The sequence below is a fragment of the Danio rerio genome, chromosome 14, assembly GCF_049306965.1.
Source record: "Danio rerio strain Tuebingen ecotype United States chromosome 14, GRCz12tu, whole genome shotgun sequence".
NCBI classification, from domain to species: Eukaryota; Metazoa; Chordata; class Actinopteri; order Cypriniformes; family Danionidae; genus Danio; species Danio rerio.
Window position 1 is genome coordinate 19,574,818 of NC_133189.1, and position 144,179 is coordinate 19,718,996.

The following is a 144,179-nucleotide window of genomic DNA, read 5'->3' on the forward strand; positions in this document are numbered from 1 at the left end:
AAATGTCTGTTGAAGGGGCAGTATCAACAGATATTAAGCAGAAAGTCTATTAATACTTAAATGGACCATCAAAATAAAGTTTTACCAATGTTTCTTATGTCTGTGAATTATGGCCCTGGTATGGTATGTTTTGGTTATTTGGTTTGGTGTAAAAATCCATATTTTTTTTGTTCAAATTTGACTGTGACTGATCCATAACAGACTAATTGGAAAACTAATTGATTTGAGCATAACAGTCTGTTGGAAACAAAATTCAGACAATCATGAAAAGGACAATAAAGACTCTAAATACTCATTTAGAGTCAAGTCTTTCAAGTCTGTCAAGTCTTTCATGCTAGTTCACACACTATGATACATACTGTAGGCAGCATTACATGTTGCAGTGATTTAGTCAGTTTTTAGCTCAGTTTTTGGTTAGTTCATATAAATACACAATGTAATAGTCTCTATTATTAACTCTGCCTACGGTGTATACGTTTTAGAAAGACAGAATTTTAGAAAAAAATTATGTTTACACGACTACTACCATTACTTTTCCAACTAGCCTACTTACAAAATGCGAAGTGTACTTTGTTATACAGAAAAATATTGTAATCTACATAGAACATGTAAATCATGAGATCAAAACGTGAATAGATGTTAGATGTATTATTAATATATTATGATAACAGTTTGTTTGATAACAGTTTGTGTATTTGCTGTGATAATTTTTATACCGTTTATAATATATTTTGTACAATAATAACCCTATTTGTTTGACTTGTATTCATTATAATCATGTTGTAATTGTTTAAATGTAGGCAATATGGCAGCTTTTCCCCATAACCTTATCTAAAGCCTACACACTGATTTTATAAAAGAGGTTGTTTACTAATACTCTAGAGAAAAGAATAGTCATCGATGTAAAACAACCATTATATACCAGTTGTTTAGTCATCCTCCTCAATTCACTCACTCAAGCACACAGTCCGGTTTCCTCCTCCCACCTACGTGCAGCCCGTCCGCCCGCGCGCGCGTTACGCATGAGAGATTCCGCTGCGTCCCTCGTCCGTGGGCCGCTGGTGTTGGGCTATAAGAGACGTGCGGCGAGCGGCGCTCCTCAGTCGCAGTCGACTCGAGCACCAGAGCTGACCGATAGAGCAGATAGCAGACCCCGATCAGGCTAACTCGCTCTCGGTTTGGATTTTGGGATGACAACTCGTGCGGCTGCGCGGAGCGCTCGTGCCTCCAACACTCTTACCTTCAAGAGTAAGTACCAACTTTTTATTCTTATTAGTTCATTTTTAAAGGTTCTGCTCAGCTTTGGCACATAGACTGCACTTTTATTTTCTTAGTGAAATTTTAAGCTGGAATATTTTCATTCAAGTAGATATGTACAGAAGCTAGATAATATAAACATTTAATTATGATTACACTGAGCTTTTACGTATTTATGTACAACTGCTATGAATAGTTTTGTATGTTTTTGTACATATTTTTTACAAATTATTCAACATACCAACATACGTAAAAAGTAAATAAATAAATAGATATGTGAAAATAATACACAACCAACTGTCTAGTTTTCCAGTTGGACAATCCCAGCTGACCTGACCAAAGTACAGTTACTTCTGATTATTTAGATTTTTTTCTTATTATTAATACATTCATTATAATAAAGTATTTTTTTTATAAAAGTATATAAACAAACTTTTTTTTCAGATTTAAAAACATGTTTGGTAAGACCAGTATATATTTATTTACATTAGTAAACTTATTGAGCAAATGGTAAAAAGCAATTATGGAAAAAGGGTACGCAGTTAAATTTTCCACATTAGTGAGGAGCAGTGGATTAGAACACCTTGTTCTAGAAAGTTCATGGAGTGACCAGGTCATGGGTCAGGTAATAGGAAAATCTTGTGCAGGCAACATGAATACACGCCACATAATTAATTCACGCCATGCGTGTCTTTAAGCGCCACGTTATTGTCTAGAGTCACCGAACCCCATGAGGTGCCCTCTTAAATATAGATGAGCTGCAGTAATTGAATCGGGTTTGGTTTCACAAACCTGAAGTTAATCCAGCCTTTTTGTTTCACGCACTCTTAGGCACTGTTCTGTTCTACCCTGGTTGGACAAAGCCAGGGGATTCTCTGAGTTTTTCATATAATAGCTTTCTTCCAGCATGACATCAATGCATATTAATTTTGGTTTCCTAACAAAGCAGCATCTCAAATTGCTTCTGCTACATAAATCCAGCACAATGGATCTGAATCACTTTAGAACTTTTGTTCATTTTGAAACAGCTTCTTCTCACATGCAAACATGGACATCATGTTAAGTCTCCCTCTTTCTTTCTCCCCAGGTGGTTTGACTCTATGGTTGGTGATATGGCTGTTGGCATGTCGCTGTGCACCAGGTCAAGCATGCCCCAGGTTGTGTGTATGCTACCATATGCCCATGACTGTGAGCTGTCAGTCTCAGAACTTCACTTCTGTTCCTGCCGGTGTGCCCTATGACTCCCAGCGTGTCTTCTTGCAGAACAACCGTATCACTGAGCTCAGAGCGGACTCTTTTGGCTTTGAAACACAGGTGTGGGCTTATTCACTGTATGTGTGAACATTATACTGAATTGCAAAGATACGCAGTAAGCAGAGATTTAAATTTGTCCTAATTGTTGATTCTGCAGGTCCTTTGGCTGTACTCCAATAACATCACATGGATCGAAGCAGGTGCATTCAGTAATCTCCGTGTACTAGAGGAACTAGATTTGAGTGACAATCCATCACTGCGCAGGTTGGATGGGGGTGCATTCAGGGGGCTGGAGCGCTTGCAGAGCCTCCACATGCACCGTTGCCACCTGACCGAGCTGCCTGCTGACCTCTTCCACAAGCTCTACAGCTTGCAGTTCCTCTACCTGCAGGAAAACCAGCTGACAAACCTTCCCGATGGCCTCTTCTCTGATCTGGTCAACCTCACCCACCTTTTCCTGCATGGCAATCGCATTCGGACTGTGTCTGAAAATGCTTTTCGTGGTCTGGTGAATCTTGATCGACTGCTTCTGCATGACAACCGCATTCGGCAAGTCCATCGGCGCTCCTTCCGTGACCTGGGCAGGCTGACCATCCTCTATCTCTTCAACAACTCTCTGCAGGAGCTTCCTGGTCAGGCGTTAAGGGATACATCATCCGTGCAGTTTCTCAGGCTCAATGGAAACCCCTGGACCTGCGGTTGTGAAGCAAGGTCACTCTGGGAGTGGTTCCGCAAAGCTCGGATTTCCAGCTCAGACCTAACCTGCTCTTCACCAGCCCCCCGTAAAGGCCAGGACCTGAGATTCCTGCGGGAGCTAGACTTTGCTCTCTGCCCCTTGCCTGACCCAGGTTCCATGGCAGGCACTACAACCACCACTTTCAGCACCAAAACACGTTGGTGGTTCTCAAAGAACAAGCCAGCCTCATCATCCAAGAGCCACTTTCATAAGAGCAGTGAGACCTTGAAGGCCTTCCCATTCAACTCTGGCAAGAATCCCTCATCTTCATCGACTTCCTTCTCATCCAAGTACGATCTCACAGCAGAGGAGGCTGCCTTACCCAAGCTGGAGCCTGAAGAGTACTGGGCAAACTATGGCAATGAGGATGCAGCCTCAGTTCGCTGTTTCGAACTTGAATGTCCACCAGGTTACGACTCTCCCATTCTCCCATCTTCCTCTTCGTCTTCACTTCTGTCTTTCCTCTCACTCACAGCACTGACTCTTTCTTTTCATCTGCTCTTCGGCTGAGTCTTTTTCTCCTCCTCTTCCTCTTCTGTTATCCTACACTACCTTTCTCCTGCGATCGGGCTTATGCTGATTAATGCATATAAGCAGCAATGCAGAAAAAAAGGGTGACAAGAAACTGGCACAGAACAACAACATTTATACAACGCATACTGTAAGGTGCAATATATGCAGAACAACTGAGCCAGGGATGAAGCATGTGTGCACCCCCAGAAGGCTTTGCAACACCAGCTCAAGTCATGTCCTTCTCTATAATGAGAGAATATAGGACAAGTAGAGGGGTAAAGAGGGACTGATGTGGTAAATGAAACTAGAGGTAAAGACGGCAAGGAAAGTCTCGACACAAAGAGAAAACTCTAAAACCAGCAACTGAGACTGTACCAGTTATGAATGACCGTCACATTGTCATGTACATAGGAACTATTCAGACGAATTAGTCCAAGAGAGTAAATATGTTCTAGTCATTAGATTAGAGAGTAGTTCTCTTTGTATTTTTGATGATCTTTGAGCACTACATCAGATTCGTCATCACATACAGTGGCTCCAAAATATATTTTTAGACACTTAAGCTCCTACAAAATGTCTGAATTTTAAAAAGAAGGTTTATATGGTAACAAGGTTTATTTATAAGGTTAAGGTTTATTTATAACAAAGTTTATATGATAAAACAATAGAGAGACTGCATTTAGACATTCTGGTTGTTTTAGAGTAATGTGCATAATTATTGGCAGGAACTTATGGCAGATGCCCCTAGCTTTGATTTTGGCTTTGTGTCTAAAGACTTTTGGTGCCACTGATAAAGACGGTAACTAATGTTTTCATTTGTTAAGTCTGTGTTAAGAGCTTTGGTTCGTGTTAGTTAATCTGAGTTGTGCAGGGTATCAGGTGAAGGAAGTCAATGTTTAATTCAACCTGAAGAATTAAGGAAGCATTTGAGGCGAGAGATCTGTGTTTTCTCTGTTTAAGATAACGCCTAGTCTTTCTCTCAGAGCAAGTGTTCAGCTGTTAACAAAATGTCAAACACAGTCATGCCTTCTGTCTGAAAACATGTAAATAAAACCACCGTGAATAAAAAATAAACTATCTTTGACATATTATTGAATGATCTCTTATTGCAATATGCTGGGTTGTGAGTGTGTGTGTGTGTGTGTGTGTGTGTGTGTGTGTGTGTGTGTGTGTGTGTGTGTGTGTGTGTGTGTGTGTGTGTGTGGTCTTGTTTTTATATTAAAGTGGGGACTTAAACCTAAATGGACACAGATTATATACGGGACTTGTGTCCTAAATTGAGGTCCCCATGGGTATTAGGATTAGGGGTAGAGTTGGCAAACCAGACATAAGTATCTGCTTGTTGTAACGTATGGAATACTGTTTTTGGTCAAAGCCGCTACTCATTTGCATTGAGAAAATATTAGTTTATGACCACTTTTTAGTCATATTGCAAATTAAAGTGAAGTTTAAATAAAATCATAGTGTACACAACAGTCTCTAGACTTGCTGCATCATAGACACCAATATTTTAACAATTTATAAAAAATTAAAAAAAAGAATCACTTTCTGGCTGCTATTAGAATATTAGGCGTATATATATATATATATATATATATATATATATATATATATATATATATATATATATATATATATATATATATATTAAGGGTGGAGCCGAACCCGAATACGGTATTCGGAAAGGCACGAATAGCGTGTTTTTACAAATACTTGATTCGAACAAATACTTGAAAAATTATTTGTATTCGGGAGCAAGAAAAACACTATATCAAAAAGCAGCGTTTCCTCATGAAACCACAGTGCATGCCCGCGTGAGTGAGTGAGTGAGAGAGAGAGAGAGAGAGAGAGAGAGAGAGAGAGAGAAAGACACACGCTCAGTGCAAAACGCGCCAAAGCCCGAAACTGAAAGCGAGACGTGACTTTTAAGGGACTGTTTCATATGGATTTATTAATCATTCTTACTGTTCAGTGATCGCAAACTGCCGTAGTTTATTAAAGACGCAAACCCCTCACTGCACGTCAGCTGCGCGCCTTCAACAGACCTCCTCATTCCTGCAGCACGAGAGCTTTATGATTGTTTATGCGCGCCAAAAGTGGCGGATCTGTCCGGTAAAATATCTGACTGCGTGTCACCGTATCCCTAAGGACTGTTAGGCGAAATATTTGACTGCATGTCACTGCATAACAAACGACTGAAACGATATAACTAGAGAAATCTCCACTGTGCGTATGGCAAGCCGTTTTAGCATTTAGCACCTTGTTCAGACTATCCATAAATATATTTAGATATATCTCTAATTATATTTTGACTTGTCATAATTATAATTCAGATTGGAAATATCTGCAAATATATTATGACTGACTAGTCATATTCCTCCATTGACTTCCATTGAAAAATATTTGCAGATATCTCTAAATAAACAAACAAACAAACCTTGTGTCTTTTTTGTGGCAGGCAGATGATAATAGCAGGGCTGTATCTTTTAGTATTATATAGAATACTTTTGTTCTGCCAGATCTCCCGGGCAGGGTTTTATTTAGATTTATTTAGTTAATTTTAGTTTTTGGAATTCTGTCCATTGGAAAGAAGTTCTTTCAGAAGAAGAACAGTTTTTTGAAGTATTATTTGTTTTTATTCTGTCTATTCAGTGTCCTTCAACAAGAACAGTGGTGGTGGGGTTCATAATATTCACAATGGTATTTTATTAGTTGTTGGTTTAACCATGGATGAGATAATGGCTTCTATGTTATTTTCTTTTCAATGACATTTCTTATCACATGTTCAAAAACAACAGCCAATATTGCATATCTATAATTTATATAATGGGTATAATTAAACAATACTTTCAATATAACGTAAATTAGAAGTGTAATAGAAAAAATATATATTTTTGCGCCATTTTGAATTTTACTCAAATACAAATACAAATACAAATACAAATACTTTTCCCCTCTCAACAAATACAAATACAAATACAAATACCGGCTGCTCCGCACATCCCTAATATATATATATATATATATATATATATATATATATATATATATATATATATATATATATATATATATATATATTAAGGGTGGAGCCGAACCCGAATACGGTATTCGGAAAGGCACGAATAGCGTGTTTTTACAAATACTTGATTCGAACAAATACTTGAAAAATTATTTGTATTCGGGAGCAAGAAAAACACTATATCAAAAAGCAGCGTTTCCTCATGAAACCACAGTGCATGCCCGCGTGAGTGAGTGAGTGAGAGAGAGAGAGAGAGAGAGAGAGAGAGAGAGAGAAAGACACACGCTCAGTGCAAAACGCGCCAAAGCCCGAAACTGAAAGCGAGACGTGACTTTTAAGGGACTGTTTCATATGGATTTATTAATCATTCTTACTGTTCAGTGATCGCAAACTGCCGTAGTTTATTAAAGACGCAAACCCCTCACTGCACGTCAGCTGCGCGCCTTCAACAGACCTCCTCATTCCTGCAGCACGAGAGCTTTATGATTGTTTATGCGCGCCAAAAGTGGCGGATCTGTCCGGTAAAATATCTGACTGCGTGTCACCGTATCCCTAAGGACTGTTAGGCGAAATATTTGACTGCATGTCACTGCATAACAAACGACTGAAACGATATAACTAGAGAAATCTCCACTGTGCGTATGGCAAGCCGTTTTAGCATTTAGCACCTTGTTCAGACTATCCATAAATATATTTAGATATATCTCTAATTATATTTTGACTTGTCATAATTATAATTCAGATTGGAAATATCTGCAAATATATTATGACTGACTAGTCATATTCCTCCATTGACTTCCATTGAAAAATATTTGCAGATATCTCTAAATAAACAAACAAACAAACCTTGTGTCTTTTTTGTGGCAGGCAGATGATAATAGCAGGGCTGTATCTTTTAGTATTATATAGAATACTTTTGTTCTGCCAGATCTCCCGGGCAGGGTTTTATTTAGATTTATTTAGTTAATTTTAGTTTTTGGAATTCTGTCCATTGGAAAGAAGTTCTTTCAGAAGAAGAACAGTTTTTTGAAGTATTATTTGTTTTTATTCTGTCTATTCAGTGTCCTTCAACAAGAACAGTGGTGGTGGGGTTCATAATATTCACAATGGTATTTTATTAGTTGTTGGTTTAACCATGGATGAGATAATGGCTTCTATGTTATTTTCTTTTCAATGACATTTCTTATCACATGTTCAAAAACAACAGCCAATATTGCATATCTATAATTTATATAATGGGTATAATTAAACAATACTTTCAATATAACGTAAATTAGAAGTGTAATAGAAAAAATATATATTTTTGCGCCATTTTGAATTTTACTCAAATACAAATACAAATACAAATACAAATACTTTTCCCCTCTCAACAAATACAAATACAAATACAAATACCGGCTGCTCCGCACATCCCTAATATATATATATATATATATATATATATATATATATATATATATATATATATATATATATAGCGATCATACATCGCTTTGTAAACTATTATTATTACCATTTGTTGAGCCATACAGTTTGGTAGGACGCTTAGACCTGGAAGCCACTTTGCGTGATGTCACATTTAAAAAAGGATATGTACAAGTGCCTATAGAAAATCAGCATATCCTGTGAAAATCGAAAATCTAACAAACCTTTACTCACATTACACCCTGCTTTCAAAAGACCTTCAGGATAAAGTTGACACAGGGTAAGAAAATGTGTGTGAGTTTGTGTGAGAGAGAGAGATAGCAATAACTGAGCAGATGATGATGGAGAAAGGACAAGAGATTACATTTTCAAATCTTACCCCAGTGCTAAAATAACAGTTATTACCCTGTTAATATTATAGAATTATACAAATACAGTTTGTAAATTCAGCCGATCTCTGCATCACGACAGGAGCCCTTTTAGCTAAGTTTAGCATAGATCATTGAATCAGATTAGACCATTAGCATTTTGCGTAAAATGTTTTGGATAAGTTTTCTGTTTAAGGATCATCTCTTCATCTCATGATACCAACGTAAAATTAAAAGTTGCTTTCTTTTAGGCTGATATCTACAGTAGGAACTATATTTTCATTCAACACAGGCTCATTCTAAAAATGTAGCCCTATATACATTTCTGGAGATCATGAATTATGTAGCCAGAAGTATGTATGGCTGCATTTTGTTTTTTAAAAGAATGCTACGGGGTGATACACCATTCCTTTTCGGGCTTAACAGCTGACCACTTACCTCCGTATAGACAGCTGTTAACAGTTTGTCCAGTTATCTCGCCATGTACGTCGGCAGACTTGAGACACAGAAAGGAGTTGACCACAGTGACAGGGTTCGAGTCTGGTGAAAAATGATTTCAGAAAGCAGGTAAGACAAAAGAAGACGCCAAAAAATAAAATAAACAAATAAATAACAGGGTGACAATTTAGTAAAATCTGAAAATGTGGTAAAAATCAGGCGAGGGCTTTTCTTTTTCTGAATTTCTTTTTAACACTGTTAGTTGGGTTTAAGGAAGTGGGTGAGCATTGGTCAATCAGTGCTTTAGAAAACACTATTGGTTGGGTTTAGGGAAAGAGGAGGGTGTGTCAGTTGATCAGTCATTCAGTCAGTAAAGCATAAAGTCAGTCAACCACGGCCTCTGGTGGATTTACAGGAGAACAGCAGGCGCAAATGACACTTGTGAGAGAAATTTGAGATCTCAAAAGGCGCACAGCGGCGTCTGGTGGATTCACAAAAACTGCAAAAAAAAAAAAAAAAAAAAAAACATACCTCCTGGGATGTATTTGGTGCTCTCCAGAAATGTATATAGTCGTACGTTTTCAGAATAAGCCTGGGTTGCTTTTATTTCGGCATAATAACCAAAAAAGAGAACAATGCCAAATTTGATTGTTCCATCCATAGACACGGAATTGGAAACACCTCACATTAGTTTTTTGTTATTTGATGCAAAGATATTTAAAATAAAAAATATTAACAACTTTCAATGATTTAAGATGCTGATAATTGTAAAAACAATTAATAACCTTCTTGTGAAATTAGTCTATTGTACTTTCCTAAACATATCCGTAAATTAGCAATTTTCCACATTTTGCGATTCAAAACACAAGACAATATTTTTAAACATTTTTTTAAACATAATAGTTCATTCATTCATTCATTCATTTTTATTTGCTGTTCAGGGGCCGGGTCAAGGGGCAGCAGTCTCATGAGAGAACTCTGAGATCTTGTCCTTTCGTTCATGACCCAAAGCTAATGACCAAAGGTGAGAGTAGGAACGTACAGTAGATTACAGTACAGTAGATGCTCGAGTGACGTCACTGGCGTCACTGTCTCCGTTCGGTCACACACTGTGTGCTTGAAGTTTGGACTTGCTATTTACTCGCAATTTAAATCTTAATCATTAAATTCTTCCTCATTCGCTAAGTATTTGTCTCTCCTACTTAGGGTGACCAAACCCTTAATACATTTATACAAACAAAGCTGCTTTAAAAACGGTCTGTCCCTCGAGCATCCGCCTGTTGTTTGTAGCTTTAGCCTGCTAGCGCCGCTGGTCAGCTAAAGCTACCGACCTCTTTAACCATACACTTTTGACTTACTGGCTTTGCTCTTTACCCCGTAAAATGTCGCTTCCGTCTCTGTCCTTGTGTGCAGGAGAAGCATCGATGGAGGCGTTGGAGCTGGAGCTGGAAGAAGTGGAGTCCCAGATCCGCGCGCTGGTGGTAAGACGTTCGCGGCTACGGGAACGGCTTCTAGCCGTACCTAATGCTAAGGCCGTCTCATCACCTAAGGTACGTGAAAATTACAACCACATCATTCCCTCTACCTCAACCCCGCGTCCTTCTCTGTCCAGGCCCAGCGCACCCGGGGCGCGGCTCAGCCAGGCGTCGTTCACGCCGACACCCGGCTACCACGGCGCCTGGGTGCAGCCGCGCAAGGTGCTTCCCAGATCCCGGGGCAGATTGTCTCCGCCTGTGTTCGAGATCTCCACGGAGAACCGCTTCTCCCCTCTCCGCGAGTCGGGTCCCGATGTGGCCATCATCGGTGACTCGATTGTTCGTCACGTCCGTGCCGCCTCCTCAAAAGGTAATAAAGTACGTACTTTCTGCTTTCCTGGTGCCCGTGTGAAAAATATTTCTACACAGATTCCAACCATCCTGGGCGCTGCCGAGAGCCCTGGTGCCGTTGTCCTCCACGTGGGGACAAACGACACCGGGCTCCGGCAGTCGGAGATCCTGAAGAAGGACTTCAGGAGCCTGATCGAGACGGTTCGACGCACCTCGCCCGCCACGCAGATCATCGTTTCTGGGCCGCTTCCTACCTACCGCCGAGGAAATGAAAGGTTCAGTAGACTTTTAGCTTTGAATGAGTGGCTAATAACATGGTGTAAAGAACAGAAATTGCTCTTTGCTAATAACTGGAATCTTTTCTGGGAGCGTCCTAGGCTCTTCCGTCCTGACGGCCTGCACCCCAGTCGAGCCGGAGCTGAACTCCTGTCGGACAACATCTCCAGACTACTTCGCACCATCTGACTAGCAGGTAAAAATTCACAAAATTCACACTATAGCCATCTAGACTCTTGTTCACCCCACTTAAACATCAGTAACGCATATCTGGCGAATCCTATAGAGACTGTGTCTGTTCCTCGTATTATTAGATTAAGAAATAAACGTACTGTGTGCTCCAGGAAAAATCTAGTAAGAATCAAACCAGAAAAACCAGTAGAAAGTGAAAATACAAATTTCGTAAAACTTGGTCTCCTAAACATCAGGTCACTTGCACCTAAAGCACTTATCATTAATGAAATAATAACAGAAAACAATCTTAATGCACTCTGTCTCACTGAAACCTGGCTGAAACAAAATGACTATATTAGCTTAAATGAAGCAACTCCTCCAGGATTCTTATATAAACATGAGGCTCGTCAAACTGGTCGTGGTGGTGGAGTTGCATCAATCTTTAGTGATTTCCTTAATATTAAACAGAGAAACGGACTTATGTTTAGCTCCTTTGAAGTATTATCGCTTAATGTTCAGCTTCCAGATACTATACAAAAACCTATGTTATCTCTCGCTTTAATCACCATATATAGACCCCCAGGACCCTATGTCAAATTTCTAAAAGAATTTTCTGATTTTATTTCTGACTTACTAGTCAAAACTGATAAAATGCTAATTGTAGGTGACTTTAACATCCACATAGATGACGCTAATGATACATTAGGGCTCGCGTTTATGGATTTAATACACTCACTTGGGATAAAGCAAAACGTTGTGGGTCCAACCCATCGCTTAAAGCATACATTAGATCTAATTCTGTCTTATGGAATCGAGGTTATTGACGTAGACATTATACCACAAAGTGATGATATTACAGATCACTACCTCTTACTATATAAGCTATGTTTACCTGAAATCAGCAAACCCGCTCCAATACTCCGCCCTAGTAGAACTATTGTTCCGTCAACTAAAGATGAATTTATAAATAACTTACCTGATCTCTCTCTATTTCGTAATGCACCCGCAAACTCAAATGATCTTGATGTAGTAACCAGCAGTATGGATGCCATCTTTACTAGCACACTAAATACTGTGGCACCCATAAAATTAAAAAAGGCTAGAGAGATTAAAACTATACCATGGTATAATAGTCATACTCGTGCGCTCAAAACAGCAACCCGCGCCCTGGAACGTAAATGGAAAAAAACTAATTTAGAGGTCTTTAGAATTGCGTACAAAGACAGTATGTCCAGCTATAGGAGGGCTCTAAAATCTGCCAGGACCGAGCACCTGCGCAAACTGATAGAAAATAATCATAACAATCCTAGATTTTTATTTAACACCATCTCTAAATTAGCAAATAATCGGTCATCCTTGGAACAAACTACTCCACCGCAAATTAGTAGTGATGACTTCATGAATTTTTTCAGTAATAAAATAGAAGGCTTTAGACAGAAAATAGGAGATGCCAAACTTTCTGCACCGGCTTATACTCCAAATCCTGTAAATATTTCATTAAATCATAATAATAACCTACACTGCTTCAAAATCATAGAACATGAAGAGTTAGTGAAAATTATAAATAGCTCTAAACCAGCTACGTGTATGCTGGACTCAATTCCAACAAAATTACTGAAAGAGCTGCTACCTGCTATAGGAGAACCTCTTCTTAACATTATCAACTCTTCTTTATCTATAGGCCATGTTCCAAACTCTTACAAGCTAGCTGTTATTAAGCCTATTATTAAGAAACCGCAACTAGACACCAACAACTTAGCTAACTATAGGCCTATTTCAAATCTTCCATTTATGTCTAAAATACTAGAAAAAGTTGTTTCCACTCAATTATGCTCTTTTCTGCAGACGAACAATATTTTTGAAGTGTTTCAGTCAGGTTTCAGGGCTCACCACAGTACAGAAACCGCCTTAGTGAAAATAACCAACGATTTACTCTTAGCTGCTGACCGAGGGTGCGTCTCGCTATTACTTTTACTCGATCTTAGTGCGGCATTTGATACCATTGACCACAATATCCTCATAAATCGCTTAAAGTCTACAGGTGTCCAGGGACAGGCTCTACAATGGTTTAAGTCATACTTAACTGACCGCTACCAGTTTGTAAATCTTAATGGACAGCCTTCACAAATCTGCCCAGTAAAGTATGGGGTGCCTCAAGGATCAGTTTTAGGCCCTTTACTGTTTACAATTTACATGCTACCTATGGGAGACATTATTAGAAGACATGGGATCAGCTTTCACTGCTATGCAGATGATACTCAATTATATATTTCCACTAAACCTGACGAGACGTCTGAACTTTCTAAACTAACTGAGTGTATCAAAGACATCAAAGACTGGATGACCAACAATTTTCTTCTCTTAAACTCAGACAAAACAGAATTATTACTTATTGGGCCTAAATCTTGCACACAGCAGATCTCGCAACTCAATTTACAATTAGAGGGATACAAAGTTAGCTTTAGCTCTACTATAAAAGATCTGGGTGTCATATTAGACAGCAATCTAACTTTTAAAAACCATATATCCCATGTCACAAAAACTGCCTTCTTTCATCTGAGAAATATCGCTAAATTACGAAATATGCTATCCATCTCAGATGCAGAAAAGCTAGTCCATGCTTTTATGACTTCGAGACTGGATTACTGTAATGCTCTATTTGCTGGCTGCCCAGCATCCTCTATTAACAAACTTCAATTAGTGCAAAATGCAGCAGCCAGAGTTCTGACCAGGTCTAGAAAATATGATCATATAACCCCAATTTTATCCTCCTTACACTGGCTGCCTGTTAAATTTCGTATTGAATTTAAAATATTACTTCTCACCTATAAAGCTCTAAATAATCTAGCTCCTGTTTATCTAACCAACCTTCTGTCTCGCTACGAACCAACTCGCTCCTTAAGATCTCAAAATTCAGGGCTTCTGGTAGTACCTAGAATAGCAAAATCAAGTAAAGGAGGTCGAGCCTTCTCTTTCATGGCTCCTACACTCTGGAATAGCCTTCCTGGTAATGTCCGAGGCTCAGACACACTCTCCCAGTTCAAAACTAGATTAAAGACCTATCTGTTTAGTAAAGCATACACTCAGTGCATCACCTAGCAGGTTCCACACTGGCTTCTACATCTTGCTTATCTACACTATGAACAGCAGCTACGCTAATTATTCTCTTTATTCTCTATTTTCACCTGGGGATACTCATCCCGAGGTCCTCAGATTAGGCGGAGTCACTGATTGGATCCAAGACCAGCGACGTGATGATCCCAAGGATTCCATATCCGGGACCAGGCCATATCCTGAGCTGCTGCTGCGCTGATGGTCGTGGGGAGTGGAGAACATGAGTCTGATTCCAGCGACGCTCCAGGGACAGACGAGTCTTCATTGAGGCCATCTTCCAGCATAAACCTCGGCGAATGAAGTTCTGCACAAGACTTTTGGCCAGCGGAGAAATTAAAATGGTCGTGCCCAACTGAGTCTGGTTCTCTCAAGGTTTTTTTTCTTCACTCCCATCAGGTGAAGTTTTTTTTCCCTCTCCGCTGTCGCCACTGCCTCGCATGGTTCAGGATTGGTAGAGCTACGCATCGATGAATTTGCTCTTCAGTGTTTGAACTCTCAGTAATGATTAAATCACACTGAACAGAGCTAAACTGAACTGAACTGAACTTAAACACTAAAACCTGAACCACACTGTTCCAATTACTATGACCATTTATGTGAAGCTGCTTTGACACAATCTACATTGTAAAAGCGCTATACAAATAAAGCTGAATTGAATTGAATTGAATTGACTGGTAAATCGAAAGCTTTGCCTTTCAACATAATTTCTAATAACACATTTTTCTAGTTACTTTGTAAGATATTCAGCTAGAAGTGCAATTTAAAGGCTTAACTAGGTAAATTAAGCTAATTAGACAAGTTAGGTTAAGTGATTCATACATTTAAAAAGAATGTAGTCACGTTATATCCCTCACACAATGAGGGAATGCAAGAAAATTAAGACAGCAAAGCTGACATTGCTATGATAGAAATATTCCCTTTATTCAGAACAAAGGAAAGAAATGTAAAAGAGGATTATCTGAATAGACAGTGATTATACTTTTTTTAATAAACCAAAAATTACAATAGTACCAAACGCATTGCATTAAACTAATGATGTAGATAACATTATCCTACAATTATTTTTTTATAATGTAAATCAAATGCCAATTTTAAAGTAAATGCAGGTTATACAGTATGCTATAATTTCAGAGCTCCCCTATTAAAAGGAAGAAAAAGTAACTAAAAAGTTGTGTAACACATTACTTACCATAAAAGGTAACTGAGTAACACAACTAGTTACTTTTTTGGGAAGTAACTCAATATTGTAATGCATTACTTTCTGAAGTAACTTTCCTCAACACTGCTTTTAAGTTACAGTTAAAGTTAGTAAAGTGATATTTTTACAATTATTTGAAGTGATATATTGTCTCTATCTGTGTTGTAAATTACAGCACAAGAAAACCAAAAAGTAATGTAATGTAATGTACTGTAACATTACATTACATTACATTAGATTACCTTGACCTTCTTAGCTATCAGGAACTTTGATGTGGAGGCTGAAGTATGAGGAGCACTATCCTGCTGAAAAATGTGCCTTCTCCTGTGGTTTGTAATGTAACGGGCAGCACAAATGTATTGATACCTCAGGCTGTTGATGTTGCCATCCACTCTGCAGATCTCTTATACACCACCATACTGAATGTAGCCCCAAATCATGATTTTTTTTTATTTTGACTTGACTTATTTCTGTGAGAATCTTGAGTCCATATGGGTTCCAATGTGTCTTCTGCAGTATCTGTGATGATTGTGATGCAGTTTAACAGATGATTCATCTGTAAACTCCACCTTCTGTCACTTTTTCAAATAATTAACTAGAAGTCAAGTTATTATTTATTGCTCTTAAAACTGTGATCGACGACAATCCTTTTGTCAGGCAGGGTGTAGATAGAGAAAGAGGGAGAAATAAGTCTCAAAGGTAAGTAACAAATAAGTTTCAAACTACTAAAATGTTAAACTGCAGGATTGAATTTTTAATGTAAAAAGTCAACAGAGCAGAGATCAGCATCCCATATTGCTATTCACAACCATAAATCAACAGGAAACACCTGTGAATCACAAAATATAGAGACTGTTATTTGACAGAATTTATTTATTTTTTATTTAATTTTTTTTACAGTGTGTGACATGTAGACAGAAAAGGAACTCTCATCACAAACAAACACTTTGAAGATAAAAAGACCTCTTTTTTTCTAATTAAACATTTAATCTAACTACTGTGTTTGATTAACAACTGAAAAACAAAACAAATCTTTCCTTTGGCCATATCTGTGCATGCAAAACTTTCAATAACCGGAAGTTTCTCCAGCAAAGACGCACTCGCTTCATTATCCCACACAGTGATGTGTGTTCTAGGCTTTCTGCTGGACATTGTTCTGCTGTCTTGTGTGTCAATCACTTGCATTCAGGCATTCATGAGCCATCTATTCATTCATCTCTCGTTTCCTAAATCTCATCATCTCCTCATACGCTCGCTCCAGATGGTTCTGTTTGCATGGACGCGTGTTGGCGTGGCTGTGACGTGCATCATCAGTCGTGTGTCATGCCTGAGAGAGTACAAGTGTGTGTGTGCCTGTGTGTCTCAGACAGCGTGAGTGTAAATGTTCCATCTGCAAGATCATTAGCACTATTAATTTAGGGGCGAACAGAATGGGGAGAGGCTAAAAAAAGATTCGAGCCACAAATAACAGCCTGTTGCTGGGGACAAATAAGGCCATGTTAAAGTAGCAAAGTACACTACAATATCTACACTGTAGCTAATGAGTGCATCAGATGGAATGTAATAGTGTGTTCCAGGAGAGCTCAGTTCCAGCAACACCTGTAACAGTAACACCTGTTTGTAATCATTACGAGCTTCTGGAGTTCTCAATTAGCTTGTTCAGCTGTTTAATTAGGGTAATTTTGAGTTTTACAGGAAGTTAGATCTTCTGGAACTCCTTACCCCTATTAGATGGGCTGAATCCGAAACCGCCTGCTACTCATTAGGTACTGCGTTTGAATTTAAACATACTACTCATACTAAAGTACATTCTATACAGTATAAATGTGAGAAGTATGAATGGAATTCAGACATACTACATCCGCCATTTTGTCATGATCATCGCTTCACTTCCATTTATGAATTCTCTTGCAGGGCATCATGAGATAGTAGTGATGTGACGTTGTGCGAGAGGCTTCGAAGCATGTATCGAAAAAATGATACACCTCACAGTGAAGCAGTGTATCGGAGCTTGATTCGTTTTGCCATCATCACGTGATCAGTGGCGTCCGAAGCTTCATTTTCGCCTATACCCGTGACTGCTTCGAATTTTGATTCAAAGGTTTAAACACCCTAGTGCGTTAGTAAAGTGTAGAGCGAGAGATTGGGGGTCGATTACATACATTTCTACTGTTTCAAAGCACTGCACCGGTCCCACACACCAGTAATTAACTAAAATACAAAAGTAATTTATAGCAAAAAGGTTTTGAACCATACTAAAGTGTATTAGCATATTTTTTTACAACGATCTGTGAAGAAAACCCCTTCATATCGTAGTATAGTGTTTAATGGAAACCAGCTGGCAAGTGCAGCCTGAAAGCATCCCTCATCTAGCCTCCTCCTTAGAGTATTCACCTACCATGTGGGAATCGGCGGTTCGGGCTTGAAATGGGACTAGTTGGATTATGATAATTGTAAAAGCTCATGAATACCTTGGATTTTTGACAGTCATCTGTGGTGTAACATAACTTAGGTGTAAAAACTACAGTACTTGAGTAATTTGTTTATATTACTGTTGTTGTATTACGACATGAATGAGTTGGTCAGTAGTGAACAATTGACATTATTGCAACACAGTGCTTTCCTACACTTTAACCAGCTGAGGTCCTCATTGAGCTCTGATTTAGAAAGCTTTGAGTAACGAACCTTTTTCCGATACAATTGAGTCGAGCGCTTCACTGGTTCAGAAAGCTTCATTTCTCCATCACTATGCGCACTTATGAATCTCTGGAAGTAGTAAGTCATCCGGGTACTTCTCGCTTACAGATTTTCGAATTCTATGAGGTCGGACATACTTTTGAAATATTAAATCTTTTGAAAAAGTATTTCCTAAGTGCTACTTAATAAAAACATTTTTTTTTTCTTGTCATGATGACAGTACATAAATTTTTTCTAGTTCTTTTGTAAGGTAGCCTACAAGTATTCAGCTTATAGTGCAATTTAATGGCTTAACTAGGTTAATTAATTATTTGGGTGCGTTAGCTAAGCATCTTAAGCCAACAGTCACACATTTAAGCTGCGGTGACACTGCACTTTTCTCCCCATAGACTTTCATTCATACGCAAGATCGTGCGACAAGTTTCGCAGTTCACTGCCTTGCAAATTTCAAGCTTAGTGAACTCTGACCTTCGAAATTGCAAACTGTCAAGTCATCTTGTTTAATCCTGCCCCTTTTACGCAGCGCCGTACTACAGAATTTCGTAAGCTCGAACTCTAGTGTGACCATAGCTTGAGGGGGGAAATTTATCTCCAATTTTAAATTTGACAATCAGATTAGAGCGGTAGTTAAATCTAGCCTTTTTCAATTAGGACAATTAGTAAAAATTAACCAATAAATGCCGAAACAACAACTTAAGTACTCGGTTAGATTACTGTAATGCACTGTATGTGGGGAGCAGCAGGTCTGTTATAGCTTGGTAAAGTTGGTTTTAGGTTTGATTTTTACCAAACATTCACATTTTAGGGATCATCTACGAATTTCATCGACAGAACCAAAATGCACCGTAAAACAAAACTGAAAAAAGTATTTCTAGAAGACTCCAGTAAATGGTTAAAGGCCAGACTGGTTTACTACATACAACAAGTCTACTACAGTGCATCCGGAAAGTATTCATAGCGCTTCACTTTTTCCACATTTTTTTAAGTTATAGCCCTATTCCAAAATAGATTCAATTCATTTATTTTCTCAAAATTCCACACACAATACCCCATAAAGACAATGTGGAAAAACTTTTTTTTTTTAATTGTTGCAAATTTATTAAAAATTAAAAACCTGAAAAATCACATGTACAGTACATAAGTATTCACTTTGCCATGAAGCTCTAAATTAAGTTCAGGTACATTCTGTTTCCATCATTCTTAAGATGTTTCAGCAGCTTAATTAAAGTTAACCTGTGGGAAATTCAGTTGATTTGACATAATTTGAAAAAGGAATACACCTGTCTATATAAGGTCCCAGGGTTGACAGTGCATGTCAAAGCACAAACCAAGCAGGAAGACAATTGAATTGTCTCAAGACCTCCGAGACAGGATAGTCTCGAGGCACAAGGCTGGGGAAGTTTACAGAAAAATTTCTGCTGCTCTGACAGGTCCAATGAGCACAGTGGCCTCCATCATACATGAGTGGAAGATGTCTGAAACCACCGGGACTAAGAGCTTCCTAAAGCTGGCCGGCCATTTAAGCTGAATTAGCGGGGTAGAAGAGCCTTAGGGAGGTGATCAATAATCCGATGGTCACTCTGTCTGAGCTCCAGCGTTCTTCTGTGGAGAGAGGAGAACCTTACTGAAGGACGACCATCTGTGCAGCAATCGAAGCCACTCAAAAGGCATCTGAAGGACTCTCAGACCAAAAGAAACTATATTCTCTAGTCTGATGTGACTAAAATTTAACCCTTTGGAGTGAATGCCAGGTGTTAAGTTTGGAAAAAAACAATCACCGCTTATCAAACATCTCTAGGAAGTTCCCATCCAACCTGATAGAGCTTGAGAGGTACTGCAAAGAAGAATGGGGAAAAATTTCCAAAGACAGGTGTGCCAAGCTTGTGGTATCATATTCAAAAAGACTTGAGGCTGTAATTGCTGCCAAAGGTGCATCAACAGAGTATTGAGCAAAGGCTGAGAATACTTATGTACATGTGATTTTTCAGGTTTTTTATTTTTAATAAAATATTGTGTGTAGAATGTTGAGGAAATTTAATCCATTTTGGAATAAAGCTGTAGCATAAAAAATGTGGAAAAAGTGAAGCGCTATGAATACTTTCTGGGTGCACTGTATACCTCAAACAATACAGTACATACAAAACAGAAATAGACAATCTCAAGACATCTCTTGTGATAAGCATACAGCACACATGCAGTTAAAGCACTTAAATGTTATTTTCTCACATTTTACCCTACATGTAAGTATACATCACACAAATATATAGGAAAATATATTTACAGTATTTAACCTAGATGTAAGCCTCAATTTCTAATTTGTGCTTACATTTCTAGGGACTAAAATGACTTACTGCAGAGGAGATTTTTCCCAATATTTCTATTAATACATGTACAGTTCACACACAAAAAAAATATTTACGCTACTTCAACCAATTGTAATTTTCTCACTCGAAAGATTTCCATAGGTCAGACTGCCTTACTACAGGTCAGAGTTTACCCATATTTCCATTCATATTTGTACAGTAAATAATTATTGAAGAACACTTACAATAATTCACCCATCCGTATTATTATTATTATTATTATTATTATTATTATTATTATTATTATTATTATTATTTTCATTTTAAAGAAGCCAGACTGGCTTTTTACAAGTGAGATTTATTCATATTTTTATTCATATAAATATACAGTATGCAAATAATATAGAAAAACATTTACAGTAATTCACCCAACTGTAATTATGTTATCTTATTATAAAGGGTAAAGCACATTCCCAAAGACCAGACAGACCTTCTACAATTGAGATCTATTTATAAATATATTCATATATTCACTTACTACATGTTACACTTTACCCATATTTTTTATTCATATTTGTGGAGTACACAAATATTTTTGAAAAATATGTACAGTAAATCACCCTACTGTAATTTTATTATTCTAAAGGGTGTAGTACATTCACATAGGCCAGATTGACTTACTACAGGTGATAATTTACCCAAATTTTTATTTAAACTTTTACAGTGCACAGAAAATTAAGAAAAAAATGTTTACAGTAAATGATGCTACTGTAATTTTATGATTTTAAAGGGTGTAGTACATTTACAGAGGCCTAACTCACTTACTACAGGTGAGAGTTTACCCATATTTTTATTCATATTTGTACAGTACACAAATATTTTTGAAAAATATTTACAGTAAATCATGCTACTGTAATTTTATGATTGTAAATAGTGTAGTACATTCACTGAGACCAGACTGACTTACTATAGTTGACACTTTACCCATATTTCCATTTTTTTTTTTTTTGCAGAACACAAATGTTGAAGACAAATATTTAAAGTAAATTCCCCTACTGTAATTTTTTTGATTCTAAAGGGTGTAGTACATCCACAGAGGGCAGACTGACTTACTACAGCTGAGATTTTACCTACATTTTTGTTCATATTTGTACAGTACATAAATATGTTTGAAAAATATTTACAGTAAATCACCCTACTGCATTTTTTATTCTAAAGGGTGTAGTACATTCAGAGAGGCAAGACTGACTTACTACATGTGATAATTTAACCATATTTTCATTTATACTTTTACAGTACACAAATATTAAGAAAAATATTTACAGTAAATCATGCTACTTTATTTTTATGATTTTAAAGGGTGTAGTACATTTACAGAGGCCTCAATCCCTTACTATAGGTTGGAGTTTACTCATATTTCATTTATACTTTTACAGTTCACAAATATTTAAAAAATATTAACAATATACTGTATCAGCCTAATGTAATTTTATGATTTTAAAGGATGTAGTACATTCACAGAGGGCAGAAGGTCTTACTACAGGTGAAACTTTACCCATATTTTTATTCATATGTTTACAATTCAGTTTTTGAAAAATATTTGCGTACTGTACCAAACCTAAAACCAACTTCACTGAGCTGTCAGAGCTATTGCCCGTTTGCAAATATTGCAAAATTTTTACATACAGTTTAAGACTCTTTTATTTGTTTTTAAATGTTTAATTGATCTTGCCCCACCTTATATCTCTGAGCTGATTCACCCCTATCAGCCCATTTGGGTCCTAGACTTCTCATTTAAATCAGCTCTTAAAACTCTTTTTTTTTTTTTTTTTTTTTTTTTGGGCATTTAACACCTGACAGAAATAGCTGGTTATTTCAATCTATATGCCGTTTTAGGTCGTTTAACTATAATTTGATCTTGTATTTTGTGTATTTTATAGACTACTAAGCTGCGGTCACACTGGGCTTTTCCTCCCATAGACTCCCATTCATACCCACGTGAATGTGTCAGACCAGAAACGCAGGGTCATGCGTTAAGTTTCGCAGGTTGCTGCGGTGCAAAGTTTAAGCTAGGTGAACTCTGACCTGCATAATCGCATCACTTGACTGCGTGAGAACAATCGAGGATCAAAACATGACATCTCTGGATGGAAATTTAAAACATGGAGAGATCGCTCACTTTTTTAAATGCCTACTAAGCTTGTTTAATCCCGCCCCTTTTCACAACGCCTTCTGACAGAATTTCGCACACACAAATTCTAGTGTGACCGCAGTTTTACGCTTATTTTGTTGTTTATTTTCTGTACAGCACTTTGGCTCACTTCTGTGTTTGTAAAAGGCTCTGTAAATACAATTTGACTTGAATAAAGTTTACCAGGCAAGATAGGTTAATTAGTCAATTATTAGTGACAGTGGTTTGTTCTGTAGCCAATCAAAAATAAATAACAATTTCCTAAAAGGATAAAACATAATATTAATCTTAAAATTGGTTCTAAAAATGTAAAAACTGTTTTTATTCCAGCCAAGCTAAAAGTAATAAGACTTTCTCCTGAAGAAAAAAAAAAGGTGAACATGTAAAAAAAATTAAAAATTCATAGGAGGGCCAATAATTTCATTTAGCTTTATTTTTCTTAGAGTCAAAATGAAATTTACTGCAACATTCTTTTGTACATTACGCCTACCAAAAGGGTACCCTTTGGCAGTGGAATGATGGAGTGATAATGGTGACACATACCGAATCATATCGTACTGTACTGAACATTACCCCTCAATGGAAACAAGGCATTAAAGAACCATTATACTTCAAACAAAGACACCAAAATGAAGTTCGAATAAGTCTGAGTGGCAATACATTCTGCGACCCAAATTCATACTACACCCTAAAATTATCTACTTTTTTAACAAAGTAAATGTATATACTGTACTTCTCAGTGTGTAACAAAAGAGAGCTTTGAGACATGCTACTTGCTCATAAACAGATCGTCATGCTACTTTTTTACGTCCCCAGTCAATAATCTCCACACATCATCCACATTTCTTTCATATTTAATTACCTACCTTATTGTAAAAGCAGCAGCAGGATAATCTCCCATTCTCTAGTCTTTCATGCAGAGAAATCTTTTCGGGTCTTTCGGTAATTATGCATTCAGAAGTTAAAATCCAAACATATCTTGATATAGTTCACATTGTTGTTGTAGATAAAACATAACATGGAAAACGTGATTTCATTATGTTCCAGTTGGCTAGATATTAATTAACAGTCATTCAAACAAATTTACTGAAGCCTCTGTACCTGACGGTTGGTCTCGCGTGTCTGCCATGTTTGTAGTTTGTTTACACTTTTTACCTGAGCCTGTTATTTTGTGCAATTGTATTGTGGGAAATATTGGCGGTTAGAGTATGGACGCTTCTACATTTTAAGTTTTTACCAGAAATAGTAAACCATACGGGAACCTTTTGCATACTATTTTAAACGTATGGTTTGGGACATGCTAATTCTATTTTCATATACAGTTTAGGATTGATAGTGTGCGAATTGAGCCACAGCAATAGTGTTTTTGAAAACTTTAAGGCAAGGGTTTTAGACTCAGCTCCTGGAGGGCTGCAGTCCTGCACAATTTAGTTCTAACTCTGCTTCAACACACTTACCTGAAGGCAGGGGCGTAGCGGACATTTTTAAAGTGAGTGGGGCAGCTGAATGAGATGGAAAAATTTACGTTCATATAATTAATATTTACCTGTTTCTAAATAGTCTGGCTCTAAAAGTGAGGGGGACATATGTATCCCCCCTCCCCTCTGTTTGCTACGCCCTTGTGTGTTATGTACTTTCAGGAAACTTTTAGCACTTCCCAGATTCTACTTTAGATTTAGGTTGTCAAATAATTATTTTATTGTGCTTGTGACCCCATATTGCCCTAATAATATTTAGGTCTGGACTCTGTGGAGGTCATTTCATGACTGTCTGTGTTTTATCAGCAGTTTTCCTCTCCAAATGATTTCACTGCATTAACATTGTGTGCTTGTGTAACTTCTCAGGATGTGTGTGCTTGTGTTTATCTAATTTAGGTGCTGTCCAGAGGGGGTGTGGCCTGACACCTTACACTTGTTTGAACACAGAGATAATTGTGTCTGGTGAGGTGGTGCATAGTGGAAGGCTCCGGTGATCTTCTTTGGCAAGGAGCTCGACAGACAGGCTGTGTTATGCTGAGCGTCTCACCTGGCCCTGACACGTCACTTTTATTTACATTCAATTTATGTAATTTTGCTTGTGTTAAAACAGTTTGTTAAGTACTGGTTAGTCTGAATGAGTGTTGGGGTAAGTTACTTCCAAAAATTAATTACTATTTGATTTCTAATTACATCATTCAAATTTTGTTTAAATAACTAAATAATATGCCTGGAAGGAAGTTATTTACGGATTTTAATTAATATTTAATTTAAGATAACACTTTTAGTTCTTTAAATTTGAGTCAAACATGGCCTTTTGGCCTTTTTAACAAATGTAATACTTAAGCAGTTTAATAACAAAATACTTCTTTACATTTAAGTTGTCAAATATTTCTTTTATTGTGCTTTAAACTCTATACTGGTCAAATAATATTCAGGAATGGACTCTGTGGAGGCCATTTCAGGATTGTCTGTGTTTTAATAGCAGTTTTTCTCTCTAAATGATTTCACTGCATTAACATTTTGCTTATGTAACTTTTCAGGCTGTGTGTGTGTGCTTGTGTGTGTCAATTTTAGGTGCTGTTCAGAGAGGGGTGTCTTGACACCTTACACTTGTAATGTAATGTAATGTAATGTGTATTTATATAACGCATTTATTGTATATGGCCATACACCCTACCTGTCAACCCTCCCATTTTTCCGGGATTCTATCTGTATTTTTCAGTTTTATCCCGCTATCATCCCGTAAAGGTATTTTCCCGTATTTCTCCCATATTTTCAGTCTTTCTCTGAAGGGTGGCAAATAAACATTAAAGGGCCATGAAACCCCCTCGTTTCAGCAGGGTGTTTTCACATCTCTACTTTGGAAAAAGTCAGAAAAGTGGGCGTGTCCAGCTCTGTTTAGGGGGGAGTGTCGGAGGAACTAAAGTGGGAGGGTGTGGGAGTGTCTATTTGGGCACGCGCGAGTTTCAGTCAAAATACACACAGTAGAAAGTGATGGTGTTTAACCTACATGGACATCTGTAGTCGAATTATTTGCCAAATTATTAAACATTGAACTTTAACTGCAGTTTGGCTCTTTCATTCAGGGAATTCATTCATGCCCCTCGCGACAAACGCGATATTTGATTCGAGGATCTGCTCTAAGCGTGTATTTTTCATGCAATGTTTGATACCGCACGGCGAATCAGAGAAAAAAAAAACTCCGCATTTTCCGGAAACTTAGATGCACACGGCAGGTAGCGTCAGAAAGCCGCGTGTGTTATTCCGGTCACAAAATGCGGTGCTAACATGTTTGCACTCAGTGCAATAGTTAACTTAATTCGATACGAACAAACTGAATAAACAAAGAGCACTGGTCGCTCACTTACCAAATCTGTAGAGACAGGACAATCCCCAGCAACTAGAGCCGCGTCTTTATGAAGAGAATACTACAAGCTAATCCAGATTTCAGCGTTTGCAGATGAGAACAGCTCTCAGGTAAACAATAATCCTCCTTAGACACGTAAGTTATTGTTGTCGAGCGTCGCGTACACTGTTAATCCACACGTGACTCCAGATGAGCTCTCACAGAGAGAAAATGAAAACGAAACTTAACGGCAGCAAACTATAAAAGCAACACTTCACGCTTGTTTTGCCAACACAACGTGGCGTCTATGTGGTGTAAACACGGTGACACTAATGAATATTAATGAAGTTGCACAATAGAGCGCGCTGATTGGTTTGAACCAAGCCTTACTCATGCATTAATGCATCACACTGTAAGACGTAATAAGACTCACTCTGGCTCAGACGCCCAGTCTGCACGCTGGAATACAACGCTATTATGTCATGACCGTGACGCAGCTTCAAAAATTCGTTTCAAACAGGAAGTACGAATTTGCTTGAAATAACGCAAAAACAACCAATTTACACTTTTTAGTGAAATATAGATGTCCTAATAGTGTTTTTAGCAGTGTGGGACACATATACGACTGTCAACAGCTCAAAACATGTGTTTTGGTGTTTCGTGACCCTTTAAAGAGCGGAGCCATCTCTATACGCAATACATACCGCCAAACCACTAGGGGCCCCCTATTGCTCTTAAATGTGAGTCTGTTCTGTGCTTTCGCTTTGTTTAGGCCATTGGTTTAGGTATGAAAACACTTCCTATTCATATGCAATCCTCAAAACAGTCATATAGCGGTGCATGACTTTCAGACGTGCTCCATAGTGATAAATAGTCACTGTTTCCCATAGGGATTCAGTACACGCGACTTGAAGCGGTGTGAAACTTTGGGTTTTGGGTGTGTATTTAAAGGTTCATGACATCCCCTACTTTCGGTTCAAGTCTACCTTAGAATTTTTCCAAAAGATGCATCATAATGGAGCTCTGCGAGCAAAGGGCAGGAGTGGGAAGCAGGGAAGTAGGAGGGGAGCGAACAACTGTTGTCAGTTAGCTCACAAAATGAGACACAAACCGTGAGGAGACCCTTGATTTTATAGTTTACAAAGTTAAAATGCAAATAAACAAACAGTATTTTAATGCCCTGCTACATTTGTTATTCATAATTTAATATACAGATAACCACAATTTATATCATTATAAAGATAATTATGTACATATAAACACTATAAATGTGGACTTTTCCCTCAATCCCCGGGTCTGAATTATAGGTCTGAATGCAGACTCAGTGCAGCAGGTCTTATGCCCTGTCTTTTTTAAACATTAGCCCTGGGAATCATCCCAGGCATCCCAGCATCACTGGGAAAAACCTGCAATAAACCATGTGGATCATGGAAACAAACACATACGACCCTTCATGAACAGCTAAATACTGTATGCCATGGGCCCTTGTCTCAGCTTGGCACTAGCAGATCTGTGTCTTGCCTTCGGAAAGCACGTGCAGTCATGAATAATTAAGAAGCAGGCTCTTCTCATAGGATAAGAAAACTCTGCTATGAATAATAATGAGAAACCACCGCGTCATCTTTGTACTTGCAGTTTTGCGCTACGTTCCCGATTTTGATCCTGCCCCAAAAATCATTTTAAACCCGAAAGCTGAAATTATTTGAAAAAAAGCTCAAAATTATTTCCTACAATTAAAGCTAACAGGTGCTAACATTGTCTTAACTGATGCTCAACACAAACAAATCTGTTAAAATCTCGAAAAAAGTACTCGAGAGTTTTGTGAACCTTCAGACAGACATATACACATAATAATAATAATATCTAAAGATGTCGATCTAGGTGGGGTTTTTTAAACACTACAAATGTTGTCCTAAATGAGCATAAAAAGTTAGAAAAGCAATCGAATGCTTTCATTATAATGTTAGATGTGTGCATTTTTAAAGTGACACCACTGTTATTTAATGTAATCTAAAGAAAAAAAATCTAAATAAATAGGATTCATTTGTTGCTCTTTAATCAGAATGTGTAAGTTATACAGTGCATATACGGCTAATGATTTGATAGCTTAATTCTATTTCAATATAATAGCTATTATTTTTAATAAGCTGAACTGTTTGCTAATGTATTTCCTGCTAATGTATGCTATTTATTTTTTCTTTTGTAAATAATAATAATAAAAAAACATATTACTGATCATTTAACTGCATGTTTATAATGAAACAGCTAATGAAGAACATATTTAGTAATTTGGGGATTTTTTTAAGGGAGGCCGGGGGAGTCCCTTATTATGGTGGGCATATCCCTTATTTTCACATCACAATGTTGACAGGTATACCATTGACACAAAGCGCTTCACCATCATAAGGGGGGTTTTACCACACCACCACCAGTGTGCAGCATTCACTTGGATGATGTGATGGCAGCCAAAGGACAACCACGCCAGTGCGCTCACCACACACCAGCTATAGGTAGAGTGGGGAGACAGAGATCCCCAATTCGGTGGATGGGGATGATTGGGAGGCGAAGGGCCGATTGATGGACTTTGGCCAGGACACTTGTTTGAACACGCAGAATAAAAAACTGCTAAAACAAGTTTTATTTATATTTTACAGCACATAAAAATTGGTGATGACTAATTTCAGATTCAGTACATTTTTTCTTAAAGAGCCCCAATAATACATTCAAAAGGATCATATTTCGGTTTTAAGGGTCTTCAACAACAGGCTGATATGCATGCAAGGTCAAAAAGCACTTTCACTGTCTTATAAAAAGCACTTATTTTTACCTAACCATCCCTGCGACTCCCATACCCTCTCAAAGCCCTCCTTAGCGCGATGCTAATCTGCACTGATTGGACCGATGACAGCCTGTTGCGATTGGTCAACGGTCAGAGTGAAATGCCCAGCACGGCAACAATATTGAAGTAGTCAGAGTACATAGTGTATGTGTAAGCATACCCCCCAACACTCCTTTTTTTCCGGGACTCTCCCGTATTTCAGACTTTCAGACCCATCTACCGCCACTCTCCGGTTTTGCTATTTATGATATCAACCTCTCAGTGTATATTATGAGCTCGTCAGACCAAGTGTACACTGCTTAATGTATCAAATGAAACAGACTATTGTGTGCATCAAGCAGAGTTTATACTAGTGAGTTTCTGAGATGAAGTGTGCACTAGTGAGTAAATCAAATGAAACAGACTACTGTGTGGATTGAACAGAGTGCATACTAGAGAGCTCATCCGATCAAGTGTAAACTACTATGTGCTTCAGATATATCAGACCATGTGCATAAGACAGTGTATACCAGTGAGATCATCAGATGGAGTCTACTGTACACTACTTAGTACATCAGATAAAGTAAGATAGACTACTGTGTGCATCAAGCAGTGTATACTAGTGAACATGGCAGATGAAGTGTGCACTAATAAGTGCATCAGATGAAACACTATTGTGTGCATCAAACAATGTGTAATTAGTGAGTGCATCAGATCAAGTGTACATTACTAACTGCATTACATGAAACAAAATATTGTGTGCAATAAGTCGAGTGTATTCTAGTAAACTTATCAGATGGAGTATACACTGCATCAGATTAAACACTACTGTGGGCATCAAACAGACTGTATACTACTGAGCTCATCAGATGGATTGTACAACTAAAACATAGACTACAGTGTGCATCAAACAGTGTGTGTGAGTGAGCCATCAGAACAAGTGCACATCACTAAGTGCATTACATGAAATAGAATGTTGTGTGTACGCTGTACACGTTAGTGTACACTAGTTAGTGCATCAGATGAAACACTATTGTGTGCATCAAACAGTGTATGATACTGGGTTCATCAGATGGAGTGTACACTACTGAGTGAACAATTTAAAACATACTACTATGTGTTTCAAGCAGTGTGTATACTCGTGGGCTCATTAGATGGAGTATACACTAGGTAGTGCATCAGATGAAACACTGTTGTGTGCATCAAACAGTGAATGAAACTGAGTTCATCAGATGGAGTGTACACTACAGAGTGAATCATTTAAAACATACTACTATTTGTTTCAAGCAGTACGTATACTAGTGGGCTCATCAGATGGAGTGTACACTAGTTAGTGCATCACATGAAACAGTATTGTGCATCAAACAGAGTGTATACTACTGAGTTCATCAAAAGGAATGTGCACTACTGTGTGCATCAGGCAGAGTGTATTTTAGTGTACTCAACAGATCAAGTCTACAGTACTAAGTGCATCGCATGAAATAGAATATTATGTGCATCAAGCTGAATGTACACTTTTGAGCTCAGCAGATGAAGTGTACACTAGTTAGTGCATTAGATGAAACAGTATGGTGTGCATCAAACAGACTGTATACTACTGAGCTCATCAGATGGAGTGGGCCCAACTGACTGCATCATGTAAAACAGACTACTGTGTGCATTAAACAGTGTATACTAGTGAGTTTATCAGATGGAGTGTACACTAGTTAGTGCATGAAGCAGTGTATACTAGTGAGCGCATCAGATAAACCCTACGCTTATCAGATGAAACAGTATTGTGTGCACAAAACAGTGTATATATGTATACTAGTGGTCTCAGATGGATTGTACACTACTAGAGTGCACTAGATGAAACAGACCATTGTGTGCATCAAACAGAGTGTATACTAACAATCTCAAAAGATAGAGTGTGCACTATTTGGGGAGTGTGTGCACTACTTGAATACATCAGATGAATCAGATGACTGTGTGCATCAAGCAGTGTACAATAGTGCACTTATTAGAGTGTACATCAGATGAAACAATATTGTGTGCAACCAGCAAAGTCTCTCCTAGTGAGCTCAGTACACTGAGAAACAGATGAAACACAAACTATTATGTGCGTCAAACAGAGTGTATAGTAGTGTAGAGTTTATCCGGTGGAGTGTACAGTAGTAAATGAATGAGACGGAGTGTATATGAATATATGCATCAGATGGACATCAGTGTTCTGCAGAATGAATGGAAGGATCATATATAGTGTGTGAAGTGAGGAGGGGGCTGGCGTGAATGACTGGAGCTGATTAAGAGTGTGCGTCAGCAGCGTGGGGGTCTGCACCCGTTCCTTCTCATCGTCCCCACTAAACTTCTGTTCCAAACTAAAAATACGACCTACCAGAAGGCTCCCAGAAAGACCACAGAATGTGTGTAGGGATAGTTTTAATGAAGGTATCTAAAGAAACAACAGATTAACAGTAACAAACTGTATCAATCGAACATATGTGAATTTAATAGCTATTTTTGTTGTGTTCGTGTCAGGTGTCCATCATGCATCATCACTCATTCATTTATCCCTCTAGATGAGTGCTAATCTGTGCTGGGTTTAATCATGAAGCTCACACTGATTAAGTCAAATCTCTTATTCTCTGGCCAGTTCTATTTTGGAAAAACAAGTTTGTTCAGGCTTTGACTGAGATCATCTCTCTGGCTCATGAATCTGCACACACACACACACACACACACACACTTGTTGTTATGTATTTTATGATAACTGTCCATACGTGTAATGTATTTATGCTGTAAAAATGCCTATTACTATAGGGCTGCACTATATTGGAAAAGTCTGGTAGTGCTGAATTGTTTGATATGAACGGTAAACTGTAAATTGTGAAGTACTGTAAACAGTGTTCTCCTAATCCCGATTTAATTGTAATGTTGTATATATTTTTTCACTCGTCAGGGAAATTAATCTTTAATTTCTTTGATTATTAATATGCAGGGTATTGAACTCGCATTTAAACGAGGACCAAATTTTGTATATTTTGCAATATATATTTTAATATGAATATAATTTCACCCGATGAGTAATATACTATTTCTGCGGAGAATTTTGGTAAAAATCTGCGGATTTCTGCGCAATTATTTTGGGAGTATCCAGCAGGGTATCATAACTAAAATCTTAATATATATTAAATAAAAAGAAACAAATTACTGAATAAAAACTGAATAAATTCAGATTTACACATTTACTCAAGTAAATAAACAGAATTAATAATAGGCTAAAAATCTGCAGAAATCTGCGGAATTCTGCGGAAAATCTGTGTAAATATCTGCGGAATTCTGCGCGCGCAGATTCCGTGTGGGCCTAGTAATATCTCTATTTGGAAAGAATTTATAATGTTAGATCAAACAATCGTAAACAATCAATTCATTTCCCTGACACATTTTTTTGTTGTGGTCTGAGCTCTTTGCAGAGCATTTCTGTATTAGCATGTGTTCTGGGTATTTTCATGCATAACATCCTATAAATATTATCAAGAAAATGATACAACAAAAATAAAGGGTTTTATTAAGTCCCGAGTCTAACTGTATTCAAGTACAGTAACTGAATGATACAAATAAAATCAATTTAATAAAATTAATCCTTATTAAATTCACTAGTGGTGCAATTTCTTATGCCTGAATGCTTAGAAATCATTATACAATTTAAGGCATCAAAAACATGCAAATGATAAATTATAATACAACCATATATCGTGCACCCCTACTTAATACAGTACATTCTATTACCATACCTTTACCTCTAAATTAAACCCTCATTGGAAACCTGTGGCAAATTTTAATTGTCAAAAGACCCCATTAAGTATTATTTTTAAGTGTTTCAAATGACAAAGAGCCAGGTGTTACTTTGTTAAGGTGGTTTACAAGCACATGTGTACCTCATTAACAAAGCAACACTTACAGTAAGTCATTATGCAATGACTACACACCGTATACAATGTGTCCTCGTAAATCACATAAACAAGCACACACACAAGCATTTTACAAGAACTTTCCATAGACATTGTTGGAATAAGAGGTCTATTATTCCATGTGTGTTCAATACAAACTCAGGCGGAGATCAATTTAAAATATATTAGTAATTTATTAACTACAAATTAATAATTCGAGGTGAGGCAGTGGCACAGTGGGTAGCACGTTCGCCTCACAGCAAGAAGGTCGCTGGGTCACTGGTTCGAACTTCGGCTCAGTTGGCGTTTCTGTGTGGAGTTTGCATGTTCTCCCTGCCTTCGCGTGGGTTTCCTCCGGGTGCTCCGGTTTCCCCCACAATCCAAATACATGTGGTACAGGTAAATTGGGTTGGCTTAATTGTCCGTAGTGTATGAGAGTGTGTGTGTGAATGTGTGTGTGTGGATGTTTCCCAGAGATGGGTTGCGGCTGGAAGGGCATCCGCTGCGTAAAAACTTGCTGGATAAGTTGGCGGTTCATTCCGCTGTGGCGACCCTGGACAAATAAAGGGACTAAGCCGACAAGAAAATGAATGAATGAATAATTCGATTAGGGTCCTGGGTCGCACAAATGTGTCCTATTGGTTATACAATGCTACACACCAGGTGCTCTGCAAGGGTTTTCTTAGGACTAAAGATATACACAGAAAAAGGAGAAGGCAGGTTGTCTCTGTTAGCTTTTCTGCACAGAAGAACTGGACCAGTTAAATGCACATGCTTAGAGACCTCCATAGGCTCCAATATGTTTTCATAAATGGTTACACAGGAAATCAGAAGCAAGAGACACATGCTATTTTTATTGTTTCTGCTGCATATTTCTTGTCCAAGATAACTCTTTCTGCAAAATGCCTCATTAGTTTGCAAAATATATCTCCTCAAAGGGCAGTTTCGTTTACCATATAATTTGACAGAGCATACAAAATATAATAAAGCATACACAACAAACTAATAGAGAATCAGGAATAACTCTTTGGAATGGAAAAAAATGAATATTTTCTGCACATAATGTTTTTTTGTTTATATATATATACTGAACAATCTGTATATTTTATCCCTCTACCCAGTGCTTAAATTGAGCCGGACCTTCATTCATTTTCTTGTCGGCTTAGTCCCTTTATTAATTAGGGGTCACCACAGCGGAATGAACTGCCAACTTATCCAGCAGGTTTTTACGCAGCTGATGTCATTTCAGCCACAACCCATCTCTGGGAAACATCCACACACACACACATTTACACACACACTCATACACTACGGACAATTTAGCCTACGCAATCATCTGTACCACATGTCTTTGGACTGTGGGGGAAACCGGAGCACCCAGAGGAAACCCACGCGAAGGCAGGGAGAACATGCAAACTCCACTGAGCCGAGGTTAGAACCAGCGACCCAGCGACCTTCTTGCTGTGAGGCAACAGCACTACCTACTGCGCCACTGCCTCACCTGAGCCGGATCTTGTTCCGGGAAATGTCACATGTATGTGTTTTGCGTTCCAGTATTTATTTTAATGGATCCAGCACTAATTTTTTTTTGGTGAACACCTACAGTAAGTGTGTGTGTGAGAGAGGGAGAGAGAGAGAGAGAGAGACAAACAGGGAGAGAGACACATGATGGTTGTCACCATGCACAAGTTAAAGCAAAAGTCATGTTAAACTATTGGCCCTCAACAATATTTTCATCCAATCGGCTTTCTTATGTTTACAATCACTCTTATTGGTTGGTTATTGCTTCGTGCACAGTGAGCAGCGAAAATAAATCATGGTACAGTGGCCTACCTAAATAATATCTATATTTTCAAAATGACAACAAGGCAGTCACGCATTTATTTTTTTAAACCAAGAGTAAATCTGATAATGAGCCTGATCAAATGAGGTTTAGAGATGATAAAACTGAGTGAATAGATCAGGATAGTGGGAGACAGAAGCAAAGCGATCTCAAGTCAGACAGAAAACATCACACAAGATGTAACAGTGAGCTCTTCTTGACTGAGTCATTTATTTATTTGTTTTTCACTTGGCCCATAATAGTGATATGAACTAAATAGTGACAGTGCACTATCACTGTTTAATGGCATCATGTTCTGGGAAATCTAAAATTTTTTGGTGGACGTTGGTCAGGGTATCTTTTATTTCTTGGTTTAGTTCCTGGAATTTTTTATTTAAAAATTAAGCACTGCCTCTACCCCAATTCTACATACAAACAATCAGCATTTTAAGCATTTCAAAAAACTTCTTTCTGTGTGATTTATAAGCCGTTTCCCTTAATGGGACCACATATGACCCCAGAAGGTCAAAATGTACTTGTATTGCTATTCTTGTGGGGACATTTGGTATCACAGTGTAAGAAATACAAGGTACACACATACACTACCTGACAAAAGTCTTGTCATCGGTCCCAGTTGTAGAGCAACAAAAATTATAACTTGACTTCTAGTTGATCATCTGGAATAGTGGCAGAAGGTAGATTTTTCGGATGAATCATCTGTTGAACTGCATCCCAATCATCACATATACTGCAAAAGGCCAATTGGAACCCACATGGACCCAAGATTCTCACAGAAATCAGTCAAGCGTGAGGGAAAAATCATGATTTGGGTTTCCATTCATTTTGGGGGCATGTGAGAGATCTGCTAATTGAATGGCAACATCAACAGCCTGAGGTATCAAGACATTTGTGCTGCCCATTACATTACACACCCCAGGAGAGGACAAATTCTTCAGCAGGACAGCGATCCTTCTCATACTTCAGCCTTCACATCAAAGTTCCTGAAAGCAAAGAAGGTCAAGATACTCCAGGATTGGCTAGCCCAGTCACCAGATATGATCATTATTGAGCATGCCTGGGGTAAGATGGAGGAGACATTAAAGATAAATCAAAGGCTCTTGGTGAACTCTGGGAGTCCTGCAAGAACAAATTCTTTGACATTCCAGATGACTTTATTAATAAGTTATTTGAGTCATTACAGAGATGTATGGATGCAGTCCTCCAAGCTAATGGGAGTCATACACAATAATCAGTCTTTTTCCACTGCAGCATGACTTTATATTCTAGACTGTACATTATTTCTCTTAAGTGACGATACTTTTGTCTAAGCAAAGTCAGACCTTACTGTCCTAATTAAATAATTAAAAATCAAGACATGATCATATTTTATTTAGCTAAAATAAACATAATCTAGAGGCCTTTGCCTTTCATATAAGCCACTTCTGATACCAATGATCAACTAGAAGTCAATTTATTATTAGTTGTTCATAAAACAAGACAAGACTTTTGTCAGGTGGTGTACACACACACACACGCACGCACTCACACACACACACACACGCACGCACACACACACACACACACCCTTAGTGGTTTATTTCCTGTTTATCAGTGAGCAAGAGAACATTATGATGTGTTCAATCTCACTCCTGCTGATTTCTTTTTACACTCTGCCACTCCTTCATTCATCATCGTCATCGAAACATGCCTTCATACTTCGTTTTTCTCACCTGTGACTATTTTTATCAATGGTCTGTCACCTTCTCTGATGGGACTGAGAAAGTTGTCATCTCCATTTGTTTGGCCCGGTTATATCAATCTTAGTTTAATTGAGTTAGAGCCTGAGTGTTTTTTTCCATCCGAAACCACATAAAGCAGAGGAATTACTCTTTACTGCCACCTGTTGGCTGATTTAAGCATATTTTTTGTTTTATTAGTCTAAAGAAAGTACTTTTATTCTCCTATACTTATTTTATTTAGATAGTAGTACCTTCATTATGTAGTTCCATGCAGAATAATACAAATGTTTGCAATGTATGAATATCAAGTCATTGAATGTATTCAATTAGTATCCAGTCATTAGTGCTAGTTTATAAAATATTGGTCACATTTTACAATAATGTTTCATTAGTTAATGCTAGTTAATGTATTTATGAACCTGAGTATGAACAACACGAGTATAGCATTTATTCAGTTATTAAATTCCTAGTTCAGCATGTATTAACAAATTATTAAATTACAAATTCATGCTTGTTCACATTAGTTAATACACTGTGAGTTAACATGAACTGTCACGATCACGAGCAATCTAACAACTAGAGATCAACGGTAAACACTCACATTCACATTAACGGTTTATAGACTACAGATCCCAGTCATGCAACACACACATTCACCTGCTCCAAGTCACCATTGATTAGACACTCACAGCTGAAGCTGCTTTTGCACTGATGCACTCTAAATACAGCACACTAACACACAGTTGTTGCTGAGTCTTGTCATCTGTTTAGTGACATTACAACGCGGTTTCCTTGCCTTGTCTTCTTTGTTTTGAATCTTTGCTTTGCTTTGTTTGATCATTCCTGTATGCTGCCTGCTTTCTGACCATTTGTATGCTATTTCGTCTACGACTCTGGATTTCCCTCATACATCTGTTTGCTCCTGTGTTGATCATTGTTTGCCTGACCATTCTGTTAATAAAATCCTGCATTTGGATCCTCCCCCCTGTTGTCAGTGTCACACTTCCCTTGTTACACTAACAATGAACAACTTGATTTTTATGAATTAATGTTAAGCAACTTGAAAAAATACTCCAATGCATGTATTGTTCACTGTTTATTCACATTAGTAAATATATTAACTAGCACATCCTTAAGTGTCACCACAAAAAAATCTACTAGTAAAAATAGGAATAATATTCACAATATTCAAATTATTCTAAAAGTCACTACACAGTAGCTGATGTCTGATTTCCATAGAAACCAATGGCAAACAGTTTGAATTTTTTACCAACAGAGTAGTTTCTAGTCTACATTGAAATAAGTATTAGTAACTAAAGTATTTCGGTCACACTTTATTTCGATGGTCCATTTGTTGAATTTAAGTTACATTGCAACTAATTCTCATTAGATTATAAGTAGACTGTTAGGTTGGAGTTGAGGTTAGGTTTAGTGTAAGTTGACATGTAATAGCAAAGTTTCTTATAGTCCGTTAAATGTCTTTTGAAGGAGCAGTATCAACAGACATTAAGCAGACAGTCAATGAATACTAAAATGAACCATCAAAATAAAGTGTTATCAGTAGTTCAAAGGTAAAAGTATATAATAAATAATAGCATCTAATAATAAATACCAATATAAAGAATAAGTTGTAGAATATAACACTAGTTTGCAATTAATATACTAAAAGCTAATGAGTACTGCGGGTACTTAATTGAAAAGATTGTGGTATCTAAAATAAGTTTTTGCAGCATGAAAACAAACTAGTGCTATATACAGTAGATTAAAGGTGGCATTTACAGTATGGCTCATTATATTGCTCAGTGCTGTTTCTGGATAATGTTGACTTTTTGTAGGTTACAAAGACTCTACATCTTAAATAAGGTATAGCATTTCTTGGCTTGTTATTCAAACAACTTAAAGAGATTGCTTGAGGTTTATCCTCTTACGTCTGATGTTGCGAGGTGCTGTCCAAGCAGGTGTTGCTGAATTGTTTGATATGAACGGTAAACTGTAAATTGTGAAGTAAACAGTGTTTACTTAATCCCAAATTAATTGTAATGTTGTATAAATTTTTCACTCATCAGGGAAATGAATCTTAAATTTCTTTGATTATTAATATGCAGGTTATTGAACTCACATTTAAACGAGGACCATGTTTTAAATCTATTCTCAATTTTTTTGTTATGTTCTCTGTAAAAGGGAAACTATTTTGAAACATAAGATAATTAGGAATGAGCTCAGCATCAGTTAACTAAAAAATACCCCGCCTAAACCATGCTCTTAAGTCTCAATCTGTAATCCGTAAAATCTGAGCATTTATATGGCTGCTATGACCAAACTTCCAATAAAATAATCCCTTTAAATAAGGTAGAATCTTTTCAAGACACATATTTAAAATAGCCTAATTAAACAACGGCTGTACACTACCTGACAAAAGTCTTGTCGTCGATTCCAGTTGTAAGAGCAACAAATAATAACTTGACTTCAAGTTGATCATTTGGAAAAGTGACAGAAGGTAAATTTTTCTGATGAATCATCTGTTGGACTGCATCCAAATCATCACTAATACTGTAGAAGACCTATGGAACCCACATAGACCCAAGATAAGTTTAGTAAAGAAAAAATCATGGTTTGGGGTTACATTCAGTATTGGGGCATGCACGAGATCTGCAGAGTGGATGTCATCATCAACATCCTGAAGTATCAAGACATTTGTGTTGCCCATGACATTACAAACCACATGAGAAGGTAAATTCTTCAGCAGGATAGCTTGCCAGGATTGGCCAGCTCAGTCACTAGACATGAACATTATGGAGCATGTCTGGGCTAAAATGAAGGAGGAATTAAATTAATCCAAAGATGAAATCTTAGAGTCTTGCAAGAACGCTTTCTTTGCCTTTCCAGATGACTTTATTAATAAGTTATTTGAGTCATTGCAGAGATGTATGGATGCAGTCCTCCAAGCTCATGGGAGTCATACACAATATTCATTCTTTTTCTACTGCACCATGACTTTATATTCTATACCGTACATTATTTCTGTTAAGTGACAAGACTTTTGTCTAAGCAAAGTCAGACCTTACTGTCCTAATTAAATAATTAAAAATCAAGACATGATCATATTTTATTTTGCTAAAATAAGAGTAATCTAGAGGCCTTTGGCTTTCATATAAGCCGCTTCTGATACCAAATGATTAACTAGAAGTCAATTCATTATTTTTTGTTCCAAAAATTTTGATAGGCGACAAGACTTTTGTCAGGTGGTGTATATACAACTTAAATAGTTTTATTCATAGAGCTTTAAAAAAAAAAAAAAAAAAAACAGTAATAAGGAATAGCTAAAAGTGATTCAGACCAACGGTAAGAAAGTATAACTTAAAGAAGGTATACTTAAAATAACTTTGGAAATACATATTAACAATAAGGTACACCTTAACATACAACTTAAGAATAATGTAGCCATAAGAGGTATTTGGAAACACAATCCAGATCTGTGCTGCGTCAGAAATTTCATATTTACACTCTATATAGTACGCTAAAAACAGTATTTGAGCCGAGTAGTATGTTCAAATTCATAGTATTGAAAATCAGTATGCGAGATAAACCTGGATGACCTACTTCTGCCTAGATTCTGAAGTGCACATCCGATGGACACTATGCTATCCCAGTGAAGTGATGCAACTGATGAAGGTATAGGTAATGTGATAATTCATGAGTTCCATTCATACTACTCACAATCATACTATATAGAACATACTTTTCTATTGGTTGTGAAGTAAATTCAAATTCAAATATAGTACATACTTACATAGTAGGCGATTTCAGATGGAGCACTGATGTCATAAAAGCAAACATTTGTCCATAATGAATCAAGTCTTCAAGAGCATGTGCAAAAAATACAACTTTATTTATTGAAACTAAAAGCAGTCTGACAAGTGTTGAAGTGTCTTTAAATACTCAATATAACAAATATTTAGGGTGCATTATATATTTTGTTCACACTATTTTCAAATGGACGGAACAAAATGAAGCAGCTTCAACTGGAACATTTGAAATACCAATGTTTCTCTTTGGAAACGTTTCATAAAATATTTAAAAACATGATGTTGTACAACAAACTGAGGAATGTTTGTGTCACCAAAGTTTCTAGTGGTAAGATGAGTTTGTATCTTTCACTCAGATACTGCACCGGTGTCTGTGCATGTGTGTGTGTGTGTGTGAGAGAGAGAGAGAGACAGAAATAGATAGAGAAAGAGAGAATGTGTTGTGTTGGGGGAGATCTTAAGGCCAGAGAATAAAAGCTAGGGAGAAAAACAAGAAAAGGAACAAAAACTATAAATTATAATAAACATAAATTTCAAACAAGAGAGAAGAGAGGAGAAGAGTCAGTCTTACAGCACAAATTAGCACCTTTTGCATTAATAATTCATTTCAGAATCGTGTATTTATTTAAAATGATGGGTCAAAGACTAAAAGGGGTTTGTAATTGTAATTTCTTTGTTCTTTCATCATTAAAAATTATATATATATATATATATATATATATATATATATATATATATATATATATATATATATATATGTATATATATATATATATATATATATATATATATATATATATATATATATATATATATATATATATATATGTATGATATAAATATATATATATGTATATATAATGTATATATATATATATATATATATATATATATATATATATATATATATATATGTATATATAAATGAATAAATAAATGAATAAATAACAAAATAAATAAAATGGTACACTTTAAACCACTGTGTTTGTTATATAATTTAAAATACAATTAAAAATATTATTTCACATATACTTAAAAAAGTACATGTGAAATATTTAATTTTCACATAAATCCATATTTATTATGTTCATAAAAGTTGTTTAACACATTAAAATGGCCACTTTACTTGTATATAATATGCTTTCTATGTATATAAAACCCCTTGTGTACATGTAATTTGATGCAGGCACCAAAATGGAACATCTCGTCTTTGACCCATAAATATTTAAGCGACATCTATCTAGAAAGATAAATACGAGAAAGAGAGGCACACATTTATACACACCTTCTCTTCAATCTCTTTGATTTGTCTTCTCTGCATGTCAATCTTATCTTCAAGCTCCCGGATCCTCTGTAAGCCAAATGTAAAATTACTATATTATACAAAAAGAGATTGAGATGTTTTCATTGATTTACGTTCTTTCAATTTTGACTTGCTTCAGATCAAATAGCATTCAAACCAACAATTCTGCTATTGTATATGGGTGGCATGCATGGGTTCTCCTAGTTTGCCGACCTATTTGACCATAGAGGTTGTTCCATTTCTTGAAATAAACTTCCCATACCATCCGTTACTAAATAGAGCCCATACTGTAAGAACAAAACATAATAAAAACTCAACATGTGTGTACAGCTTGATTAGCAACGTATTGTGTTATAGTAGCACAACAGTCATGATTTTGTATCTGCACCTTGGATACAGTGTAAATCCTGTTTTAAATGTGTAGACTTTGTAAATTAGAAACAGGATAAATAGTTGGACAACAGACTGTCTTCTGACCTTATTGTCTTATTCGCTTCCTTTCATTCTGAGTCATAAGCAAACAGCTTTTTATTTAGCTTAATATTAAAAACTAGTATTTCCTTATTATATTACTTTCACTATATAAGCAGTGTCATAAACACATGTGAATGTAAAGTAAGTAGTTTGACCGGTTAATGCTGTTTGTTATTCCCAATGATTTTCCCCATAGAAACATTAATCGAAAGTCCTAAATCGATCCCAGAAAAGAGCTTACTTCCACATTGTAGCAGATAATGTGATGGATTTATTCTGCAATACACCAACTTATCCAGCAAGTGTTTATGCAGCGGATGCACATCCAGCCACAAGCCATCTCTGGGAAACACCCACACAAACATTCACACACACACTCATACACTACGAATAATTTAGCCAACCCAATTCACCTCTACCACATGTCTTTGGACTGTGGGGGAAACCGGAGCACCCGGAGGAAACCCACGCGAACTTAGGGAGAACATGTAAACTCCACACAGAAACGGCAACTGAGCCGAGGCTCGAACTAGCGACCCAGCGACCTTCTTGCTGTGAGGCGACAGCACTACCTACTGTGCCACTGCTTTGCCGACTTAATTTTTATATTTGCTAATTATAAATGCTAATTGTACTCACTTTTTTTAAAGTTAACTAATCCCTTTTTACAGTGTCAGACTGTTTTAGTTCTCTGTTTTCAAATAATTACTGTAATTATCAAAATATTAAATATATAGTGCTTTATTGAGACTGTAAAATCTACAATTATAGCCTGTTTTTAATTTGTCTGGAAGAGCAGATTTATTTTACTGTATGTCATTTTGCTAGATACAGAAAAGCTGGGGGGGGGGGGGGGTGTAATATAATAAAGGTGTATTGGACAAAAGTGTTCGGTCAACTTTTATTTTAAAAAGTGAAAAATTAAGTCAACTTAACAGTTTCAAGTTACAATGGATTTACTTACTTCATTTTTGTAAAGTCAGTTGCTTTTAAGGCAATTAGGTTACTTGCTTTAAGGAACGAATCACTTTTTACAGTGCATGGTCTAAGTTTAGTTAACTTAAAAGATTAAGATTAAAGATTATACTTAAATATTGAAGTTGACTCTCACATTCACACACACACACTAGAGATGCGCGGATGGGCTATTATTTCATCCGCAACCGCATGACAAAATTCATCATTCGTCCGCCATCCATCCGCAGTAACATTTTTGACCAATTTTTAAAACCGCACCCGCCCGCCATCTGCTGATTGGGCTCTTTATTTGAATGGCTTATTCCTTTTTATTATTAAATGAATGTTTCTTTATTGATCATTATAGAATAGAGAATGACTTTAATGTAGACATGCAGTTAATCCAAACGTGCAAGTCATTAATTGACGACGCTTTGAAGTGACGCTAAAGATACGAGGACGTGTCTTTTCACTTGATTCGATTCCTCGGTCCTTGAGTCTTTTCCTTGCGTCCTTCCCTCGTATCCCGGTGGGGTGGAAACACGAGGAAAGAAAGCAAGGAAAGGAAACGAGGATGCACAAATAAGAAATGAGAAGCACCCGAGCTCTCAGAATATCAGCAGTGAACTCCGTCTCCAATCGGCACACAGGGACAAAATTAAATAAGTAGCCTAAATTAAACGCACTGTACTATACAACTTTTTTTATTGTAGCCTAATAGAAAACGCATTGACACATCATTTCAACGTGCTGCTATTTAGCCTACTACTAAATGCCTATTTCACTTTATTTTTTTAGTAAATAGATAGAATAATAAGACATTTACATTATAGCCTAATAATGTTTACATTTGTAGTTGTCCATAGCAACCCCAAAAACGTACCTGCTTGCCTTGCACATCTAATTAATGGGCACAGTTTTTCGACTATTTTTTTATTTATTATTTTTTATTTTTTACTGTGGATGTTATTGAGCTTGTAGAAATCGGAAACAACACCAGTTCTGCGACACAGATGAACCTTTATTTATATCTCTATCAGACAATACCTATTTTATATGCTAAAAGAAACAGGCAGTAAAAAAATATTAACATAAATATCTTAATGTAGGCATAGGCTATAGTCGCATGCTTTGGCAAACAGTTGAACATTTTTTTTTATAAAAACGTCATATCGTGCCTAAGCCTTATAGGCTCAGTCACCCCCACAATTAGAAATTAAATTAGAAAAATAGATTTGCCATCCCTCTTTGAGCGAACATAAAGTCTACATAAAGAGCATAAAGAGAACTAAGACACAAAACTAAGACACTGAAAAGAGAGCAATCCGAACAAATGTGTTTTGGCTTTTTTTGCAGATGACAGATCCTGACCTGCTGTGCAGACTGGAGGAGCTCCATGCGCTGTTGTAGGACCAGTGTGTCTGCATGCCGGCTTTGCCTAAGGATCTGTCTCCGCACTGCATCCATCGACTCTGCCAGCTTTGCCCGCTGTCTGTCACTCAAACTCTCGCCCACACAGCTGTCTGGATCCTGCTGAAGCGCTGCATATAATGTGGCCTCCAGCTCCTGCACCCTCTAAACACCACAAATACACATGTAAAAACACCGTAAAAATATACACAATAAAACTGTCACATGTCATTCACATGATTCACATTTACTGTATGTGCTGTCATGTTTTTCTTAAGTCTATTAATATGATTTAGCATAACATTTTTGTTTATATTTATTAGATTTGTTAAACCAGAAAAAACTTAATAATTTTAACATATACTTTATTGGTTTATTAGACTTTATTAAACCCAAAATTACTGTAAAAGACTTACTAAACAGATTTGCTACTATTCAGATTTTTTAAGGTAGACATGAAAACTTCTATGTAGCCAGAATGCATTAAACTGATTTCTCATTTGAAACATTTCTAACTAACTAACTAACTAACTAACTAACTAACTAACTAACTAACTAACTACTATAAATAATAACATTTTTTTTTGTTTTTCTTTGCAAATAATATAAATGTCACACTCGTAGTACTGCGATATGGCAGTACATGTATATCAGCAGAGTGCCTTAGTGTCCCAGCAGTGCCGATATACAGCCATATCACACTACAATGAATGTGATAATGTTTATACAACAGTTCAATGGCATAATTGTGTATATAGAAAAGGAAATCAAACACGGAGAGTCTCAAAAACCCCTTTGTATGAGAAACTACTTTCTTCTGCCATTCATTCACCTCTTCAGCATACCGTCAAAACAGCAGAAACCTTTGCCAATAACAAATGTCACTTTAGAACTAGTATTTGAATGATTCTCTTGCATAATGTAGAGTCTTGTATTGTCTAAGTGATGAAAAAACATATGAGCTTGGTCACATAATAAGATTTTAAAGCTGAACTGCATAAAATGCCATCCGTCTACAGAGATCTCCTAGTAACTAGTTATACAGTTGATAAATCCATAAATCGACACACTTCTAACATTTTTTTCTCTATACATCAACACAATGGATTTGAAATTAAACGAACAAGATGTGCTTTAACTGTAGACTGTCAGCTTTAAATTGAGGGTATTTCCAAAACAGGTAAATTGTGTAGGAATTACAACAGTTTGCATATGTGTCTCCCACTTGTTAAAGGACCAAAAGTAATTGGACAGAATAATAACCATAAATCAATCTTTCACTTTTTAATACTTGGTTGAAAAAACCTTTGCAGTCAATTACAGCCTAAAATCTGAAACGCATAGACCATCACCAGACGCTGGTTTTCATCTCTGGTGATGCTTTGCCAGGCCTCTGCTGCAACTGTCTTCAGTTCCTTCTTGTACTTGGGGCTTTTTCCCTTCAGTTTTGTTTTCAGAAAGTGAAATGCATGCTCAGTCAGATTCAGGTCAGGTGATTGGCTTGGCCATTGCATAACATTTCACTTTTTTTCCTTCAAAAACTCTTTGGTTGGATTTGCAGTATGCTTTGGGTCCTTCTCCTTCTGCACCATGAAGCACTGTTCAATGAGTTCTAAAGCGTTTAGCAGAATATGAGCAGACAATATTGCCTGAACACTTCAGAATTCATCCTGCTGCATTTGTCAGCAGTCACATCACCAATAAATACAAGAAAAGCAGTTCCATTAACGGCCATACTGTACATGCCCAAGCCATGATACTACCACCACCATGCTTCACTGCTTAGGATCATGAGCAGTTCCTTTCCTTCTTCATACTCTTCCCATCACTCTGGTACAAGCTGATCTTGATCTCATCTGTCCATAGGATATTGTTCCAGCACTGTGAAGGCTTTTTTAGAACTCTAATCTGGCCTTCCTGTTTTTGAGGCTCACCAATGGTTTACATCTTGTGGTGAACATTCTGTATTCATTCCGGTGAAGTCTTCTCTTGATTGTTGACTTTAGCACACATACACCTCCCTCCTGGAGAGTGTTCTTGATCTGGCAACCTCTTGTGAAGGGTGTTTTCTTCACCAGGTAAAGAATTCTTTGGTCATAAATTACAGTTGTTTTCTATGATCCGCTGGGTCTTTTGGTGTTGCTGAGCTCACTGGTGCATTGTTTCTTTTTAAGAAAATATTCCAAACAGTTGTTTTGGCCAGCTAATGATGGCTTGGTCGACTGATAGTGACAGCTCTTTGGATCTCATCTTGACAGTTGACAGTAACATATTCCAAATGCAAATAGCACACTTGAAATGAACTCTGGACCTTTTATCTGCTCATTGTAATTGAAAGAAAGAGGGAATAACAAGCACCTGGCTATGGAACAGTTTAGAAGCCAATTGTCCAATCAATTTTGGTCCATTAACAAGTGGGAGGCACATATGCAAACTGTTGTATTTCCTACAGCAGTCACCTGATTTGGATGTAAATACCCTCAAATTAAAGCTGACAGTCTGCAGTTAAAGCACATCTTGTTAGTTTCATTTCAAATCGATTGAGTTGATGTATAGAGCCAAAACTGTTAAAATTGTGTCGATGTCTCAATATTTATGGACCTACAGTAACTATAGATGTTTTTTTTTACTAAATACATGACAAGTTCCCTGCTGAGCTTGCCATTTACAACAAGTTTTATGGTGTTACATGGAAGTTAATTCATAATATAGCATAATGTTTTTGTACCACTAATGCTTCTCCTCTGGTTATAAATATCCAATAGTTACACTGCTACCGTACATATGGTCCTACCAGTTGGGCATGATCCAACGCTTGCTTTCTGTAGTCAAGTTCCTCTTCCAAGAAGCCTTTCTGTTTACTGAACAGCTCCTGTTGATAACATCAGTACACCGAGGTCAACGGCAGCAGAACACACTAATGATACATTTTTAATCGACTGTCATCAGGCCTCATCTTTCACTAGACAGGCTGTGAGAACAAACAGTTCAGCACATTGATCTCAGATGGCAGAAGCGGATGTTCTCACCTTCTCGTTCTCCAGATCAATCATCTTCTGTGTCAGCGCCGCTTCAGTGCTGTCGATCTGCTTCAGCCACTGCGCTCACACACCAAAACAATAAAACAAAACTACTGCCAACATAATAGACATCTCATCTTTAGAGAATGAAGGAGAAGATACCTTTTCACATAAAGACAGCACAGTGCCCGCCTGAATCACCGTCACCTGCTCTTCGTTTCGCAGGTTCTGTCAGGTAAAGGAGAAAAGTGAATTTCTCCATTGTGAGATACAAGACAAACGAGTAGACAACAGCCGAAATGTACAATTCTTACCCCATTATCCCCAAGAATGTCAAGCTTTTTCATGAGGTCAGGAATGATGACATCCTAAACCAAACACATGTGAAGGTTAACAAACAATAAATGATTTGTTATCGCACAGCACATGTATGACTTCACCAGAATTGCGAGTATACATTTCAAGAATATTCCATTCATTTTCCTTGAACTGGATTGATATACTGTACAACAAATGTGTAATTTACAAATTATTAATGTAAAATCATGTAAAATGCTTAAATATGATGTAAAACATTTGATTCAGTTACTAATTACTGTTGACATTATTGTTAAACTTCTTAAACTACAGCATGTTTCACCATTTTGTGCTGTAGCTCAAGATGCTAACCTCAAGCTAGATACCACATGACATCTCTAAAACTGAATTTTACGCATTTTTCATATTGCTATTAATAAAGTGAATGAAATATCACAATAACATACTGTAGTTGACAGGTAATCAAACAATTTTTGCAATGTAAACATTTTATAAGAGAAGAATAGCCTAAATGCATCAAATCAGATTACACAACATCATCGGAAGCAGGTCACATGCCTGTGTTTTACAGGCTCTTATCCCAATGTAACAGAGTTGACCAGAATGTAGAGACAAACATACAACGCATATTGTTTTTTTTTATAACTGAAATAATACAGAAAATATGTTTCATGCATATTTTTATTAAACCTTAAGTAAACACATAATACAGAAACCAATTAGACTTAATCACTTCAACATAGCTGATGCTGAATGTGTGATTCTGGAGGCAGAGACAGTCAAAAATAGGCATAATGAGAGTCTCAAGGTAATATTTTCATGAAAAATGTCCCTAAATACACAGTAAAACATTGTTTAAAGACGAATAACCATAACCTGATAACATGGAGATGTAAAATGTAAACGCAAATCTCGCATATGCAACTCTGTCAAGTATGAAAGTTTTTGTTTTAATTGTATTTCATTTTTTGAACCTTTGTTTTCTTGGCTTTATCATCAGTCTCTGTTTTTCTTGACAGACTATATGTTATATTTGTGTGTGTGTGTGTGTGTGTGCACGGGTTTTTACCTTAACACCCTCTTGTTGGCAGTGTAGCTGTAGACTACTGTTGTTTTCAGAGGCAGAGATTTGCAGGTTAAAGGCAGGAGAACGGCGTTCCCTTTCCTATTGGTTAAACAAAGAATTGGTGGTGAAATATACAAAGTATTCATCTCTGCTGAGAAACTTTTAAAGAAAGAGCTTACCCTAAAATGAATAATTTCTGAAATTGTTCATCCAAAAGTAAAACTTTTTTCTTAAGTTGAAATCTTTGTCAACATTTTCAAAAAGATCCACATACACTTTTTCAAATCCGTAAAGTTGGTGTAACTTAAGCTTTTTTATCACGCAAAATAATTTCAATAATATTACAGACCTCTTCATTTCATGATGATCTTAATTTGAAATGCACCTTAATTTAAATACTATTTAATTCTTGTTTTAATAATCATTGGTCCTCCAAAAAGGTACACATTTTTTCTAAAATGATGTCTAACATATTGTAATACTGTAGTTTTACTGTAGTGTGTTATTTGATATATAATTTCATAATGTGATTTTTTATTTTACATTTCCTGTTAATAGTTTAATCAACTCACATATGTGCAATGACATTTTTTTACGTTATACATGTAGAAACAATATGTCACATATATAGTATATTTTAGTTGTCCATAAATACAGAACAATGAGCTGAACCTTTCAACCATATTCCAGGGGCAAAAGTATTATGAAATTAAGTATTCAACACCTACTTAGTGGGTAGAAACATTCAAAGGCTAAATTAATTTAGTCTAATATCAATTTAAACTATATTCAATTCAAATTTCTGTCAAAGTATTTACCTAAAAAGCACAAATTGCTAAATTATAGTTCAAACTTGTTCAAATCACATTAAATGCAAAGATATTATGAAACCGAACGTACACTGTGTATTTGACTGAACACTGGCTCTGTCAAAAATTGCTTAAGGTACCACTTTTGTAAGTTGCAATTTGGATAAAAGTGTCTATTAATGTGTAAATACGTGTAGACACCTCTGTCTGTGTGCATCACATGAGCTAACTGTTATAAGAAGATACACGATGAGAATGTTTTAGATGTGTGAAAACAACCAGAAGAATGGTGTATATGAACACAAACTTTTAATTTCTGTCAGCCAGCCGCAGGGCTTCCAGTTCATTGTCATCCCATACAAAATTGCCACGTTTAAGATCTGATTTCTTTAAAAACAGTGATTTTTACTGCCTGGCTGAGACATGATATGAAGTGGGTATCAGACCAAAGAAGAAGCATTGCCTTAAATTATATTTTTCTGCACCATACTTTTAAAACACGGAAATTAATTTGAAACAAGTATTTTCAATGGAGTTTCTGCGCTAGTCTGCTGCTAATGACGCCGCCTGCGTCTAAACATTTTTTCATCCCTTTTTACGCTTTAACAATCAAATAATTGTGTAAGTCTATTTAACCGATTATATTTGAATTACATTACAGCATCAATGCTGTAAAAGGAACCTTATATAACTGAAAATAGCCACATAAAGCTTTCACCAGAAGTGTATCATTGGCTGAAAAACACTAGCTGTGCATACAGTATATCCCATTGCAGACTGCTGAATGCCAAATTAATACACTTTTAAAAGACTGTGACACACTTCCAAATGCATTTTCATTTAGGTAATTGCTTACATTTTCTTAGATCGACACCAGGGATGCTCAACTCTGTTCCTGGAGATCTACCTTCCTTCAGAGCTCAGCTTCAACCTTGATCAAACTTATTTTAATTACTCACACCTGAAGTGCACAATATTGAGAAAAAAAATATGGCTACTTTCATCTCATGTTTTACTTTAAAGCCTTTAATGCTCTGCCTAGATGTTGTGTACATCACATCTTCAGTTACTATTAACTTTAAGCAACTGAAAAATATGATCAAATCAACTGATCGAAGTGTGTACTCGATTAATGTTACATCAAATATTTCCACTAGATGTCGCTGTGTTGTGAAATTGTTTACCCTAAAAAAATACCATCAGGCTTATCACTTCATAACACTTTTAACGATTTAAAGACTATTTATGAACGTATAATAATGTTTTATTTACCTAGTGTTATGTCCTAGAATGTGTTTAGTATTATAACAAAATTTGGATTTCATTTGGATTTCAAACTCAATCAAAATAACCTTTTGAGTTCATTGAACTTGTATTATGTTTACCTAACTTAATTTTATAACTTGCATAAGTTATAAAATTAAGTTAGAACATGATTAAATTAGTTTAATAAGTTACAATAAGCAAAACATATTTGCTGTAATGACTAAATGATCATAATTTTTTTACAGTGTGAGTATTAAACAGGCTTGCATGAAAGGAATTATAGGTTTTTATTATTTATAAAAGGTCACGCTTGACGATTCTCGTAATTAAAAACCTATTAGGTGTGACCTTTGCCTCAAACTGTTTTGCTTCAATAAAATTTGCTGCTTATTGTTAGTTAATAAGGTAGTAGCCAAATTCAGATATTGGGGAGGATTGGGGATGTAGAATAGGAACTTGCAGAAAATGTACTTTATTAAACAGCCAATAACTAATAAAAGTCATCCTAATAGGCCCACAACGAATTTGCAAGCGCAGAAATCCGCAAACCTTTAACCCATGATTGAGTCTATTTTTTACTTGTGTAAATGTGTGTAAATTTCAGTAATATTATTGATCATTATGAAAATCTTCAAATGTATTATGTATAATACAGTTTGTAAAGTAATATTTTAGTACATATATTATATGAGATACTTGCCTTGTTTACCAAATAAGTAGATCTAATGGTCTATTTGCACAGCTAGTGTTTTTCAGCCAATGATGAATTTCCGATGAAAGCTTCATGTGACTTTTTAATTTCATGAGGTTTTTTTTTTTACAGCATTGATGCTTTAATGTATTATATTGTTAATGAAATATGTATTGTCTCAGCCAGGCAGTAAAGATTACAGTTTTTTTTTTTTTTTTAAGAAATCAGATAGATCTTAGACGTAGCGATTTTGCATGGGATGACAATTAACCTAAAGCACTTGGGCTGGCTGACTGAAATTAAAACTCTGTGTGCATATAACCAATTGGATTTGTTTTGTAAACATTAAATAAAAGTTAAAAATGTGTTGTTATTTTTTTTTCATTTCACATATTTAGTTATAATACTCCCAAAATCATTCAGCAAAAATCCACAGAGTTTGTACAAAATTCTCAGCAGAAATAGCAAAAAATGTCTGCAGATTCTGTCTGGCCCAATTAATAAGCAACTTTAACAGTTAGAATTGGTCCCTTTACTGAAGTGTTACCAAATTAATATACATTTTACTGAATCTCTCTTTAAAAAAAAACACACATTTGCAACTAAATGATTTGGCTTATACAAAATAAATGAATAAATAGACAATATTTAGTCAAAGTTTTCATTATTGTAATAAAATTGCAAATAAAAAAGTTAAATAAGTGTAGTGCTATAATCTTATATTTCAACTCTATTACTTCTAAAAGATCACGTTTTGTGTAATTTCTACAATAAAATAGGTCAACAGGATACACTAAAATGTATACTGAAATCTGAAGAAATGTGCAGAAATACAATGATCTGAAATCTCAATCTGAAAAATATTCCAAAAAATAATAATAATAATTTTACAAAATGTTTTACAACATTCTCCACAGAAATAGAAAAAAAAAAACATCTACAGATTCTGTCTGCCCCTATTTATAAGTTAGTTGACAGTAAGAATTGGTCCTTTTACTGAAGTGTTACCAAACTAATTTCCATTTTATTGGATCTCTCTTGGCAACTAGTTAATTTGGCTTATACAAAATAAATAAATAAATATTTAGTCAAAGTTTTCATTATTGTCTCAATGTAATAAAGCAGCAAAGGAAAATGGCTAAATAATTAAGGGTAGTGATAGAATCTGATGTTTTAACTCTATTACTTCTAACAATTCATGCTTTGTGTCATTTCTACAATAAAATAAGTCAACAGGATGCACTAAAATGTGTGCTGAAATCTGAAGAAAGTGCTTTTCTAAATTGATATGTGCAGAAATACAATGATCTGAAATCTCATTATCAAAAACACAATGCTCACAAACAAAACAGTATAAAGACACAAAACTGTTGGGAGATGGATGATATACATACATGACAATTAAATAATACTGAAACTGTGCATGTAAACAAAAACTGGATAAACATCACACACAAATAAACCACAACATGCGGGAGATGCAGTCAAAACCAAAAGATTGATGAGGAGTTTCATTCAAATACATTTTATTCCAGCCAAATGTATATCTAACAAAACAACAGTGGTATAAATATACAGTTATTAAAATAGAAATACATTTAAAATGCGTATGAAAATAGATTTACCATAACATGAACACAAAAACAGTGCATGTAAAAGGGGTGAAATGGGTTCATGTGTGTAACTTGTGCAGATGTGGACCGGGTTTTGCCGCCATTGTTTGCTGCTGTGGAACCAAAACAGATTCTCTTACTTCCAGTTCTAGAATGCGGAATTCAAGTAGTTCGTTCTGATCCAGAGTGTCTCGAACTTCTGAGCGCAATCGGATCTCACACTGCTCCAGCGATACTATCTACCACACACACACACAAACAGAAACACACAGTAGAAGAATCGTGAATGTGTGGAGTATATGTTGAGGCCTGTTTTAGGATATTTAAAGATAAAGGCTGTACCTTTTCTCTGAGCTCCTGGTTTATCCTGATGAGATTTTGTTTTTCTTCCACCCACTTTGAGTCCTGCGTCACACAAACCCAAACACACACACACACCACTACACATTACACTACAAGAACTTTCCTGTTGATCACTACTAATCACATCCACACTCTCATTCAGTCGCGTCACAAACAATCAGTGCAAAATATTAACAAAATATATACAGCTGTGGAAAAAATTAAGAGACTTTTACAAAATCCTCAGTTTCTCTTGGTGTACTGGATTTTGTGATAAACTGTGTGGGCTTGAGTTAAATGTGTATATTTATTTTATTCTGTAATGGATTGATATCATTTGATGCAAATTAAATTCAAATAAATATATTGTCTAAAGTTATTGACACTATATAACCTGTCGTAAAAAGTTTTTTCTTTCTTTTTTTTATTTGGATTAGGACCTCTCCTTCATTTGATATTTCTAAATCCATTTCTAAAATATTTTCCAAATATTTTGAAGAGCTCACACTTAGCTGATGATTGATTATAAAGCGAGTATGGCATGCTGTCCCGGGAGAAAGCCCTGAGCTCATAAGATCTCCAGGGCTCCCTCTCGCTGACAAGGTGAGGAAAGGTGAGGGAAGTTCGAGCTCAGGTTGGTTTTGAGAACACCCCCCTTTGTTAAGAGCTGATGGCAGAATATAATTGCTATGTAGAAATACTGCTGGTTAAGAGCTTGACTAAATTTAGATTCATCAATTAACTCAAATGTGGGAGAAAACCGGAGAACCCGGGAGAAACTCACGCAAGCACGAGAAGAACATGTAAACTCTGCACAGAAACAACAGCTGGCCTGTTAAGGACTAGAACCAGTGACATTCTTGCTGTGAGGCAACAGTGTTAATCAATGGGCCACTGTGCCGTCCAATGAAGGGAAAGGTGAAGGAGTAAGGGTGGAAGGGGGATTCTTCAAGGCAAAGATAACTGTAGTGAGAAACCCTGCCTCTGTATAGTGAGTTAGGAACCATCTGATTGGTGAATCATGCATTAGGTAATGCGGAACCAGCTGTGTTCAATCATAATCACGTGATCCTCTCAAAACTATTCATTCATTCATTTTCTTGTCAGCTTAGTCCCTTTATTAATCCGGGGTCGCCACAGCGGAATGAACCGCCAACTTATCCAGCACATTTTTACACAGTGGATGCCCTTCCAGCCGCAACCCATGTCTGGGTAACAATCACACACATATTCACACACACACACTACGGACAATTTAGCTTACCCAATTTACCTGTACCGCATGTATTTGGACTATGGGGGAAACCAAAGCACCCGAACGAAACCCATGCGAAGGCAGGGAGAACATGCAAACTCCACACAGAAACGCCAACTGAGCCGAGGTTCGAACAAGCGACCCAGTAACCTTCTTACTGTGAGGCGATAGCACTATGCCACTGCCTCGCCGAAATTAGTTTATGAATAAACTTAATTTATTAAAAAATATCATTTGTCTTTTCTATTGAAAATCACTTTAGATCAAAGTTGTGTTGAAATTGTGCTCTGTAATTAAAGTTTGTCTTACCTCACCATATCTTTTTTCAGAAAATGATAATTGGTTTTATTTGTTGTGATTAAAAATGAAAATCATTCCACCAAATATTGCTTTAAAACTTTGGTAAGTCTAAAAATTAAAATCAATATGTCTGAAAACGGGACCGTATCTGTTATTTTATGCAAATTTAGATTTAAAATAAATCTAAATGACACCATTTTCCAGTACATTTGAAGATTTGAATATATTCGGTTTTACAGTATAAAACTATAACATATGCTTTACTCAAACATATAACTACAAATTCTATTTAAAGAGAAACTGATCATTTTATTCCACAGGTATATTAAATATGTACAAACAAGGTGTCTTAGTTACACATATAATATATGTATACTGTCTATACACCAGGGGCCTCATGTATCAATGCTGCGTACGCACAAAAACTTTGTGTATGCCAGGTTTCACGCTCACGTTTGGATTTACTAGCGATGAAATGAACGTGAGAATGTGCGTTAGTCCGCGCCAACTTCATGCCTGGCAAATGTGCATTTCTTGTGTGTGTTTGTTCAGCCTGATCTCACGAGAAAATGTAAGTATTTTACGTTTTGGCAGTTTAGTGGCTAATTTGTACGAATTCGTACGAGTTCAGTCGTAAGAAAATGTACGATTTTAAAAAGGAGGCGTGGCACCTAACCCCACCCCTAAATCCAACCGTCATTGGGGGATACGCAAATCGTACTAAAATGTACGAATTAGATCGTACGAATTTGTACGAATTAGCCACTAAATGAAAAAGTTAGGAATTGCCATGAGATTGTGTTGGTTTGTTTTATTTCCAATGGCGACTCCTACAGGCAATTGTGTTAAATTGTACACTACAAAGTCCTTGCAATGGCAGCTGCATCATCCGGGATCATCCGCATGATCCCGGATGCATGTCTAGCAGGTATATAAAGTTTCCATACCATGCAGTTGATCAGCCAAACATTAAATCGCAATTTAAAGCGATTGCCAGTTTTCCCAATGTAATTGGAACGATCAACTGCATGCACGTTAATAAAGGTGACATCTGAAGACGAATTTACATACTGTACGTGAATCGGAAACATTTTCATTAAATAAATGTGTTAATAAAATGTGATGTTCAAATGCTCTTAACAAATATTGTGGCAAGGTGGCCTTGGTTAACCCATGATTAATTCATCCTCACAAACCGCATGGTTGGGATGAGGCTCCAAGGTGGCAGGCACTCGATCAGTTGTAGAGCGGGCGATTGGGCAGCAGAAATGATGGTGGTGCTGCTCTGGTAAGAGCGGGAAGGGTTCTGCTATACCGCTCTAACAAAGTAGTCCTCTAATACATCTGTGTCTCCCACAGACACGGATACTAATCCAGACAGTAAAGTGTCGCCCACAATTGACGCAACTCTCTCCTCAAATGGTGTTAGTTCAACATCCCCTGTTCCCCTGCCTGTTCGATCCACACTTTGACGGTGCGCCACTGTTCTCCTTTTAACCTGCACCTTTACATGGGACCATTTCTTTTTTAATTCACTCACAGTGCGATGTTCAGACCCCACTGTGTTAACCGCATCAGCTAAACTCTCCCACTCTATTTTTTTTCTTGATTCCAGAGGACAAACTTGCAAATTTTCTTCGGTCTACCTCTGATAGGAGCACCTCCAATTCACATTCTGTGAAGTTTCTGGTTTTGCTTGCTTTTGCCATTGCTTTTTCGTTTGGTTTTGCCAAAGAGGAGTCATTACCATATTTATAGGGGGGAGGAGGCAAGGAAGGGTTCTGTGCTCGTGCATGTGCGCTCAGTTTTACGTTAATTCCGCATACGCAGTGTTTCATTCATCTGAATTTTTTTACTGCATGCGCATATTTATAGCTTTGTCCGTACGCAATGTTTTAGTATTAATTCAATGTAAGTCTTTGTACATGAGGCCCCAGATGTTCTTAAACTCAGTCCTGGAGGTCCATTGTCAAGTAGATTTTAGCTACAACGTGCCTCAACACTTCCGCAAGGATGTTTCTAGAAAGCCTATAAGAGCTTGATTAGCAAGCCCAGGTGTGTCTGATTGGAGTTCGATCTAAAATTTGCAGGACACCGGACCTCCAGGGTTAAGATTGAGAACCCCTGCTATACACTGTCAGAAATGCTGGGTTTCACACAATTTCTTTGTCATCTCAATGCATTAAGTTAACTTTTTTTTTTACAATTTTATTTTGTGCCAAAAAACCTTAAACTCAAAAACCAAAAAGCTTATTTTAAATAAAAACTGTGTGTTTTTGAGTGTAGTAATTGCAATTAATTAGGCATAATTACTTGTAACTAACCACAGACCTAACCTGCATTCTAACCCTGACCATATTGTAAGTGCATGTAGTTCATTAATAATTCTCAATACAATAATTAAACGAATAGTTAACAAGGACACCTTAAAACAAAACATGACCTGAAAAAGTAATAATTAATAAATAAAGAGTTAAAGATAAAGAGATGGCTGAAATTTATTAGGCTGCATGCAGATATGTCAATATCCATATTTTAAAGCACAAAACACCAAGCAACCAATTTCAGACGAGCAGAGAACAGAAAGGAAACACATGCAAGAGCAGTTTGACCAACGATGTACACATTAGGAACAAACCAATAGTTAAACCCAAAAATGTCTGTGCTCGGAATAGCATACTAATAAACTACTGGTACTATTTCAAATTTATGTAATATGATTATTTACTACAGTATGGTATACAGACTTCCTTGTCTAGTACAATAAAGAAAAAAGTTGTTTAATTAATTTATAGCAGCACGTGATGGATGAACTATCAGTGGAAGAACATGGAAAAAGTGCTCAATTGTAAGACATTTTAAGAACCTAATTTCTATTTTAATTTTTTTTAAGAATTCTGGTTAATTTTGAGCTTTTATGGCATATTAATCTTACAGATTTAACATTAAATCTTGTCAAACATTTTCCAGCAGTGGACATAGTAATGTATGTACACATGAAACAGAACTAAAATATAGTGTTATTTTATAAAAAAAAAAAAAACTTTGTGGAAAAAAAACTTTGTGGAAAAAATACTTCCAGAATAAAGTGAATAAGCCGTTTATGACCCTTAAAGAAACAGTAACAGTAAACTAGTACTCTATTCCAAGCAAATCACAGCAACACCATGGCAGACAAACAGTCTATTTGTGCCATGGTACAGTAAGGGATAATTTACCAAAACAAAATGAAAATTTACACACTGTTTACTAAATAACGAGTTTCTTTCTACTGTTTAACACAAAAGAAGATATTTTGAAAAAAAAAAAAACTGAAAAACTAACTGTTAGGGGGGTAACGGTACCGGCAACTTGATTTTATCAATTCTGAAACAACAATTCAATAAGCCAATCAGAATTAAGAGATATGTTTACCATTTATAATTTTTGGGTAAACTATCCCTGTAATGCATGCCGTGAAGAGAGATGGCATGGCACAAATAAAGCAAAATGAAGCTTATACCTTACAGTTTTTCTCAAGTGCTTTGGCACATTTTTCAAAACTCAAATGACAAAACAGTTTGGTGGAACTTCATAACTTTATTGCATGTCTGCAGTTGTAGTAATGTAACTTGTAAATTGTAGTTGTGAACTGTTGCTCTTGTTGGCCTGATGTAGCACAGGCAGGGGTAACATTGGTGCCGTGACCCGGATGAGAGTGAGGTTTAGGGGGTGAATGTAGCAGAGGCCAGTTAGTGAAGTGCTGTGCAGGTAAAACCCTTACTCTTTTGACCTCTAAAAAGTGCTCTAGTGACAGAAGCTAGAGGCCATGGACTTTAGCCTCCTTGTTAGAGCAACCAACTCATATGTGCAAGTTCGCCAGTTTGATCCCAGCTCGGAATAGATTGGGTGGCGTAGGACCAGCAGGGATTTAGGACCAGCAAACAGAGCTCATTTAGCAATTTAGCAGGCATTACAAGATCAATATCAGATATTTTATGGTGTAAACATGCATGTATACGAATGTTTGATAATTGAATAGTTTTGAGGGTGATGGCTTGCAGTAAATGATGAAAATGATTAAGACGTTGTTTGACAGTCTATAAGAATAGAGAAAATCGACTCATCAGTTTTGATCAACAAGCCATATGCAATTAGTGTTTGTCCAAACTACAGACAATTGTACTTACTGTACATGTGCCAAAGCATTGGCAATTTGCTTAAATGCCACTATGAAGTGACAAATGAGCTAAATGTTCAGAGATCTAAACATCATGTTTTGAAAACTAAAAATTTAAATCGAGAATTGAGCCTAAGCAGTTGAGAAAAACTGTAGTACTGACCACATTTAGTACAAAAGCTGTGCGACAGGTATGATCGATCGACAATTATACAAGAAACATGCATCAGTCAAGCAAAGAAGAAGTAAAGAACAAACACTCTGAGAAAACAACACAGTATGACTGATCCTGAGGGTGAAGTCACATGATTTGGAGCCATATCCTCTCTGTGTAGCGCCAGCACACAAGCATGGCTGTCAGAAAGACAAGCAGCAAAGCCAATGTGACTGGAGTCAGGGGTTTCTTCTCCCCGCCCTCTTTCTCATTTACCTGCCCCTTCTCTGCCAAGCTCCGCTCCAGGTCGGCAATCCGTGCCTGACAGCCAATCAGCTCCGTCTGCAGCTGCTCCCGCGTCTGACGGACAGAGCACAGAGCTAATAAAAGAGCCAGCCTGGGGCATACCTACAGTACGCATGATGGGTACGTTTACATGGACATCAGTCATTTCACTATTTACCTTATTCAGAATAAGACAATATTATGGTTAAATTGTTTATTTGAGTTGCTTTAAGAATATTCCTTTCATGTCTGATATGTTATAGTCAGAGTTGACAAGTTCACACTCACAGATATTTGACTGAATAGAATATGCTTATATGGCGTGCTGTCCGGGGAGAGGGCTCTGAGCTCGGAAAGACACCCTAACTAGGTTATTCCCCCAATCAGGATAGAAAAAGATAGGGTTTGAGTGCAGTGTCTAGCCCAGCTCCAGAACACTCCCCTCTCAGATTTAAGTAAGTATCGGGTTTAATGGTGTGGAGTTGGGGTGGTGGAGGGATGCTGAAGTCAAGAGAAAACAGATGCATGACGTGTTTGACTATTTATAAGGATTTGGTCTTGAGCTGATTAGATAATAGAATTATTGTGCAAGGTGAATTAGCCAGATTGTGCTCCTCCCGAATTCTGTTTATAAAACATCACATGGATTAATTGCACTCGTCATTACTACTGTATGTTCCCATGTAATGCCATCCAATGTTCCCTCTAGAATTTCTCATGCTAACGGGTGTTTTGTATGGTGCTGAAACTTTGGCATCTTAGATGTTCGTTTTTAATTTTATGAATGCATTTTTACATATGCAGTTAATTGTTTGTTGTGCTAAACTTGCTTGATACAAAGTTTCAAAACAGTTTTGTTAACTGTTGAACTGTTAAACTGTTGACTGCTGTCAAGCAGGGTTGCCAGGTCCAAGGATTATCTCTAGCTAAATGACAGTTTAAAACCTCCTCAAAAGGAATGACAAGTAGCCATTTTTTCCCCTTGTCCAGTCTGGATTCCTACAAATAGAAAGGGTTACTGTATTTTCTATGATATACACGCACCAGCCACTTTAATAGGTACACCCCATTTATTAGGAACCCCATTTTGCCTTCAGAACTACCTTAATCCTCCTGGGCATAGACTAAACAAGGAACTGGAAATATTCCTCCAAGATTTTGGCCCATAATGACATGATAGCATCACGCAGTTGCTGCAGATTTGTCAGCTGCACATCCATGATGTGAATCTCCCATTCCACCAAATCTCAAAGGTGCTCTATTGGTTTGACATCTGATGACTGTGAAGGCCATTTAAGTACAGTGAACTTTTTTGTCATGTTCAAGAAACCAGTCTGAGATGATTCATGCTTTATGACATGGCGTGTTATCCTGCTGGATGTAGCCATCAGAAGATGGGTGCACTGTGGTCATAAAGGGCTGGTCATGGTCAGCAACAATACTCAGGTAGGCTGTGGGGTTGACACGACGCTCAATTGGTACTAATGAGCCCAAAGTGTGCCAAGAAAATATTCACACTATTCCACCATCACCACCAGCCTGAAGCATTGCTAAAAGACAGGATGGATCTATGCTTTCATGTTGTTGATGCCAAATTCTGACCCTACCATCCAAATGTTGCAGCAGAAATCGAGACTCATCATACCAGGCAACGTTTTTTTCAATTTTCCATTGTCAAATTTTGGTGAGCCTGTCCGAATTGTAGCCTTAGTTTCCTGTTCTTAGCTGAGAGGAGTAGCACCCAGTGTGGTTTTCTGATGCTGTAGCCCATCTGCCTCAAGGTCTGACGTGTTGTCCGGTTATAATGAGTGATTATTTACTTTTGCCACTCTATCAGCTTAAACTAGCCTGACCATTCTTCCCTGTCTTCAAAGGCATTTGAGCCCACAGAACTGCCACTCACTTGATATTTTCTCTCTTCGGACACTTCTCTGTAAACCCTAGTGATGGTTGTGTGTGAAAATCCCAGTAGATCAGCAAATTCTGAAATACTCTGTCTGGAATCAACAGCCATGCCATGTTCAAAGTCACTTAAATCACCTTTCCTTCCCATTCTGATGCTCTGATGCTCGGTTTGAACTGCAGCAGATCGTCTTGACCATGTCTACATGCCTAAACGCATTGAGTTGCTGCCATGTGATTGGCTGAGTAGAAATTTGCTTTAATGGGCAGCTGGACAGGTGTACCTAATAAATTGACCGGTGAGTGTATACAGTACAATAAAATACAGTACACATTCTATCTGACTTACTATTTTCCTCTTCAGTTCTGTCAACACAATTGAAATTTACCAACACTGGCAAACTAAATTAACTCGCTAATTCTGATGTTATTAACTTTATTGATGTAGTTTGAACATTTGTCAATTTTTTTTTTTTTTTGGTCTTTTTGGTTTTCTCTTTTTTTCCAGATTTTAAAAATTCTTCTTACATTTACTGTATGTGGCCTATAGCTGCACAGAATCCCTTTGAATCTAACTTTGAATAAAACCATATGCAATATCTTGACTGTGTTCTTTTAAAGATTTGCATTTTATTGACCTAATTCTTCAATATGGAGGTGTACTCGTTTTTGCGATTGTTTAAGAACTTCCGAATCAGCTGCCTTTGGGAGAAATGACTAGGAATAATAAACCGCAACAAATGATCAAACTGCTTGCTCTACAAACGAGCTGTTTTTAACTTCTAAAAATGAATGGAAGTGAATGAGACCCGGAAGTCTCAAGCCAAAAAGATTTAAATGGCTGCGCCCCCTTGTACGCGAAGAGTAAGGTGAATACCACACTTCCTCAAGTGATAGTGAACAGATTCATTGGTCTGGACATTAACACTTGCTTACTTGCAGTGGTTTTTGGGTTGCCAGGTATGCTTTCCGGGATCAACGTCAATTAAAAAATGATTCGGTTAATATTTTGAATTTGTAGCTGTGAAAATAGCAATAATGCAACAGGCAGTTTCATATTTATTTTCCCACAAATATTTTCAAATTATCTCATCCATACAGGAAAACTGTGTTTTGTGTATTCTCTCATAAAATGAAATAAAAAATCCAACATGATGGAAATATTGTGCTTCAAGTGTGTACGTTTATACTGTAGTTTAATAATGTAACGAGCATGAGCAATGAATGGAGCATTCCATTATTTTAATTCGATTTTTGTTTACATTGAGTATGAGAGACATATGTAATCAAAAATCTGATTATATTATAGATTCTTAACCAAAGTATTGTCCTAACTGTGTTAATATCTGAATATTGTTGTTGTCCATGTAAACGTACTGATTGTCTATTGGCTTCTTTTGAATTTCAGATTACAAATTTAGCTTTTTCATTCATTTATTTTTATTTTTGAGGCAGGAATTTTCGGGCCATGCTTGCTACAATGCTGGCTGTAATATTTCAGTGTGGGGACAGGAGATTCTGAGAAGGTCTCGAAATGCATTTAAATGATTCAGATTCAGAAAAGGATCCTTCAGAATATCCAGTGTGGGAGAGGTTAAACATGCGTCTGTGGTTTTGCCGTCACAGCCTCTCACCCTGCAGTGTCTCTCGGGGTCCAGAGGCCCTGTGGTCTCCTGCAGAAGGGCATACGCTCGCTGAAGGGCCTGGTACTCGCGGGTCAGCTGCCGAAAACGCAGTTCTGCCTCCTCTCGGGAGAAGCCCTGATAAAGAACATATGCAGTCCCGTATGTTACATTTGTGCATGAAAACTTTGACCAAGTAATTCCCAGCTGTTATTGTACATGTAGAATATGAAATCATTTAATGATTCACTAGTAGTTCCTATACAAATTCAAGGGAGCTTCTACAGTACAGTACTGTAAGTTTGTCTGACACATCTTTTGAGTATTATTTTGCTTGCCTGAAGTGAAAAAATGTTTTGAAATGATGACAGTGGTGAGTTATGGTTGAGTGATGGTTTATTACTCATCAAATGAAGGAAAATATATGCAAATCAGACATTATTTACTCACCCTTCTGTTTTTCAAATGCCATATGTCCTTTCTTTTTCAAACCACAAAAGGAGGATTTTGTTATTCTACTTCTCATCATTTTATGCAGTTTATTACATCGAAGCCTCACACAGGCACACAATATTCATTCATTCATTTATTTTCCTTCGGCTTAGTCCCTTTAATCATCACAGGTCGCCACAGCAGAATGAACCACTATCTATTTCAGCATATGTTTTACGCAGCAGATGCCCTTCCAGCTGCAATCTAGTACTTGTAACCATCCATACATACTCATTTACACGCATACACTATAGACAATTAGTTTATTCAATTCATCTATAGTGTGTGTCTTTGGACTGTGGGGGACACCGGAGCATCCGTAGGTAACCCATGCAAACACCTGGAAGAAATCCACATGAAAATGGGAAGAACATGCTAACTCTACAGAAATGCCAACTGGCCAAATTAGCCTTCGAACCAGCTCCTTTCTGTGAGGCGACAGTGCTAAGCACTGAGCTACCGCGCACCCATGCACACAATATTTCAAAACCAAATTCATAATGAATTCATGGGCAATTTATGGATGAGTATGAGCAAAACATTTTCTTCTCCTTTTCTGGTATTAAAAGCTAGACAAAACTAGCATGTGGACATTTTTCTATTTTAATTTTTGGTTGAATTACTCCTTCGACCTCTCCTTGTTATAGCCTCCCATGCCAGAATCCCCAGGTAGAACCCTGCTCAGAGTACGCAGATCTTAGATTAGATTGGTGCCATGATCCGGATGGAAATAAGGATTATAGAGGTGAGTGTAGACCTCACCTTAATCTAAAGATGTTAGAACATCAGCCTCCCATGCCGGAAACATCATTTTGAATCCTTGTTTAGAGCTGATGAGTGGGTGTCAATTCAGTGTGGGTTTGATTTTGGCAAGTAGGATGCAATCTTTTATTAACATCTATACTGATCCTGAAACATCATTCCTGTTTGAAAATGTAAAGCATACCTAATCCCTACCCCAAACATAACCCTAACTGCAAATTTGCATGTTCTCCCTGTGTTCGCGTGGGTTTCCTCCATGTGCTCCGGTTTTCCCCACAGTCCAAAGACATGCGCTATAGGTGAATTGGGTAAGGTAAATTGTCCATAGTGTATGTGTGTGAATTAGTGTGTAAGGATGTGTCCCAGTGATGGTTTGCAACTGAAAGGGCATTCGCTGCGTAAAACATATGCTGGATAAGTTGGTGGTTCATTCAGCAGTGGCAACCCCTGATTAATAAAGGGACTAAGCCAAAAAGAAAATGAATGAATGACTAGAGGAGGTTTAACAGTTGGATAACAATAATGTTGAAGCACATAACTCAAATATACGTTTTAAACTTTTCCTTTAAATCTGATTGGCTGATTTGAATGTGGTTCCACAATCAACATAGATGTTGATTCAGAAATGTGTCCTACTTTTTGAATTCACAAAGTATAAGTAACAGTCGATCCAGATGGGTTATATTGGTGCCGTGAGCCGGATTGAATTTAGCTTTATTATGGTAATTGTAATGGAGGCTACTTGTTGAGTACTGTGATTAAACCTCAATACACTGATCTCAAGAGGTTAGAGCCCCCACCTCCCATGCCAGAATTGTTGCTCAAAAAAGCCATGTGAGTGTTGGAGTAACAAGTAGTTGTTACTTACAATATGGTTACTATGAAAATGTCAAATTATGATTATAGTGACTTTAATTATCATGTTATCACTTTTTTCAACACCAAGTTATATCTGTAAACGAACAAACTAAAACTAAACTAAAATGTAGAGATTTATGCATCTTTGTGACAAACAACAAACCTGGTTCCCTGCAATTTGGATTTCTTTACTTATGTTAGTATTACTTCATATACATCGTTTTTTGTGTGTTTTTTTTATAATTAAGGTATTGTTTGTTAAACCTACAGTTGGAAAACTGCTTCACAGGAATCCATATTTGCACTGCTTTAGTACTGCAAAAAGTTGCTTTATATAAGCCAAAAATGGGTTGTGTGATTTGACAAACATATGTAACTGCAATTGTTCTGACTGATATTGTGATTTAATTTGGCAAAGTCAATCTTCAGCTTCATATTATCAGTAGTGTGCAAGACACACTTTAAATCAAAGGTGTAAAACTCAGTTCCTGGAAGGCTGCAGCTCTGCACAGTTTAGTTTTAACCCTAATTAAACACACCTGATCAAACTAATTGAGTCCTTCAGGCTTGTTTGAAACTTTTAGGTAATGTCGCGTTCACATTAGAGTTTGTGTATGCGAAATTCTGTAGAATGGCGATGCATAAAAAGGCTGGATTAAACAAGATGATTAAACATTTAAAAAAGCGCGCAATTGGTCCATATTTTAAATTTCTGTCCAGAGAGGTCATGTTTTTAACTTTGTGATTTTGCAGGTCAGAATTCAGCAAGCTTGAACTTTATAACACAGTGAACTGCGAAACTTTTCGCACAAGCTTACATTTCCGATCTGACGCATTCGCATGCGTATGAATGGAAGTCTATTGGTGAGAAAAGTCCAGTATGATGGCAGTTTGAAACCTCTGCTTTAAATGAAAGGTATACAACATACTTTGCGAATAAAGCTTGCCTTCTAATACAGGAGTGAATCATCAATCGCTTTAGGCTGACGATGCTCCGGGGAGGGGCTTAGACCAGACATGAGTTTCTGCAGATTTTGTGTGACACAGATGTTTAGAAATGAAACTATAGAGACGGTTGTTGTTTAATTGTATTGCTGATTCCTAATATGTACTGTGATTGTAAGCTTGACAAGCAATTTTGGAGAATTTTATGTTTCCCCATTTAGGCAGAATACCCGAGCATACTGCCAGAGAGGCATTTCAAAGATGGGCGCTGAGTGAAATTACTTGTCTTAAAGGGACTTTGTTTATATCCAAACACACGTCCTATTCTTATGCCCCATATGGTGATCCATACATCTCCAAAACCCCACAGATGAACAAATCTAAATTTGTTTTAATTAAAAAAAATATAAATATGCATATATTAAATAATACTGCTATGAATATTAACATTATACAAATGCAAATGGTCATGATTAAGCTGAAAAAAGCCCCCCAGACACGAAAAAGGCATGGGGGTAGTGGTTTTATATTTATGTAGTAAATAATAATCTTTGTAACATGTTAATCCATTTTTTTATATGTTAAGATATTTGTGTCAATTATATATTGTATACAATACTGTGTGACAACTACAATTTACACTTTGCATGTTACAGTCATCAAACAGATTTTTATAACTGTAAATTAAATCTGAATTTGAATGTGAAGAAATTTTTTTTTAATGAAGAACAGTGTATTCAGGAGTGTAGAGAACACAAGAACACACTGTTATGATATGAGATCACCTTCTGTGTGCAGTTAATGACTCGTTTAAAATCCCGCTCCTCATTAACCAGCTCTGCATATCAGTAAACAACCTGCAGACGGAGGCCACTTATGAACAGGAGAACTGCTGAGACGCCTCTTCACGTTCCCTGGAGCACAACACTTAACTACATCTGACCAAATAATACCGCTAATTCAAATAAATGCTTTGAATTAAACAAACACACTGGATTTTGACATCCGTTTATGAAATGAACATGCAGGCTGCAGTTTTTTACTTTCAGATGAAAATCTAAATGTTATGGTGGGGTTAATTATTTTCAATTATTAATTATATTGTGGTTGTTAGGGTGTGCTGTGTTGTTGCTAGGCTGTTTCTTGCTTCAAGATAAAGTCAATATTTTTATTTTATATTTTATGTGTAACATTTTTTGTTGCTACACTCTCAAAATCAATCCATATATATCTGTAGCTTTTTTTTCAAAATTCTGTGCAGAAATAGCAACAAAAACAAAAAAAAGCCGGGCCCCATAATGATTACCAACTGTGATTAAGCTTTTCCTCCATTTTAACATACTGCTATTCTCTGAGGTTGCATGAACGTAATTGGATAGCATCAACACTAGTTTTGCATAAAATGATTGGCTGACACCTGCATCGGCGCTTGAACTTTGAATGTTTTTTAACTTCTGCAACATGCGACAAATCCAACACATTAGACAAACCCACAATTCAGTTTGCCAATGCTTGACGTCACTCCATTCAAAGTAAATGAGAAGTATTAACACAGAGGGCCCTATCATACACCCAGCGCAATAAGGCGCAAGATGTGTTTGGTGCGATTTGTTGCTATTTTCAGACCAGCGCAACCCTAATTGTCACATTTTGCACCACGTTGTTTAAATAGTAATCCATTTGCGCCACTTTGGGTGTGCCAGTCTATAAAGGTGGAGTGTTAAGGCGTATTGTTGGCACGTTGCTATTTTGAGAAACTGAAATTGACCACCCCATTGACCAAGTAAAAGATTGTTTAAAGTCCAGCGCAGAGCGTGTTAGTTACCATGAAAGTAAGGCAGTAAAGTAAGGAGTAAAAGTAATGTAAAGAGAAAGTAAAGAGGCCAAATGGAGGAGACTCGTTCTTTCTGTTTTCTCGCTAGTGAAGCATTTTATCCAGTTTTTACACTTACAAAGTCCACTATGTAATAGCAACTGACTCTTAAAAAAGGGAATGGGAGATAAAACTCTGATTGCTTTACAGCATGTTATGCTCAAAACACACCCATAACTCATTTTGAAAATAAGCACAACCCTGTTAGACCATGCGTCAGTGCGCACACCATATTTTTCCATCCTAACAATAGTAAAATTCGGACTTGGCCTTAATGCTTTTGCGCAATGCACTTTAGACTTTGCGCTTAGATCATTAAAATAGAGCCCAGGCACATTGTGTGAAGGAGGGTGAGAGATTTCTTACACAAACATCTTACCATCTTTAAAGATTTTAAATGATTCTGTTGTTTGTTTTGTTTTTTAAGCGAAAGTGTCTTCTTGTTAGTGTAGGGATTAAGGATTTGAATATAACTCATTGCATTACATACATCCTCAAGATCCTCTTCGGGTGTAGCAGGGGTGTAATCTGTGCGGTCTGTGTTATATGATGTCAGAGATGATGTTTCCGAATCCACAGATTCTTCATCAAATCCAAAATATGTCTCCACAACATGCCTCTGAAACAGAAAAAGAAGTACTTAAACTCTGCTTTTCAGTACTTAAATATTTTACAGGTCAAAAACAAGATATGCAGTTTTGGTGTCTAGTTTTTCAGCATAACAGATTTAACCACATAATTATTCTGACCAGTACTACAAATGTATGAAATAATAGGTGGTAATACAGTTTTACTCGATAATACATATACTTAAAATGATTAAAAACCTCTTGCTAACAAATGGGTAAAGCAATTATGGTTTAACAGTGTAAATATAAAGATTTAAAATTACAGATGATTAGTGTATAGGAACAGCATTGTAATCCTCACTGTGGTCTTTTAATAGAACATAAGATTTTTTTTTTTCATATTTAGAAACTATTGCTACACTGAATGACAGTTTGGTGGATTTGTTTATCTGTAAATTGTGGCAAAAATATCTGATGGGATTTTTGCTCTGAAAAACACAATAAAACAGGACATATCCAAACATTTATAGGTATTACCCTTTTATTGTTTGTGTGCTTAAAAAAAATGTTGTCCTGTTTATTCAAAAGGATAGTTCACCCAAAAACCAGTTCGACTGTCTTTCTACTGTTGAACAGAAATGAAGATACTTTGAAACTGGTAACATACTGGTAACAATTCTTGTAACAATTCTCATCCACGATAAGAATAAAACAATGGAAGGAATAGCTGCAGCAACATTCTTCATCAAAATATATATTTTCTGTGTCAAACAAGTCAAACAGAGAAAGCAAATAATGACAAAATTTAAATTTTGGGGTGAATAACCCCTTTAATCAATGAATCAATCAATGAATCAATCAATGAATCAATCAATGAATCAATCAAAGAATCTATCTATCTATCTATCTATCTATCTATCTATCTATCTATCTATCTATCTATCTATCTATCTATCTATCTATCTATCTATCTATCTATCTATCTATCTATCTATCTATCTATCTATCTATCTATCTATCTATCTATCTATCTATCTATCACCCATCTCACACACACACACAAAATCCAAATGATGCAGTCCCATGAAATAAAAAGGTCACACAGAAGAACCTAGATGCCCTTATAATACACCATGCTTCGCTCTTACCATCGTGTTTGTAGGTCATTTCCTGACAGCCAGAGAAATACAGACACACCAGAGCACACAGACACAGGAACAAGGAGAGATACAGCACCAGCAGGACATACTCTGGCATACTGAAGCTTAAGATAGGCTCCTCAGTCCATGCGCTTTACCATTCCGAAAATTCCCTCGCCCCAAAAAACTACACAATCTTATCTATCCAAGACAACCATCTTCCCCAGTGGTCATTAAAAATGACAAACACAAACATGTGTTTAATAATAATGCCTGATGTTTTCTTTTACTTGTGTTTATAGTCAAGTGCACTGACTCCTCCTCCTTAGCAACAGTTCAGGAGAATGAACAACTAAACCACACCTCACAGCACCACACAGAAACAATTAAAGCCAGAACAAACAGTACCATATTATGTGAAGCTAGTCATATTTTAGTGACTATTTTACTACTTTTTTTTTTTTTTTTAAATCAACTGAAACATAATTGTATTTATTTTGAGATCATGTTGAATTCAGGACATCCAAAAATGCCCGCAATGAAGGGTTTGTCAGATTAAGTTTATAAAATTATATCTTAAAATGTCAAATCCAAATTGGTGGTCATTTTGTACCCAACAAACATTCGTAAAACCCAAACACACAACAATTATGATATTACAAATGTGTTATAAAAGCTTTGTATGTGTTTTAATTGACTATTTTGAGTAGTTTGAGTGAATAGCTTAACCTTTTGAACGAGAACAGAAATCAGAGAGCATTTCAATAATGTTAAGCATGAGAAATAAAGAAGTTGGCTTGATTTAAAAGTCTCTAGAGGCCAATTAATGTGCTGATGTTACCAGCAAACACACACACACACACACACACACACACACACACACACACACACACACACACACACACCCACATACACGAATGAACACACACAATCATTCACAATCCTCAGAGGAGACGGTTGCTTAGTGACAGTGTTCATATGCTATATAGAAAAGAGGAAATAACTACAGCAAAGCTTCCTTAAATTGGCACACTATGGTTTGGCTTGTTTATGAATGAAAGGATCAGCTCACCTTAGGTAGCTTGATGTTTTTTCGCCGGTTCTTTTTGTTGATTATCAGCCTGTCCCGTTCCTGAAAGCAAACCAAGTCATCAATATGTACTGTTGGGTTTCTAACAATACAGCAATAAAACACAAACTGCGCTCAAAGGCACAATTAAAGATTGAGTTAATTTCACATTAGATACACTGCATAAGTGTATCACTTTCACGTTCACACTAGTTTTCAAGAGTTTGAGTGGGTTTTTAAAATTTGTGAAAAATGTTTACCACTAATGCTCACCAAAGATGTATTTATTTGATCATACAGGCCTCCTCACCCTTGTGTATTACTCAACCGATATAAAGTGATAGCAGATCAATAAACACACTGCAGTTTAATAAATATTGCAGCTGTTAATAATGTAGTTGTTTAGATTATATCTATGCAGTTTTTTATAAGGATAGTGCTTATTTTAAATATTTATAATCTCTGAGATAAAACGTGTCAGGACCCATTAGCCAATCATAAACAGCAGAGCAAATACAGTTAACGTTCCGCCACAATACGGCGACAAAAAGCATAATAAGTCCTTAGAGGAGAAAAATGTTGCGTAATTTCAGCATTTCGTAAACTACAGCTGATCAAATCATTATAAAACTGGTAAGTGACTTTCTAAGTATATTTCTCTCTTTTGTATGGTGTAGTGCTGTATTTATACGATAGTAATCTGCAGCAACGAATTTAGGCATGGGCAATATGGCCGATCGCCCAGGCTGGCATCTTGCTAGAGAGGCGGCACGAGGAGACATTCCAAAAAAAAAAAAAAGTGCCCCAGTTTAAGTTTTAAGATATGATTTACTTTATGCAAATATTAATTTAAAGTAATCCCAGAACAAAAGCGTTAGGGGCCATTCACATTTGCCGTCTTTTGCATGCGCAAAATTGTTACTCTATGTGCAACCAAAACAACACTGGTAAACCAAACTGATGTATGCGTGTAAAGAACCATTCCCGCACTCCCAATGCATTGCTTCTGATGTGAATCCCGGTTGTTTACATGCACACTGATAAAATATGTGCCACCCATGCGCTGTGAAACTGGAGTAACAGCCTTTTATGCAGAGAGATGTCGACACGCAGCGAGTGTTGCAAGTGAACAGAACCAAAGTTCTATATATTGAATAGGTTGTTTAATACGTTAGTTATATATAATGACAAAGTTTGGCTATAAAGCAATAAGGTGAGATGATGAGTCAGTGAGTTAAGACTTAAAATTAATTATAGAAGTCTATTAAAATCCTTATAGATTGTCATAATATTCATGAAAAAGATTCTTAAGTGATTCCTTATCTTCCATATCACTCCAGTCGTGGAGACTGTTGTGGAAAAAATTACCTTTTTTGGGGTATTATTGTGATATTCCTATTGCAACAGAAAAATACTGGGGAATATCTGTAGACCGATGGCATTTTATGCTGTTCAGCCTTATAATCTTAAAATGTGAGTATTACGCTATGCTATATTACGCAAGAGATTCATTTAAAATACTAGCTCTAATGTGACGTTTGTGAAGTAACAATGGTTTCTACAGTTCTGAAGTCAGCTGCAGATGTGAATGAATGGCAGAAGAAACTAGTTACTCTTACAAAAGGATTTTTAGACTCTCCGTGTTTGATTTTGTCTGTATATCGTCACTGGTGGGACAATAACACATTGGTCTCCCACCAGTTCCAATATAAAGCCATATTGCACTGTTACTTGTGTGATATTGCTCATATGTAGTAACATTGTTATAAATGATTTTGAACTAAAATGTCAGATTTTATGGTGTCTTTTCTCCAACCTTCTGCAATTGTGTGTATTAGTTCTTTTGTTTTGCTGTAAAAATACACAAACATTTTGTAAAAATGGACACCAAAAAATCCCGGAGGGACTGATTATTATCATAATTAAACAGATTGACTTTTTCATATATAATGGTACTATCATATTCTTTTTAAAACTCTTTGAAGAATAGAGATTCCAAAATAGCTGCTTTTATTTTTTGACTTTTATAAATGGATTTTTTTGGAAAAACAATTGAAATTAGTTTTTTTTTAATAAATATAGTTTTTGTTACATTATAAATTACTCTTACTTTAAATACATTTTAGATTGAACAACTAACACAAATATTCATATTTCAAATAAATGTTTCAAATGCTACTTTTGATCAGGTTTTTGGAATTTAATGCAATCTTTGCAGAATAAATGCCTTCATTTCTTAAAAGCTGATGATTTTGCAAGTCGTGTGCTGATCTATTATTTTCAATGCTATAATATCAGCATGTGTGTGAACAGAAGTCAAGAGGGAGAGAACAGAAAAAGAAAGTGAGGCTGTAATTCACTTCTAATTAGGCTTTGTCCTAATGAAGTAAACAAACCAATTAACAGACACAGCGCTGATAACTGAACACAAATAATTACAGGGTGAGACCATTTAGAGAATAACAAGCACACAATGACACAAACACACATTTATAAAGCAGGCAAGGACGCAGAATGAGCAACTGGAAGTAGACTTAGAGTCAACAAGTATTCAAAACTGAGAATCTTTAAAATGAATACAACAAATAAACATTGATTCATTTACACAAATCACCTTTTCAATGCGGTTTATGTCAGATTCTAAGTGTAAACATCCGTGACATACATCACTTATTATAAGAAAAGTGAGGACATACAATAAAAATGTCAACAATGTATGAAGACATTTTAATAAAGCATTACATTGGTAGCATACACTGAGTGAGCAAAAGGGGCGGGCTCAAGCCAGTGTGCAGGGGATTGTGCAATCTGATGAGAGGCAGAGCTCCTGGTTCTATGCTGTAATTGAACTATAAATGCACAAAATACAGCGATTTTGATCATAAAAATGATTAAAATCATTTAAATCATACATAAATAGCATTTAAAGCACAGATCAGAGGACAAATATTTATTTTATCATTAGCATACTTCTCATGATGGCACTGGCTCATCTGCGCCCCCTGACCGCACGTCTATGGCATACACATAACATCTCCCAAAAAATGTGTAAACTCCAACGTATGTATGACACAAACCTGTGTGAGCTCGTCTATAACGCCACGCTGCTCGCTGATTTGCAAGCGCAGGTACTCCACTTCCTGCTGCTCGTGGGCCTGACTCAGGTCCGTTAGTGATGTGTGTCTCTTCAGACCTCCAGACTGTGAGCTCTGCTTGGATTTCTCCCTCTGAACAAACACACACACACACAGAGAGAGAGAGAAAGAGAGAGAGAGAGAGAGAGAGAGATATTATCTCTTATCTGTATTACTATTAATTTTTCAATGTTTTTAATATATTTTATATTTGAAGTGCTTTGGCAATACTGTACTTAATGTCATGCCAATAAAGCAACTTGAACTTGAACTTGAACTTGAGAGAGAGAGAGAGAGAGAGAGAGAGAGAGAGAGAGAGAGAGACACGTTTTTCTATGTTCTAACAAAAAAGCAACCTACAATGTTGACATTTATTTTTTTTGGGTTGTTTTACTTTCAAAAGGCACAATTACCAAGCATCTTCAATGTGTTTATTCAATTCAATTCAATTCAACTTTATTTGTATAACGCTTTTACAATGTAGATTATGTCAAAGCAGCTTCACATAAAAGGTCATAATAAATTGTAACAGTGTACTTCAGTTTTTTAGTGTTTAAGTTCAGTTCAGCAGTTTATGTAAGCAAGTTGCAAAATTGTTAATCACAAAGCTGTCCTGACATAGTTCAGTGTACATTTTACATTTTATCTATATTCTAGAATTCAGCTTAAAGGGTTAGTGAAGCCAAAAAAATTTAAATTTGATCATCATTTACCCACCATTCACTTGTTTCAGTTTTTTTTTTTTGTCAACACAAAGCATGGTTTTTCAAACAAAGCTGAAAACCTGTAACCATTGACTTCCATACTATTTATTTTTCCTGCTATGAAAGTCAAGGGTTACACGTTTCCAGCTTTCTTCAAAATAATTTATTTTGTGTTCAGCAAAAGAAAGCAACTCATAAAGGTTTGGAGCCACTTGACAGAGTAAATAGTGAGTAAGATTTTTGATATCATTTGAAAAGTCTCAGTGTGAATGGAACAATGGTCTCATTCTCATCATACAGTAGGTATAATCTAAATAAACACTTGAAACTTCAGGCATCTTTGACGCCCTGCCGAATGTGTGTCATTTGTTATCTACCCAAATTACCTCCTGATTCTAACAGCAGGTGGGCTCTCTACTTGGAGAATGTTTTACTATGGGTTGACTATTTAAGGAAAAGTGTCAAGAAGCTCAGCGCGATTCTGTATCCAGATTAGTCTGTATGCAGCTCTCTTGCTCTATAATATGTCCAGTATATTATTAAAAGTCAGGTATGCATATTTTGATCTTAGATTTATCTTTGAGGATTTTGATGTCTTGTATTAATTGTTTATGAATTGACTAAATAACTAGCATAATACACATTTACCTGACTATTAAAATGTTATGTTTGAACACATTCTTCTAACTCTGTAATAACACTGTATTCTTGTTTCCAGACTTCCTGCTTCAGGTCAGTAAACAGACTAAAATCCAGTTGAGATGGAGCATCAGGCACAATAACTGCATTTAAGGGATCTGACAGACACTTGATATTGATTCAAGTGTAAGTAGGTGGAAAAGGACTTATTTCCGTCTAGGGTAACAAGTTGTTGCATGACTAATCTAGATAGGGTGTCTGACCCTTGTTTGAAAGTAATGTTGTTCTGAATTAGGTGTACATGGGAATCCATGAGCTTGGCTAAACCAAAATTATTATACAGAACAGTAGTTGGTTATATTTATAATATTAGCCTTGACCTCTGATTTAAATTAATAGTACCTTTAATTCAAGGGTGAACATCTAAGGAGACTAATCAAAAATACTGTAGAATGAGCAAACAAAGGAGAAGCTATCTAAAAGTATAACATTTGTTCAATAATCAAGACTGACGAGAGTATGACCTTGAGGGATGCCACCTTTTTTTCACTGAGCATCCGAATGAACAAATGCAATAGTTACAAGAGAAAAGGTTCAAACATTCATCTAAATTATATATTCATATAATCCTCTTAATGTTTTATTATTGGAGTCAGATAAAGCGAAAGATAAATATATTAATATTCTACAGTAAATCACCTCATATTAAAATTGGAGTCAGATACGAGCTTAATTGAAACTAAAACAATATTGTGCATCCACCTTCATCCACCAGTGGACACCTTCATTGGACCAACTTGGTGGACCTTATAGTGAGTAAATTTAAACCTTTGTGTGAACAACTCCTTTAAACTGTTGTCCATCAAAATGCCTTGTCTGTTGTTGATACACACATATTTATAAGTGATTGGTGCTTGATTGCCATCTTCATAAATGTCTAACCAAACCAAACTCTGGTAGAAAACGTGTCAGGTTCTGAAACACAAGATCCAAACCAGGCTAATTAAAAACACCTGTACTCACTAAACACCAAAATAGCTGGATTGAGTTGACAATTTCCATCCCAAAAGTTCTCCAAATCGCTTTCACTGCTAGAAAAGCTCATCCAAAACATTCACTGCCATAAAATGTGATAGAATTGTGTTTACAATTTATATAATAAGGCGCATGAGGACACTTTTAGCTCCTTAAATCTAAAGAGTGACAACATAAATGTATACAAGTAAATGAAAACATTTCCCAGGTAATAGAACAACAAAAGGAGACAAAATATGGCAAAAATATGGCAAAATTTTTGAAAATCAGCAAACTGATCCCAATTCAGATAAGCCAACCACCAAAACAAATTTTAGTCATGAAAATACCACCCAAACTGGATAGAAAGCCATCCATCGAACACTGTCAGAAACTACTTGTAAATTTCACAAGCAAATGCATCAAAATGACAAGTTACATAGTATATTAAATATTAAAATTCGAAAAACAAAATAGTATTTTCTTGTGAAACAAACTCCAATCTTATCTACAATGCCCTATAAAAATGTAGTGTTTTACCTATACATTGAAAAAAAAATTCCTTGGAAGATTCATTGAAAAGTAAGTGGTTTTAAACAATTTATATGGGCTGAATTTAACAAATTAAGTCAAACATTACTAAATGTAACTTATTTGTTTTCATTCATTCATTTTCTTGTCGGCTTAGTCCCTTTATTATTCCGGGGTCGCCACAGCAGAATGAACCGCCAACTTATCCAGCAAGTTTTTACACAGCGGATACCCTTCCAGCCGCAACCCACCTCTAGGAAACATCCATACAAACATTCACACACACACACTACAGACAATTTAGCCTACCCAATTAACCTGTACTACATGTCTTTGGTCTGTGGGGAAAACCTGAGCACCCAGAGGAAACCCACGCGAAGGCAGGGAGAACATGCAAACTCCACACAGAAACTGCAACTGAGCCGAGGTTCGAACCAGCGACCTTCTTGCTGTGAGGCGACAGCACTACCTACTGCGCCACTGCCTCACCCTTATTTGTTTCAGTCCATTTAAAATTATTTATAACCACTTACCTTCAAAACATGTAGGAAATCCAATTAATAATTTTTAGTATATGTCGAATAAAACAAAAGTGAAGTGTTCATTTTATTATTAATTAAAATTTTTCAAATAAGAAAAACCTAATTCAATTATTGCAATTAAAGTTATTACAAATGTAAAATATAATAATTTTCTTCTCATATTAAGCAAATTTTCATTTCTGATTATCAAGGTCAAGCCAATCATATGCTGAGTGTTAACTCAAGTCCAGTCCTACATTTTTCCCAGTTATTTTCACACTTCTGTCAGTAACACACCTGTTCTGCGTTCTCTCTGCTGAGCGTCTTCAGTTTGTCCTCCATGCGCTGTAGAGTTTGCTGCAGCTCTTCATTCTTCTTATTCAACCGTTTGTTCTTCTCAAACAGAGGCTTCATTTCTCCTTCTGCTTCTCGCACTCGTTTCAGCTGTAAAGCAGAGAAAAGCCTGATTGCATACATCCCAGAATGCAAGATCTATTGTGATTTCCATCAAAATGTAGAACTGACATTTGTCTTATAAATTTGAACACAAAATAAATGTAGAACCGTGGCTTTAGTATCGAACAGGTTGAAATTTAAATATCAAAAAACAACTACAGGTGCCATTACCCATAAAACATTTACATGTTAATGCTCAAAATATTTACAAATGCAAGTTTGATATTTGTTTGGCTGCTATCTGACATAAAATCTGGGCCCTGAAGCAGAAAGAGTGTATAACACATAAAAGCTTGAGCATTAGCAATAGTCTGCACTTCAAATAAAAAAGTAAAAACATATAAATATATATATATATATATATATATTCATATTAAAAAAAAAGTTTTGCAATAACAAAAAAGCCTTCCAATCTAGTAAAATGTGGTTTGTTAATTAAATTTGACATACTAATCATTGAAAATACTACATATGTTAATTTTAATTAAAACACTGATAAAAATTAAACATTCCAATAATAATACATTGCATATTTAAATTACAATTTTGAAAGAGTTTTGTTTATTTTTACTTTTGTTTTCAGTACATTATATTTAGTTTTCTGTTCATATGTTAATTAAAGGTATACTATGCAATTGACAAATGATTTGAACACCGTGTCAGACCAACATCAGCAGTAATAGGCGTGTCTGTTCATATGTTAATTAAAGGTGTACTATGCAACTGACAAATGATTTGAACACAGTGTTAGACCAACATCAGCAGTAAGAGACATGTCTAGTTGCAATAACAGAGATTTAAAATAGGTGTGATGGGTGGGTTTGTTTTGGTGCTTTCAAATCATTATATGGCAAAAGAATCACTTAAAGTGAGCCTTTAATTAATTCTTAATGCAATGTTTTAGTATTGTGTTTTGTACCAAATTAATAATATGGTTTTCTACTGTAGCACCTGTATTATCATTGTTAACGATAACACATTGTGAAGGTGAAGCATCTTTGTAGCTCATGTAACTAGCTATATTACAATTACTGTATCATTTAATCGGGATGTATTCTGCCCCTTTTACAACATGTAAAACAAGTCTCTGATTTCCCTATGTGAAGTGTGTATGTGAAGTTTTAGCTAAAAATATCCTAAGGGGCCCATCACACCAAATACACTTTTTGCGTTGAGAGAAGCATCTATTAAATGGTTTACCAATGGTTGAATGGTTGTGCGCTCGCAGTTGAAAAATGTCAACTCTGAGTGTGATACGTCAGTCACATCTTTTTTATTCTCCAATCAAATGAAAGCAGAGGCTGGGTTTCCATTGAGGTGACAGCAGTGTTTGTGTTGTCAAGACGACTACAGAGACTTTTAAAGATGGAGGAGAGACTAGTGGATGCAATTTTTAGTGTTATCCAGAGCTGTATGACTTTACAAATCTTGAATATCACAATATTTTTAACTATTAAAATTATAACAATATCAACACCAACACAAACACAATATGCAGCTGATTCAGTTTTTGCCTTGTGACATCAAAAAAACTGCACTGTGCTTCTTTTTCCTATAATGCTTTTGAACCATGCGCTTTTTGGACTTTGTGCCTGGATCGTGAAATAGAGCCCAATGTCTATATCTAATAAGGGAGAGATCGTCACTAATAGGTGGGGTTTTCCCCCTCTGATGGCATGTATAAAGGGAGAATGTAAATCAAAGTGTTTCTGCAGACTGCAATTATAAAAAAGTGTTATTATAAAAAAAAGAATTAATACTTTTTACCAGTAGCAGTTGGTTATATTCACAGTCTATTGCTACACAGCTGTGTTTAAACCACTCATAAAAGTGATTTTGCATAATAGATCCCGTTTAATAAAACAGTTATGGGTTGTAAAATATATATATGCCACGCACTAATTTGAAAAATTGTCACTGTTTTTTTTTTAAAGTGAAATTCTAAAAATCACAGGAGTCATTTTTTTTAAACAAAAGTTCCACAAGATATTTTTAGTGTGTAAGAAGAATATTCTATCATACATAGTATTAAGTGTGAGAGAAAACATTATGTACAGTATGTGTACCAGTTCGTTTCTCTCATCTGACAGCAGTGTGTTTCTGTCCTCGAGTTTTCTGATGACAGACTGCAGTTCAGCAATTTTCAGCTGAAACCTGCGTACATCCCTCTCATCCACTTCCTGTGAACAGAAAAACATGCTTTATTGAGTGATGGAGAGGTAAAGCTGGCTCTATATGCAATTCAATGTTGGATGTGCTCTAATGGATGCTAATGTTGCTGATGATATAAAAGTTTTTTTGTCAGTGGTCACAGAACACAACAGACCTGATTAATGACAGAGTCTGAGTTTTCCCCGAGAGACGGCACCACCTCTCTCTTTGGACTGCCATAATTGCGCTCTGATTCCTCTTTCTGCAGCAGGAGGCGCTGTGTTTGACCCGCCTGTACACCCAGCTCTTTTTCCAGTGACTGAACCACACGATCTCTGCTCTTCAACTCATCCATCTGAAACACACACATACAGCTGAAGTCAGAACTGTTACATTTGAATTCTTTTATATTTTTCCCCAATTTCTGTTCAACGGAGAGTTTTTTTTTTAACATTTCTAACCACAATATTTTAATAACTCATCTCTAATAACTTATTTATTTTATCTTTGCCATGATGATGGTACATAATGTTACTACATACTTTTCAAGTTACTAGTATTCAGCTTAAAGTGCAATTTAAAGGCTTAACTAAGTTAAGTAGGTTAACTAGGCAGGTTAGAGTAATTAGTTAAGTGATTGTGTAACGATGTTTGTAGACTATCAAAAAAACTGCTAAAGGGGGCTAATATTATTGACTTTAAAATAGTTTAAAAAATGCAATTATTTGTTAAAAAAACACTGTAGGAAATACTTTAAAATGTCCTTGTTCCATAAAATATCACTTGAAAAATATTTGAAAAATAATTTGGTTGTGTAAGTATTTGACAGAATTTACTTATACACTTATATATACTTATTTATATATTTATTTATACATCAGTTCTGTCTGGTTCTCAAATCTGATTGGCTGATAGCCGTGCGATATTCTGCAATATCAGAACTCCTGCAGCCTCTTTACCCTTTGTGTATTACTCCGCCCACATACAGCCAGCAAAAAGCAGACACTACAGATCTAAAGTTTAAAAGATGCACGCTCAAATGTTTAATTGTCAGCTTATGATTTGAATCCGGAAGAAAGTAGTTCCTCATACAAAGTTTTTGAGACTCTCCATGTTTGACTTAGTTTTTATATACACAATTATGCCATCAAACTGTTGTATAAACGCAATATCAAACTCGTAGCAGTGCGATATGGCTGTATATCGGCACTGGTGGGGGCACCAAGTCACTCGGCCTGCTGCCTTGTGCCAATGCACGCCTCCCACCAGTGCCGATATATATATCTGATGGACTGACAACTAAAATGGTTGTGCCCATGTTATGACATATTATGTTTTGTATATCAGTGTTATAAAATATTCATCTGCCACTTTATTAGGTACACATTACTAGTACAGGGTTGGACCCCCTTTTGCCTTCAGAACTGCCTTAATTCTTCGTGGCACAGATTCAATAAGTAATACTGTAAATATTCCTCAGAGATTTTGTTCCATATTGACATGATAGCATCAAGCAGTTGCACATCCCTCGTTCCACCACATGCCAATGGTGCTCTATTGGATTGACATCTGGTGACTGTGGAGGCCTTTTGAGTTCAGTAAACTCATTGTAGTGTTCAAGAAAGTCTGAGATGAGTGGCACTTTATGACATGGTGCGTTATCCTTCTGGAAGTAGCCATCAGAAGATGAGTACACTGTGGTCAGTTACTGTAGCCTTTCTATCAACTCATACCAGTCTGACCATTCTCTTCTGACATTTGGCATCAAGTAGTCATTTGCAACCACAGAACCATTCTCTGTAAACCCTAGATATGGCTGTGCATGAAAATCCCTATAGGCCAGCAGTTTCTAAACTACTCAGCCCACCATGCACCAGCAACCAAGCCAAGTTTTTATAAAAGCATGGTGCCTGTCAATGAATTTGGTGGGCAGGGAAAACCACACACATTACGATGGGCCTCAAAACCATTGGGATTTAGGTCTTATTTTAACATCTGGAAGTTTAAAAAAAGAGACTTGTTTGGTTTATATAACACCAATATGACATTGGACACATAATACCTACTAAGTTATGCCAAAACAGCTTACAAAAGTTGATTATCATCATAGGTGCCCTTTAAAAAAATTACCTTTTAATTATTGACATCAACGGATATTATAAATGAAATATTGTGAGAATATGTGTGGCCATAATACCCAGTAAAACATTTGTCGGTTGATTTATTCAATGAAATAAACACTAGGGGTGTGACATGACTAGGCGAGACGAGACACAAGATTGGGTTCATGAGAACGAGATGAAACGAAATTTTTACACTCATTTTAAGAAATTGTCTTTTATTCAACTGCAAAAAAAAAAAAATCACAAATTGCAAAACTATTTAGGTGCTTTTTTTAAATTAACTTGTAGTGAATGTTATTTTACTTATATTTTAAATAATTCTATGGAGTAAAGGACATGCAAACACTGCAAAATATTTTGCTAATAGCCTATGTGAATGTAAAATCATTTTTTAGAATTCTAAATATTAGCAAATATTTGCTAATATATAAAAGGAAAATAGATTTTTATTCAACTGAAAACACATTAAGGTGCTTTTTTAAAAATGTAATGAATGGAATTTTGTTTTATATTTTAATTAATTCTATGTCATTAAGGACACGCAAACACTATGTTTAGCTATAAACTCTACTGACTGGCTTCTCACCCAAGCAACCAAGTGACACGTGACACAAAGCTTGAGTTATCAGGTGTGTGCAAAGCACTTCATTTGCAGTTAAAATCCAATCCTACCTCCAATATGTAATGCTAATTTCACTCTCATGCTCCATCATAACATCACAACTCAAGAGACAACATTTCACCTCAACAAGAAATCTTGTTGCGATTTAATCTTGCAAAATCTTGTCACACCCCTAAAAAACATATAAACATTGTGTTTGTTTATTTAAAGCAAACACACTGACTGAAAACAGACTATCTTTCATGTTTCCATTTTGGTGACATATATGTATGTATTTAATTTATCATTCTTACCAGCCTCCGTATTTCTCTCTCACTCTCGCGTTTGATTCTCTGGATCTCATCTTGATGAGCCTGATGGGCTACTCTGAGATCAGCCGCTTTGGCCCGGTCCGCCTGTACAGCATGGGCCAGTGCCTCTTCTGCCTGCCTCCGTGACGTCTTGGCTTCCTGAAGCTCCTGCGTCAGTCTGAGTTTCTCAGCCTCGTAGCTCCTGCGGGCCTCCTCTCGCGCCTCCTCTTTCAGGGCATTTCGTAACTCACTGCTGGCCCCGTCCCGTAAAACGCACACCAGCGCCTGCAGCCGGGCCAGTTCTGTCTCGCGGACACGTGCAGACCGGGCCAGCTCAGCCTCATGCTGTCGGGACAGGCTCTCTCGTGCGGCCGCCACCTCGCGCTGCTTCTCCTCATGGAGTTTGACACGGAGTTCAGTAAGTGCCACCGAGTGCTTGTGCTGCTCAGTTTCACGCTGGGCCCGTAACTCCTGGAAACGCTCTCGTAATTTGGTCATCTACACAAATGACAGACAAGATGTGTGTATTTCCTCTCTCACTACAAAAGAAGGTGACATTAGCATTTCATAATTAAGGTGCCATAGAAAGCATTGATCCAATATGTTAAATTGTTCTCATATCTAAATAGAAGGTATGTGGCTTAGGAAAGTGAAAATAAAAAAGTCCCAAATATAATACGGCTGGTTTTGACCATATTTGGAAGGGTCATGAATATTATTGAGCTTTACTCTGATGCTTCAGCAGCTCATTTCAGTGCCTGATGCTCACACACTCATACACACACACAGGGTTGGGCGATTTGGCCTAAAATCAAAATCTCGACTAATTTTAACTTGATTAGGATTAATGAACGATTATTTTATTTAATATTTAATTTATATATTTATTATTTATCAATATTTAATAAGTTTAAGTTTTGTAAAGTGAATATGCTCATATTACAATGAGAGATTTCCTAATAAAGGGTGCATTATTTGATTTTAAAATAATTGAAGGAGACACTCATTACTTACTATCTATGATTAGTTATTAAACATCAATGCCGAACAACTGAAATTAGAACACACATTGCCTGAAACGCAGCTCTCCACGCCAGTCACCATTGTCACCGCTACCAAACCAAAGAATCACAAAGCTTGTGCTACGTGCCGTTGTGACGTGTCGTAAAATTTTTTGAGAGGTGCGTGGGTGTGCGAAGGCTGTGTCGGAACGCATGTGTGCACTTGTCTGAGGTATAATCTCAGAATAATATGACAAGTAAAAATCAACTTTAACAGAGTGGGGTCACGTGACTCCACACACGGTAGGGAAAGTAATTGAAGAAATTGACCTGGACAAATTTGAACGATTATAGGTTGTGACGGGCAACGCGGTGGTGCAGTGGGTAGCACATTCGCCTTACAGCAAGAAGGTTGTTGGTTCGAGCCTTGGCTGGGTCAGTTGGCATTTCTGTGTGGAGTTTGCATGTTCTCCCCGTGTTCGTGTGGGTTTCCTTATTCCTTGCTCCAAAGACATGTGGTACAGGTGAAATGGGTATGGTAAAATTGACTGTAGTGAATGAGTATGTGTGTTTACCAATGATGGATTGTGGCTGGAAGGGCATCCGCTTTGTAAAAACATATGCTGGATAAGTTGGCGGTTCATTCTGCTGTTGCCACCCCAGATTAATAAAGGGACTAAGCCGAAAAGAAAATAATTGAATTAATGAATATAGGTTATGAATGTCGATTTTGATTACCTTTTGATTAATTGCTCAGCCCAACATACACAATAATCATAGTTTGGTTGTCGAAAGATATTTTAATAATCTCTTTAAGTGGAGTGGTAGAGATGTTTAATTTAAGCAGAATTAGTGCTTGAGCTATCTTTTGCCGCCAGAAAATGACTTACACCAACTTACATGTGTGTGTTGCCTCATTATAAACAAATCTGCCAAATTTCACAATATACACATTTAAGTAATGAAAAAAAATGCCTCTTAGGGATGGCACTGAATGAAATTATAATCCATATGTATAGCAATTTACATTCTGATGAACTGCAAACATGTGATGCTTCGCAAAACTGGTTATTTTTTTATTTATTTATTTTTTAAGCCTGTCCCATTTTCAACAATATTATAACATAAGCTTAGATCTACTTACAAATTAGGGAAACCTTGGCATCTTTAATGTTCACATTATGCTTTACTGGGATAGAAAATAAAAATAAAATATAAAACATATATATAAAACATTTTTATATAGAAACATAAAAATGAAATTGTACTTAACATTTATTAACCTCATGTTCTTGCAAATCTGTAAGAATTTGACATGTTTGACATCCAATGTAAATAAAAAGAAAATATAAAAAGAAAATAAAAAAAGTTATGGAAGCCAATAGAAACCAATAACTATTTAACTACCTACCAGCACTAATCAAAACACCTTCTTTTGTGTTTAGCAAATACAAGAAATTCACATACGCATAGTAAATAAATGTTGGGAGCTTTTCCATGTGTGGTAAGTTCAAGGAACTAACCAACTGGACAGGTAGTAGTTCCCAAAGAACTACCTTTGTCCTAGACCCTTTTCTGGTTGCATTTACAGTCTCTAGGAACTCTAGGAAGAACTCTAGTATGCTGGCCAACAGCGACACCAAGTGCTGCATTTGAATAATACAACACTTAAAAGATAAAGGATTATCAAAGTTATGTTTTTGTTTTGTGTCTCATGATAACAAGGATGAAATGCAGAGATGGATACTGCAACAGCAAATTATTAAAAATACCTAAATTAATGTTTCATTGATAATATTATTTGGTGGTTTCACGGCATTATTATTTGTCATTAACTACTACAGTATGTACTTATATCAGAACAAATATGCATTAGTTGCTACTATATATTTATGGTGAATTTGTGTGTACAAATTAATATTTTTTTCAGATTCTTTACTGACATTTTACTCAATAAAACAACAATTTTAAAAAGATTTGAAAAAGTACAAATGCATAATTTCTATACATTATATTATGCACATTTTTAATCTGTTTTACATCACGTCATGATACTGTATATACTTACATACATAAGCAAATACAAGTAGATAAAAGCTCCCTTATATATTCTCTCGTCTGTTGTACATACAGTGCTCAGCATATTTCAGTGTATCCCTCACAAATCTCTTTTTTAAAGTTGATTTTTAATAGGAAGCTATACAATATTATATTTGTGCATACATATTAGATTAGTCAGTACTGAAGCTAAATCTGGAGCTCTCTAACAAAATAACTCACAATAATGATCCAAAAACTAGTACACCCAAATTTATATGTTATAGAAAAACATTAAATACAATTTTAAAAAAGAGAAAACATCAAGAGAAACAAAAAAAATGAAAAAAATTAGTTGAAATTTTGTAGGTTGTACTTTTTTTTTTTGCAGTATTTTGCTTGAATTTAATTGTAATATCCTTCAATTTCTAAATAAGTTTGGTGACTAAAATATTATTTTAAGAAATATATCAGTTTAATAAATTAGTTTTATTTAAATGCACTAAAATACAGCCTATATTCACTGAGAAATGGATAAAATATTCAATTTTAAAATGGAGTGTATTCAATTATGCTAAGCACTGTATATACACTCAATTAATCACAATAGGCTTAGCAAATGTAAATTAAAATAATAGAATAATATAGGTAGAAATTTAAATTAAATAAAATGGAGGGAAGAAAGATGTAACACATAAATAAATAACAGTCAAACTGTAAATATTAAGTTTGAATTAATTTGCTTTAAATATGTCAGTAAATATTTGACTGGAACCTTTGTTTGTTTTTTTCTCTGTAAAGCACTTTGTGCAGTCTTGTGGCAGTTGAAAGCCTGCTAAATTGAACTTGAACTCGAACTAATCCATTGATTAAAAGTTGGAAGAAAATGTCCTTCAATTTAGGCAGTATAAGATGTCTAGATATCAATGTTGAACAGTAGGTCATACTTTTTGTTTTATTGTGTAAACTGGAATCTGTAATTAAATCAAATATTCCTACAATAGGGCAAGGGTTGATTAATACATGCAAAAAATACATAAAAATAAATACAATAATAACATGATCAAATTATAGCTGTTTTACTAACCAAATTTTTAGTTTACCTGAAGTAGAATTTTAGAGCTGCTAAAACATAAATGAATTCACAGTGACAGTTCACAGTTTCCAAATATTTTAAACAATAACTAGCTAAAAGACACCAAAAACCCCTTAGCAACACAATAAGATTTGCATACACAGAAAATTTCATAACATAACCTTGATTGTTTACATTGTTTTGGTCAGTCAATTTGAAGTCGTTATAAAATTCAGCACAAATTTTATTTTTAATTTAAACTGTAAAATTACATTATATTAAACAAAATTACATTATTAAAATTACATTATATTAAATGTGCAACCTTTGAAATATGTGTAAGTAAAAGTTTGTGTAGCTAAAGACAAAACCGAGACAAGCTTATTTGCACTTCAAATCTTTGCATTCATTTAAAGGCAAAAAAAAAAATGGGAAGTAAAAATACTTTAGATTTTCCTTCTCAATCAATCATGTCAGCCTACTATTAGTTTTATAATTTTAATATTCAAAGCCTGTAACATGGACTTACAAGCCTTGTTTGTATTTATAATTGGTATATTTCAATATTTGGCACCTATTCATTGCTTCCAATATTAGCCAAATCTTTCTTCGCCAGTTTTTTTATAATAACTTAAAAATGAAAAGTAGTGAGAAGGCAAAAAGAGCTGAAAGAAATAAATGGTTACAAACTGCTCTGGCATTACGATAAGCTCAGAGTAAAAACATTCTTTCAGAGATTTATTTTACCAGGTCCAAAACCACGTTTGCACAATTTGATTATGTGAAATAATTCCCTCTAACACCATAAACCACCACATTTGTCCAGGCTTTCCAACAATGTTAAGCTTCCCCATTGTTTGACGCTTTCAGAGGGTGTTGCATGTTTTCTCTTCTTGTCCATGAATAAATCACTGGCACACAGTGATTCTGCTGATGGATTTTGGGATAATATGATTAATTACAGGATAAATCTTCCAACTGAACAGACAAGATTTGTGTTAAATAAAGCAAGAACTGAAGCTATATTCAGAGAGCCAGCAAACTAGTTGTTGTTTGCTTTGTTTAAATTGATATATTTGTTTGTAGTCCAAAAACAAGAAATCTGACAGATTAGGAGCAAAATTGTGAGTAATTTGGGACGCCACATATGCATGAAACAGCACGGGCTCAGATCTTGTCGCCTGATTCACAGAAGAATGTCAAAAAAAGAGCATGAGCAGAGGGCAAAATTAATTTCCACAGTGACTTGCGAATCAGCATAATGCCAGGAGAAACAAGTCATTACTATGGCAACTAGTGTTCTGGATACAAATTACCATGTTACTCGGCTCCATTTAGATCCAAAAATCAGATTGAATCAAATATAAAGACATTTCCTTTTGAAAATGGAGTACATGTCAGCATATTTTGCTATTTATTATAGAAATAAGATCTCTTGATATGATAAATAGAGAAATTCAAATATACATTTGGATTTATACCACTGATATTCAGAATATGAATGTGTAATAATATAATATAATATAATATAATATAATATAATTTAATTTAATTTAATTTAATTTAATTTAATTTAATTTAATTTAATTAATATAATATAATATAATTTAATTTAATTTAATTAATATAATATAATATAATATAATATAATATAATATAATATAATATAATATAATATAATATAATATAATTAATATAATATAATATACAGTGCATCTAGAAAGTATTCACAGCGCTTCACTTTTTCCACATTTTTTATGTTACAGCCTTATTTCAAAATGGATTAAAACATGTATTTTCTCAAAATTCTACACACAATACCCCATAATGACGATGTGAAAAAAAATTATTTTGAAATTGTTGCTAATTTATTAAAAATAAACACACCATGATGCTGCCACCACTATGCTTCATTGTAGGGATGGTATTAGCCTGTTGATGAGTGGTGACTGGTTTTCTCCAAACATAACGCCTGGCATTCAATCCAGAGTTCAATTTTAGTGTCATCAGACCAGAGAAGTTTGTTTTTTTATGATCTGAGAGTCCTTCAGATGCCTTTTGTGGGGCTTCTATCTGGCCACGTCACCATAAAAGCCTGATTGGTGGATTGCCGTACAGATAGATGTCCTTCTGTGAGGTTTTCCTCTCTCCAGAGAAGAAAGCTAGAGCTCAGACAGAGTGACTATTGTGCTACTGATCACCTCCCTGACTAAGGCCCTTCAACCGGATCACTCAGCTTAGATGGGCGGCCAGCTCTAGGAAGAGTCCTGGTGGTTCCACACATCTTCCACTTACAGATGATGGAGACTGCTGTGCTTATTGAAACTTTCACAGCACCATCAATTTTTCTGTAACCTTCCCCAGCCTTGTGCCTCAAGACAATCCTGTCTCAGAGGTCTAAAGATAATTCTTTTGTCTTCATGATTGGTTTGCACTTTGACATGCACTGTCAACCCTGGAATCGTATAGACAGGTGTATGGCTTTTAAATCATGTCCAATCAACTGAATTTACCACAGGTGAAATCCAATTAAGCTGTTGAAACATCACAAGAATGATCTGTGGAAACAGAATGTACCTGAGCTCAATTTAGAGCTTCACGGCAAAGGCTGTGAATACTTATGTACAGTTGAAGTCAGAATTATTAGCCCCCCTGAATTATTAGCCCTCCTGTTTATTTTTTCCCCAATTTCGGTTTAACGGAGAGAAGATTTTTTCAACGCATTCCTAACATAATAGTTTTAATAACTCATTTCTATTATTTTGCCATGATGACAGTAAATAATATTCCACTAGATATGTTTCAAGACACTTCTATACAGCTTAAAGTGACATTTAAAGGTTTAACTATTAAAGGTTAATTAGGTTAACTAAGCAGGTTAGGGTTATTAGGCAAGTTATTGCATAACGATAGTTTGTTTTGTAGACTATCGAAAATATATAGCTTAAAGGGGCTAATAATTTTGACCTTAAAATGGTTTTGAAAAAATTCAAAACTGCTTTTACTCTAGCCGAAATAAAATAAATAAGACTTTCTCCAGAAGGAAAAAAAAAATATATTATTAGACATACTGTGAAAATTTCCTTGCATACATAGAGAAACATGAATTAGTCTTTAAAATTGGGCTCTGTTCAGATTTACAAAGGTTTCTGTTATGCTGAAATGAGTAGGAAATAGTGAATATTAGGTCCTGTGGTTAGGTTGCAGATGAGCTAAAACTAGTAAGCTGTTAGTTAACACTTAATTGTAAAGATTTAAGTTACTTTAGTGTCTATGCAAATAAAATGCACAACTCAATTTATTTAATATTTCAATTAAATTGTAATTAACATTATGGTGTGACCAAGAGCTTCAACTTGTGTTAGTGAGAGACAAGTTGTTGTAGTACAAAATAAAGTATAAAGTTCTAAAAACTTAAAACATTTGCAGAAACGTATGACATCAAAACATTTGAGTAAACTTGCTAATTTGTTTTGAGTAATAAGAACTTATCAGGTTTTATGGTGAATTTGATAGAGTTTAATGGTTGGTTTACCCCCCAAAAAAGAAATTTACTCACCATCATGTGAACCTCATTAAAACATTAATGAGATTTTAAAGAAAGCTGAACAACTGTAACCATTGACATCATAGTAAGAAAAAAATACTACGGAAGTCAATGGTTACAGGTTTTCATCTTTCTTCATAATATCTTCTTTTGTGTTCATTAGAAAAAAGAACGTCAAACAGGCTTAGAATAATTCAGGGGACATTGCATTATATAATTGTAGACAGCCTACTCATTCTTGAGTGAACTATCCCTTTAAGCACATTTTGTGAAGAAGGTCAACATATTGGATATGAAAATCAAAGAGTAATTAGTGAACATTGGTGTACCTTCCCTCTTTCCTGTTGCAGTTCATTTTGTACATCGCTCAATCTACTCTTCAGCTCTTCATTGGCCGTCTGTAGAGTTTCCATCTCCTGTTTCCCTCGGCTCTTCTTAGGAGGCGGGGCTGCGGTGGGCGTGGTCGCAGCCATCCTCTCCAAAAGGTGCTTTTCCAGTCAAATCCACACTTCAGATCTCACTCCAAAACATCTGTAGCACTGGACATGGACCGCACCACCACCATCTTCCTCTTCTTCTGCTGGACACACAGAAAGAGTAAGCATGAAGCTAGCTTTCACAATGACCGCAGGGAACACACACAGTTGTTCCACTAAGTAAGAGTGAGGGTGTTGCCTTTACACATGCTCACAGACTGCAGTTAACACAAACAATCTGACACACACACACTCACATGTGCCATTTGTTCACTGGAATTCGGCTCAAATGTATTTGGCATGTTTGTGTCTCCCTCTAGTGGTGCCTCATGATACTAATTTTCTACAGACAGAACATTCACTGTATGGTGAAAGATGTTGGTCAAATACAATGTGTTTTGTGTGTGTATATATAATAAATTGTAATATTATTATACTGTATTTTGATCAAACACAATTACATGAGGCTTTGCCACTTCAAATAATGTAAAATATCTGTAAACAAGGTATTGCAAGACTAATTCTCTTTTTTCCCCTCTGTTTTGCAAAATAAATATTCATTTAAAGCTATATATTATCATTTAAAGCTATAAGCTCCAGGTCAATGTTCTGCCAAGCACATTTGTAAAGCTAATATACGCTTTAATCTAATTCAATTGAAAATTGTTTCTCACGTCTTTAAATTTATTTATATTGTAATTACTAATTTTTTTAAGAATAACCTTCCTTAGCTGGTTAAAATTACATATTTAGCTTAAGAACATGGTATTAGTTTTAAACTAGATATTTTTATTCATACACTATGAGAACTTATTTTACATGTAGCTGTACTCAAAATCCATCACACAAATCTTAAGTAAAGAACACAAGTGATTTGCAGTACATTTCAAAGCTTGCACTATAAGAATCAATAATTCAATTATTGTAACTAAATAGACACAACGATGACTTTTTAACACGATAAATCATGATGATAAAATAATCTTGAATTGTAACTTTATAGTCCTTTACTGTATAAACATATACTCTAAGGCATGGGTGTACAATTCTGTTCCTGGAGATACCTTCCAGCAGAGTTCAGCTCCAACCCTGATCAAACAGTATGATCTGATGGAGCACTTGGTAATTAAAGGCAGGTGTGTTCAATCAAGGTTGCAGCTGAACTCTGCAGGAAGGTAGATCTGCAGGAACAAGGTTAAACGCCTCTGCTCAAAGTACTGCACAATATTGAAAAACAAATTGAAATTACAATATTTTGTTTTTCGATATATATCGCGATACGAATACAATTTCACAAGATTACTTAACTCTATTTGAAAATAATTCCTAATTTTAGATAGATTGAGATAATTTTGGAGGGCAGTGCATCTGCATAAACTATACTATTTATGCTTTTGAATTACATTATGAGACCTTGATCTTTCCTCCAACCACTTTTTACCTTAAAAAGTTGGAAAAAGTGACTTTTATAAACACTTTTAATAGTTTATAGTAATATGTTGTTTTGGTTGGTGTTGTACTATATATTACTGTACAAAAACCGTGTAATTAACTGCCAGTACATTTTCTGTTATTTTACAGACTTATTCCTCTATAATTGATTATACATTATATTATTTCATTCATTCATTCATTTATTTTTTTCTTTTCAGCTTAGTCCCTTTATTAATCTGGGGTCACCACAGCGGAATGAACCGCCAACGTATCCAGCGGATGTCCTTCCAGCCACAACCCAACACTGGGAAACCCATTTACGCACATACACTACGCCAATTTAGCTTACTCATTTCACCTATACGTCATGTCTTTGGACTCTGGACCCACGCGAACAGGGGAAAACATGCAAACTTCTCATATAAATCCCAACTGATCCAGCCGGGGCTCGAACCGGCAACCTTCTTGCGGTGAGGCGATCGTACGACCCACTGCACCTGCGAGACACCCACTATATTATTTAAAACTACTAAATGTCAATAAAAGTAACTTAAACTGAAGAGTTTTCTGGCTAGTAAAATGACGTCAAATACATAAACGTAGCACAATGTAACATAAAATATCACTGTATAGTTTTAATAGTATAAATAATATAAATTAATCTTTGTTAAAACTACAAACTTTATAATTTCTTATGACCACATCGTGGTTTAAATAAAAAAAAAAAACTCAAACAGTGACTGGCCTTAAAAACATATCCTGTCCAACAGTTTTTCTGCTCTCTAACACACACAGGCTACGAAATCTCTCCAATAAGCAGCACAAAGCACTAAAACTACTATAACACACTATAAGGCACATTTGGATCAGGATTGTAGTTCAACCTCTTGGAGAAAATGAGTGTTCTGCAAACTCATATGAACTCTTAATGACATTTCATAGTTACGTCATCTGTTCCTAAGTGTTTTTTTTTTAAGCAAGATGACAGCAAACTAGGGGCTTGCATCAGTGAAACATTTGCTAAATATATCCGCCAAACTCACACACAAACACACATTTGGCTCCCAGATGTCCAGCCAGTCACAAGAGTTTACTGCCGGTCTTCAGATATTGCAAGTTTACGAGGAACATCAAAGTCATGTTCACTATGAAAACAGGAGAGTAAAAAAATAAAGCAACTTTAGTGCAATTTGCGCTTTTAAGTAGTCAGGAATCTGCAGAAAGACTATAAACTCTTTCTCTTAAAAAAAAAAAAAAAACAGAGTCGGTCGTAAATATGGTGTTTAAAACTAGTATTTGAGGTAGAACAGACACACATGCAAACACCAGGTTTATTATTTCTGACTAAAAATACAAGTATATTTTTGCTAATGAAGATAAAGGATTGAAGCAGAAATAAATTAAAAAAGATCATAAAAATATGCATGTGGCATATTTAGAGAGAAAAAAACAATTAAAGTAAATATTAAACGTGCAACAAAAAACACCTAGAACGATGTATTTACACAGAAATGTGGGCATCTATTTCCAATGGGCCTGGCTGTAAATATGATTATAGCATGACATGTTGGTCAAAGATAGTGAACATTCTGTCATCATTTCCTCACGCTTTACTTGTTTCAAACCCTTATGAGTTCCTTTCTTCTATTAAATACAAAAGAAAATATTTAGGAAAATGTTGGAATCCTGTAACCATTAACTTCCATTGTATCGGTTTTCTTATTATGAAAGTGAAGTTTACAGGTTTCCAGCTTTTTTCAAAATATCTTCTATTATGCCCAATTGAAGAAATCCATAAAGGTTAAAAGCCACTTGAGCAGTTGAGGGAGAGAAAATAATGAGCAAATTTTCATTTTGGGCTGAACTATCCCCTCAATGCAGGTTATTGTGCAGTTCATAAATCCTTTGGCTGATCTGTTGTGCTGGGTATTGCTTTATTGTGTTTGAAGATAACATCTACAATAAAAAGTTATGCATTTGATCCACAGATATTGTGCAAATTTAAGAACAAAACTTTGTCGTATAATTTCTACAATGACCAACACAATGCATAAATATTCAAAAATTACACCACAAGCAAGCAAGCATATCCTGCTTAATACATGGCTACTTCCCACAAATATATATTGATTTGGGCCCAAATATTTTTGAGTCTAAATAAGTGTTTGTGAAGAAAGTAGTTGCTATAGCAAAAAGTCATATAAATCGATCCCTTCTTTCATAGCTTTTTACCATATAAATAATTATGGGTGCAAGATAAATTAATTTGTATTAAACTGTTTTTTAGTCATATACTGCACCTGTTTGTTATTTAAGAATGATTACATTAACCATTCCATTACAGTGTACAAAGCAGTAATCTAGACAGTTAGTTGCAGTTCTGTTAACATGCCCTGCAATTTCATGTTCAATATAATAACAACTATAACAAAGATTAAAGACACTAACAAGAGATATATTTAAGTACTATTTATACAAAATATTTATAATGTTTTTTTTTTAACATTGTAGAAACTCACCAAATGTAAAGCTTTCTAACAAGCAGACCTGGATGAGCCTGTGCTATCAATTTTTATGTGACCTAAGCATAACAAACCTCTGGACCAATAAGAATCTACTAATCCAGATACTGGTGTAATAATAGTGTATAAAAAATAAAAAAAATAAAATAAAAAAATAAAAAACTAAAGTAATGCTGGCTGATGTAGCAATCCTGAACACTGTAGGCACATGAACATTTTATTGAGTTTTATTAAAAATACAAAACCATGTAGCAAACACATAAAAACAACACTGCTAGCACTTTTCTGAGAAACAAATACAACAACAAATACTCTCAATTTTGAACAATCTGAAATCATTTTGCACATTAGTCTTGTACACTCACCGGCCACTTTATAAGGTACACCATAAAAGTACTGGGTTAGGCCCCCTTAACTGCCTTAATCTTTCGTGGCATAGATTCAGCAAGGTACTGGAAACATTGCCCAAAGATTTTGGTCCATATTGACATGATGGCATCACGCAGTTGCTGCAGATTTGTTGGCTGCACATCCAAGATACGAATCTCCTGTTCCACCACATCCCAAAGGTGCTCTATTAAATTTATATCTGGTAACTGTGGAAGCCATTTGAGTACAGTGAACTCATTGTTATGTTCAATAAAAAAGTCTGAGATGATTTGCGCTTCATGGCATGGCTTGTTATCCTGCAGGAAGTAGCCATCAGGAGATGTGTACACTGTGGTCAATAAGGGATGGACATGGTCAGCAACATTACTCATGTAGGCTGTGGCGTTGACACGAGGCTGAATTGGTACTAATGTCCCCATATTGGGCCAAAAAAATATCCCCCACACCATTACACCACCACCAGCAGCCTGAACCGTTACAGGGCAAAATGAATCCATGCTCTCATGTTGTTGACACCAAATTCTAATGCTACCATATGAATGTTGCAGCAGCTTTTGTCCAATTTTGGTGAGCCTGTGTGAATTGTAGCCTCAGTTTCCTTTTATAAGCTGACAGGAGTGGCACCCAGTGTGGTCTTCTGCTGCTGTCACCCATCTGCCTCAAGCTTTGACATGCATTCAGAGATGCTCTTCTGCATACCTTGGTTGTAATTTATTTTTTTAGTAACTGTTGTCTTTCTACCTGCTGGAACCAGTCTGGCCATTTTCCTCTAACCTCTGGCATCAACAAGGCATTTGCACCTACAGAACTGCCGCTCAGTGGATATTTTCTCTTTTTTGGACCATCCTCTGTAAACCTTAGAGATGGTTGTGTGTGAAAATCCCAGTAGATCAACAGTTTCTGAAATACTCTCTGTGGCACCAACAACCATGCCACATTTAATGTCACTTATATGACCTATTTTCCCCATTCTGATGCTCAGTTTAAACTGCAGCAGATGTCGTGACCATGTCTACATGCCTGAATGCATTGAGTTGCTACCGTGTTATTGGCTGATTAGAAATTTGCGTTAATGAGCAGTTGGACAGGTGTCCCTAATAAAGTGGCCGGTGAGTGTATATGTACAAAATTAAATTTACCATTAAATTTACCCTCATTTAAAGGGATAATTTGCTCACCCTTCACTTTTCCCAAACACAAGTTTTTGCTTCTGTTGAATATATAATATACTGAAGAATGTTGGGAAAAACAGCTGTTGACTTTAGTTTTTGTTTCTACTATGGCTATCAGCTGCTTTTTTCCAACATTCTTCAGAATGTCTTGTTTTGTGCTCATTAGTGTTACACTTTACAAAAGTTTAGTCACTTGAGAGTGAGTTAATGTTAAAAAAAAATATTTTATGTGTGAACTCTCTTTAATATTCTAATAAGTCAAACTCCCTGAAGTAAACTACTACCAGAGGAACTACTACCAGAGAACTTTTCTGCTGACCTTTGAAACATTACATGCCCTGATATCTTAAGAACTTACAAAAAGTTCATAAATCTAAATGGCTGGGGACTAAAATGGCAGTGTGTTATATCAACATATTCAAATTCAGGAAGCTGGTCATGAACACATGTGACCATGCAAATTTAAGCTCCAGAGATATGCAGACTCTTTCTTTAAACCTCTCTCGAGGAGTTAAAGTAAGTAGACTAAACAGTTTCAGTGTACATGGAGAAAGGTTTGTGTACTGATGAGGACAGGTTCTTTTAGGGCGTAACAGTTGTGTTGACAATGTAAACGCTACTGTGTGTGTTTGGCAAGGAGGGTTGCAACAGTAATGTGCAACGTCTGGGACCTTGTTGAAGCCAACCAATGAAATGTAATCAAATAAGGAACTGTAAAGAAACCCAACAAGTAAAACAGGACAGCATAAACTGGCTACAGACCAGTATTTGACAGTCAGTCATATTTAACCAAGCAAATCTGAATATGTTATTTTAACTAGACAAATGATCTATGTAGTTACAAAAAATCTAATAAAGTAAAGTCTAATAAAGTCTAATAGACTAACTTAGCAACAATATAACATCAGCTATATCTCAGCATCAGAACATCACAGAGAACCAGGGATTGGCTCGTTTGACTTTTTCAAACTGTTTTAATCTATCTATCTATCTATCTATCTATCTATCTATCTATCTATCTATCTATCTATCTATCTATCTGTCTGTCTGTCTGTCTGTCTGTCTGTCTGTCTGTCTGTCTGTCTGTCTGTCTGTCTGTCTGTCTGTCTGTCTGTCTGTCTGTCTGTCTGTCTGTCTGTCTGTCTTTCTATCTATCTATCTATCTATCTATCTATCTATCTATCTATCTATCTATCTATCTATCTATCTATCTATCATCCATTCATACATCCATCCATACTTTTTTAAATTGTTTTAAACTAAATAGACTATTGCCAACAGGCTTTCTCAAGCCAGCCTCAAAGTTTGTCTCAACAAACTTTAATAATCTTGTTTTTATTGCCATTTTGGTAAAAATTCTGTTGAAAAAGTCTTTAAGATCAAGCAGAATTCTCTGTTGGCTGTCACTTTGGTATGACTTTAGCTAATCAATTTTGGCCAATGCTAACATTTTTTTTTCCATGGATCAAACATCCAGCTGTGCAAGAAAGCCTACAATCTGACATTAAAGAAGTCATCTTTCAATACTGTATTGTGACAAAACATATTACAAGTAACTTTTATTTTATTTCTCGGACCTTGAAAGGCATGAGGCACCAAAAGCGGCCCATATTAAAATGGATTTGAATACTATTTTGGCTAAAATAGTCAAAAGAGTGGTTATGATACCAAGCTAATTCAGAATAGTGCTTAAAATGTCTCTAAAATGAGGAGTCCAAAAAAAAACACCCCTTTGACCAGGCTGTTTACAGGCCTGACTCAGGTTTTTTTTTCACAGAATACGAGAGCCCTGTACTTCTCATAACAGCTGTCAGGGTGTACTTTATCCCTTACATTAGCAGTATAGTTTTGTATTGCTAAAAAGTCAATTTTCAGCTGATAAAACTAAAAATTGCATGTTGTATCCTACTTTAAAGTGGCCCTATTATGTTTTCAATGTCTCCTACCATTGGTTTACAGGCCAGATCAATAAACAGTGCAATTTTCTAAAAACATTCATTGTGGTATGACCTATTTCTCACAGTGTCTGAAATTATTAGTTTAAGGTACAGGTGTCCAATTTAGTGAATAACGAAGGGCCGTAGCTCTGCACAGTTTAGTTTAAACCCAAATGAAACATCTGATCAAACTAATTGAGTCCTTTAGGCTTGTTTGAAACCTACAGGTGAAGCTGTACACACTGCACTTTTCGACAAAATACTTTTCGTGCAACAAGTTTCGCAGTTCGCTGTGTTGGAAAGATCAAGCTTGGTGAGCTCTGACCTGCAAAATCACATCACGTGGCTCTGTGAGACCAATCAAAGATCAAAATGTTACCTCTCTATACAGCAATTTTAAATATGGACTAGGGCTGTGCAATTTGGGGAAAATATCTAATTGTGATTTTTTTAACAGATATTGCTATTTCAATTTGATTTGCGATTTTTAATTTTGTAATCAAGCTTCAGCTCAATATTCTGTATCGTAGCTTCTTACGTCTAAAATACAGCAAGTGTTAGATACAAAAGAAACTGAAAAGATATTAACTAACTCCATTATTTATTTAAATTTGTTTATAAGTATGCAGAAATTAAACACAAATTTTTCTATAGAGCAAACCGTCGTGCGTTATGCCGTTACTTGCCTTTGTGGTGTTTTTTCATACTGTGTAACAGCCGCTAATTGAGTGTCACTAGCAATACTTTTAGTTGACTTTTTAGCAACACACTTTTCATATAGCCACCTGTGGTGCTTTTAAAGGTGCTGGTTGTTGTATTTCCTGCAGTGATTTTTTTTTTTACTTGTTGTGACCTGTTTTTGTTTGGTGTGTGACTTTGAAACTAAAATATTCCCATATTATCGACATGCTGTTTTTCTTTGATATGAATTTGTCAATTAATGCTTCTGAAGCGGCAGGCGCTATCATCCCATTTGTCTGTGCTTTGCTGTTTGTTTTATTGTGGGCATAGTTTGGTTGAGCAATGCTGATTGAAAGCCAATCGCTCACTTTTTAAATGTCTAATCATTGTGTTAAATCTCGCCCCATTTCGCAGTGCTTCACATGCTCAAACTGTATTGTGACTACGGCATGAGTGTGTTGAAGCAGGGTTGAAACTAAACTGTGCAGGGAAGCAACCCTCTGGGAACTGAATTTGACACCCCTGGTTTAAGACATAGGTCTCAAATGTGATTCCTGGAAGACCACAGCTCTGCAAAGTTTTGCTCCAACCCTAATCGAACACACCTGGGGCTCCATTTTGACGATCCATGCGCAAAGTGCAAAGCGCTGGGCGCAAACGCATTAAGGGCGTGTCAGAATTCACTTCTGCTCTTTTAAGGATGGAAAAATCCGCTTTGCGCTGCGGCGCATGGTCTTACAGGATTGAGCTTATTCTCTTACTGAGTTATAGGTGTGTTTTGAGAATAAACCAATCAGAGTCTCATCTCCCATTCCCATTAAGAGCCAGTTGCGCCTCGCCATAGCGCATTTGCTATTTACATAGCGGACTTTGTAAGTGGAAAAACTGAACACTTCACTAGAGAGAAAACAGTTGAACAGAGCATCTACAGGGTGAGAATGGGAGATGAACCTCCTCATTGTTTACTTTCGCTTTCACTCTCATGGATAGGGAAACCTGTTGTACGTACAGATATCCATTAGCCTATACATAATTAATTTTGTTTATTAAGAGCAAATATTTGTTTCAAAACTATTTCCAAATTCAGTTCTAATGGGCGCACATATGAGCGCAAATACATTTGCTATTTAAACAGCTGGTGCAAAACGTCAAAACGACTCTTGCGCCGAGCTGAAACTAGCAAACAACAATTGCGTCATGCCTTGAGCCGCATTGCGTCGGGTGTATGATAGGACTCCTAGTTTAACAAATCAAGGTGTTCAAGACTGCAAGGAACTATTAAACAGGTGTGAGTAGGAGCTGCATGTAGGTAAACCCTGCAGATCTGTGGCCCTCAATAAGTTTGACAACACTGGTTTAAGGATCTGGTCCCTCTAAAATCCTCCTTTCAGAGATTCTGTTTTGGTCAGTTTTGACTGGTCTCCATATGGGTTTGCAAGTTCAATGGTTGGTCGGTGTTTTGCAGATTTTAACTCCAACCCTGATCAAACAAACCTGAACAAGCTAACTAAGGTCTAACTAAGGTTAGCTAACTAACTTCCATAGGTGTGTTGAGGCAATGTGGAGCTAAATTCGGCAGGACACTGCCCTGCAGGAACAATTTGGTAAGCCCTGTATGGCTTGTAGTCTGTGTCGGGAACAAACTTTTCCACATCTGGAGTTCCAGAGGCTTCCTCAGCACTACCAGAGATATGAACAATAACAATGTCAGTTTTACTGTATCAGTTTAAGATTTCATGCTTTGGAAATGCATGCATGCAGAGAGAATTTGCTTTCAAAGCACAGAAAGTCTTTTCGATGTCAACAACATAAATCTAAATATTCCATCCCTCACTACAGTGATTGATGGCCAGTTTAGATGTATTTCATCGGCAGCAATTTTTTTTTTATTATTTTTAAAAATTACAAATGTATCTATAGTGTTATTAGACTGTAAATATTGACATTCTCAATGTTCAGTTTTACATCATACAATTTTATCATTAAATACAAAGAGTCAGACCCAACTCTACCCCTTAGCCCTTCCCTTAATTGGGACACCCCTACCCCTTTAAGTGAACGCTGAAAACGAGGGGTAGGGGTGTCCCAATTCCCTTTAGCTTGAAGGCGTAGGGCTAAGGGGAAGGGGTAAATAGCCTTTCGAACAAAGATTTTCAGAACCACACTCAAAACCAAGGGGTAATTAAATTTCCCAGAATACACCAGCCACAACAGCAGTATAGCTGCACCCAGAAGTAAGTAAGATCCACAATTTAGTATTTTTGTCATTTTTACAAATTTTTATAACAAACAAGCACGTGTTTTTAATACATTCATAACTGCGTTTGTGTTTTATTGTCATGCTTTAAAAAAAAACATGCTAAATGTTGCTATCTATAATCCCTAATAATAACTCCTGTATAGCAGTCCCACAACATTTAGTCACTCGCTGACACTCGAATCCCTGTCAGAAAAGTCTAGTGTCTGGGAATGAGCTTTTTACGATGTCTGCTATAATGTTTATGTTGTTTTTTGTGTGTTTACCTGAATATGGCCACGGTGTAAATGCGCAGTGTAGTTACGATCTTATTGCCACATTAGATTGTTATGATAACATGCTACAGTTTATGCCTTCAGTTATTTCCTAAAGATAAATACCAAAAAATAACGCAACTGAAATAACTACAGCAGTCATGATCATCGATCTCATATGAAGCAAGAGATTGCGATGCCACGTGTGCAGGTGCCGTAGTGAAGTCCCAGTTCTTAGGGTTAAATTTTGAAGACCTTCCCTTTTACACTCTGTTTTAAGGGCCAAGGGAAAGGGGAAGGGGAAGAGGTAGGGGTACAAAAATAGAATTGTGATTGAGCCTTGATCTTTTATTTTTCCTGCTCAAAGAAAAAAACACTTCTTGAATGTATCAAACATCAAATAAAAATATTGGCCTAGTTCAGAATTGTGTTCTGCTGCTCAATAAGCGGGAGAGATTGAGCTTTTTAAAGTATGCTGGAGTACCTTTGGCTCTCCTCTCTTATGCATCAGGCACTTTACTACATTAGTAACACTTCTATGTTTCTGTTTGTACAGACAGCTCTTTTATATTGTCGTACTTTATACTTTTTACTACAACCACTTACTCTATATTGAAAGTCTTTTAACAGCTTATATTTGATTTTATTTTCTATTGCATAACTTCTATTTCTGCAAATTTAGATTCTTATTGTTGTTATAATTATAGTTGTTGTTGTTGTTATTATTTTTAAGGTCATGAGCGGTTGTGTAAGCATTTCACTGCATATCATACTGTGACTCTGTGTGTGACAAACAACATTTGAATTTAAAACTTGAATTTCCATTGTACCTTCAGTAGAATGTCCCAACGAACTCACAAACAGCTAAATGTGTCCAGATGTAGGCATTTAAAATAGTTAGAGCTTTTTAATTACTTCCACACGCATCTCACCTCTTTTGTCATAGTATGCTACCCTCACATGTCTCTCGTTGGCCTCACCATAGTGCTACCATAACAAATGATGAAAAACCATCAGTTTATCATAACCAGTTATGGTCTGTTTCTAACTAAACCTATCCAATTATCTACATTGTGACACACAATAGAAACAATTAATTTTGACACTCCAAAAAAGATTCTGTTTGTTCATTTAAAAGGAAACAAATAATCAATAACAAATAATTGTCCAGTTATGATAAAGGCTCAATCTCCTCTTTGTACAAATTTTTCTTACGAATCCTCGAAATCAAAACTAAGGTTATGGAAAGAAGATAAACAGCTGAAGTCTATATATATATATATATATATATATTAGTATATATATATATATATATATATATATATATATATATATATATATATATATATATATATATATATATATATATATATATATATATTAGCGCTGTCAGAATGAATGCGATTAATTTGAAATAATTAACGCGTTAAAAAAAATTAACGCAATTAACACTTTTTTTTTTTTTTCCTGTTGTGGCCAGGGGCAGACGCCGGGCAGTTTCCCGCTGTTTCGACGTACTTTTTGGGCCGGGCTGATCATCTGCTTATGATTTGATCGGCCCATAAAGCACTTAACAGTCTGTTATGTTTTTCAGCCTCAGTGATTGACAGTGCTGAGAGCTGTCACGCTCTGAAAGTAAGATGTTTCTTTTCCGGACAGAACGGCCGAGTGACATAATCTGCAGCCCATTAGTTATTTTCTTTACTGACATTGGGCTGACCCAATCACAAACTTCCATGTCGGGCTCTGTGTAATGTAGGTGTGCATTCGTCAAAATAGCCGAGAGTCCCGCCTGTTTCTTATGCGTGGGTCCGCCCCGCGGGAGAGCAGGCTTTTGCATCTGCACTCTGCAGCGGGGCACAGATCAATATACTCCTGTTTATTCTATCTAGTTACCTATCTGTCCATATAAATATACTTTTTTTTTTTTTACTTTTAATCTGCACCACGGCCGCGGCAACTTCCTCCTGCTGTTTCCTGAACCTGCAAGTCTTTATTTTACAAATTATAAAGAATGTCTGCTTCTCAATTTCTATGAGTAGTGTCAGTCATGTATTTTAAGATGCACTCGGTCAGAAGACAAACGCATAAGATATCATGACATTGTGTTTTTGATCGTCAGCATGATGTAGGCTTAAAGTGACAATAATATTTATACAATATGGTTAATATAATGATATTTATACATGACCAAACTAGTGTGCAACTTAAGCAACTTTCTTTTTTAAATTTAGTTTTGTAGTTCTGCCCAAACAAATATTTGTTGCATTTTTTTATTGTTTAAGTTCATTTGATTGACAATGTAAAATATTTTAGCATCGTTTGATGTTTCATTGTTGAGTTAAAAAAATGTAGGGTCTCTGAAACATTGCTTTTATTATTTATCTTTATTTTATTAATCAACATTAACTGTGTGCATCAGCAGGCAGTTTTTGTTATGCTCATTATTTTCTTGGCTCCCTCAAAACACACAGGCACCCACATTTCCAGTGTGGATTATAATTTTATTTTAATAATAAATAAAAAAAATGTAGTTTTTTAATTAGTCAACTCTCGTTATTTCTTATATATGGCTTTTGTGCTTTTATAGAATGGGAGTTCGTAAACCTATTCAAGGGCATGCACAGATTTTCAATACTTTATTATTTTTTTGCAGTCCACTTAGAATCCAACATGGAAATCAATGTTTTCTTTATTGGCATTGATTGTTTTGAAATTCAAATGGCTTTAACATGCCTGTGTTTTTATTTCTGTAATAAATATGGCTGTTAAGCCAGGCTATTGATGGTTTATAGTGGGTATGTTGTTTACATGAAGAAATCTGTGTTACAAGTTAAACAAAAATTCTAATAATGAATTATATTTTGAATTTAAACAGTATTTGTCTTGCGTTTACATAAATTTTACACTCGAATAGCCAAAATTACAAGTTTCAGCCTTTTAAATGCGATTATTCGCAATTAATTTTTTTTAAAAAGTGCGATAAATTAGTTAAATTTTTTTAATAGATTGACAGCACTAATATATATATATATATATATATATATATATATATATATATATATATATATATATATATATATGGGAATGTGTGAAAGTGAAACCCTTTTGGCAAGGTGTTATTGAAGTGATTGACCAAATCTTATCACCATTACCATTGGATCCTAAGATTTTAATCCTGGGTATACATCCTGTCTATACATCCTGTCAGCCCTCTCTAACAAAGCAAAGAGGTCAGATTCATGTACATTTTACAAGCTAAACATATTATAGCTCTTAATTGGAAAAATATAATTGAACCTAGAATTGCAAAGTGGAATGAAGAAATGCTGTCACATATGTGAATGGAAAAGATCACATATACTGTCAAAAAGAAACAAAATGTGTTTGACGATATCTGGAGACTAGGCATAGGATGATAACCTGTTTCAAGGTTTACCACGGTTTGTAAAAGTCAAGGTTTTGTTATAAAAAATTTTGTAAAACCATTTGTAGGGTATTTGTGAAGTTTTTTTTAAAGTGTTGTAAGAAAATTTTGAAGCAAATGAAGATAGTAGAAGTCAATGGTTTATTTTAATTACCGGTATGTAGCCTGACATGTTTACTGTTCCAAAATATTATAAATGGTTCTTAAAAATTTATATATGGTGTTAAATGGGGGAAAATGTTGTTGTTTTTTACTAAGACATTTAAAATAAATTATTTTGCAGCAATTATAGATAATTTTATGATAATAAGCATAAAACTGTGATATTTTTATCTAAGGTTATCATACCGTCAGAAACTTATACCTGCCTATGCCTACTGGAGCCCTTTTAATTACTTCCTAAAATACAATGTAAATGTTGGCAGTCTGCTACAACAAGTACAAGCTCTGAGGGAGTAGGGTAGTATTATGGTCTAAACATAGACTTGGGAAACACTCTTTACTTGATTTAAACAACCCAGATAATTGTTTGTTGAAATTCAATGACAATTGGAAACTGATGCAGTTTACCCAGGAGCTGCAAGTCAATTTCACAAACAATTACAGCAAATAAGACACCGCAAATAATGCTGAAAATGTATTATATTATCAATTACACTCCAAATATCTTTCGTTTTACAACTTTAAAAAAATAATCAGTGTCCACCTTGTGAGAAGTCCAAATCTGTTTGTGTGACATCTCCAACACGATTCTCATCCTGAAACTGACACAACATAAATGTATATTTATAGTCTGGAGAAATTATTTTCAAGTTTTTCTTCATGTTTTGAAGGCTTGTAAATCACAATTCTCCTTTATTCTCAGGTCTTTCATCACCACGGGAAGCTTGTGCGATGCATCCAGACAGACAGAAGCAGAATTGATCAGCACCGGGCGGCCAGAACCACACCCACAGCACCGGCCATCACATACCCACTGCAGCTGAACATCTGTGCTCATCAAAGCACCGCGCATCACAGATCAAACCCACTGACCGACTGCCTGCCTGCCTGACATCATCATGACTGACAGCCGCGAGAGATGACAGAGGATCGCCGCTAATCATGTGTGTTCTTCCAGCCCGGATCTACACCGTTTACAAAGCATCACGAGGACAGATGTCAGTGGCACATTACCGGGCCAAATGCAATGAATTAAACATGGGTGTGATGTTGCAAGCGACGAGCGCACGAGCAGGGTGATTAAACTCTCTGGGTGAAAGTGATGAGACAACCAAATTCACTGATAACGCTCATTCAACCATTTATCGATATATTCGTTTAATTATGCTTCCCCATACAGCGGAGAATCAAACGGAACCATGCACCGATCCCGGTTATAATGAACATTTGTTCGTACGATACCCAGTAACTTGCCGTGAGCGTCTCAGGTGTCCGCGGTCGCTCCTGCGGGCCGATAATTTGTCCTTAATTCGGCTCTGACCGGAGAAACACACCGGGCGACGGCATCTCACAGCAGTTGCGGAAGTGTAGAGGAGGGTGGCGTGTGTGTGTTGATGCTGTTGTAGTGCCGATAGCGTTACATTAGTCTCCACTACACACGCAAGAGAAATCCGACGGCGAATTTTTAAATCCTACTACCGTGAAGGTGGCGTGTTCAATATTCATGAGCAGCGCTTTCGCGATTGGAGGAGGGCGACGCAGCGTCGTTATTACTATGTATTTAACATACATGAGCTAAGCAATTTCTCATATAATGTATTAGCGAAGTCACATTAGTTTGATGAATATTCATTAGCACAGCCTCCCTCATAGTAGGCTACTGTGTGTAATTTCAGCGAACACGCCCACTGTAAGGCACAACTCATGAAGAGCATCATTTAAAACTAAAATAGAAAAAGTACATTCTAAATACTTAATAAATGTTTAATTAAGTGAACATGTTTGGGTTGTTTAAAAATAAGCAATAAAAGCCATAGACAGACAGTAAGACCAACTAAACTGAGTTGCTTAATATAAACATTAACATATTATAAACACATAAAGATCCTGCCAGAGCAGTTTTATAATAGAAATTCATTGATAAAACTTGTATTAATTTTGTATTAAATAATTCCAAAAATGCTTTTAAATGACTGACTTCTGTATAACACTTTAAAACATGAATATACTCATTTATTCATACACAACAAATCATTCATCTGTAATAAATAGTATTGAAATGAATACATTATATATATGTACATATATATGTACATATATGACACTGTATATATACATATGTATGTATGTATGTATGTATGTATATATGTATGCATGTATGCATATATGCATGTATGTATGTGTGTGTGTGTGTGTGTGTGTGTGTGTGTGTGTGTGTGTGTGTGTGTTTGTGTGTATGTATGTATGTATGTATGTATGTATGTATGTATGTATATATATATATATATATATATATATATATATATATATATATATATATATATATATATATATATATATATATATATATATATATATATATTATGCACAATATATGCAACTACGATATCACACTCGGCACTGGTGGGAGTCGTGCCTTAGTTTCTCACCAGTGACAGTATAGAGCAATATAGAAATAGGTCATTATCTATGCTTGATAAAAGAAACAAAAACTGATTAAGCAAAAAGAACTGTTAATTATTTTCAAGCCCTAAATTTTGTTTTTTTGAATAATTGTATTATTTATTTATTTTTTTTTCTTTTTATATTGTACTTGTTTTGATATCAATATATTGTTGTTATTGCCCTTATATGTTCTGTGTTCTAAAATTGCAATTAAAAAAAGAATACAGCAATAGCGCACTGCTAAGTGTGATATTGCTCATTTATACAACAGTTCTGTCTGGTTCTTAAATCTGATTGGCAGATAGCCGTGCCATATTCTGCATATCAGAACTCCTACAGCCTTCTCACCCTTCTGTATTACTCTATCCACACAGAGTGACAGCAGATCAATAAACTCATTACAGTTTGACAATTATTGCAGCTGTTGGACAACCTAATGTACTTTTGAGGCTTTTTAGGCAAGAATGTAGTTGTTAAGATTGTAACTATGCAGCGCCATCCACAAGATGGCGTTAGAGACTGCATGATAAGAGCTTAGGGGAGGAAAAACCCATCGTAATTTTAAACTACAGCTAATCAAATCATTATAAAACTTGTAATAGACTTTCTAAGTCAATCTCCTTCTTTTGTGTGTGCTGTATTTAAACCATAGTAATTGTAGTGTGTTGAGTGTGAGATGGAAGTTACTGCAGACTAGTTCAGTAAACAGAAAGAAAGAAGAAATGCCTGCATGTGTTTAGCGCAATCTGGTAGTGTTTGCACTGCTTTAGCTTTTTCTGGGTTAATTATTGTGATATCCCCATTGCAACAGAGATATTAAAATGTCAGCAAAATCACCTGTTTTGTCTTCACTTTAGACATTATGCTGAAGAATCATTCAAATACTTGCACCGCAGGCTCATTCTAAAAATGTAGTCCTATGAACGTTTTTGGAGACTGCGAAATATGTCTCAGGAGGTACGTATTTTTGCAGTTTTTGCAAATCTATGAGAGGCCGTTGTGTGCACTTTTTCATATCTTAAATTTCTCTCTCAAGTGTCATTCGCGCCCGCTGTTCCGTGTAAATCCACCAGGGGCCGCTGTCAACTGACTGTCTGACCGACCGACCAATAGACTGACCCACCCTCCTTCATCCCTAAACCCAACCAATTTTATCAATTAAAAAAAATTGATAAAAAACTTTTATTTTTCCCCAATTTCTGTTTAATGAAGAGACGATTGTTTTCAACACATTTCTAAACATAAGTTTTAATAACACATTTCTAATTTATGTTTATCTTGATGACAGTAAATCATATTTGACTAGATATTTTTCAAGACACTTCTATACAGCTTAAAATGTCATTTAAAGACTTAACTGGGTTATTAGGTTAACTAGGCAGGTCCTGGTAATTAGGCAAGTTATTGTATAATGATGGTTTGTTCTGTTGACTATTGAAAAAAATATATATAGATTAAAGGGGCTAATAATTTTGGCCTTAAAATATTATTTAAAAAATGTAAAAAAAAATGATTTTATTCTAGCCAAAATAAAACAAATAAGACTTTTTAAATAAGAATTTCCTTGCTCTTTTAAAAATCATTTGGGAAATATATATAAAAAAAAAAAAGTCTAATTCCGATAAATATATATATATATATATATATATATATATATATATATATATATATATATATATATATATATATATATATATATATATAGCTGCTTTCGACTTGAAAATGTATTTTTTTTTGTAATTCAAGAACAATGCAATATATTAAAACTACTGGTATTTTCTTGTTTAATAATGTGAAGTTGCTTTGAATCATTCAGTAAATTTCTTAAAACGTGAATTGATTTCACTAACAACATACAACTTACAGTTCTTCAAACCTTCTTCCCAGCAGTTTAGCTCAGGTAACGAGTAAATGTGGAAGTAGTGAGAGAGGCTAATGTGGTTACAGCCTGAATGAATGAAACAGTCACAGCTCAGGAAAGCACCACCGTCCACTGCTGTGTAAGGAGGAGGGAGGGGTCAAGAGTGGCTCTTTGCTGAGTGGAGTGGAAAATCAGCCTCAGAAACATTACTAAAGTGCCATCATTCTGACCTAGATTTTCGCGTCTGCCTGTTTCTCTCTCTGACTCTCCGCTTGTATATGCATGTCAGAGTGCAGCTAAACACAGACGTTACTGCATGCATGATTAACACCACATGTGGACCACTACTCCGGGCCAAACACATACACACAGACACACAGACACACTAACACTACAACTTGATTTAGCTCATGAATAATATATTTATTTTTGCTTCTTTCACAAGAATCATAAGATAAAATCTATGACACTATCCACAGCCATGTCACCCTGCAGCCCAAGACCGGTTACTCACTGAAGCTAAGCAGGGCTGAGCCTGGTCAGTACCTGGATGGGAGACCACTAGGGAACACTAGGTTGCTGTTGGAAGTGGTGTTAGTGAGGCCAGCAGGGGGCGCTCAACCTGTGGTCTGTGTGAGTCCTAATGCCCCAGTAAAAGTGAAGGGGACACTACACTGTCAGTGGGCGCCGTCTTTCGGATGAGACGTTAAACCGAGGTCCTGACTTTCTGTGGTCATTAAAAATCCCAAGGCACTTCTCGTGAAAGAGCAGGGGTGTAACCCCGGTGTCCTGGCCAAAGTCCCTCTATCGGCCCTTACAATCATCCCCTCTCCACCGAATTGGCTCTATCACTGTCCCTCCACTCCACCAATAGCTGGTGTGTGGTGAGCGCACTGGCGCCGTTGTCCTGTGGCAGCCGTCGCATCATCCAAGTGGATGCTGCACACTGGTGGTGGTGTGGAGAGACCCCCCCTCATGATTGTGAAGCGCTTTGGGTGTATGGCCATACACAATAAATGCGCTATATAAATACACATTACATTACATTACATTACATTACATTACATTACTGGGAGTGCACAAAGGAATTTATTAATGCTTAACCAGCTTCTCATGAAAAATGTAACAATTCGTTAATGACTGACACATCAGCAGCTAAATTTAACTGTCACCATGAATGAATTCCCTGTGAACACCTATGTTTAATTAATAGTGTAATTAGTTTGTTAATTGCCACAATGTGCCAAAACTGTGTTTCATCCTCAAGCTGTTTAATTAATCATTAGCTAATCATTTGCAAATATATCATTATGGTATAACTAATAGGAGCAATATTTATTTATTTATTTATTTATTATCTATTTATACAATTTTAAACAGCAAAAGATTGAAAGATAATCAGGCCTGACTCAGCCTGTATGGTGTTTTTCAGCAGGTTCCTGCTCTGCAGAACACAAAAACAGACAGACATCTCATCCATCAACACAGTACATACAATCACCAAACATATAAAATAGAGAAAAGCAGGCTACTATCTCAGTGGCTACAGCGATAGCTGACCATCAGATGACGAGCATTTGTGATTTTTTAAAAAGCGTCAGTGTTGGTATTGTTTTTAGATGTTGTGAGCTCTCATTCCATGGCTTTTGTGAATACATAAAAGAAAGATCTCTGTCCATAACAGTTTTTAAAAGACCGTAATGGCAAACATCCATTTGTTACAGATCTGGTGGAACGATCAGTCCTTGTGTTGAGTTTTGGTACCAAAGCACAAAGGGCTGCTGCGATAATGTAGTTTTAAAATGTTAAAGCATTAGAAAGTGATAGAGCAAAACAGTGATGTGTCCATATACAGAAAGTCTGTTGTGGATCTTATAGGCCCAATTGTACAGTCTAGCTATCAGCTCCAAGATATCATTTGTTATGAGAGACCAAACAGGCAAACAGTAAGACAAGGTAGACAAGATTGAAGATTATGGCATGAAGACAAGTTTCTGAAAACGAAAAAGACAAAATTTGTCCTAATTTTCTTATAAAGAAATAGTTTTTGTTTCAGCTTTTTAGAAATATTTTGAACATGGTAGCAATACGTGAGGTGAGAGTCCAGACTGATTCCTAAATATTGATATGTGAATACAACAGAAAGTTTTTGATTTGAGAAAATGATGGGATATGATATGGATAAATTTCTCCTAGGTGATACACTCTGTTGTCTTAACGTTATTAGTCAAATGATCGGACTTTGACTTTCGGATGTCTTGCAGCCACTCATGTAAATGCTGAAGATCTGTATTTAATTTATTGTTAATTGTGTCTGTACTTGATCCACAAAAAGTACAGTGTCATCTGCGTACAATAAAGAATCTGAATGTTTAATTACCTGAGGGAGTTTATTGATTTACATCAGGAAAAATAAAGGTCCCAAAATACTTCCCTGTGGAACCCCCATAGAACAACCTAATGCCTGTGATGTTGTTTTACCAATTTTAACAACCTAAGATCTATTTGATAAATATAATGAAAACCTATCTATGACAAAAGAAGAGAGATTAATTTGTTTAAAAGAAAATTATGATTAACTGTATCAAAGGCCTTTCTAAAATGTATGTATACAGGTCCAGTGACATGACCTTTATTTAGTGCAATAGGTATATGTTCAGTAAATAAAAGCAATGCTGACATGGTTGACCGCAATGGTCTAAAGACATGCTGGCTATCACCAAGCAACTTATTGTCTTCAAGATACTCAATTAACTGATTATACAAAGCTTTTTCAAGTTTAAACATGTAGATTTATGCTGTAAAAAATGAGGAGTAGGGTCCACTTGAAAAAAGCTTGGACATGTTTTTTACTCAGAAAAGGCTAGTAAATCTTCAAAACCTTGCCAAGTAAAAGATTTACCATAATTATATGTACATTTAATTTTAAATTTTAAGCTTACTTGGGGAATTCTAAGTAAATTTCATTGACTTTTTGTTTATAAAATTTATTTAAGTCGTACATTTAAATATATTACTATTTTTAGATTTATATTTGATCCAAAATTCCTAGTTATCTTTTTGGTTATCCTGTAAACTTTACTTCAAAATGTTAAATAAAATATGATGATGCATTGCAACTGTTTCGTATTTAAAAACACTGCCAGACGTTTTCATTGAGTTCTTTAATTTGAATTAAAATTCTCAATAAGCAAATTTAAAAAGTCCTTTCAGAGGAAATGATGGCATCATTTATGTTGGCATCTTCCTCTTCTGCCCAGTGATCTTCGCAACGATTGGTGAAACAGTCTTTAAGCAGGTCTCTTGACATCCTGTCAAATACACAAATAAGTGCAAAGTGATTAAAATACTGTCCTGTTGATTGCAATGTTATCAATGTTATCTCTTGCCATGTCATGTCATTTTCATCCGCTTATCCGGGGCTGGGTCACAGGGACAACAGTCTTAGCAGAGATCTCCAGACTTCCCTCTTCCCAGACACTTCCTCCAGCTCTTCTGGGGAATCCCGAGGCTTTCCCAGGCCAGTCGAGAGACATAGTCCCTCCAGCGTGTCCTGGGTCTTCCCTGAGTCCTCCTCCTGACTTGCCTGGAACACCTCCCTAGGTAGGCGTTCAAAAGGCATCCGCAAAACGATGCCCGAGCCACCTCAGCTGACTTCTCTCCATGTGTAGGAGCAGCAGCTCTACTCCAAGCTCCTACTGTGTGACAGAGCTCCTCACCTTATCTATAAGGGTGCGCCCTGCCACCCTGCGAAGGAAACTCATTTCAGCCGCTTGTATCCGAGATCTTGTCCTTTCGGTCATGACCCTGCTTTATGCTTATAGACTGTAATGATGTTAGGACATGTGCTCTGTTGCATAAAGGGGTTAAAGTTTTTAAACGTTAGCCAAAACTTACAATTTTGGGGGATAAAAATATTAACATGTCTTTAACACCCATTTAAGCCCACCGGCAACTAGTTGCCAAAGATCATAGTTGCCATTTTCCTTTTATAAGTAATTTTCAACATGTTATGCATGCTAATTTTTTTCAGTGACATGCAAGCAGACAATCAAATACAAGAATTCAAGAAAGAAAAAAAGGAATTGATTTACTTACTGTCACATGAGGCTTTCAACTTCCTACCTCTAATTCCAAAATGCAAAATGGAGGAAAACCCTCCCAAATAAAGGCAATTTTCATGTTTCATGTTCACAAACAGGGGCGTCACAGACATTTTAAAAGTGGGGGGACAGCTAAATGAGATCCAAAATTTTATGTTCATTTTATTATTAATCACCTGTTTCTAAATGGTCTGTCTCTAAAAGTGAGGGGGATGTATCCTCCCATCCCCCCTGGTTGCTTCACCCCTGTTTACAAATATATCGTCACCTTGGAATTATAAGGTTCTATCTGCATTCTGAATGATTTTGAGATATTGAGCTTCGAAGTTTTTGCATTCCATATAGCAAAATGTATGCATGTAACATTTGTTTTTTAAATAAAAAGTCTTAAAAATGTCAGATAGAACCTTAAATTTCTAAAGGTGACAATATATCAACATAATCATGAATGTCTCTAGATTCATCTAAACAAAACAAATCTTTCAAGAGATCTAGTTTTTTGTATGGTTTGTCAAATGTTCAAGAGGCAACTAAAGTTGCCGGTGGGCAAATACCTTGTACATAATGGCGAATTAGGGAATAATGTGTTAATAAGTTAATAAATCAAGGTTATTAACCTTGTTTATTGTTGATTTTTTTTTGCATTAATATTCATTTTAAAATAACCCTAATATCTTTACTTTAAAGTAGTTTTTTTTTTTACAATTTGATACACAGCAAAACCGACAGAGTAAAAATAACCCTCTACCGCACGCATTAAGATAAATCTATTAAAATATTTGTTTTTCTTTTCTTAAAATGGCTTAACTTGAAGTGCTGTAAAAAAAAAAATGGAAAACTCTTCATGTCATGTGAATTAACAAAAACACATCATTGGCTACTCTAAGGTCTTCTCTTTCCAACAAAAAATAAAATAATAATAATGTTAGTCTTAAAGAAACAGTGGCAGCTCCTGAGATGATTCTCACAGGTAGGAAAGCAGGCAGCGGAACACAGCATCTCACTTGTCTTCAACTTGCTGACTAAAACAAAACAAAATTTCTCTAGTCAATAACCACTAACAGTGTCATTTAACTGCTTATCTAATAAGTCAGGAAGTCAGCTGAAGATTGGATGCACAATATATACATTTACCTGGTTGAGTGAAAGTAGTCCAGTTTTTGCAGAAAGGCTGGCTACAGGGAGGTTGTGGTTATGCTTCATTCATTCATTCATTCATTCATTCATTCATTCATTCATTCATTCATTCATTTATTTTCTTTTCGGCTCAGTCCCTTTATTAATCTGGGGTCGCCACAGCAGAATGAACCACTAATTTTTCCAGCATATGTTTTACGCAGTGGATGCCCTTCCATGTAGCTGCAACCCATCACTGGGAAACATCCATACACTCTTATTCACACTCATACACTACGGACAATTTTAGCCTACCCAATTCACCTGCACCATATGTCTTTGGACTTGTGGGGGAAACCGGAGCACCCGGAGGAAACCCACGCAAATTTGGAGAGAACATGCAAACTCTACACAGAAACGCCAACTGACCCAGCCGAGGCGCCACCAAGTCGCCAAATGAATAAACAAACATAAATAAATTAATAAATAAATTATAAAGTATAGAGAAGTGACGGACTAAACATACATAAGGCAATTCTGTGTGTAAACTCATTATCTTAAACCTGCTGTAAGCTGTATTACTCAAAGACGCCTGTAAACTGTATGTGAACCTTCTGTTCAGTTAAACCCTGTTACAAAGTCCAACTCAAATAAGGTAAAGACTACATATGTTTTCTTTGTCCCATTCTGTGAACCTAAACTAAACACAGAAACCTTCATCATGTATGTCTTTATGAAAACGACCCAAGTGAAAAACAAACTCATCCATATAACTCAGGGTTTATGTATTGTGTGTGAAAGACAGGCACAGATTTTAAAACCTGACTGGGTTAAACCCCATGGCATGGTATGGTTTAATACTGTGTGATTTTTTAAAGCAAAGCCAGTAGAGGTGAGGCCAGTTTTATGTATGATTATTGTTTTGAAAGAGAAAGACCAACTCAGGTTCATTCAAAAAATGTACCGCTATATAGATTTCTGGAGAGCGCCAAATACATCAAAGGAGGTACATTCTGTTTTGTATTTTTTGTTTTCGCGAATCCACCAGAGGCCACTGTGAACGCTTTTTGAAATCTCAAATTCATCTTGCGAGTGCTATTCGTGTTACTCGCGTAAATCCACCAGAGGCTGCTGTTGACTTACTAAGAGCCCTATCCCACACCCGTGCAATAAGCCGCAAGACCTGTTTGCCCCAACGTGTTGCTATTTTCAGACCAACGCATCCTTAATTTTATATTTTACATAAAAATAAAAAAACGCTGCCTCCATGACTTTTTCATCTTGGGGGGCTTTTTTAGTTTATTCATGACAATTTGCTTTTGAATAATGTTATTATTAGTAGCTGTATTAATTATTATATGCATATATATATTTGTTTTATTAAAAACAAACTTAGATTTGTCCACCTGTCATGTTTTGGACCATATGAGGAATAGGGTGTGTGTTTGGATACAACTCAGTTTTTTATATAACTCAATAAATTTTATAACTCAATAAACACTTTGTTATTATTGTTTATTTATTAGCTGTAAATTAGAACTGAATTTAGAAATAGTTTTCAAACAAATCTTTGTGCTTAACAAATGAAATTATGTAGGTTAACGGATGTCCATGCGTACTACACATTTCCTTATCCACGAAAGAAAGTGAAATTAAAGGCCAATTGGAGGAGGCTCATTCTTTATCCCCTCACTGCAGATGGTATGTTTAACTGTTTTCTTGCTGGTGAAGTGCTCAGTTTTTCCACTTACAAAGTCCACCATGTAAATAACAAATGCGCTACGATGCAACTGACTTTTAAAGGGACTGGGAGATGAAACTCTTTTATTCTCAAAACACACACATAACTCATTAAGAGAATAAGCTCAACCCTGTAAGACCAGGCCCAGAACACAGAGCGTATTTTTCCATCCTTAAAATAGCAAAAGTGTATTCGGACTCACCCTTAGTTGTTTTGGCGCCCTGTGCTTTAGACTTTGCGACTAGACCGTAAAAAAAGAGCCCTTACTAACTGACTGACTGAATGATTGACTAACCCAACCTCCTCCTTCCCTAAACCCAAACGATGGTGATTTCCAAAAGCACAGATTGACTTACCCACCCACTTCTCTAAATCTAACTGATAGTTTTAAAAAGGAATCCAGAAAAATAAAAGCCCATGCCTGATTTTTAACCACATTTTCAGATTTTACCACATTCTCACTCTGTTATTTGCTTGGTTTTTTTTTTAGTTTTGGTCTCGGTTTTTGTCTTACCCACTTTCTGGAATCGTTCTTAGCTGGACTCGAACTCATTGTCCTGGTCAACTCCTCTAAAGTCCGCACATGGCAAGCTACTGGAGAAACTGGTAATAGCGGAAAAGCCGTCTATACGAAGGTAAGCGGTCAGCTGGTAAGCATGAAAAAGAACAGCGTCTTAGTGTTCATTTTAAAGATGAAATGAAACATACGTACGTCTGTCTACATAACTCATGATCTCTAATATTTCTGACTTCAACTGTATATAGGGCTACGTTTTTAGAATGAACCTATGTTTAGAATGGGTTTCTATCCCAGACGAATCCCCATTTGCTGCATCCCAACTTCATGAACAAAGAGAGTAAATTCCCAACTAAGCATGTATTTTAATTCAGAAATTAGCAGAAATAAAACAAAATCTATAGGGATTATATCAAGGCTTGACTGGAAGATTGTCACATTGAAGACAAAAAAGATCACCAAATCAAGTGACCCTTTGCAATACTTGACTATTTCTATGTTGGACTGCTTTTTTTACTCTCCATTACACTCGCCCTGTCAATTTGAGCATTTGCAGGAGAAATAATTTTTCTGGAAAAAAACGATTTCAGATGGAAAGGTCTGCGAAATTAATTTGAATAATAGATTGGGGATATAGAGTCAAAACCTACTTAAATCTAAAATCCAAACAATATGAACTTTAAACTTTATTAAAATGACATGATATAACAATGCTAGAACTATATACAAATTACTGCTACTACACTCTGTACTCTATAATGAGTCAATATAATGACAAAATATGTTTAAAAATTATATATTAACCACTAAAGAAATTACAGTTTAGAACTTTCATAAATATTGCTACTACTGCTGCTGCTGCTAATAATAATAATAATAATAATAATAATGATAATAACAAATGTTACATTTTTTTATTTATTTTTTTGACCAATGGTCAAGTTTTCCATATCTGACAAACTAGATCTAAATCATTCTAGCATATTTTAGATAATTACTGGACATCTTAAGCATTGTTTGCAAAATGTATAACTTAAAAGATATTAAGATATTAAGCATTTGTCTCAGCCTTCTCAGTTTATGTTTAGTTATTTCACCTTAAGACAGTGAAAAGTATCTTTTTATTGCCAAAAAAGTGAAATTACAGAATCTACACACATGGAATCTGAGAAAAATGGTCATTTAGAAAAAAATTTCAGATGACACTTATAGAAGCCTTTGCATTGAATCTCTTCACATTCATCTCAGTTATTTCAATTAACCAATTTCATTTCAAGGTTTTTTTTTTGTTTGTCAAAACAGCAGATGGCAATGTGAACACATAATATCACAGCTATGATTGGTCAGATGTGTCAATCGAACTCTGAGAAAGATCACTCCAGTTACATTTATCTCTGAATCCAACAAATGGCAAATGCATTGGCCACACCCTACACTCACAATAGGAGAATAATCCAAAAGTTGGAACATGATAACTTAAAAAAAAGAAGAAGAAGAAATAAGATCTGATCATTAAGCTCTTGCCATTGTGTGCTCTTCCTCATTTTATTAAAAACTGGTGTCAGTTTGTTGTAAACTTATCTTCATCGTTTACTGGCTGGCAGGAAACTGAACTTGAAAGAGTTAATAAAGAGTGCTGAGAAATATGTGACACTGGAAGAATGTCTTGTGAGGGAAAGCATTTATATTCTGGCTTTGGTTGGGGGCTGCACTGGCTGATCTGTTCAGTAATGCAGCAAGCTCTGTCGCCATGGTTACAGCACACATCCTTCATCAGCAGATCATGCACTAAACACTCACATAGCTACGTAAACACCATATACAGTATATGGTCAAAAACAGCCCTTAATTTAATATGGTTATGATTCTGATTCTGTTTGTGATAAAAGCATAAGCGGTAAAATACAGCCCCTGACACATTCTGCTTACTGTGGATAAACACACTGTAAAATATGCCCTTCTAAGCAGTTTGATATTTACACAAGGGAATACTTCAGCATTTTTGTAATCACTTGAAAATAATCTGATCAACAAATGTAAAATTAGTTTTGTTGTGAAAAAGTATACTTGTGTTATGAGAAATTTCAGAAAAGACAAAATATAAGACGTAATGTCAGACAAACATGCAATACTTTATTCATTTTCTTTTCGGCTTAGTCCCTATTTTATTCTGGGGTCGCCACACGGCCACACCGGAATAAACCGCCAACTTATCCAGCATATGTTTTACACAGCGGACGCCCTTCTAGCTGCAACTGGGAAAACATCAATATACACTCATTCACACATATACACTATGGACAATTTAGCTTATTCAATTCATCTGTACCGCATGTCTTTGGACTTGTGGGGGAACCCGGAGTATCTGGAGGAAACCCACACGAACACGGGAAGAACATGCAAACTCCACACAGAAATACCAGAAACTGACCCAGCCAAGTCTTGAAACAGCGACCTTCTGCATGTGAGCAGAATCTGCTACCCATTGCGCCACCGTGAAGCCAAAGTGTACTACTTTTCATACAAAAATGTAGATGAGCTATATTGGCTAGTTTAAACGGTCATATAGCTACATTAAATATGCCGTGTAACCTACCTACCTATATATATAGTACTCCTATCTGATGTCATTAGAGAGCCATAATTACCGTCACCTGGACTCAGCTCATCAGGAATCATCACCAGCACCTGCAACCAATGAGAGGGAGAGAATTTAACAAGAAGACACTGGCTGCGTCCGAAAACGCCTACTACTCAGTAGGTACTGCATTTGAATTTAAACGTACTACTCGGCCGTTGGAAAAGTACGTTATATAAGGTATGAACGTGAAAAGTATGAATGGAATTCGGACGTACTACATCCGCCATTTTGTCATGGTCACGTGACCTACCTGCGTCAATTGCGTCACTTTACTCCCATTCATGAATTCGCTCGCGGGGCATCATGGGATAGCCCAGCATGCATGGGATGCACACTCTAGAATTTCGCTGGAAGTAGTAAGTCATCCGGGTACTTCTCGCATACTGATTTTCGAATTCTATGAATTCGGACATACTACTCGGCTCGCATACTGATTTTAGCGTACTATATAGTATGGAAGTATGTGGTATACTGCTTCTTCGGGAACCTCCAGACACTAACATTTATCTTCCTCTCTACAGAATCGAGCAACTAATCTTGACATTCACGACCCTCACCAGACTCCACTCAAATGTGACAGGATACACATTAATATAATGTATGGATATCCGTTATGTCCGTTAATGTACAAAATAAACCTGATTTACAATCTACAGACCGGGATTAAAGCATCTGCTTTTATAATTGTAAATCGCTGTAATTCATCATGAACCTGCACTGTATTAAAAATGTTTTAAGCTTGTAAAACTCATTCTTGATCACATTTGATGATGATTGATGATCACAAATCTTTTAACCCCAGTTACTTTGAGCATGCCCTGCATTGTTGATATGATTATAAGCATTACTGCAGAGACATGTTAATACACAGCTGTCAATCAATTCAGTGGGCAGGGATACCGCACTCCTATGTCACGTTCAGGTTGGCCTCAAAATGGGAGGAACTTAGTCCTATTTTAATAACAAGATTTTTTTAAAAAGAGACTCATTGTCCCTAGGGTGCTTTCACACTAGCACTTTTGGTCCGCACCCGGGTTTGTTTGACGTCATAGTATGGTTTGTTTAGCTCGTGTGAACGTGTCTTCTGCGCACCTGTGAACCCTACCCAAGTCCGCCTGAAAGAGGTTGTCTGGGGTACGGTTCATGCGAACTCTGGTACGATTCACTTCTGATGTGAATGCAATCATACCAGATAACGGAAGTGAAGCGCCAACTGTACAACAAACTATTGTTTTCATAGCGTTCGTTTGTGTGTGTGTCTTGTGTCGTACCTTGGTGACATGTGCGGGATTGAGCCAGGGCAAACACAGTGATACACAGTGATGTCTGCTTGTCTCCTCCAAAAACAGCTTCTGCAGACACTGTGTGATGTTCTGAATGTTTATAACATTTTTGCGGCAGATGTACGCGAGTCGCTTTCTATATCCAAAACCAAAAGGTTAAAGCAGAATGACCGCGATGTGCGGACGTCTTTCTATTTCGGCACTTGCTTGCGTGACCATCACCTAGCAATGGCCATAAACAAAACAGCAGTTCGATGATGCAAGCGTACCAGGGTTCAGAAAGAAAAAAGACAGTGTGAACACAAACCAACCAGGGAGGTGGCAAGGGGAGACAATCGAACTTGGGTTAGGTCCAGGCAAATGAACCAAGTGTGAAAGCACCCTAAATCACTTCAAAATGACTGTGGACACACTATACCTACACACAGTTCTGTCCAAACAGCTTACAAAAGATAATTTTCATTATAGGTGCCCTTTAAATAATGAAGTGGTTTGAAATAGGTGATGTTAACAGGTGATTGTAATTAAAATTTGGTACAAGAGCAGTATCCAAGAAAGGTCTAGTCCTTTGGGAGCAAAGATGGGCAGAGTATCGCCAATTTGACAACAAATACATGAGAAAATTATTGAAATGTTGACATGTTCCTCAATGAAAGATATAAAGACATTTCTATATTTCACCTTCAACAGTGCATAATGTACATGTAATTAACAAAGATTGAAGGAATCTGGAGGAATTTCAGTGCATAAAGGATAAGTACGCCCGCCTAAACTAAAAAACCATGATTGCCGGTATTCATCTATAAGTGATATCACCACTTGGACTCAGGACCACTATGGCAAACCTTTAACAAGTACCACAATACATAGTTACATCCACAAATACCAGTTAAAACTATACTGTGCCGAAAGGAAGCCATATATAAACAGACTAAAGGTTAGTGAGGGTCACCAGAAGACACTGAGGGTTAATGAGGGTCACCAGATGACAATGTGCAATGGTGAGGGTCTCCGGAAGACACAGGTTTGTGAAGGTCACCAGAAACACTGAGGAGTTGCAAGGTTCACCAAAAGTGACTGAGGACTAGCGAGGGTCACCAGAAAGTACAAAGAATTTGTGAGGGTCACCGGAAGACAATGAGGAATGGTGAGCATCATCAGAAGATGATGAGGGTTAGTGAGGACCACCAAAAGACACCAAGGGTAGGCAAGGGTCTACCAGAAAATGCAAAGGGTTGGTGAGGGTCACCAGAAAATACAAAGGCCTGGTCAGAGTCATCAGAAGACAGTTAGAATTAGTAAGGGTCACCAGAAGACACTGAAGAATGGCAAGGGGTTAACAGATGACAATAAGGGTTGGTGGGGGTCACCAGATGACACTGAGGGTTGGTAAGGGTAACATGAAGACACTGAGAGTTGGTGAAGGTCACCAGAAGACAATGATGGATGGTGAAGGTTACCAAAAGACACTATGAGCTGGTGAGAGTCACCTGAAGACACTGAGGAATGGCGAGGGTCACAAGAAAATACAGAGGGTTGGCGAGGGTCACCAAAAAACACTAAGGGCAAGTGAGGGTCACCAAAAACACAGAGGGGTGGCAAGGATCACCAGAAGATACTGAGGTTTGGCAACGGTCACCAAAAGACACTGAGAGCTTGCATAGTTTACCATAAAATACAAAGGGTTAGTGAGGGTCATCAGGAGGCAGTGAGGGTTAGTGAGGGTCACCATAAGACAACAAGAAACGGTGAGGGTCACCAGAAAACACTGAGCTTTGGCAAGGGTCACCAAAAGACACAGAGAGCTGGTGTTGGTTAACAGAAAATACAGAGGGTTGGAGAGGGTCATTAGAAGACATTGAGGGTTGGTGAGGGTCATCAGAAGACACTGAGGGTTGGTAAGGGTCACCAGAAGACACTGAGGGCTGATGGGCATCACTGAAAGACTGAAATGGTGAGGATTTCTAAATGACAATAATGCAGTAAGGGTAACTGGAAAACATTGAGGACTGCTGAGGATCACTGGAAGATATTGGACATGATGATGAGAGACATTTGCATATTTATTATGAAGACAAAGACAAGGCAGATGCTGATGCTGATTTTGACTGAATTGTATGTCTGTATTCTGCAAAGTCTTTATCTTGTAGTTATTCAGGCAAGCTACTATTTTTTCTTCATGCGAATGTTACATTTAAATGCATTTATTCAATTCTTTATAAATTTATCTTTATAATAGAGATGGGAAGTTCGGATCATTTTACTGACTCGGATCTTTGAGTCTCGTTCATTAGGATGAGCAAATCTTTTTTCGAGGCATTTCGTTCATTTGGTTCAATTTGCCAAAATATTATTAAAATGTTATGAATTGCTTCCAAACACATCTACAACTAGCCCAAAAGGTTGATTGCATGACAAATAAGTCATAAATAGAATATAAGAAGGAGAAAATAATAATTCAATGTTGACCTGCTGTTTTGTCTATGAAGGTATTGTTGTCTCCTTGCTCAGCTCACCTCTTCATGTCTTCAAATGTCAGGGGTTCATTCACGTTACACTGACAGTCACATATAATCTTAATCAATGCACAGTCTAAGCCGATAGGAGCCATATTGTTCGTTCATCACGTGACAGAATGACTCAAACCCGAGGACTCGAGAGATGAACGGTTCAATTCTTTTTCCGGCTCTAAACCCGTATGATTGGCCCGTGATGAATGAGTGACTCAGACCCGATAGAGGATAGAGGTGAGCGCATGAATTCTTTTTCTGGCTCTAAACGCATATGATTGGCTTCTGCCAATGTGATGAAGACTTGAAATTAACGATACTACCTGCACAAATGAGCGCACGTGCGGATGAAGGAATCACTCTCTGAGAGGACTCGTAGTTCCCGAGTCATATTGAAGATTCGTTCAAAATGAACGAATCATTCACGACCCATCACTACTTTATAAAAACATCGACATGGGTAATACAAAATAACTAACATAAGAACTTTACTGACATAAACCCAATAAGTTAACAAAACTCAGATTAAGGCTACTTACTGTATTAAGTGTTTTTAAGCGCACAAACTTAAGTGTAAACTAAAAAGGTTTTTTTTCATCTTTTAATATTTGGTTTAATCATTAAATATTATTATTAACTTTATCATTAAAGTTCTAAGTCAGTTTCCCATGCCATTCATTTGTATACAAAGATTGACTGCAGCACAGAAAACTATTTTTTTTATTATTACACATAACTTTCAAAAATTAATAAAAAAAAGTTAAACTCTAAATTATGTCACTCTAGACATAATGACACCTATTACTTCAAATACAGTGATAAGTGTCAATTATAAGAATTATTGTGAAAAACCCAGCACATTGAAAAATCTAACTAAGGATCTGAGAATCATTGTTGCAAACTTGTGTGTGTGTGTTGTTTCAAGAAAGCAACTATTTATTTGTGTTGTGTTTTATTTTCATTTGTTTTTATTCATTTATTCTTAATTTAAATATTTTATTTAATCATATGATCATCAGTCATTTATACAATTATCATATTATTTTATTGATCATTAGTTAGTGATTTGATTATCATTGTTGATAATTATTTTAATTTTATTATGTTTTTATATTTTATTATTACTATTTTAATATAATAATTGCTTCATTATTATTTCCATTTTTCCATATTGTTATAATATTATGACTGTGGATTCAAGCAAAACTTATTTTCAGTAGTAAGAGAAAAGAGAATGTCACAATTTCAAGGTCTGTATTGTCTCTGGACAATGTTGTGAAGCAGTAATTTTCCATTGCTGTTACTTGTAGTATAAAAACACTTGTTGGATTTATCCTGGTCAGACGAAGTCTGAGTGTTGAATCATACGCAACTAAGATCATTCAATAAACTGATCTCTTTATCATCATTACTTTGTCTCCTGCTTCTGCTCCTCTCTGGTCTGCTTCACAGACTGGATAGCTAGGGACCGTGACGCCTGTGTTCTCTGAACAAGAAAATCCTACAAGCAAACGATCCAACTTGAATTCATTAATAAGTTTCTTACTAAATAAACTATTAACTATACTCCTCTAGTTTATGTGCCTTTTTTTTTGGTACAGAAATAACTGTACTGCTTCAACAGTGCAGTTATCTTTTGTTGTTGAAAGAATAAAACAAAAATCTCATTAAATAGCCTATTGGTCCTAAATGCATGCCCAGCACATTCCTTAATCAATCTACCACTTATATTCACAATTTTACTCTTGTTTGAAAATAATAATCACATCCTTCACATTAAAAAATACACATTCACTCCCTGTTTATTCATTCATTTTCAATCCCTCTATTTCCTGTTTAAAATCTAATCTGAAATAACAATTTTTTTAAATGTGTGACAAAACTGTAGCTATAGCTATATGACATGAGTCAATTTAACAAATTACTTTTCTGACCTGTAATTATACATGCATGCCATCCCATTTTCAATTTCAATTGTCCATGATCGATAATTGTGGAGCTAACAAACAGACATTCCTAAAATCCTGCTTATATTGTTTACAAATCTTTTCTTCTTTTCAATGAAGGGCATCTGCTGCATAAAACATACACCAGAGAAATGGAGAAATTGGGGGTAAATTCTGCTGTGGCAGTCCCTGATTAATAAGGACTAAGCTGAAGGTAAGTGATTGAGTCAGTGGCTTACACTTTAAATAAATAAATAATTATAAAAAAATATATACACATAAGGAAATAAATGTCAAAAAAATAATAAAAATGTGGTCGCCACAGTGGAATGAACCGCCAACTTATCCAGGACATGTTTTATGCAGCGGATGCCCTTCCAGCCGCAACCCCTTTACTGTGAAACATCCATACACACTCATTCGCACACATACACTATGGACATGTTAGCCTTCCTAATTCACCTGTACTGCATGTCTTTGGAATGTGGGTAAACCGGAGCACCCGGAGGAAACCCACGCAAGCAGGAGAACATGCAAACTCCATGCAGAAATGCCAACTAACCCAGCCGAGGCTCGAACCAGCGACCTTCTTGCTGTGAGGCGAACGTGCTACCCACTGTGCCAATGCGTTACCCTCAAAATAATTATATAATCATATTTTTTATTCAGTTATATATGCATTTCTGTGGAATTCTGTGGCATTTTCCTTGTTTATTAGCCGATTTTTTTTTTTTAATGTTTTAGAGTTACTGTAAATGTAAACTTAAGTTAACTAACTGGCAAAAATTCTTCAGTACCTCTTCATCTTTGTTTAAACCTATAAACATATTATTTAATTAGCAACTAGCATCACATAGACCTACTGTATGGTGTGTCCTGGTGTTCAACAGTTCATTCTTTGTTTTTTGTGTCACGTTTCAAAAGCTGCTTAAAGTTACCAAAAACAGCATGCATGATTTTTTTATTTAATTTTACATACAACAATTATATATACAGATGCCAAAACAAAGGCACATTATTTCATAACATGATATACCTAAAGTTTTTATTGCACTTAGATGAAGATACATGTCCAACATATATGAAATGCCCATATTGAAATCGGTATGTACTTTTTAAAAAAAATATTTATATTATACATTTTTTATATATTTTATTTTATTTTTAGGTCTTTTATTTTGAAAAGCGACAGAGGCAGCAACAGGAACTTGAATAGGACATGTCAACATTCTGGTCCAGTCAGTCAGTCAGGGAAGGAGGGTTTATTTAGTCAGCTGCATCTGGACAGGCCTTTTCTCATCACTTACTTTACTTAGATCGTGTCTGACTAAAATACCAAAAGCTGTGCGGACAGCACTGCCAAATGATGGACTGATCGAGGAGCTCAGGTAAGTTAAGAGAAATAAAGCTGCAGAAATTACACTGCAGTCAGGGAATGAAGACTCGCTGTATAGTTTTAATTATGTATTTCTGTAAAACAAAACAAAAAAGAAAGAGAAAAATAAGGCGTTTACAAACAGGCTACGTGTGCTTTTTTGCTGGGGTGTTTGGGAGTTTGTTAGCTCCCTGTTGCTTTGTTGATCCGTTTGACGCAGTTTTGCTCAAATGTGTGTTTGTTTACTATAGTGGAAGTTTACTTTCTGTTCAGCCGGTGTTACGGTTTAACTGGTGACCGTGTTAACTGGTGTCCCTTTCCAGATGTAAGCTATTCACGTTTGCAGATTGGCAGATTCGTCACTTTTTCACAGCAACAAAACATGTCCATACCAAATAAAGATTCTTATTACTTGGTGTCAGTGTCATTGTGTGCATTATTGATTTTAATATCTGTGTAGCAGAACAGTATATAACCAAAATAAATCTAAAAAAAAAAATTAGAATTTACACGTCTTCAACAGGATTCGAACCCGTGTAGTGTAAAGGTTTAGCACACGTATCAATCAACTTATCTCACTGAGCTACTCGGAACTTCAAACGAAGCGGTCTGTTTTAATATTTTTGTCAATTAAAACATGCCTTGCTGTGGTTGTGGACCCGTGTTAACATGTTTCCATCGATGTTAACATGTTTACATGTTGTTTAGTTACATGTACTCGCATTAACGTGTTTCTACAAACTCTCCCGCTGATAGAATAGCTCTCTGTGACTAAACGATGCTTCATCAGTTTTTCAAACCATGTTTTTTCTTAGTTCTAGACTCATGTCTACCTGTGCCTTTGGAGTCGTGTTATCTCGTGACCCATGCTCATACATGTAACGTAAATAAAGATTTTATAAAAAAAAGGAATACAATGACGATATTATTATGCAACATATTATGTCTAATATATGTAATATATATTTCATATATAATATTATGCAACAGAATATTAATTGAAAATCGCAACATTTCAGTGTATTATCTTGGTCACATCTGTATCAAGGCACATATGAACATGGTTTGGCTAACTTACATGCGATAAAATTATTAAAAGCTGCTAAGCCTACATCAGTGCTTGATAGCTCAATTAGATTACTCATGTGTTGCTTTCTAGTGTCTCTTTTGTTAGAAGGTTCGAATCCACATACGAGTTTTGTTTATGTAGCCTGATTTTTTTAAATTCTCTTTCAGATAAAATGGGGGGGGGGGGGGGGGGGGGGAGGAGAATGCGATTTATAACGTATGCTTATTTAGCGGAACATCGTAGTCATTTAGAGCTATTCTGAGAAAATATCAGCTCGTGTACTTTTGTAGACACAGGATAACACGAGTCAATGGGACTATTATATTCTGATCGCATTCTAATATTCTGTTGCATAATATTATATATGAAATATATATTATATATATTAGACATTATGTTGCATAATAATATCGTCATTGTATTCCTTTTTTTTTTTTGATAAAATCTTTATTTACGTTACATGTATGAGCATGGGTCACGAGTTAACACGACTCCAAAGGCACAGGTAGACAGGAGTCTAGAACTAAGAAAAAACATGGTTTGAGCAACTGATGAAGCATCGTTTAGTCACAGAGAGCTATTCTATCAGCGGGAGAGTTTGTAGAAACACGTTAATGCGAGTACATGTAACTAAACAACATGTAAACATGTTAACATCGATGGAAACATGTTAACACGGGTCCACAACCACAGCAGGGCATGTTTTAATTGACAAAAATATTCAAACAGACCGCTTCGTTTGAAGTTCCGAGTAGCTCAGTGAGATAAGTTGATTGATACGTGTGCCAAACCTTTACACTACACGGGTTCGAATCCTGTTGAAGACATGTAAATTCTAATTATTTTTTTTAGATTTATTTTGGTTATATACTGTTCTGCTACACAGATATTAAAATCAATAATGCACACAATGACACTGACACCAAGTAATAAGAATCTTTATTTGGTATGGACATGTTTTGTTGTTGTGAAAAAGTGACGAATCTGCCAATCTGCAAACGTGAATAGCTTACATCTGGAAAGGGACACCAGTTAACACGGTCACCAGTTAAACCGTAACACCGGTCAGCAGTGAAGGTGACACGGGTGAGCAATGAATGACAGCTCAGCTTCATCGAGATAAAGTTGGTTTTAAATTCGCACATTCATTTAGTGACAACTTGTGACACACTCTCTGTATTGTTTACCTCGGCACTTTTGAATATTCGGTCTGAAATGACCTGCAAGTGTGACTTGAAAACAACATTAACACAGTTTGTTTGACTGTGAACAATGTTGTACTTTGATAGTCATTGGCTGCTAATATGATTTCGCTATTTAGAGTCAATATTTAATTCTAATAATAATTATAATTCTTCAAATAATACTTTTATGAAATTATATTTAAGAGAAAGTCCGAATGTGCGAATATAAAACCAATTTTATTTCTAATTTAAGGCAGTATTACCACTATAATTGACGGTAAACAATGCTGCACTTTGATGGTTGTTGGCTGCTAATATGATTTCACTATTTAGAATTTGCAACAAATACTTTTCTGAAATTATATTATGGAGAAAGTGTGAATGTGCGAATATAAAACTAACTTTACCTCAGTCTCAGCTTCATATGCGACTCTGGCTGTTTACCAAGCAATAGCTTGTATTAAAAGATTTCCAAAAAACAGTAACTTAAAGTCAGTAATTTAACTATGTTAAAATCATTATTGTGATCCAAAAAAGGAAGTCACTAGAAACGTTTAATTTGATTGATCTAATATGGAATTAAGTGAAATGTTAATATTTGTTTTATCTTAAAAGTCTAAATGCTTTATTATAAAGATCTGTAATTGACTTTTTTTTTTTTTTTTTTTTTTTTTAGAAAAAGACAATTGGTCAGAATAACAAATGTTTTCATTTATTGCTATCTGTAAATTTTATTTACAGTTATTCCACCAAATGACAGCATTTTATCCATTCATTTTATTTAAACTAATAAGTTGTTTATTTATTTATTTAAAAAATAAATGTATAATATTATTATTAATAGAGGTAAAGTTGATTTTAAATTCGCACATTCATTGATTTAGCAGTCTCTATATTGTTTATCATGTTACTTTGAATATTTGATTGAAATTAGCATGCAAGTATGGCACTTTGATAGTCATTGGCTGCTTATATGATTTCCTTATTTAGAATATGCAAAGAATACTTTTCTGAAATTATGTTATTAAGGAATGTCTAAATATCCGAATATAAAATCAACTTTACCTCTATTAATTATTAGTAGTTAACAGAATAACACAAACATTAACTCAATCTATAAGTCAATAAACAAGATAACTGTAAGAAATTAGTCAGCCTCAACTAGGCATAGGACGATAACCATTTTCAATGTATACTGCGGTTTGGAAAAGTCAAGGTTTTAAAACCACCAAAAAGTTCAGTAATACTGTTACTAAAGTATGTGTAAGATTTTTTATTTACATGTTTGCTTTTTGTTTTTTAGGACAAAAGTATCTTCAGCAGAAACACATTATCTAAAGATGCTGTTTTAAATTAAAGAAATCTGTGTTTTTAAAACCAATGAAGGCAGCAGTAGTCAATAATTCATTTGAATTATTTTGCCTGACATGTTTACTGTTCCAAAATATTATAAATCTTTCAAAAAATAAAATATATTGTTTTTTTAAAGGGGAAACATTTTTATTACCCAGACATTTAAAAAGAATATTTTTTAGAGTAGTAATCACAAAACCGTGATAATTTTATCCAAGGTTATTATACCGTCATAATCTTATACTGGCCCATGCCTAGCCTCAACCCAACTTCTTCATTTTGCAAGTGTGTTCTGTGCTCGATAATTCACTTACAGTAGCATCTGTAATCAAATCTGTTGATCAAAAGGGATTCTTTTAACCATCTATTTTAAACAGTGAGTGCTCTCACTTGTAAGTCCATCAAAGATCTGGGAACGGAAGGCTATTGTTATGCCTAATTTACATTCAAGGAGAAACCATGCTGAGTGAGTTTACCAAAAGGTCTGGGTTTGTTCTTAACCAACATTCAAAGAGAATTCTTATTAACATGATCAAATGGGAAGAAGCTGTATAAAATGTCTGAACGGAGAATCATCGGTGTTCATTCCAACATCGCTGTATCTGAAGTGCTGTCTCTACTTTGTTACTACTATTGTGGAATAAAGCTTTTTTTTTCTTGAAGAGGTCCTCATCTTTTTTTCTTACATAACTCTTTTAAAATTAATTTTAGAGTCACTATTTTAGTTTTTTTTATTAACAAATTTAAGTTTAAGTCCTTTAAAAAAGTCACTTAAAATATTTTTTAAACGTTAAAAAGATTAAATGAAAGAATATTTCTTTTATTATCAAAAAGGAGAAGGGTATTTTATAGATTTGCTTTTTCAACAAAGGAAAATTAACTCAGTAATTTTCAAGAGCTCTTGTCATTTTCTTTATGTCTTTTTTCTTTGTTCAAGGCTTAAAAATGGACACGTCTCTGCTTGAATCCCAGCTGTCGGCCCCAACATCACCTGTTTCTCCAGCATTCTCTGTGTCTGGACACAACATTCATCCAGTGTCCTCTTCTTCAACACCCAGCCCCGCTCCTTCAGCCATGACTCCGCCCCCACATCACGCCTCTCAGATGGGTCGATCCCAGCTGAACGCAGCCAGCAATTCCAGCACTGCCTTTCCAGGACAATCAGCGTTTCCTCCTCAGGGTACAGATTCACCTCACACTTACTAGCTCACAGTTTGCTAAACCACCACAGAGATAACATTTAAATCAGTCCCATGTCAGTGATTGTTTTATCCGGTCAAGAGTAGTCAGATGACTTCCACATTGGTATTCCCCAAGAATATCTTGTGTCATGAGTCATTGTGTTCATTTAGTTCAGCTATTCTATTACACAGGCACCAGTGTTGTTCTTGTCGGGGGAGCTATTTTTAGATTTCGGAAATCCTTAGCTATTAGCAAGTTAGCAACACCGGTGTCTGTTAAAGGGATAGTACATCCACTAATTGTGTCATCGTTTACTCACTTTTCCACCTGTTACAAGTCCAAATTAATTTCTTCTGGTTTATTCCTCGGGTTAATTTCTTCTGAATTATTTTGGTCCCCATTGACAATATTAGTTTTTCACTTCTATAGAAGTTACAGGAGACCATAAACGTTTAGATTACATGCAAAATAATTTATTAAATATTTCTTCTAAATATTTTTTTTTCAAGCACCTTGGACTTACAATCACTTTGTTTATTTTTATGAATCCCTTATCCAAAGAGCATCGACACATTAACTTCTCCTGAAGCACTTTTGGTTTGATTTAGGATCAAAACAATATTTTTTTTTTACTTGATCTAAGAATTTTTAGATATTTCCATTAGAAATGAGACAAAGCAAAGTAAGTTTTTTTTTATTGTGATTATTCAATTTCTCTACCAGAATACTGCTAGACTCCCCAGAAAACCATCAAATACTGCTATTTAATCTTAATTCATTCATTCGTTTTCTTTTCAGCTTAATCCCTTTATTAATCTGGGGTCGCTACAATGGAATGAACTGCCAACTTATCCAGCATATGTTTTACGCAGTGGATGCCCTTCCAGCTGCAACCCAGCACTGGAAAACATCCATACACACTCATTCATACACATACACTACGAACAATTTTAGCTTGCCTAATTCATCTACACCACATGTCTTTGTACTTGTGGTGGAAACCCAGAGGAAACCCACGCGAACACTGGGAGAACATGCAAACTCCACATAGAAATGGCAATTGACTCAGCTGAGGCTCGAAACATAGACCTTTATGCTGTCAGTCAATCGTGCTACCCACTGCGCCACCATGTCGCCCCGCTATTCAATCTTGTTAAACTGTATCCATATCACAATATTTATCACAGAAAAATTCAATATTGCAATATTTTCAGTATCGTGCAATCCAACTTCTGAGTTTGCAACACACACAACTATCACATATCAATACACGGTTTATTTGATATAATGATATGTTGACAGCTGTCGTTATGTTTTTAATGGTTTCTTTTAATCTTTTCCACTTTCAAGAAATCAATGTGTAGCACCCTCAGCTTAAACACATATTATAAAATACCTGAACACACTCCTTGAACACTTGCAAATAAGGTGGTGTGTGCAGTCACTGCTGAACATCTGATTTGAAAGGCAAATGTGTGTCTGTGTGTGTGTTTCCTTTTTTTAGGGGAAAGCAAAGAGGAGCTGAGCATTGATGATCTTAAACAGAGGGCAAAGAATGGAGATGCTAAAGCACAGACAGAGGTCAGAATGCTACAAATGAACAAAAGCATGTCGTATCTCTAGAGCACAGGTGTCAAACTCAGTTCCTGGAGGGCCGCAGCTCTGCACAGTTTAGTTTTAAACCTAATCAAACACACCTGATCAAACTAATTGAGTTCTTCAGGCTTTGAAATCTGCAGGGTAAAGTTGCGGTCACACTAGAGTTTGTTGTAGAGTTTGTTTGTCAGTTTCTGTTGTAAGGCGCTGCGAAAAGGGATAGACATTTCAAAAAGCAAGTGATTAGTCCATATTCTAAATTTCTGTTCAAGAGGTCATGTTTTGATCTTCGATTGGTCTCACACAGTCATGTGATGCGATTTCGTAGGTTAGAGTTCACCAAGCTTGAACTTTGCAACTCATCGAACTGCGAAACTTGTCGCACGAGCTTGCGTTTCCAGTCTGACACATTTGGGTGCTTATGAATGGAAGTCTACAGTCGTGGCCAAAAGTTTTGAGAATGATACAAATATTAGTTTTCGCAAAGTTTGCTGCTAAACTTTTATCAATGGCTTTTATCAACAATTACATGACATTTATGCAAAGAGTCAGAATTTGCAGTGTTGGCCCTTCTTTTTCAGGACCTCTGCAATTCGACTGGACATGCTCTCAATCAACTTCTGGGCCAAATCCTGACTGATAACAATCCATTCTTTCATAATCAGTTCTTGGAGTTTGTCAGAATTAGTGGGTTTTTGATAGTTCATCCGCCTTTTGAGGATTGACCACAAGTTCTCAATGGGATTTAGATCTGGGGAGTTTCCACTTAGATATCACTTTTGCCTTATTGCACGGTGCTCCATCATGCTGGAAAATGCATTGTTCTTCACCAAACTGTTATTGGATTGTTGGAAGAAGTTGCTGTTGGAGGGTGTTTTGGTACCATTCTTTATTCATGGTTGTGTTTTTGGGCAAAATTGTAAGTGAGCCCACCCCCTTGCATGAGAAGCAACCCCACACATGAATGGTCTCAGGATCATGACACAGGACTGATGGTAGTGCTCACCTTTTCTTCTCCGGAAAAGGTGAGAAAGGTAGCAAAGAAGCCACTTCTCTCCAAAAAAACAAACAAAAAAACATCAGGGACAGATTGGTCTTCTGCCAAAAGTATGGCGAATGGACTGCTGAGGACTAGGGCAAAGTCATATTCTCAGATGAAGCCCCTTTCCGATTGCTTGGGGCATCTAGAAAAAGGCTTGTCCGGAGAAAAAAAGGTGAGCACTACCATCAGTCCTGTGTCATGCCAACAATAAAGCATCCTGAAACCATTCATGTGTGGGGTTGCTTCTCATGCAAGCGGGTGGGCTCACTCACAATTTTGCCCAAAAACACAGCCATGAATAAATAATGGTACCACCCTCCAGTCGAATTGCAGAGGTCCTGAAAAAGAAGGGCCAACACTGCAAATTCTGACTCTTTGCATAAATGTCATGTAATTGTTGATAAAAGCCTTTAAAACGTATGAAGTGCTTGTAATTATATTTCAGTACATCACAGAAACAACTGAAACAAAGATCTAAAAGCAGTTTAGCAGCAAACTTTGTGAAAACTAATATTTGTGTCATTCTCAGAACTTTTGGCCACGACTGTATGTGGAGAAAAGTTTAGTGTGGCCGCAGCTTGAGTGTGTTGAAGCAGGGTTGGAACTAAATTGTGTTGCGGCTCTCCAGGAACTAAGTTTGACACCCCTGCTAGAGAGTAATCAAAATTAATTAACACTTGTCTTGTTGGGCAGATTGGTAGATATTACCTGAGACTAGCCGAGCAAGAAGATGAAGAGGTGAATGCTGTTACTGCTGTAACATGGCTACTCCAGGCAGCCAAAAATGGACGAAAAGATGCAGTGAAGTTGCTACAGCGCTGCCTGCATGACAGGAGGGGTAAACCTGAGACTTCTTATCATATCTAGTTTAAAAACATGAATCTCTTTCTCTGTGCTTGCAAACAGTGTTTAAAGTAGTTAGTTACAAAGTTTCTAGTAACTATAATTAAATTACATTTCTCATGAAAACTTAAAGTAAGGGATTATTTTTTCTTTGGTCATTAATTACAGTTACGTATACTTGCACATATGGGACATAAATTCAAAAGTCCTATATAAATCAATTCAGAGAAGCACAGTAATGTATAATTTGCAGAATAATCATATTTATATTTATTATTTATTTGTTTTATTTATTTTAATTATATTTAATTATATTTATTTTAACAATAATCAAGACAAATGCATATATGTATAAATACAGCGAAACAAATAATTGTAATTGTAAATGTTATTTTTTTGCATCTTAACTGGCTGTAATTTCTAAACTAGTGAAGGTTTTAGTTGTCTAAAAATTATTGTTACGTTAAGAAACACTGAGTATTTTTACATGGACACCAATAATTAGAATAGTAATTTAAATACAACTGTAATTATGTAATTAGTAGTGCTGGGCCAAACATAATAATACTTAATAGCATCCAAATTAAAAGTTTGTTTTTACATAATATATGTGTGTAATATGTTTATGTGATACACACAAATACACCAAAACAAAACCATACAAAACAAATTTGTTACATAGATATTTAAATGTGTAGATGCAGTTTTTATCATATATAGTTGATGTCAGAATTATTAGCACTCGTTTAATTTATTTTCCTCTTTTGAATATTTCCCAAATAATGTTTAACAGAGCAAGGAAATTTTCACAGTATGTCTAATAATATTTTTTCTTCTTGAGAAGGTCTTGTTTTATTTCGGCTAGAATAAAAGCAGTTTTTAATTTTTTAAAAGCCATTTTATAGACAAAATTATTAGCCCTTTTTAGCTATATATTTTTTCGATAGTCTACAGAACAAACAATCATTACACAATAACTTGCCTAATTACCTTAACCTGCCTAGTTTACCTCATTAACCAAATTAAGCCTTTAAATGTCACTTTAAGCTGTATAGAAGTGTTGACAATATCTAATCAAATATTATGTACTGTCATCATGGAAAAGATAAAATAAATCAGTTATTAGAAATTACTCATTAAAACTATTATGTTTAGAAATGTGTTGAAAAAAATCTTCTCTCCGTTAAACAGAAATTGCTAAAAAAATAAACAGGGGGGCTAATAATTCTGACTTCAACTGTGTGTGTATATATCTAAAAATAAATAAACATTTTATTAAATATATAAATGCAAGTGTGTATTTTTACGTACCTAATAAATACACACTGTACACACAAATATTGTCAAAACAAACTTTTATTATAGATTTTTGCCCACTACTAGTGACTCATAATTAGCAATCAATTACTTTTTTAATGTAACTTACCCAAAACTGCATGCAGTTAGACTGACTTTATAATAAATGAGATGTTGTGTGTCAGGCATCACAGCGGAGAACAGAGAGGAGGTGTGTTCCCTGGCATGTGAATCTCGTTTTCAGCGCAGCGTAAGGAAAGCAGCTCTGCTCATGTATTGGAAACTCAATCCAGACCGCAAGAAAAACATCACAGCCTCTGAACTTCTGGAAAATGTGAGCCAGCTCAACACAGGTAAAACATTACCTTCTTGTCATCTTGTAAAACTTGTCACCTTCCAGAACAAATATGTCATTGTAAATCCAAAATAAGTCTGACTTATTGAAAATAAGGATAGGGTGCTCTGTGGACCCTGCTGAAAGATCACACTGAAAGAAAATATGAATGTCCGTGCAAAAATCTAAATGAACAATGTTTATTTCGCTAGGGCACATTGTTATTCTGTAGGTGAACCCTTATTCTGTGCAAATAAATCTACTTAAAACATTTATTCATCTATTTATATCTTCGATCAAAGTCTGACCATTTGCTTCCGCGTTTGAAGTAGCGGTTCTTTTTTGAAGTCAACTTCACTGCTTTAGCCACAACATTCTGAACCACACCCCTCTTACCGTTAGTTTGCTATGAGGGAGTGATGCACAAAACAAAAAGAAACCTTTCCCCCACTCATTATCTTGTTTCAGTTGGAAATACGTCAACATACTGAAATACAACTTTCTTCAACTTTTGGTTCATGTGGATTTTAATTGGCATAAGTAACAATATCTGATTGAATTCCTGGCCATCGGGAAGGAGGCGTAAAACAAGTTAATTAATTAATTTTGTTAAATTAACATAAAACAAACAGGTGGGTGTAGTCTTTCACAGAGACTACAGCTGAACTGAAAACAAACCAAAACAACACAAAGTGTCCAGGTTCCACTCTCATCATCCTCTGTTGTCACTGTCGTTTATGCTTCCACTCCTCCATGAGACTCGAGACCGGTGCGCAATCAGGTGACGTTCATTAGCACTCGCACGACCGCTCTCTGACATTGATAATTAGCCTAACATTAAAGACTTTGCTGCCACTATTTCCACAGAAACTAACAGTAGCTAGTGTAAATCTCATTCCAAATTCAACTTAATGCTACTAACCTTATAATTTTGCTAACAAATACAGCTTTAGGTTGACTACACTGTACTGGCATTTCCCCAACAAACTTTACAAACTTTTTACCAGATATTTTAATCAATTTGATTTTGATAGTGCTTAAGATTAATTCAAACATTCATGAAGATTTTTTAAATAACAATTTAAATAAATCAAGCCATTTTATCCAAGAGAAACATCTCAGCAAGCAATATTATGTTTAAAAGGCATGTCCAAACATGGATGTCTTGTCTCAAAAAAGGCTAAATTTGAGGCACGAAATGGCAAGTGACTTAGCACCTCGGGTGTGAGGTATTTTCCTTGTTTCCTTGTCAAACCGTTCTGCTTGTCCTTTGTCTTAAATGTAACAATTTAGTTTGACTGTTTATTCTTTTCTTGTTCACAATCACTAATATTTTAGTGACAGTTTCGGAACTTGTAAGGGTTTATTACATCTGAGAGATTACTGCAAATTCGTTACACATCTATACTGATATACTGTGTTCAAAAAGCAATACATTTAGTTAAGTAGACATGCATGCATAAAGTGTAGTGCAAATATAAATACCCATTTTTTAACCATAGACTGTTAAAGAAAGAGAAACGGTTGGACGTGATGGCTTTAGTAAGATGCAAATTGACGTATGATGTAATCTAGCAACATTTAGTGACTTTTCGGGTAGGGCTTGGCACCTTTTCATTGAAAATAGTTGGCAACACTGGTCTAACAGTCCAAAAATGGGCTAGCCTTCAGACAGACAGAAATTTGCATGCATAGGGGTGTTCATGATGGTTTTAGGGTGAATGAAAGAACAGAAAATGCTACAATTGAATTAAAAATGTCTTTATTTGTATTCCTAATTTAAACAAACAGGGTATGTATTTGAAATGACATAAAGGTTATTAAGGGAGGTTTACTAAAACTGACATGTGATGTGTCCCCCTGTAGATGGCGCTTCCCGCAGCCCTCTCTCCAGCCCAATACAGAAACAAAGAAAGATTTTGGAGAGTTTGGTGTCAAGAGATGGTAAATGCATCATTATCTTTCCTTTTAGAGTCTGTTTAGTTCTATACCGGTATTATTTATGTGATAAAAAACTAATATAATAACCTGAATTTGTGTATTCGTGCTTTGGCAGAGACTGATTGCATTGGTGTAGAAGAGTTTGTTGAGAATACCAAACAATACGCTGAGGGCATTTCACCATCCATGGAAGGGGTAGCAGGGGATGATGATGACGATGATGAAGAGCCAGTAAAACATCCAGATGAGCTGCCTTTGCACCAGAAGGTGATCTTATGTTTTTGTTTGGATGTTAAAACTTGCTGAACTGATTCATTGTGGACTGCCTATGTGGTGAGCTGTCCACACAAATGGTAACCAAAGTGAAACTGATTATAATTGTGAAATACTCTTTATAATCCTTAAGATGGAATGGGAACAAACTGTGTAAAACACATTTTTTACACAAGATTCTAAATTAAATGTTATATAAAAACCTTAGGCTATATAAAGTTTTCCAAGTCAATTTGAGCTTGTGGTAAATGTCATGTGTGCAATACAAATACATCAAAGTAACACCATCAGTGTTGCATCCTATCTCTATAGGTAAAAGTTACCTTGTTTACTACAAATACAGGGATTGTATTTTAAAGTTCAAATCTAAACCCCAAAAAATGTAAACTGATTCAAAATCTTGCAAAACTCAAAATGTCATAATAACAGTATTTATGTTTTTATAATATTAATAATTGGCATAATTTAATTGAAAGTGCGTGCAGCTAATTTTTTAAGTACATAAGGGTATTGTAAAATTCTGTCTGTGAAATGATTTTCTCAACCTGCACTTGTTTCAAAGATATTTTAAGGATGTTAGGAACATGTAACCGTTTGCATCTATAGAGCGTACAAACAAATAACACAGAAGTCAATGGTTACAGTGTTCTAACATTTTAAAAATAGGAAAAAAATCTTAAACTGGTTTGGAACAAGTCAAGGATGAGAAACGTTTCCATCCACCTATTTTTAGGCGCATTTTAGATATGCACATAAAAAAGTGTTTGATGGAAACGCCAAGATGTGCATACATTTTGAAAATGTGCATAAAAAACATGCACATAACTGAGTAGGATTAACTTTTTATTTAATTAAAAAAAAGATGCACATAAACTGAAGATGGAAACATTTTTACAGAACAAATTCTGTAAGGGCTTAGTCCCTTTATTAATCCAGGGTCGCCACAGCGGAATGAACCACCAACTTATCCATCAAGTTTTTACGCAGCGGATGCCCTTCCAGCCACAACCCATCTCTGGGAAACATCCACACACACACACACTCATACACTACGGACAATTTACCCTACCCAATTCACCTGTACCACATATCTTTGGACTGTGAGGGAAACCAGAGCACCCGGAGGAAACCGACGCGAAGGCAGGGAGAACATGCAAACTCCACACAGAAACGCCAACTGAGCCGAGGTTCGAACCAGCAACCTTCTTGCTGTGAAGCGGCAGCACTACCTATTGCGCCACTGCCTCGCCCCAGAACAAATTCCAATATGCGAATTAAAAAAGTCGACATGTTATTTTGTTGCAAGAAATCATGTGATGGTAAAAATGTCTATGAATAGACAAACCAGCAAGCTGAGCACACTGTAAAACATATGAAATGCTGTTTTGGTCATTCTAAAACACATGAACCATTTCAGAATTAGTATTATTATATTAATAATAACCTCCAGAACTGTCAAGAGCATCTGTGCTCCGCGTCTCATGCCTTCAAACACCACCACATGTTCATTGCGTGACAGGATTGTCTTCTGAGGTGCAAGTCATTTATTAATTAAAGAAAAGATTGACGCAGCTTCTCCTACAGCAGCAGATCCATTTTTACTTTTGATATTCGGTGCTAGTTAATCAGGAATCAGTGACTATTTTGTTCTCTTTGACTTGCTGGATGGAAACACTGCTTTATTTGCCTGTTTATATGCGATATTTCAGTTATCCGCATACATTTATTTGCATCTTTGGATGGAAACATAGCTAATGATGGCCTTATTTTTTTGGGGGGTGAACTCACTAAGTGGGTTTAATCTTAACACATTTAATTTAGGGGTTGTTAAAATGCTGATATTAATCAACATGTATATGGCGACAATAAATAACGTAAGCTTAACAGGCTTGCTTGACACTAAGAAGTACTTTTGATTGTTAGGATTTTCAATGGTGGCCAAAAATTAGAAATGAATGTTAATTTTCATTTAAATCCATAACAGAAGTATTATGGGTTTAAATTTACAAAAGACATTTATAGTTTTGGGTCAGCTATCTCTAATTAAATACAAAGTGTAAGGCCCAATCCCAATTCTACCCCTTAGGGCTTTCCCTTACCCGTTTTGCGCGCTCACGTGAAAGGGTAGTGGTATCTCAATTCTTTTTAGCTTGAAGGTGTAGGGCTAAAGCCTGGTTTATACTCAACGCATCTGCTATTTCGCTTGAGTGTGCTCGGTGAATGTGATGCCATCGTGGAGTTTGCAGAGGTTTGCTTAGGGTGCACACGACATGATTTCGGCCGGCGGAGCGCATGCTTTTTTTTGAGACTTGAGCGAACAGTGCGTGTGGCACCGCGTTTGATTTGAGTTGAAAATAAACCACTTTGAAGAGATTTTGTCTGAAACAGTACGAATGTACAGACATCCTTATGATCCGTAATCATAAAGATTACCTGTTGATCAATAATTCTTGACTAGAAATTGCAACAGCTGCGGGGAATGAGGAAAGTTTATGTTAAAAGGCTTGAAAAAACCTGAGGGATCAGTTTGTTAAAGCCAAAGAGGCCATGCAAAAGTGGAAACCCAGGTACACAATTACAGAAATATGTTTTTCCACTATTTATAGGTTTTGCACTGATGTATATTTTACCATTTTAAATGTAAAACAATTTAATAGTTATAAAAGTATAATTAAGGAACAAATTATTTCTTTGATAACTGGAAAGGAACATTTGAAGCTATCGGTTTACAATATACTGATGCTCTGCTTTTCTAGGCTTTCTTGGTGATAATAGTCAGGAATGTTGGACCATTATTGCTTTTTTTATCATAAGAGGACAAAAACTAGCCAGACAGTAATGTGTGAATTGTGAAGCGGGCTAAATCTAAAAATAACATCAGTATTTTTTAGTAAGTGTACTTTTATGCTTTTATTCTTGCCATAATAAAAATATATATTTGTAGAGCAGCTCATGTTCTGTTGTCAATAATATTTAAATACACTTTAATAGGTAAAACTGTCCGAGATATGAACAAAAGCAAGTGATGCATCAAAATCTTGAATGGTTATAAAAATCTTTATAATCATTAAAATAATTTATTTTACCAGAGATGGGTTGCAGCTGGATGGGCTTCCGCTGCGTAAAAACTTGCTGGATAAGTTGTTGGTTTATTCCGCTGTGGCGACCCCGGATTAATAAAGGGACTAAGCCGACAAGATTGAATGAATGAACATAATTTATAAAAACAATAAAAATAATTAGTTTTAAAATATTGAATGATATTAATGATATGACGTAGTTCCAGAAACTTTCTACTTCTCCATTTATCCATCTGACTTTATAGTCATTTTCTTTTGACCGCCCCCTGTTGTTTACAGAATATCACAACGGCAAACGCAGCAAGTATAAAAGCCTCATCCGTTTCGCAAGGTGCGCGTGCCGTCAGCAGAGGTGCACAATGCTGCACCAGGCGAAAGTATAAATCCAACTTAAGGGGTAGGGCTAGATAGCCTTTAAAACTACGATTTTTCAGGACCACACGCGAAACCAAGGGGTACATAATTTCCCAGAATACACCAGCTTCAGCGGCAGCATGAAAGTCAGAAGATGCACAAATTAGTTTTTTTTTTTGTCATTATTGTGAAAAATGTGTTTTAAAACATTCATAACAGCATTCATGTTTTACCGTCATGTTTAAAAAACAAAACAAAAACGCTAAAAACACTAAATTTCGCCATCTCTAATCCCCAATAACTCCTTTATAGTAGTCCCACAACATACTTTCAAATCAGACACTGGAATACCCGTGTCAGAAAAGTTTTATGGCTGGGAATGAGCTTTTTACAGTGTCTGATATGACGTTATTGTTGTTTTCGTGTGTTTACATAGATGAATATGACCATGGTGTAAATACACAGTACAGTTACGAGCTTATTGCCACATTGTATCATTATGATAACGTGATATTATTGCCTTTGGTGATTTCCCTGAAGATAAATATCAACAAATAACACAACTGGAATAACTACAGCAGTCGCGATCGTCGATCTCATATGAAGCAAGAGATCGCGATGACAAATGATGGCGTCCTATTTCTTAGGGGTAAAATTTGAAGCCCTTCCCCTTCACCTCAGTTTCAAGGGGAAGGGGTAGGAGTAACAAAAATAGAATTGGGATTGGGCTTATATGTGCTATTGACATTGCTAATATTTGGATGTAGTTCCCCATCTTTTGAGGTGCAGCCATCAATTAAGAGAAACAAATATTGTTTTTAAGTTAACAATATTATTTTTTATACCTACAGGTGTTGAAGTTTCCTCTTCATGCAGTGTTGGAGGTGAAAGAGGTGTTGATTGACTGGGCGTCGCGTGCAGGCATGCAGTGGATTAGCGCCCTTATACCTACTCATCATGTCAATACCCTCATCTTCTTCTTCATCATCTCCAACCTCACCCTGGAGTTCTTTGTCCTCGTCATCCCCCTAATTATATTCTACCTCTCCTTTGTGTCAATGGTCATCTGCACCCTCCGAGTCTTCCAGAACAGCAAGGCATGGGAGAACTTCAGAGCGTTGACCGTCATGTTGTCTCATTTTGAGCCGGGGATTGACCTGGAGCAGGCCGAGTCTAACTTCACATGGAATCACCTTGAGCCATACCTCTACTTTCTCCTTTCTACGCTTTTCCTTATCTTTTCGTTTCCTGTGGCTGACAAGTCCTGGTTGCCATGTTCAGAACTGGCTATGGTTGCAGTCTTCTTCACTGTAAGCAGCTACTTGAGCCTGCGACCAACGGCACAACAGCATGCCAAATTTGCTCTACTTTCCCAGGTTGCTTCCGCCATTTTTACATTCATTAATCGGTTGCTGGGAGGCTGGGTGGGTCGTATAATTGGCGGCGCTTGGTTCAGCATGCGCCTTGGTGACTGGTTGGTAATGCATGTAGGTGTGCCTTGTGTTCTCTATCTCTACCTTCTGTTCTTGTGTACCCGTATGGCCACAGCAGGTGGTGCACGTGGCACCTACTGTGTGCTTCTTCCCAACCTAGTGTGCTTCATCTGGTGTGAAGTGTGTGTTACGCTGCTGCAAGAGTCCACTGTATTGGGGCT

The 144,179-nt window shown here is 36.1% G+C and overlaps 4 protein-coding genes across 10 annotated transcripts in view; 2 read left to right on the forward strand and 2 right to left on the reverse strand.

The window, feature by feature from the left end:
- Window positions 1-1,123: 1,123 nt before the first annotated feature.
- Window positions 1,124-3,767, forward strand: rtn4rl2b (reticulon 4 receptor-like 2b). The gene is given in 3 exon segments (NM_203483.1): window positions 1,124-1,248; window positions 2,345-2,571; window positions 2,669-3,767. Coding segments are annotated over 3 exon segments (1,374 nt in total). The 5' UTR covers window positions 1,124-1,190; the 3' UTR covers window positions 3,758-3,767.
- A 36,527-nt stretch (window positions 3,768-40,294) lies between these two features.
- Window positions 40,295-106,813, reverse strand: jakmip1 (janus kinase and microtubule interacting protein 1). Of its 5 annotated transcripts, none has more exons than XM_073921773.1 (21): window positions 106,695-106,813; window positions 91,058-91,305; window positions 83,072-83,566; window positions 80,209-80,388; window positions 79,949-80,062; window positions 77,724-77,870; window positions 73,961-74,110; window positions 70,887-70,946; window positions 68,597-68,725; window positions 63,189-63,314; window positions 59,644-59,727; window positions 53,500-53,562; window positions 53,298-53,396; window positions 48,782-48,877; window positions 47,709-47,762; window positions 47,557-47,622; window positions 47,404-47,472; window positions 47,169-47,246; window positions 44,336-44,539; window positions 41,516-41,581; window positions 40,295-40,738 (listed from the first exon to the last, which is right to left on the reverse strand). In XM_073921773.1, the coding sequence occupies exons 2-21, from the start codon at window positions 91,199-91,201 to the stop codon at window positions 40,688-40,690; spliced, it is 2,475 nt and encodes an 824-aa protein (XP_073777874.1). In that variant the 5' UTR covers window positions 91,202-91,305; window positions 106,695-106,813; the 3' UTR covers window positions 40,295-40,687. The 5 variants fall into 5 exon arrangements, with proteins under 5 accessions (XP_073777874.1, XP_073777875.1, XP_073777876.1 ...); XM_073921774.1 differs by having other exon boundaries at window positions 91,058-91,308; XM_073921775.1 differs by having other exon boundaries at window positions 106,683-106,813.
- On the reverse strand, window positions 53,054-70,085 carry LOC137487575 (uncharacterized). 2 transcript variants are annotated; one of them, XM_073921778.1, is made up of 6 exons: window positions 69,824-70,085; window positions 68,597-68,725; window positions 63,189-63,314; window positions 59,644-59,727; window positions 53,500-53,562; window positions 53,054-53,396 (listed from the first exon to the last, which is right to left on the reverse strand). In XM_073921778.1, exons 1-2 carry the CDS (start codon window positions 69,930-69,932, stop codon window positions 68,694-68,696), a joined length of 141 nt encoding a protein of 46 aa, XP_073777879.1. In that variant the 5' UTR covers window positions 69,933-70,085; the 3' UTR covers window positions 53,054-53,396; window positions 53,500-53,562; window positions 59,644-59,727; window positions 63,189-63,314; window positions 68,597-68,693. The 2 variants fall into 2 exon arrangements, with proteins under 2 accessions (XP_073777879.1, XP_068069425.1); XM_068213324.2 differs by lacking the exon at window positions 59,644-59,727 and having other exon boundaries at window positions 53,054-53,392.
- A 20,017-nt stretch (window positions 106,814-126,830) lies between the features above and the next one.
- The window catches only part of wfs1b (Wolfram syndrome 1b (wolframin)), an 18,484-nt gene continuing 1,135 nt past the window's right edge, over window positions 126,831-144,179 (forward strand). Inside the window, exons 1-8 of one of the 2 annotated variants that reach the window (XM_679418.9) lie at window positions 126,831-126,991; window positions 131,522-131,764; window positions 133,271-133,347; window positions 135,098-135,242; window positions 136,729-136,896; window positions 138,744-138,821; window positions 138,934-139,085; window positions 143,377-144,179. The exon at window positions 143,377-144,179 is cut by the window's right edge and continues 1,135 nt beyond it. In XM_679418.9, the coding sequence (XP_684510.3) occupies window positions 131,530-131,764; window positions 133,271-133,347; window positions 135,098-135,242; window positions 136,729-136,896; window positions 138,744-138,821; window positions 138,934-139,085; window positions 143,377-144,179 (1,658 nt within the window). In that variant the 5' untranslated portion in view covers window positions 126,831-126,991; window positions 131,522-131,529. Of the gene's footprint in view, window positions 126,992-129,077; window positions 129,134-131,521; window positions 131,765-133,270; window positions 133,348-135,097; window positions 135,243-136,728; window positions 136,897-138,743; window positions 138,822-138,933; window positions 139,086-143,376 lie in introns of those variants that run through there. The other variant, XM_073921772.1, reaches the window with a different exon arrangement.

Coding starts and splice junctions, on each gene's coding strand:
- LOC137487575 (XM_068213324.2), bottom strand. CDS start 69,932: ATGCCAGAGTATGTCCTGCTGGTGCTGTATCTCTCCTTGTTCCTGTGT. Junction 68,726..69,823: donor AATGACCTACAAACACGATG/GTAAGAGCGAAG, acceptor TTTCTGTTTCAG/AGGCATGTTGTGGAGACATA.
- jakmip1 (XM_073921773.1), bottom strand. CDS start 91,201: ATGGCTGCGACCACGCCCACCGCAGCCCCGCCTCCTAAGAAGAGCCGA. Junction 70,947..73,960: donor TTATAGACGAGCTCACACAG/GTTTGTGTCATA, acceptor GTTTGCTTTCAG/GAACGGGACAGGCTGATAAT. Junction 44,540..47,168: donor CGTTGGATCATGCCCAACTG/GTAGGACCATAT, acceptor TGTGGTGTTTAG/AGGGTGCAGGAGCTGGAGGC.